The 130902-nt window shown below is 59.8% G+C and overlaps 15 protein-coding genes and 2 non-coding genes across 26 annotated transcripts; 7 read left to right on the top strand and 10 right to left on the bottom strand.

Moving 5' to 3' along the window:
• Positions 1-9533: 9533 nt before the first annotated feature.
• GAL3ST4 (galactose-3-O-sulfotransferase 4) lies at positions 9534-15090 on the top strand. 6 transcript variants are annotated; one of them, XM_087919037.1, is made up of 5 exons: positions 9534-9920; positions 11915-11992; positions 12133-12273; positions 12609-12945; positions 13346-15090. In XM_087919037.1, exons 3-5 carry the CDS (start codon positions 12140-12142, stop codon positions 14195-14197), a joined length of 1323 nt encoding a protein of 440 aa, XP_087775163.1. In that variant the 5' UTR covers positions 9534-9920; positions 11915-11992; positions 12133-12139; the 3' UTR covers positions 14198-15090. The 6 variants fall into 6 exon arrangements, with proteins under 6 accessions (XP_087775163.1, XP_087775168.1, XP_087775166.1 ...); XM_087919042.1 differs by lacking the exon at positions 9534-9920 and adding an exon at positions 10427-10799 and having other exon boundaries at positions 11933-11992; positions 12612-12945; XM_087919040.1 differs by lacking the exon at positions 9534-9920 and adding an exon at positions 10427-10799 and having other exon boundaries at positions 11933-11992.
• Positions 15091-16663: 1573 nt separating this feature from the next.
• On the top strand, positions 16664-21678 carry TRAPPC14 (trafficking protein particle complex subunit 14). Of its 2 annotated transcripts, none has more exons than XM_026723552.2 (11): positions 16664-17352; positions 17435-17530; positions 17607-17736; positions 17818-17904; positions 18024-18144; positions 18821-18968; positions 19083-19165; positions 19811-19974; positions 20230-20387; positions 20560-20753; positions 20900-21678. In XM_026723552.2, exons 1-11 carry the CDS (start codon positions 16939-16941, stop codon positions 21051-21053), a joined length of 1749 nt encoding a protein of 582 aa, XP_026579337.1. In that variant the 5' UTR covers positions 16664-16938; the 3' UTR covers positions 21054-21678. The 2 variants fall into 2 exon arrangements, with proteins under 2 accessions (XP_026579337.1, XP_087775156.1); XM_087919030.1 differs by having other exon boundaries at positions 16669-16998.
• Positions 21582-23098, bottom strand: LAMTOR4 (late endosomal/lysosomal adaptor, MAPK and MTOR activator 4). The gene is made up of 4 exons (XM_087919011.1): positions 22730-23098; positions 22556-22657; positions 22363-22480; positions 21582-22270 (listed from the first exon to the last, which is right to left on the bottom strand). Exons 1-4 carry the CDS (start codon positions 23096-23098, stop codon positions 22173-22175), a joined length of 687 nt encoding a protein of 228 aa, XP_087775137.1. The 3' UTR covers positions 21582-22172.
• Positions 23099-24561: 1463 nt separating this feature from the next.
• TMEM272 (transmembrane protein 272) lies at positions 24562-28049 on the bottom strand. 3 transcript variants are annotated; one of them, XM_087919058.1, is made up of 5 exons: positions 27708-28049; positions 26206-26304; positions 26063-26113; positions 25101-25292; positions 24562-24837 (listed from the first exon to the last, which is right to left on the bottom strand). In XM_087919058.1, the coding sequence occupies exons 2-5, from the start codon at positions 26291-26293 to the stop codon at positions 24617-24619; spliced, it is 552 nt and encodes a 183-aa protein (XP_087775184.1). In that variant the 5' UTR covers positions 26294-26304; positions 27708-28049; the 3' UTR covers positions 24562-24616. The 3 variants fall into 3 exon arrangements, with proteins under 3 accessions (XP_087775184.1, XP_087775183.1, XP_026579326.1); XM_087919057.1 differs by having other exon boundaries at positions 27699-27716; XM_026723541.2 differs by lacking the exon at positions 27708-28049 and having other exon boundaries at positions 26206-26563.
• Positions 28050-30314: 2265 nt separating this feature from the next.
• MBLAC1 (metallo-beta-lactamase domain containing 1) lies at positions 30315-31297 on the bottom strand. Its single transcript, XM_087919056.1, has one exon. It carries the CDS (start codon positions 31188-31190, stop codon positions 30540-30542), a length of 651 nt encoding a protein of 216 aa, XP_087775182.1. The 5' UTR covers positions 31191-31297; the 3' UTR covers positions 30315-30539.
• Positions 31298-31414: 117 nt separating this feature from the next.
• TAF6 (TATA-box binding protein associated factor 6) lies at positions 31415-37002 on the top strand. Its single transcript, XM_087919029.1, is given in 15 exon segments — positions 31415-31611; positions 31700-31786; positions 31877-32027; positions 32834-32890; positions 32996-33115; positions 33601-33743; positions 34031-34079; positions 34082-34107; positions 34866-34967; positions 35057-35239; positions 35336-35410; positions 35506-35631; positions 35793-35966; positions 36077-36283; positions 36358-37002. Coding segments are annotated over 15 exon segments (2040 nt in total). The 5' UTR covers positions 31415-31455; the 3' UTR covers positions 36742-37002.
• Positions 37003-40923: 3921 nt separating this feature from the next.
• On the top strand, positions 40924-45022 carry LOC113452107 (2-acylglycerol O-acyltransferase 2-B-like). The gene is made up of 6 exons (XM_026723521.2): positions 40924-41273; positions 41531-41709; positions 43030-43234; positions 43319-43493; positions 43622-43821; positions 44524-45022. The coding sequence occupies exons 1-6, from the start codon at positions 41180-41182 to the stop codon at positions 44676-44678; spliced, it is 1008 nt and encodes a 335-aa protein (XP_026579306.1). The 5' UTR covers positions 40924-41179; the 3' UTR covers positions 44679-45022.
• Positions 45023-47345: 2323 nt separating this feature from the next.
• Positions 47346-51106, top strand: MOGAT3 (monoacylglycerol O-acyltransferase 3). Its single transcript, XM_087919009.1, is given in 10 exon segments — positions 47346-47562; positions 47787-47960; positions 48128-48235; positions 48727-48797; positions 49064-49082; positions 49085-49267; positions 49634-49805; positions 50014-50144; positions 50147-50215; positions 50842-51106. Coding segments are annotated over 10 exon segments (1299 nt in total). The 3' UTR covers positions 50997-51106.
• Positions 51107-53009: 1903 nt separating this feature from the next.
• Positions 53010-53083, bottom strand: TRNAT-AGU (transfer RNA threonine (anticodon AGU)). Its single transcript has one exon. It is a non-coding gene; the product is annotated as a tRNA-Thr (tRNA).
• A 381-nt stretch (positions 53084-53464) lies between these two features.
• Positions 53465-53536, bottom strand: TRNAW-CCA (transfer RNA tryptophan (anticodon CCA)). The gene has a single exon. It is a non-coding gene; the product is annotated as a tRNA-Trp (tRNA).
• A 4114-nt stretch (positions 53537-57650) lies between these two features.
• Positions 57651-62270, top strand: NAT16 (N-acetyltransferase 16 (putative)). 2 transcript variants are annotated; one of them, XM_026723569.2, is made up of 4 exons: positions 57651-57791; positions 59138-59344; positions 60353-60577; positions 61462-62270. In XM_026723569.2, the coding sequence occupies exons 2-4, from the start codon at positions 59159-59161 to the stop codon at positions 62008-62010; spliced, it is 960 nt and encodes a 319-aa protein (XP_026579354.1). In that variant the 5' UTR covers positions 57651-57791; positions 59138-59158; the 3' UTR covers positions 62011-62270. The 2 variants fall into 2 exon arrangements, with proteins under 2 accessions (XP_026579354.1, XP_087775170.1); XM_087919044.1 differs by lacking the exon at positions 57651-57791 and adding an exon at positions 58164-58395.
• A 12224-nt stretch (positions 62271-74494) lies between these two features.
• VGF (VGF nerve growth factor inducible) lies at positions 74495-78703 on the top strand. Its single transcript, XM_026723561.2, is given in 5 exon segments — positions 74495-74583; positions 77115-78372; positions 78375-78497; positions 78500-78595; positions 78598-78703. Coding segments are annotated over 4 exon segments (1509 nt in total). The 5' UTR covers positions 74495-74583; positions 77115-77135; the 3' UTR covers positions 78651-78703.
• A 3758-nt stretch (positions 78704-82461) lies between these two features.
• On the bottom strand, positions 82462-85026 carry AP1S1 (adaptor related protein complex 1 subunit sigma 1). The gene is given in 6 exon segments (XM_087919059.1): positions 82462-82956; positions 83261-83334; positions 83337-83397; positions 83550-83658; positions 84371-84549; positions 84895-85026. Coding segments are annotated over 6 exon segments (474 nt in total). The 5' UTR covers positions 84898-85026; the 3' UTR covers positions 82462-82908.
• Positions 85027-85207: 181 nt separating this feature from the next.
• On the bottom strand, positions 85208-89014 carry SERPINE1 (serpin family E member 1). The gene is made up of 9 exons (XM_026725039.2): positions 88899-89014; positions 88428-88711; positions 87832-88065; positions 87467-87661; positions 87168-87366; positions 86986-87086; positions 86294-86380; positions 85954-86037; positions 85208-85627 (listed from the first exon to the last, which is right to left on the bottom strand). The coding sequence occupies exons 2-9, from the start codon at positions 88708-88710 to the stop codon at positions 85590-85592; spliced, it is 1221 nt and encodes a 406-aa protein (XP_026580824.2). The 5' UTR covers position 88711; positions 88899-89014; the 3' UTR covers positions 85208-85589.
• A 6945-nt stretch (positions 89015-95959) lies between these two features.
• TRIM56 (tripartite motif containing 56) lies at positions 95960-99928 on the bottom strand. The gene is given in 3 exon segments (XM_026724137.2): positions 95960-97755; positions 97757-98983; positions 99741-99928. Coding segments are annotated over 2 exon segments (2034 nt in total). The 5' UTR covers positions 98926-98983; positions 99741-99928; the 3' UTR covers positions 95960-96890.
• An 8964-nt stretch (positions 99929-108892) lies between these two features.
• On the bottom strand, positions 108893-116336 carry LOC113452678 (mucin-17-like). The gene is made up of 10 exons (XM_087919048.1): positions 116221-116336; positions 114469-114587; positions 113820-113878; positions 112889-113028; positions 112350-112409; positions 111904-112081; positions 110490-110660; positions 109892-110004; positions 109672-109766; positions 108893-109342 (listed from the first exon to the last, which is right to left on the bottom strand). The coding sequence occupies exons 1-10, from the start codon at positions 116261-116263 to the stop codon at positions 109307-109309; spliced, it is 1014 nt and encodes a 337-aa protein (XP_087775174.1). The 5' UTR covers positions 116264-116336; the 3' UTR covers positions 108893-109306.
• Positions 116337-116790: 454 nt separating this feature from the next.
• LOC148123697 (uncharacterized) lies at positions 116791-125735 on the bottom strand. The gene is made up of 3 exons (XM_087919008.1): positions 123833-125735; positions 120177-122813; positions 116791-118466 (listed from the first exon to the last, which is right to left on the bottom strand). The coding sequence occupies exons 1-3, from the start codon at positions 125733-125735 to the stop codon at positions 116791-116793; spliced, it is 6216 nt and encodes a 2071-aa protein (XP_087775134.1).
• Between the last annotated feature and the right edge of the window lie 5167 nt (positions 125736-130902).

The raw sequence follows: 130902 nt of genomic DNA, 5'->3' as shown, positions 1-130902 counted from the left end.
TTGACCCCATGTTTCGTTGCAATGCCAATTTTAAGGTTTGATGAGCCCTTTCAACAATAGCTTGCCCCTGGCTATTGTAGGCAATCCCAAACTTGTGGATAATGGACCAGTGATAGCAGAACTCAGAGAATTGAGAGCTGATATAGGCTGGTCCATTATCTGTTTTTAGAATTTTTGGCGATCCCAGCACTACGAAGGTCCGAATACAATGATTAATAACATGCTTTGACGCCTCTCCCTTTGAGGGTGGCCATAATAAACCCTGAATAGGTGTCAACAGACACATGAAGGTATTTCCAAGGGGCAAAAGGTGAGAATTGAGTGACATCCATTTGCCATGTCTCACAAGCCTCTATGCCCCTGGGATTAATCCCTTGAGGAAGCGTTTTTGCTTGCAAACTGCAAGTGGGACATTGTTGGATGATTGCCTTTGCTTCTTCCAGAGAAATGCCAAATTGTTTAACCAGAGCCTTTTGTTTTGATGAAAATAACTATGACTTTCCCTGCTGATAGAGGGGAAGGTTGAGGCATCTTAATACTGATTGGAAGTATTTTACAAGCAGTATCAGCTACCTGGTTCCCTTCAGAAAGGAAACCTGGGAGATGTTGATGACTACGCATGTGGGCTACGAATAGGGAATGGGTCCTAGATTGAATGAGCATTTGCAGCTGAAGCAACAGTGTCATTAATGATGGTTGTATAGAAGGAGATAGATATGCCTCAAAAATATGTAAGACCAATTGGGAGACATATAGACTATCCGTTATGATGTTAATTGGTTGTTCAGGAAATGTTTCAAAGCCAAGTTAAAGGCAGCCAATTCAGCTTGTTGTGCTGAAGATTGGGGCTTTGTCAATTGCTTGTGCCAGTTGCCTTGATCATACCAGACACAGGCACCATGAGTTTTAGAGCCATCAGTGAAGATTGTGATGGCTTGAGTTAGTGGAAAAGCAACTACTGAGAGGAAAAGGTAATAGGTACCGTTTTTATTAGCTGCAAACGAGGGTCAGAAGGAAGATGGCAAGAGATGGGACCAATCCAATTTTCCAGAGCGTCCTGTAATACATCAGATGTCTGAAAAAGGGGGTCCCATTGAGACAGTTTGAAGGGAACATGTATTGCCTGGAGATCATGGCCGAGTAGGGCCTTAGCTCGGTGACGCCCCTTAGTACAGAGCAAGGCGAGCTGAAGGGCCCGGGAGGTAATAGTTGCCCTAGGAGTATGGGGAAGGTGAAGCCATTCAATGATGCACAGCTTCTTTGTTTTGGGGGCTGTTTGGAAGAGAATAGCTGTGAGGAGAGCAGGTGTGGGCAAGATAGCCAAAGATAGCAAACAGTTGGGGATGATGCGATCCACCCACACTTGCTTTAAGGTATTGTTGACTTGGGCTAGTGCCTCCAAGTGCTGTCTTGTAAGATGGACCACATCTGAAGGATGTTTCAAGCCCGTAAGGGCATGGAATAGAGGGGAAAGGGTTGCAGTAGTGACAGAAAGATAAGGCCGTGCCCAATTGAGCGTGCCAAGATATTGTTGAAGTTGTACAAGGGTTGGAGAGGAAGGGAGAGTCAGAGAAGGTAAGGCAGGAGTGGCAGCAGAAGACAGGAGTTTGTGACCAAGATATTGAAAGGGATAGTGAGATTGTATTTTTCAGGGGCTATGTGGAGGCCTGCTGTGGTCAAGAGTTTAGTGAGGATGGGAAGGGTTTTGCAACTGTGCCTTTAGGGCCTTCAGCTGCGACCAAGATGTCATCCATGTAATGGTATACAAGAAAGGAGGGATATAGGTTGCGATATGGTTGGAGAGCCATGTCAACATAGTGCTGACACATAGTGGGAGAGTTTAGCATCCCTTGAGGAAGGACTTTCCACTGATACCTTTTGGTGGGTCTGGAGTTATTCAGTTCTGGGACAGTGAGAGCAAATAGAAGCCTATCTTGGGGTTGAAGAGGGATGGAAAAGAAGCAATCCTTAAGGTCAATAACTAGAAGGTCAAAATGCTGTGGGATAAGGTTTGGATTGGGAAGTCCACATTGCAGGGCACCCATTGGTTGAATGATAAAGTTCACGGCCCTTAAATCTTGAAGTAGACGAAATTTCCCAGATTTCTTTTTTATAACAAAAACTGGGGTATTGTAGGGGCTGGTAGAAGGTTCAATATGACCAGCACTTAATTGTTCAGAGACAAGAGCAGTCAGAGCAAGCAGCTTCTCTTGGGAAGTGGCCACTGATCTACCCATACAGGAATGGATGATTTAAGGGTAAGAGGGAGAGAAACAGACATGATGAGAATCAAGGAATGTGAAAGGTAGCTCCAAGCTGTTCTAAAAGATCCCGACCCCACAGATTGTAAGCAAGGGAAGGATATAAGGTTTGATGAGAGCAGAAGCAGAAGCATTAGGGGTGTAATGGCCGTAAGCCAATTAGAGCTGACCTGAGCGCTTTGAACTCCACCAACACCTTGGACAGAAGGTGATTGTTCAAGGGGCCATTCTGGGGGCCATTCAGTGGTTGAAATTATTGAGGCATCTGCTCCAGTGTCCACCAGTCCTGTAAAAGGACGACCATTAAGAGACACTGTTAGCAGAGGTTTTGAAGCTTCTATAGAGCAGTCAATAGCCATGAGGGAGGGGAAGAGGAAGTGGGGATGGAGGAGGGGAGAATGATAAGAGTGGTTACTGATAGTGTTAGCAGGTAATGAGAAAGGTCTATCACCTACTGCTGTAAGAGAGAGGCAGTTAAGAGCGGATGAGTCATAAAGAAAGGGGGCGGCGATCACCCCTTCCATGATCAAAGAGGAGTTTGCAAGTTGGGGAGATGTTAAAAGCATTGAAGCCATCGTTTGCCATTCAGAAAAGAGAATATTATGGTTGTTAGAGATATTCTCCAGCATGGCACGCACATAGGGTGACTTTAGACCATAGTTGGTGGTGGCAGATTTAAGATCTTTCATAAGATTCCATTCCATGGGGGCATACTGAGCAACTGATTGCCTCCTGCCACTGGGGCTTGGAGGATCATGGGGAAGCAAGAAAGATCTTCTGCATTAATCTTCCCATTAGCTAAAGCTTCCTGAAAGGTGTTACGAAGCAAGGGGGAGGGGTATTAGAGGGGAAGGAGTCAGGTTTTGTAAAGGAAGATTTTGAGGCTGAAATGCTGTAGGGAGGGGAGGGGGGAAGGGGGGGAGAGGAATGCGAGGAATGTAAGGCTTTTGTTGAAGGGGAGGAGGGAGGGGGAGCGGGGGCGTTTGGAGACAAAGAGTAGGTGGGTGGAGTTTCTGCTGGAAGAGGAGAGGGGGGATTAAGGGGGAGGAAGGAGAGGAATGTAAGGCTTTGTTGAAGGGGAGGAGGGAGGGGAGTGGGGGTGTTTGAAGACAAAGAGGAGATGGGTAAAGTTTCTGCTGAAAGAGCAGGGGGAATTAGACAAAGGAGCTGCTGAAAGAGCAGGGGGATTTGAAGAAGGAGGAGGGAATCTTGTTGATTCAAAGTTGAATCAGGAGAAGGATAAAAATATCAATCGCAGCCATGAGCGCTCTCCAGGTACAGAGAATATGTGGCGCTGCCCGAGGAGGTTGATGGATCCATTTCCCAATTTTTCTCCCATGTGGAGCGTTTAAGAGTGCCATCCTCGGAATAGGCTGGGCAATGTTTTTGAAGATAGAGCAGAAAAGAGATTATAGCTTTCCTTGAAAGAGGAAAGACTGTCATGCCATTAGTTCTTTGCAGAGCATTGGCCTTCCTGACTAAAAATGAAGTTCATCCACATGCTTGGACAGAACTTTGGAAAGTGGGGAGCCCATACTTACGAATGCGCTTGCTGTTGCCCAGTGGGTAGTACGGAGTCAGGGCGACGTCTCCCTAGAAAAGGAGCACGCAGAAATCACGTCGGGGTCACCAGTTGATGAGTTGCGGGTCCCAGTACCAGGATGAATCAGCTGACGACCTGCACCCAGACAGACTGTCTGGGTGGGCTCCTCTTGATGGCAAAGATGACAGACACAAAGGTTTCTTTTGGTGAGAGGAAAAGAGCCCAGAGCAAACTTTGCCCCTCTCTTTTATTGTGCAGCAAGCAGGGCGGTGGGTTTAGGTTACATGAGGTTAGACAGGAACAGGAAACACTGCTATATATGGTTAATCCTTATGCCATAGCTGACTCAGGATTTTGTACAGGAACAGGAAACATTGCCATATATGGTTAATCCTTAGTGACTCAGGTTTTACATGTAGCTGTTCCTATAGTGTCACCCTATATATGTATTGTATGTGTATTGGGTTGTCTGTGTACGTGACTTCCTACTGATGTGTCATATCGCAACAGCAAGCAAATCTCTGTTCGGCACAAATTCTTGGTTTCTTCCCACGGCAATCTGGCCATTGTAGCTTCAACGTTTTTCCTGCAGGCTCTTTGACACAGGATGCCTGAGTAAAGCAACCTTAACAAGCCTAACTGGGTTGCGGGTGTGCGTGACAATGGTGGAGAGCCCATTGCCACTTCATCAACTGGATACTTTCTGGGGAGGGGGCCCTCCCTAAAGCCCCCCCCCCGCCCCCACCTCCCCACCGCAGGCCGTCAGCTGAAGAGGCAGAGCCTGGCCCACCCGGTTGCAGGCCATGGAAGCCCATCGTGGGCCTTGAGAGATGCCAGCTGGCCTGCTGGTGCTGGTGGGGTGTCTCCGGGCAAATATTTTATCTTCAAGAAATTGGAAGTCGTGTTTTAAATTGAATGTCTTGTGCTCAGATTCTGGCTCTCACGTATCTTAAGACGTCATTTGTTCCTTTGCCTCACAGAATTCTGTATTTCTGTAATGACATTGGCAGCCATTGAGATACCAAGGTCCGGAGAAGCCACCGGAAAACCATGGAGACAGACTGGTTAGTACGCCTGGCTGAGCAAATTCTCTGTTTAGCACAAAACCATTGCTAAGGAGACTATAATTTAAAGTCTGCTGAGTGGTACAAAAAGAAAGCCAAACAAAGCACACATTTTCAAGCACACAGGAAGGCAGATAATCCATTTCATAATCTGTTTCATCTTCTGGTTTCTCTTGCCTATGTAAAAACTGAAATCTCAAGTGTTGGTTATCCCCCATCGCCAGCTTGGGGTGTGGTCTGCAAATTGGATGGGTTCCCCTTCTACCCCCTCATCTCAGTCATTCAGGAAGGTGTTGAAGAAAACCGGGCCCAGGACGGAAATTTGGGGTTCCCCACTGCATGGTCCCCTCCGTGGAGATGCGGCTCCATGGAGGATTCTACGCTGAGTCCAGCTGGTCAGCCAGTTACGAATCCCCCTGGCGAGGATCCCGACTATCCCACCTTGTCCCGTCTGACCGAGAAGCTGGGATCTGCTTTGCCAACCGACTGGATGAGGCCCGGCTAGCATGCGGCTTGCCACCCCCCACCCCACCCCCAAGAGGCCCCCAGCCAGCAAAGCCTGCAGCCCACGGGAGGGGCCTCTCGCCATCCGTGTCCCCCTTCCGTGACCTCCTTGGGCCCAGGCTCCCCCTGCCCACCTCTGACAACCCCGCTCCCATTCGACGCAGAAAGCGGACGTGGCTGCCACAAAACGTAGTGACGCTCTTTATTGTGACGGGGGGAGCAGAAGGGGGGACCCCCGCCTGGGCCTGCAGCAGAGACAGGCGCCTGGCTCCCTGGGCGGGGAGGGGTCCCTAGGCGATGAAGAGCTGCTGCGAGGGGGGGAGGCCACAGCTGCCCTTGTGCTCCTCGAAGAGTCGCTGCAGTGCCTGGACGTAGAGGCCATTTATATATTCTTGGCCTTAAGCAGGTTCAGCAGCCAATCAGGGGCTGGTGGGGACTTGCTGTTTAGCGAAAACTGGGACCAGAATTTAGCAAACGATGTAAACTGAGCCCAGTCATGGCAGCAGCTTTCAAGGGGCTGGGATGCCCCCTCCCCACCCACCCCCATGTTTGTTTTGAGCACAGGAAGAGGGTTAGTCCTTGTCTTTGTTTCGCAATGCCTGTTTCAAATTGTTCCGTCTGTGGCTCCCACCTCACAATGAAGGGGAAATATTCTGCCACCAGTCAGCATTGAAAAGGCCACCGGAAGTGTCACCGCCCCAGGCCTTCCACCCGCTTTCCTAGCATGGGGGGGCGGGGTGAGCACACACAGACACACACCTACCCCATAAAGTCTGCAGGCGAATGAGGACTAGTTCCGAGCTGAGCCCTACCAGCAGATCCGCGGCTGGTTCCTTCCCCAGGCCCAGCTTCTCTGCCTGCGTCCCCCTTTGCCCAGAATTGTGGTGGTCTCTCATGAAAAGAAGACACTACGCGAAGTTGTCTTGGGATGAGAGCGCAGAGAGAACTCCGAAACCCTCTTTTATTAGAAGCAATCTTTGTTAACGTAGCAATTTTGTTAACGTCCTATCACAAACGCATTACATCACACAACATGCACTGATCATTCGCATAAAGCATACAAGGCTGCAGAGTTTAAGTTTGCTACAGTTCTGGTTAAGACATGGCAACCATTTGTCTTTGCTCCTTGCTTCGTGTTCCAGCCAACTACCAGAAGGCTCCGTTGTCCTAGCACGTACCCAAAGAACAAAGAATCATAGTTCCCACACAGAATATCAGCCGAGATCTCCTGGGTCTCATCAGGGGAGACCACCCAACCCAAGGGGGCAGTTTGGGAGCCGCCCCAAAGGGCAGCGGCTGCAAAGGGGGAGATCCCAAACTGTCAAGACCCTCATATTTAACACGTTTTCATGTTTTCTCTTTGCCACCACAGAGCCCTGAAGGCCGCGGCCCTTTTGGTGGCCTTGGAGAATTCCTCTCCCTCGATTCTCCCTCTGTGAAATGGGACCAAAGGATCGCAGAGGAGAAATGAACCTGCCAATCACTGAGAGGCTCTGGCTGGGTAGAAGGGATGCTGCTGCTTCAACTTCCCCCATGGGAAAAGGGACCCTGCCAGAGCTTTGGCAGCTAAGACCGGCCCTGGCTTCCCTCTGGGCCCACAGACAACAGCAATCCCGTGCCTGCGTGAGAAGTGGAGCAGGCACAGCCTGTTCCTTGGAGCGCCATGCTGGGCAGCATCTTCTGGTTGCCCCAAGCCCTGGCACTTCTGCACCCCCGCCCCCCCCGCCGGGCGACCCTGCATAGCACAGACCCTGCCCCTCCCCTGGGTCTCCATCCTGGACCACTGAACCCCAGAGAGATCGGTGTTGGCCCAGGGAAGGAGCCAGGAAGACTGCAGTGCGGAAGCCTCACCTGGGGGGTGCGGTAGGTGGGGGTGGGGGGTTCCTCAGGCAGGGCTGCCTGAATCCGAGCCAGGAGGCCTTCCTGGAGCTGCAGGAAAAAGCTCCCTCCCCCCCCTCTTCCCCCAGCAGCAGTGGGTTAAAATGCTGGCTCAGGAGTCTGCGGCTCCCAGGCAGGCCCCAGCCTGCCCCCCCCCCCCATGGGCTGCTCTGCCTAGTCCAGGCTCTGCGTGCAGAGGGGGCAGGAGAGGGGCCAGCAACCAACCTACCTTTGTTCTCCAAAACGAAGAAGGCCTCGTCCGCCTCCCCCTCCTACAGCTGATACCACTTTAAGAAACCTTTCGTTGAGAAAAGATTTAGACCAAGGGCCCCACAAGTGCTTCCTTTGGCTCAAAGGGCCCTTGGACCCACACTCCCTGCAGAATGGAATCCATTGCTGACTAGACTCCGAAGCCACTAGACCACATGGAAAGTCTCAGCCTGAACTGAGGCCTCAGGTAGACACGGTGAGAGGCTCCCCAGTTCCTCTCATTCAACATTCCTTGTTGTGCACAGAGGAACCCAAGGCAGCTCCTCCAGGTGTGGAAGAACGAGGCAGAAATGAGCAATAACTTCCAGGTTTTTACAGGTGAAGGTGTCCAAGTAGCCGTGCAAGCGGCCCTAGAGCCAAGTTCCTGAGCCTCCCTCCACAGAGGAAGAACAGATCTGGACAGTTTTCATCCAATCTCCCCCCCCCCCCTTTTTTTTTTTTTGAAAAAATAGTTCACCTCCAGCTCCAGAAGACCTTGGAAGACGTGGATGTTCTGGTTCTGTTCCGGGTTTTAGGCTGGGATATTGGTGCCCAGAGGTCTTTGCTCCCTCTCGCAGATGAGCTTGGCAGGCTTGAGAGGGGGGTCATCCATCCGATCCCTCAGGGGCCTTCAACCCCATTCGCCCGCCCTGGTCTCCCCCTGGACTACCTGGGAGGGAGGAGCTCCACTGGGGGTCTCTCTGGCTGCTGCCAATCGGCTCTGGGGGTGGGTGGGGTGAACTCTGTCAGAAGCCTCCCCACCCCCGCTTTGCCTGGGGCCTCGCTCCTCCTTCCCACTCCTACTAAACAGCTACAAATAGGAAGCTGCTTGGTCAGGTCTTCTGCAGGTAGGGGAGGCGGTACCTTCCCTATGCTGATGACACCTGGTTGTACAGCTGCACCTGGGCAACCGAGCAACGCCAGCAAGGTCCTTTTCCACAGCCCGGACAATAAGCTTCAGCCCTGGAAAGACCCCCCCATCCCCCGCCCCATTTCCCCATTTACATTTTCCAAACGTAAGTTTGCCTGGTGTGACCCTTCTCCAGCCAGGGTAGGGATGCATCCCTGCTGCCTGCTTGAGCAGCTGTGAAGGGCTGGGGGGCACCAGTTCACCTTCTGGGCCAGGAAGCCTGGCTCCCAGCGATTCCCAGGCCTTGCTCCCCCTGCCTCCCCCTTGGATGGCTGTCCTGGGCCCCACGGGAGAGGCCTGGGGGCACAGTCAGAATGCAGCTGCCACCTGCCCACCATTTTTCCTTGTGCCCAGGTGATGCCCCTGCCCTGGCATCGGGGCTGGTTCCCAGTAATCCTCGGGGATGGGGGGTGGGGATCCAACTTCTGGTCCTCCCCTATGAAGCCCTGTGATGAAAGTCTGCAGAGATTCCCAGCCTTTTAGCTCTACAATTTAGGGTGAGCATCCTTTAATGGTCTGGGAGTACGGACGGATTTCCAGAGGGAAAATGGCGGACTACAAGAACCAGGGGCACCACTGAGGAGGCCACAGAGAAACCTCCAGGTAGCCTCAACGACCCTCTGAAAGGGGGCAAACCAACTCTCTGCGAGGAATAGAAATCCTTCCATTCCCCACTGTCCTGGCAGAACGGAGGAAGCTTCTTGGATGAGAAGCAAAACGTCTTCAAAAGAAACAAGGGATTCCACTCGCCCCCTGAAAACAAAAAAGCACCTTTGGGACAAGCCCTGCGCTGTTTATCAAGCCTGCCTCCAGAATTGCTGGCCCATCTGCTTCAACCAAACCGGGTTGGCACACTCCGCTTCCTACAATTGAGCAGTCCCATCTCTTAGGAAGGGTGCCCTTTGTGTCCTCAATCAGAGTAGAACTGGAAGGGACCTTGGAGGTCTTCTAGTCCAACCCCCTGGCGAAGCAGAAGACCCTACACACTTGGAGAACGGTCCCTCCTTAAGATCCTCCCGTGAGGAAGGTCTTGGCACCCACCTTCGGACTACACGGTTCCCCTCCCAGGGGTCTGGACAGATCCCATCCTAAGGGTGCTTCTCTGAGGCCCTGAGCCCATGGCTGAATGCAGGGTAGTTTGTTCTGGGGCCCAGATTTGTCATTATGTTTATGGTTTTGTGTTAATTTTTGAATGTACATTTGTCGTTTTGTTTTTAGGCTGCAAGCCAGCCAGAGTTGACTGGAGGAAGGCAGTGACGAAGGCTGAAGGCTGGGCAGCCCAAGGCCTGGCTCTGCCCCCAGCAGAGGCTGCTCCCTGCACCAGACCCCTTCAAGACTGGGGTGGGATGGCTCCGAGGGCGGCCTTGGCACAGAAGGATGGGAGGGGATGCCCAGCTGCCCTTCCCTTCAACCAAAGGAAGAGCCAGAAGGCCAGCCGAGGTTAAGCAGGCTTACAATCTCTGCTGCCGCTTGGTGGGGGGCGCAAAAGGTGATGGGACCATTTTCCGGAGGTAAAAAAAGTCGGCGGGGCTGGCAGAATGCGAGCTCAGCCCCCAGGGCCTGCCCTCGGCCCACGGCGGCCCTTTGCAGAGCCCACTGTCGGCCTTCAAGCAGGCGAGGCGGTGATAAGAACGGGTTCCGGGCGCAGAGCCAAATGCCACCCCACGGGGGGCTCCCAGGGGGCTTCTGGGGCAGCGGATCAGGGCCGGAGACTGAGCAGGCCCAGCTTCGGGGAAAGGAGGCTGAGCAGGGGGGAGCTGCGGACGCGCCTGAAGCGCCCGGCGCCTTTCGAGTCCAAGAGCCGAGCCGGCCGGCCGGCCGGATGCGCTTAGCGGCACCTTCGGCTTCGGCCGTCCTTCAGCCTGTACTTTAGGCCGTGTTGGGTGGGGGGTTGTTGCGGAGCGCGGGACAAAGAGAAGCCCGCTGGGCGGGGCAAATGTGGGGAGCGGGAGGTCCACGGAAAGCCGCGGGGGCGGGCAGAAAGCGCGAGTGACCAGAAAAGTTTGAGACAGAAAAGGGGCGGAGGGAGAACGCCAGAAGAAAGGAGGAGAGAAGGGGGTCGAGGAGAGCCAGCGGCGGAAGCGCCCCCCTCCTCCCCCCCCGCTCCGGATTACCATCGTCGGTCGGCGCCGTAGCGCTGATCGCACCCGTCCCCTCGCTCGTCCCCGAATGGGCGAACTGGGCAGCCGTGGGAAGGGCAGCGATCGCGCTTAGACCCCCGACTCTTTCTCGGTGAGGCAGACCGGGAAAAGTTTGGAGACGCCGACGGATCTGCGGGCGGAGGGACCGAGGCGGAGACACCCACCCCCGTTCCCAGCGGCTGGTGGTCGAGCGTGCGCTGGGGACCCCCGCAGTCGGCAGGACAACCTGCCATGAAGACCTTGCACAAGGTGTGCGGAGATGGGCGGTCTGAGGCTACTCCAGGGAGGCGCTCTGCACGTGCTCTGGAGGCGCCGGGTTTGCTTATGGGTTCTGAGCGAGGGCTTTCCAACGAGCCCCCCACGGGGCTGGGTTTGCGGGCTGGTGGGTGCAGGCTGCGTCCAGCTTGGGTGCGAAGTCAGCCTCATCCCCGCCGGCGTCTGGTAGCGAACGGCCGGAAGGCAGGCAGAAGTAATCCGATGGATGCGGGGGGCGGGGGGGGGCGGAGAGCGGGTGCGAGCCCCCCCCCACCCCCAAACGAACCTATTGAGAAAACGGCTTGCCTCGGCCCCGCCGTGAGTCGCGCAGCAGGAGGCTCTTTAGGGGCGGGGGGGGGGGGCGCTCCACCGGCTTCAGAGAGGCCCCGCCCCAAGGGGGGCTGCCAAGCGGGGACCCCTTTCACTTGGGAGGAGTCTGTACAACTGGAAGCCTCCCCCCCCCATCCTGGGCTTAAACCCCACAAGTGAAAAACTTGGGGGCTACATTTGCACAAAGGCCAGGCTTGGTTGGCTTCCCCCTTGATTCTCTCTTCAGTCCCGGTTCGCTTTGTGACTGAAAATGTGGCTGCCCAGTTGCTGAGGGAGCAGGGCAGTGGTTCCAGTTGTCCTGGCTGGGAAGGCAGCACCCTCCTGCCTCATGTCCCACCCTGGTCCTTGGGAAAGAAGGCAAGGAGCTCGCCCAACCACGGGCTGCCCCCCTGGTGGTGCGCTCACAGAGGGCCTTGTTAGAGACCCCCACCCCAAGGGCAGGAGCCTTACCACTCCCTCCCTCCCACCTGCCTGCCTTGAGTTGGGCCTGAAGAAGAGAAGGGGGGAGGTGGACACAGAGGGCCTGGGGGGGAACCTACCATCCAGTCAGCAGTTTGGCTTTGCTGCAGGGAGGGGGAGATACTCCCCAAGGGCCTCTTGGGGATCCTGCCATTTGCCCCTGTGAGGTGGGCCTTCCCCACTGCCTCCCCTGGCCATTCGAGGGACCTCGGCTGGCTTGGCTTGAGCTGTGCCAGGCTGGGGGTGGGGGAATCCAGGCAGGGGATCAGACCCTGAGGCCAGGCCAGGAGGATCTGCACTGGCTGTGTGCTTTCTCCTAGCACCTGATCTCTACCCAGGTGACCCCTGCAAGACGGGGACCGGTCCAAAGGGCAGCCGTGGAACTTCCTGCCCTGCAGGTGAACCAGGCTTCCCTTGGGAGTGAAGGAGGAGGGCAGGTGCAAGGCCTTGAGGGCTCCCCCCACAAGGCCCAGGGATGGGCTTTGCCAAGCACAGGGCTCTCCCATCACTGCTAACTCTCCTCCACCCCCACCCCCAGGTGAAGGATGAGGAGCCTTCCCAGGCGGCAGCGGTGGTGCTGCTGCAGCTGCTGCCGGCTGCCCTTGCTCTGGGTCGTGCTGGCTGTCTGCACAACGATTGGCTTCACGGTTCAGCTCCTGGGCATCTCCCTTTCGAAGAGGTAACGCCTGCCCCACTCCCTCCAGTTCAGCTGGGCAGTGGCTGGGCGCCCAGAGGAGGTGGGAAACGCTTGGCAGAAGGTGGCCAGGCCGCAGGGGAGATCTCAGGAGGAGGGCCAGCCCAGGATCGGGCCTAGTGGAGTGGGAGCCCAGCGGGGAGACCCAGGGCCAGGAGGCAAAGGCAGAGCCTCCCCGGAGAAGGTGCTGGCCAAACCCTTCCCACCCACCCCCGGTGGCCCAGACAGCTAGCAGGGCTTGTCCAGGAAGGCGCCTGGTTCTGCTTCCGAAAGGAGCCTTCCAGCCTTTGTCAGCTGGCTCCTTTTCCAAACTCTCCCAGCAGGCTGTCCTCGGCTCCTCCGCTGCTCCCCCCCCTGCCTGCTCCGGGCCCCTCAGCAGGGCCTGCGGGGGTGGGGGAGGAAGAGCCTGGCGCCCCCCTCCTCTCTTGCCAGCCACGGCAACACCTGGTCTTCCTGAAGACGCACAAGACTGCCAGCAGCACCCTGGTCAACATCCTGCACCGCTTTGGGGACACCCGATCGCTGCGCTTTGCCCTTCCGGCCGGCTACCAGTTCAACTACCCCAAGCTCTTCCAGGCACGGCGTGTGAAAGGCTGGCACCCTGAGGGGCCCCCATTCGACATCCTCTGCCACCACATGCGCTTCAACTTGCCGGAGGTGGGTGGGAGGGGTCCAAGGCAGCCAGTCTGGCTTCAGGGGGAGGGAGATGGGAAGGAGGGCACACACCGAGGCCTCGAGGCGCTTCCTCCAAGGGGCTTTTCACAGCCGGGAGGGAGCTTCGCTTCTGGCTGGGCTTGTACAGCACCCCATCTCCCAAGACGCTGCTAGCTGAGGCTCCTCCAGAGGGGGGGGGGATGCGGAGCAGGCGAGAAGGGCTGCCTAGGAAGGCGAGGGGTGCCAGGAGAGGGAGCGACCTGGAGGAAGAGGCTGTGCACGTGGTCATGCGGATGGCCTGGGCTCCAGCTTCCACCAAGGAGATGGGCCGGAGCCTGCCGTTTTCGTGGGCATCATCTCCTGTGGTTGGCATTAGCACTAACCTCTGCCTGTTCCCCTCCAGGTGCAGAAGGTGATGCCCACAGACAGTTTCTATTTCTCCATAGTGCGGGACCCGGCTTCCTTGGCTGAATCGGCTTTCTCCTATTACCGGGGTGTGGTCCCCGCCTTCCGCCGGGCTCGCTCACTGTCGGAGTTCCTGGCTTCTCCACAGAACTTCTACCGGCCTGGGGAGCGTGGCAGCCACTATGCCCGCAACCTGCTCTGGTTTGACTTTGGCCTTGATCCGCCAGCAAGCCCTGGCTTAGCCGCCATCCATGCTGCCCTGCTGGGACTGGACCGCATTTTCCACCTGGTGCTGCTAACGGAATACATGGACGAGTCGCTGGTCCTCCTGCGTGACGCCCTCTGCTGGAGCTTTAGGGACGTGGTGGCCTTCCAGCACAACCTGCGCAATCCAGAGGCGGTTCACCAGCTGGGCCCCATCGATGCTGCTCAGCTCCGCGCCTGGAATCACCTGGACTGGCACCTTTACACTCATTTCAACCGCACTTTCTGGGCGCGGGTGAAACGCTTTGGCACTGCCCGCATGGCTGGCGAAATGGCCGTTCTCCGGAAACAGCGGGCAGAGTTTACCCGGCGCTGTTTGCAAGGGGGGGGCCCGCTGGAGCCAGGCCACATTGCTGATGAGCGCATCCGCCCCTTCCAGTTTGGGCAGGTGCCAATCCTAGGTTATGCCCTACAACCCAGCTTGGCATCTGGCCTGCAGGTGGTGTGTCAGCAGATGGTCACTCCTGAACTGCAATACAAAGACCTCCTTGACGCCAAGCAGTTTCCCCGCCCGCACAAGAGGGGCGACCTCAGGCAGGGAGGGGAAGCTGCTCACAACAGCTCTTGGCAGAAGCCGTCCAACTGAAACGCCCCGGTGCTCTGCCAGCCACCCCTGGGCACGCAGGACGCAATGGGCAGAGGGGCCCTGCGGGAGCTGCAGGGATGTGCGATGCCAGAGACATGAAGAGGCTCTTTTAAACGGCTTGGAATTGTTTAAGACTCGGAGACAAAGAGGGCAACGCACCTTCTCTGACCCACCAGGCAGCTTGATGTGAGAGCAGCTTCCATAATTGGATTTCTTATGACTGGGCCAGGAAGAGCATCACACACACACACACACACACACACACACACACACACTCCTTGGGTAATCTCTTGCCCTTTGTGCACGGTATTATTTTTCCCCCTCCCACCCTAACAAGGCATCTTCCAAAGCCTGGTAGACCAGAGTTCCTGGGCTGCCTCACTCCACACTTGGGCCCACCCAAGCACTCCTGCTGTGTGGCTGTGGAGCGCCTCTCTCCCCTGCCCCTGTCTCTCCCCAGAGGCAGTGGGACTCCTTCCCACTGGGGAAGGCCAGGGAAGCTGGAGCCGCCCTGGGGCTCCCTGGCTCTTCTCTGCTTGGGGAAAGGAGGCTGCCCTGGAGGCTCCTCAGGCAGGGAGGCTCCGGTGGCCCTGCGGACAGCTCCAGGGCCATATTTGGGGGCCCCCCGAGCCCAGGGTTGGAGTTGGGGCAAAAACTCAAGGACCTGTGGAGGCTTTGCTGGCAAACGCCGGGAGAGAAGGAAGCTGCACTGAAGTTGAGGAGAAAGCCAGCAAGATGCACAGCCAATTCCGAACGGGAAGGAAGGTAAGGAAAGAAGAATTGTTGCAACAATTAATCATTCAGCATTATCTGACCCAATAGAAGGGCTTAATTTATGGAGTTTCACATACAGAATAATAAATTGCAACAAATAAAAAGGCTTCCAGAGAAAAGCCTTTCCAAGTAGCTTCTTTAGCTTTGCCTAAACTCTGCCCCTCAGCCAGGCAGCCTGAAGGGTGACTGGAGCCAGCAACCAACAAGTAGGACGACCTGCTTACGGGCTTAATCCTGCTGGGGCATCAGGGTCACTCAGGGGTGCAGGGATTAGGTAGGCTTTGTCTGGCCATCTCAGGCTGTTTCTCTTTTAGCCTGAACAAAAGAACCTCAAGGAAAAGTGCACGGCCTCCCCCCCCCCCCCGCTTTGCCCAGGAGGCCCTGTGGCCCAGCTGTGCCTTGCACAAGCTCCGTAGTCCGTCTGCCACTCAGTCAAAATAAAACTGGATTTTGCTGCCCCTTAAGAGCAAGGTTGGACTATGCAAAAGGGCAGGGTGGAGAAATAGCTGTCGTCCCACATAACCCTGGGAAGGAAGCCATGGGTGTTCCCAGCAAAGTCTGGCAGCTGCTGTGAAGCCTCAGAAGAAGCTCCCGACTCCAGCTCTCACCCTCTCCCATCACCCACAGCAGGCTGCTGGACAATGCCACGGCCCGCTAGATGGTCTGAGCGCCGTTAGGCGTGTCCAACTCTCATGGAGAAGAGCGTGCGCGGCTCCCCAGCCGGAGAAGCCACAGCTGCACAGGGCCACCTTGGCCTTCTGGCTGGGCAGGGAGGCAGGCCCGAGGCTGGAACCCGGTGCCCGTCTTCAGCCCACCCTGAGAAATGAAGAACCTCAGGCTCACCACCTTTGCTGCTATGCAACGGTTCAGATTTGCACCTTTGCTCTTGATCGGCCCCAACAGCCAAGTCAACCGAAAAGCTAGGCTGGCACCTCTGGTTCAAGAAGCATCCATACTGTGGATACACTCCAATTGCAATAGCTCTTCCCAGCATTTTGGCCAGTGGTGACGTTCACATTTTTTCCTCCATTGTACAATTACTGTGCTCACTTTTTGAAAAAGGAGCGTGTCCATGTCAAAAATTAAAACACATTCATTGCTGTAGTCTGAGCCTTACTTGTTTTGTGTTCCTAAGGCACCTTTTATCCTTAAAAACCAAGATTTTGCTCTCCAGAGGGGGACATTTCTGCTTTTGAGGGAAGTGACCCATGGGTGGCAGGACTGGTAACTTTCAGCCCAGCCGCCCTGTCCAGCTGCACAGCGCTGCTTCAAGTCAGGGCTGGGTGGCGCTTTCTCACTGCCAGCCCTCCCTCCAGCTGCCTTCTTCCCAGGAAGGAAACGCACGGAGCAGCTCCTTCGGGGTGGTTTCTCACAACTTGAACCCTTTACTCTGAATCTGAGCCCAGGGATGAGGGCGATAACAATGGAGAAGAAAAATTCAACTCTCAGGTGGCACCGCCTGGCCCGAGTAGCTCGTGTGTGTGTGCGTGCGACACACACAGAGAGAGGGCCAGAGGCCGGTCTCCTTGGGCATTGCCTTCAAAAGCCCATCTGGCCACGCTGAAGAGGAAGGGCCTGGCCGGGGGGAGATAGGCGCGAAGCCCCGAAGGCTCCCGCGGCGCAGCGGTCGAGCAAAGGGCGGGCAGTCAGCAGGGAGAGGCCGAGCGCTTCCTCGCCCCGCCCGCCAAGCTGCGGCCGCCTCCGCCCCGCCTCCGCCTCCGCCCCGCCTCCTTCGCCGCCTTGCTCTCCCGGAGACCCCGGGCCGAATCCGCCTCGCCTCGCCCTCCTCTCCTCTCCTCCAGCACCCGCCCGGCCGGAGCCCGACCAGGGGGATCCCAGCCGCCCATGCCGTGCCGCCCCCGCCCCGCCGCAAGCGCCGCCGCCGCCGCCGCAAGCGCAGCCGCCGCCGCCGACTCTCGCCGCCCGGCTGGGAGCTCGCCCGCCGCCCGGCCCGCCCGCCCGCCGGCATGGAGTCCCAGTGCGACTACTTCATGTACTTCCCGGCTGTGCCCTTCCCGGCCCGCGAGGTGCTCCTGGGGGAGCCAGGCCGGTACCGGGCCTTGCCGCGGAGGAACCACCTCTATCTGGGCGAGACCGTCCGCTTCCTGCTGGTCCTGCGGTGCCGCTCGGATGCCGGCGGCGCTCCCCGGCCGCCCTGGGGGGAACTGGCAGGCTCGCTCTCGGCCCTGGCCAGCGTCAGCCCGGCTGGCGGCGGCGGCGGCGGCGGCGGCGGCGGCCTTGGAGACGAGGCCCTCCTTGGTGAAGCAGCGGAGGAGGGCGCGGCTGGAGCCGGGGAGGCGGCCGCCAATGGCAGCGTCTTCCGGGAGTGCCGGGCGCTCCTGACCCACGGCCACGGCGGCCCCGGAACGACGGCCGTGGCCGTAAGACCGGGACCGGGGCGGCGGCGGCGGCGGGGCTCGCTGCGCCCCAAGGAGCGTTCTGACCCCGGGCTCCCTCCTGCAGGTCCCCCCCGAGGAGCCCATCGTGTCCACCGACGAAGTCATCTTCCCGCTGACCATTTCTCTGGACCGGCTGCCGCCCAGCACCGTCAAAGCCAAAGTAAGCCCCCGCCTGGCCCTGCCCCCGCCGGCGCGCGCGCTCCGGGCGGGCTGGTCTGAGGCCGCTTCTCCCGCAGATCGTGGCGACCGTCTGGAGGCGCGACCGAGAGAGAGGCGAGGTCCGCGAGCGCGGCTACCTCAGCATCCTGCAGGACCGGGCCCCTTCCCAGATCTTCCGCGAGGAGCAGGGCGCCTTCAAGGCGCAAGGTGAGCCTAAAGGGCGGGCGGGCGGGCGGCGGCCTCCTGCGCTGGCGGTGCGGCGCTGATTTCTCTGCCCTCGGTTTGCAGTGAGCACCATGCTGACCGTGCTGCCGCCCCCGGAGCTGAAGTGCCAGCAACTCAACGTGTCCGGGAAGCACTTGATGGTGCTCAAAGGTGCGCTTGAGGAGGGGAGGGGAGCTCCGTCTCCCCTGCAGGCAGGCAAGGCAGTCGGCCTGCCTTCCCTCCCCCCCCTCCCCCCGTCATGCCTGGCTTTGCCCCGTCTCCCTCCCCAGTTCTGAACGCGGCCTCCCAGGATGAGCTCTCGGTGTGGGACGTGCGGATCCTGCCCAACTTGAATGCCAGTTACCTTCCCATGATGCCAGACGGCTCTGTCTTGCTAGTTGACGATATCTGGTAAGAGGGCCAGGAGGGAGGGAGGGTGTGTGTGTGTGTGAGAGAGAGAGAGAGAGGGTGGGGGATTTAAGTGACATTCCCTACTTTTCAAAACATGCTTTTGAGCAGCCCAAACCCCACTTTTCCCTGAGCTGCATTTCCCTAGGCCCAGTTCCAGGGCTGGCATGGGAGAGCCACAGCAGGGCCCCTCAGTCACAGCCAGTTTGAACCCCCCTCTCAGGGCTGTTCTTTCGTTGTGGGGAAAACAGGGGGAGGAAGGTGCGCGTTGGATCCCTTCGCTACCTTATTTTTAAAAACAATAAAGCGGGAATAAAGAAATGTGCTCCGCTCTCACCTTGCACCATGGGTGATTTCTTGCTCGGTGGAGGAAGCTGTGAGGAAGGCATCCTTCCTGGAGAGGGAGGGGGGCCCTTGGGCTACCCTGAGGAGGCAGGAGGAGAAGCTGCCTCCGAGGAGAACCCAGGAGCTGGGAAGGGAGCTTCTCGCATGGCGGAATCTGGCGTGGGATCCTCCTCTTTTCCCAGCGGGGAGGGCTGTGGGCAGAGGCAGGGCTGCATTCCCCAGGCCTAGAATTGGGCAGGGAAGCGGTGTGTGTGCGTGCGTGTGCGCTGCCCGTGTGAGGAGGGGGCCGGGTCGCAGGTTTTCCTTGGGCTGCTTCTGTTCCCGCTCCCCACAGCCACCAGTCCGGAGAGGTCTCCATGGCCTCCTTCTGCCAGGTGCCCTCAGCCAACTCCGCGTGGCCCTGCTCCCTCCGGGCCCTGGAGGAGCAAAACTTCCTTTTCCAACTGCAGGCGCCAGAGCAGCCCCCGGACAGCGCCAAAGAGGTGAGCTTCTCCCTCCCCTGGACCCCAAGGGCTCCTCCTCGCCTGGGCACCTGCTGCACCGAGCGGGAGAGGGACACAGGGGGGCTACCTCTCCTTCTCCTCTGGCACTTGCAGGGCCTGGAGGTCCCCCTCATTGCGGTGCTGCAGTGGTCGACTCCCAAACTCCCATTCACGAGCAGCATCTACACGCACTACAGGTGAGCAGCTCTTCCTTCAGGCCAGAAAGGACGCAGCCAGCCCCGGAGAGGAGGAGGCCCCTTGGCAGGCCCGGAAAGGCAGAAGAGCCCCCAAGACCCATAAGAGTGGGATCGGGGGCCCCTTTTTCTTGCTGGGGATCCCCCTGGTGTGGCAGCCCAGCACTTACTTTGCCTTCACAGCCGCCTGGCCAGAGTTGGCTCCTCCGGCAGCCGCCTGCTGGAAGCACCCCTGAATTCTGTCCTTCTGCTGTTCTAACACTGTCCCCCCAAAACTGTAGCCTGCCAGAGGAGGAGGAGTGTCCCAAGTGGGCGTCCAGACTGACGTCCAGACACCCTCAAGCAGCCTTTCAGGGGGGAGAAGGTTCAAAGCCTGATTCAGAAATGTAGAGGCCACTTTTAGTGTATTCCTTACACAGACCCTGCCCCCCCCTTTTTTTTGGGGGGGGGGTTATGGCATTTAGAGGCGGAGGGAGGGGCCCAGCGCCAGAGGAGCTGGCCTTCCTGGGTCAACCTTGGCAGCCAAAACTCCAGGGGTCTCACTTACCGCCGGGAGGAAAAAGCTGTAGGGCGGAACCAAAGGGAGGTGGCCTCCAAGCCAAGAGCTCTGGGGCTTCAGGCAGGATGTCCCCTCGCTTTCCCTCATAGGCTGCCCAGCATCCGCCTTGCCCGCCCCAGGTTTGTGATGACCGCAGAATGCGAGTCCCCGGTTGCTGTGCATCGGCGCTTCGTAGTCACGTACACCCTCATCAACAACCTGCAGGACTTCCTGGCCGTGCGCCTGGTGTGGACGCCAGAAAGTGCTGCTGCAGGTGAGCCGGGGTGGGGTGGGGGGGTGGAGGAGGCTCCTGGGAGGAGCGGGTGGCCCTTCAGCATCACCTCTTTCAGGCTTGGCCCATGTGCAGCGGCCGGTGGGCTGGGAGGGAAGGCCGGGAGCTGCACAGGCCTCTCCCCGCCCCCCACCCCGCCCCCCCCCGGGCACCGATTGGGTTTGGGAGCCTGGTGGGTCTTTGGGCCCCCCTTGACCGCCCTTGCTCTGCCCCCCTCTTCCCCGCTGGGTCCCTCAGGGAAGAAGCTGAATGCCTGCGACGAATGTCACGCCACCCCAGACCCCCAAGACTCCATTGTGTGCCACACCCCTCTCAACAACCTGGGATTCTCCCGCAAGGGCAGCGCCCGCACCTTCTGTGTCACCTTCCAGGCTCTGCGTGCCGGCTTGTTTGAGGTAAACGTCCCCACATGCTGCACAAGGCAAGCATGGATCAGTTGGCTCCACAAGCCAGGATCCTCCTGCCGATGGCAGTGACCAATCTTGGTCCCATCCGGTTTCAACATTGCACAGCAGGAGGATGGCAGACCAACCAAGACGGCTCTCCTCTCTTCCCCCCCCCCCTCAGCTGTCCCAGCACATGAAGCTGAAACTCCAGTTCACCGCCAGCGTCTCCAACCCGCCTCCAGAGGCCAGGCCGGTCTCCCGCAAAAGCAGCCCCGGGAGCCCGGCAGTGCGGGAGCTGGTGGGGCGTCATCAGGCCAGCCTCGGGCGCTCCCAGAGCTTCTCACACCAGCAGCCGACACGGGGACACCTCCTGAGGTGGGTGCTGTAGAGGAAGCCGTCTTTCCGGGGGAGGGGGTTAGGAAGGAAGCGGCTGGAGAGCCCCCCACGGGGCTCTGCAGGCCTCGGCTAGGAGGAAAAGGGCGGGACTTCCTCCCTGCTCACCTCTCTCCCGCTCCCCATAGGTCAGGAAGCGTCATGGAGCGCCGGGCCATAACGCCCCCTGTAGGCTCCCCAGTGGGCCGCCCTCTTTATCTACCCCCGGACAAGGCTGCCCTGTCCCTTGACAAAATTGCCAAACGAGAGTGCAAGGTGCTGGTGCTGGCGCCCGTCACATGACCGAGGAGGGGAGGCCCCAGAAGGGGCAGCTCTGGGAACCAGCCCACCGGACGCGCCACCCAGCCTCAGAACCAGACCTGCTCCAGACATCTGAACTTCACAGGATGGACCCCCTCCGCTCCTCACCCCCCCATTCCCCTCCTCCAATGGGACTGCTCAGCTTCTCCGCTGGCTGAGGGGGGCTGCTGCCCCTCTCGCCCACCCTCTCTCCCCCTCCGGCTGAGAAGCAGCAAGGAGAGATTTTCTTCACTGGGGAGGAGGGGGGGGGCTCTGTATGAAAGCCAAGAGGGAGCAGCAGCAGCTGCATGCCCCCCCTCCCCCACGGTACGGACAGCAGCAGAGGTCCCCACCGAAAGGCACCTCCAGCCCCTGCTGACAGGAGGAACCTTCCGCCTTCCCGCCCTGCACTGGGCCACGGGACGGGGCCTGGAGGCTCCCAGGCGTGGCTGCATTCCTAGACGGGGGAGGGCCAGTCTCTAGCCCCCTCCCTACCTCACCCTCCCAGGCCAAGGCCACTTTCCATTGCACTTTATTTAATTTTTGTTATTTATATTTTTTATTTGCTCAGAAGCAACTCCAACTCCATGTATGTGCTTACAAATAAACTGCACTGGCTGGCCGGCAAGTAACATGCTTGATGGGTCTCTTTGGTGTCCTCTGGCACCGTCCCTCTCCCGCCGGTGGGGTCGCCTGGTCTCCAGGCAGCCTCCGCTCTCGGTCCGGTCTGCACCGCTCGCCTAGATCTTCCCCTGGTTTCAGGCAGCCCAACGCATCCAAGGTGGAGACCGCCGGCAGCAGCCATCGGCCCGGAAGAGGCTGGGCAGGCGCTTCTCCTCAGGGCGATGCCTGCCAAAGCAGCCCCTTCCCCGGAGGGCCCGGCAGGGAAAGGCTCTGCCCCTTTCTTGACACCCTGAGGGGCGTTTGTGGGGGAGGGAAACGCCCCCCCAATAGGGACCAGAAACGGAAGGGGGATGGGAGGCACCAACGGGGCTTCCAGGAAGGAAAGAAGGTAGGGAGGGTCCCCCACTCCCTGCCGTTGGGGAGGGGAGGGGGGAGGGGGTACCGCAGAGCAAGCCTGCCTCCACGTGACGGGGGTGGGGGGTGGGAGGCCGGAGCAGCTCAGACGACCACGGGCTCCGGGACGCTGTTGAGCCGCTTCACCACGAAGAGCTTCTGGCCGGAGACGGTCGCCAGCAGGGAGTGTTCCCCGAAAACCACTGCGGGGAGAGGAGGAGGAGGAGGCGGGGCGGCGCCGGTCAGCGGAGGCCACCCCGCCCCGCCCTCGCCCCCGCCCCGCCGGGACGCTCACCGGAGAGGCGGCGGAAGGGCAACTCCGGGCCGCGCGGGAGCCGGAAGGCGCAGGCCGTGCTCACCAGCTCCGCCATCGCGCCCGCCGTGCGCTCGTCGTTCTCCAGGTCGCCGGCCGACTGCGGGGAGAGGCCGGTCAGCGGCAGCCGCGGCGCCCCCGCCCCGCCCCCGCCCCGCCCCCGGCCGCCCCTCACCGCCAGGACGGCGCCGTCGCAGATGACCAGGTAGCCCGTCTGCTCCGGGATGCGCTCCAGGCCCTGCGTGAGGGCCGCCGCCGCCGCCGCCGCCGCCGCCGCCTGCCGGGAAAGCAGCGCTCGGTCAGCCCGGCCGCCCCCGCCACCCCCGCCGCCCCCCGCTTCGGAGCTCACCATGCCCGCCGGAGCCGCCGAGAGTCGCAGGCGGAAACGGGGCCGCCCACCGACCGCTGCGGAAACGGAAGGGGCCGACCTCCGGAGACGCCCCACGGGCGCGCCCTTCCGGTGAGGGCGGTCTGGCCGGAAGAGGCTCCGCCTCGGGATTCGGGCGGCCCCCTGCCGCGGGTAACTCCGCCTCTTCCGGTGACGCCTATGGCAGAGGGCGGGGCGGTCTCGCCTGCCCCTCCCCCTCCCTCCCTCCCTCGCGCGGGGCTCCCCTCCCGGCCGACGCCCGGCGCTGAGCGGCCCGGTTTGCGCGGGGTGCCGGTCACCCGCCGGAGGCCGCCCTGGTGCCGCCGCCGCCGCGCTCCGGGCTGGTCGCATCCTCTGAGCATCCCTCAGTTTAGTTTGGTTTCCAACGCCCGCCGTCTTCACGACCATGAAAATAAACCCAAACGCGTCCTTCCCCCTTCTTCACACGTTGCACCGCACCCACCCTGCCCTCCGCAGCAGAATTCAGCAGAGCTGCTGCCCGGGGACAGAAGCTGCTTTTCTGCCTCTTCGTCCTGGTTTCTGTTCTCCTGTGCCGCCTCTGCCAGACGGGAATGGTCCCCCCCCCCCAAAAAAGGGGCTCCCAGGTTGAGGTGGATCTTTTGAACTTTCTTTAGGCAGCGGGAGCTCCCGAGCTCTTGCAAAGAGGGGGGGGGAGGGGGCAACCCATCCTCCTCCGAGGGGCAACCACCTCAACCCTCCGGAGCGCTTTCCTGCCTGGCCCCGTGCAATTGGCAAACCACACAGGTGTGCAGGAAGTTAAGATAGTCTCTCTGGGGCAGCGGGAGGAGGTGCCCAGCAGTTTCTCCTCCGGTTGGTAGTGTTTCCGGAGAAGCCTCGGGTAGTAGAATCTCTGCTGGGCCCTTTTGACCAGGGCTGCAATGTGGGTCCCCCAGGTCAGGTCCTCTTTTAGGGTAACACCCAGAAACTGAAAACTGGCCACTTGCTCCCCTCGGTCTCCATAGATAGGCAAGGGCTGGAGGTCTGATCTGTGCCTTCTATAATCCACTATAAGCAATAACCAAGTTATTGTCTCCCCACCACGAAAGCAACCGGTCCGGTCCACCTCATCTCGGTAGGCAGACTCATAACTTTTCCCTTGTGGACACCGAGAGCGTTTGCACCAAGACAGATTCCTTGGGTGTCCAGTCACACTTGGCCAATAAAAGAATTCTATTTCTATTCTATTCTTATCCTATCCTAATTCTATTTCTATCCTATCCTATTCTTATTGTACCCCATGACTATCATTAAGGGTTGTACCTGATGATTCTTGACTCTGATGAATGTCTCTTTTCTTTTATGTACACTGAGAGCATTTGCACCAAGACAAATTCCTTATGTGTTCAATCACACTTGGCCAATAAAAGAATTCTATTTCTATTTCTCTATTCTATTTCTTTTCTATTCTATTCTCATGTTCTGTTCTATTGTATTCTTGTTGTATCCCATGACCATCATTAAGTGTTGTACCTGATGATTCTGGACTCTTGATGAATGTATCTTTTATGTGCACTGAGAGCATTTGCCCCAAGACAAAATCCTTGTGTGTCCAATCACACAATTGGGCGATAAAAGAATTCTATTTTATTTGTTCAGGCTGCAGAGGCTATTAGTATCCGAGCGAGGCTGAGTGGTGCCTTGGAGGAGCTGCCACCCCGGTTGGTGTTCGGGCGCGACAGGGTCCAGGAGGCTCAGCTAAGAGCTCTGTTGGCCAGAAAGCCTGGCAACCTTCCCCAGAGCCCCCCATCCTCCCCCCGCCCGCCCCAGTGCGGGTGAGAGAAGGAGGCAGCTTAGCAACAGGGAGGTTTATTAACGAAGAGCTCGGGAGAGAGGGACCGCCCTGGGCTGCTAGAGACCCCCGCTGCACCCCTGCCTGCGGCCGGACACCATGGCCTTCAGGACGAGGATGCTGACGAGGATGCTGAGGGCCAGCAGCAGGGCTACGGCCAGGGCCGCGTGGATGGCGGTGGTGACGGCGAAAGCAAAGAGGAAGAGAGTCCGGTGGCAAAAGTCCGGCTGGCCAAAGTGCTCGTAGTCTGGGGGGTAGATGGGATAGACCCACACGTTGCCTGTAGGGGGAAAGCGGGGAGCCTGGCTGGGAAGGGCTGCTGCTGCCGCCGCCGCCTCCAGTCAGCCCCACGAGGGACACCAAGGGTGGCCTGAGCCCAGTTAACCAGGAAACCCCCACGACCCCTAGGGTTAGGGTCCCTCACCCTCCGGCCATCACAGCCAGGCGGCTCTGCCAATTACAGGTTGCAGCTCATGCAGCTTGGGCCCCACCCTGGAAGGGCGAGGACCCCCAGCTGGCACCCCCAGGAGCCCCTCCCCCTACCTGCAATGAACCAGACGCAGAAGAAGAGGAAACCGGTTCCCCGCCAGCAGTTGAGTAGCGTGCTTGGTCGGTCGGTGCCATCCCCGCAGGGAACACAGCTGAGGAACAGCAGCAGGAGTGTAACGGCACTCAGGATGAGCAAGTAAATGGGAAGGAGAGGCTGTCGGGGACACTGGCCAAGATAGACTGCTCCTGGGGACGGAGGAACAACGGAATTAGCACCTTGGATTCTCAGACCTTCCTTCAACAAGACGCACCCCAGAGTAGACCCCTCCTCCTGCTGGCCTGGGCTCTCAGGACTTCCCTCTGTCAAAAGGATTCCAAGTGGGTGAAGCGGAAGGTGAAGGAGGACCCTTTCCTGAAATTTGGGAGCCCAGTCACCTCCCAGGTAAAAACCCCAAGCTGCCCATGGCTCCAACCAGTATCTGTATCCCCCCAACCCCAGGGAGATGTGCAAACCGAAGGCAGAGCTGGAAGTGGGGCTCGGGAGAAAAAGCGGCCCAGCCCAGTCTCCATGGTCAATTCAGAGGCAGCCCATTTCCACAGCCCAACAGCAAGAAGGGCCGGCAAAGCTGCGCCCGAGTCCCCAGCCAGGAGCTGCAGGCCAAGGCAGATGCCTGAGTGGCCAAGCTGCTTCTCCGGGCCACACAGGCCACTGGCATCTTGGGAGCCTTCTGAGCACCACACCTGGTGGGCCTGGTTCACGGAGCACATCCAGGCCCAAGCCAGTAGTACTTTGTAAGCCAGGGTTTGGGTCCCACCAGCCGCGGGGCTTGCAATTTCCCCAACAAACTAGGACCGATAGCCTCGCAACTCGTACACAGCAGATGATGCAGCCCCCGCAGGAGCCGACCACTTCAGAGCGGGTCCAGCAAAGGCCTCTTTGGCACCACCAGAGCAGGGGCAACAGGCCAGACAAAGGGGCTGGGGGGAGGCGGGGGCAGGGCGAGGGTCTCACTCACCAATGGTGATTCCTGCCACAGGCAACGCAGCAAAGAGAACTTTTCCTAGGACTGGAGGAGGAGGAGGAGGTTAGGCCACGCTAGAGATGGCTGGGGGTGGGGGAGCCAGCAAACCCGAGGCGTGGGGAGAAAGAGCAGCCTACCCATCAGGAGGGAGCGCAGGGAGAAGGAGGAAGGCGGCTCTTCAGCGGCCCTCAGGAGGGGCCTCTCAGGCTGGGACTCCTCAGCCATGGCAGCTGCTGCTGGTGGTGGTGAAGTCGAGGGGAGAACTGAAGGCGCTGGCCGGCTGCCCTTCCCCGCCCAGCCCAGCCCTTCTTAAGCCTCCCCTGCCTCTGGCCTCCTGACCCAGGTGTGGCCCACCCTCCGCAATTACAATTGAGTGGGGGAGGGGGGCGAAGTTGGGCTCCGCCCTCCTTTAAGGCTGTGGGTGGGAGGGGCCGCCCCCCTTCCCTCACTTGCCTCTCAGCTGATGGGCGGGCTGTAGGCTGGGCTCCCAAACGACCAACCTGGAGGAGACAACCAAGAAGCCACAGGAAAGGAGGGAACTGAACTCGGGGACCCAAATGGTTCTGCACCACCATGGGCGGCCACGCGAGGGGTGGGGGTGGGGGGGAGTTGCCTGATCTAAGCTGCCCTCCCTGGACCACCAGGGAGTCAAGCCTATTGTCCTTCACCCTCGTAAAGCTGAGGAGGCTGCACGTGCCTTGAATGAGGAGGGCGTAGGAGCCGGCCACTGGTTGCGTCCCGCTGGGCCCGCCCTCTGCAGTTGCTGGGCTGCTTACTGGGCTCCCCTTGGGGCCTGGGGTTGAGCTTTGGGCTCAGGTGCCCAAACGCCACGCAGGAGTGGAATGGGAGGGCGCCAGGGAACCCCAGAGGGGTCGACCAGTGGCAGCAGGCCCGTTCTGCCTGGTTCCCAAGACCAGGCCCAGGAGGCCCCATCTTGCTCTGGCCTCTCCATCCTGCGCAGCCCTGGGAAGGTCCTGGAGGCCCAGAAGGCGGGCCCCTTGCAGCCCCCCGCCCTGCCAAAAAAAGGCGTCCCTCGGGTGCTGTCAGGCGTTACGAGTATAGATGCCCTTCCTTTCCCAGGCAGTTGGTAGTTTTTCTCATAAAGTTTACGTTTAATTTTTCCCACCGTTTCGGCTCCTTTGTCACCAGAGACAGGTCCCCCGTTCCCCCCCCCCACCGAAGTTGGCCCAAGCTGACCTAACCCAAAGTTGCCCCCCCTGAGCAAAACCGATGGGGGGGGCAAGAGAGTCCTCCGCACAGGGATGCCTTCAGCCCCTCCCATCCCAGCGGTGTCCTTCCTGCCCTCCCCAACTCCATCTTGCAGGCTCTCGGGCAGCCCAGGTGGGTGCACCTGATGTGGCTTTGGCCGCCCCAGCCGAGCAGCGTCCCGGAGGCAGCCGAGGCCCGGCCATGTGCCTATCTGCTCAAGGCGGAGATGCATGCCCTCTCTTGCTCAGCCATGCCCAAAGGGGAGGTGGGTGTGCCGGACAGAGGCTCCCCCGGCCCCTCCCTATTCCCCAAGCCAGGGCAGATCTGAGTCCAGGCAGCAGAGCACAGCCCAAATGGGAGCCAAGCCCTGGGGGGGGGGGGGGGGGGGGACCCCGAGAGCCAGGAGGCCCAGGCGCCCCACAATGTTTACCTGAAGCAGAGGGGCTTCACTCAGCGGCGAGAGGAGCAAAATGGACAAGCTGTTCTGACGCCACCTCACTCTTCCTTTCCAGCCCGCAAGGAGCAGCTGACTCCTCACTTCCTCCTGCTGCCTCTGCCCCTCCAACCCCACCCTGCGTGACTGTGCCTAGGGTGAAGTCGCTGAGAAGACGGCCCCCGGCCCCATTACTGGCTCTTCCCCCAGGCAGGACCCTTCCCAAAGTCCCAGGAGGAGAAGCTGAGGTTATGCGAGGCCTAGTCAGGGGCAGCCAGACCTCAGCCACAGACCAAACCTTTGCCAGCTGAGGGCAAGGGAGCTTTTCTGCACGCTTCTGGTGCCTGGGAGGGGAGGAAGAGGGCCCCCAGCAGGAAAGATTAGCCGCCCTCCCCCACCCAACAGCCCTTCCCCCCCTCCCCCCAGGCGCATGCAGCCCAGGGCGATTGAATGGGCGCCTGGGTTTAAGGCCCGTCTTCTGCCAGGTTGCACGGTGGGCCAGCGACTCCTGCAGCTGCCAAACGCCTTCACTTTTCCTGCTGTAAGGCCAAGGCTCCGCCGGCAGCTCTTCTGTCCAAGGCCTGGTGAGGCTCTGTGCCCATGCTCCCTACAAGAGCCTTCCTGGACACGCTCAAAAGTATCAGGTTCGGCTTCCATGAAACCAAGGGGAGCTTTAATCTCTGTGGTGGGAACTGCCGGCTTGCCGTGAACCAATGGGGAGAAACTGGGTGGGAGGGGGGAGAAAGTGACACTGAACTGTGAGATTTCTCCGGACAAGTCTTCACCGTCCTCTCCCTGGGAGAACAGTGACCATTCCCAAAGCCCCTTGTTTCAATGGGATTGGACAATAAGAGATAAACAATGGGAACGGGCCAAGGGAGGGATGTTAACTGGCAGAAATCTGGCGCAAACTCTCACTTCTGGCTTTACACCATTGCAATTCACTTGTCTTCTGGTAAACTGTACGTTTTTCACCCAAGGTTTGTTTTTACTGAGAAGCCCAAGTTGAGGCAGGTCTGGCATCTCTTCTGTTGCCCACAGACACCTTCCATTGTCGACAAGCCCACTAGCCAAGGAGCCTGGGTGGAACTCAGTGGCCAGTCCCCCCGTTCCAACGAGTGGTCGTCGGTCCTTCACAGGGCTACATCTACATGAAGGGAAGTCAGCAGCGGGGGGGCATAAGGTTCCGTCTCAGGCCCAGGACTCTTCAATATCTTCATAAATGACTTAGGTGAGGGAATAGAAGGGGAACTTGCCAAATTTGCAGATGGCGCTAAGCTGGCAGGAATAGCCAACACCCCAGAAGACAAGCTCAGGATTCAAAATGATCTTGGTAGACTTGAACAACAGGCCCTATCCAACAAAATAAAATTTAATGTGGAGAAAAATAAGATTTTACACCCGGGCGGGAAAAACCAAAAGACTAAGCAAAACCTGGCTCAAAAACCATAACTGTGAGAGGGACCTCGGAGTCCTAGTGGATGATCACTTAAACATGAGCCAGCTGTGTGCAGTGGCAGCCAAAAGGGCTAATACAATCCTTGGTTGTATAAACAGGCGTAAGGTCAAAATCATGAAGTATTAGTAGCGCTTTACAGATCTTTAGGAAGGCCACACCTGGAATCCTGCATCCAGTTTTGGTCACCACGTTACAGAAAAGATGTTGACACGCTGGGAAAAGTGCAAAGAATAGCAACTAAGATGATTAAAGGCGCGGAGACTAAAACATATTCTGGAGAATTGGGTTTGCCCAGTCTAGAGAAAAGCACCAGGGGGCTATGATAGCAGTAGTCCAGTGTTTGAGAAGCTGCCACGAAGAGGAGGGGGAAAAAGCACCCGAAGGCAGGACAAGAAACAATGGAAAGAAGCAACCTGGAATTCAGGAGAAACTTCCTGACAGGACAACTAACCACTGGAACAGCTTGCCCTCAGAAATGGTGGCCGCTTCATCCCTGGGAGTTTTCCAGCAGGGACTGGACAGTCTCTTGCCTGAAATGGCGTAAGATCTCCGGCTTGAGCACCCCCAAGAAGACCCCCAAGATCCCTTCCTCTGCCTCCAGGCAGGGCTCCCTGGGAAGGGGCCTCTCAACGCCACAGCAGAAGAGTCCGGTGACTCTCCTTGGGGGTGAAGCAGAGGCCGGCATAAAGCAGCCCTGGGGCCTACTTAGGGTCTTCTGAACCTGGCTGTTTTCTTGCAGGTTCATTACCAGGGCGAGTAGGGAGCGGGGTTTGTTCTCATATTATGTGGTGGGGGGGAGGAGGAGGAGGAGGAGGCAGCAACCTCTGACTCATCCAGACCACCAAGCAGGACATCGCCCTCCAAGGGCACATGCGCCAAGGGTCTCCACCAATGAGCCAAGGCTAAACCTATTCTCCTGATTGTTCCCTGCAGGCCACTTCTATCCCTAAATCCTTTTGCGCTTGGCCAAGCCGGATGCAACCTTGTCCAAAGGGACCCCAGACTTCCCTGGAAGCAATCTCCCAACAGAAGAGGTGAAATCCAAACCGGAGTCTGCCCAAAAGCGGCAACTCTTTTTTCAGCTGGTCACACATACCTGGTCACTTCGGACCGGACTATCATTTCAAGGAACCAGCAGAGACACCTTCATTTGCCCTCGACTGGGCCACGAGGAGCCAGGCTTTATTGGTTGCCGGTTCCTGCTATGGAACTGAGCCTGAAAAAGGCCCGGGAAAGGTTCAGTGCCCCTCAGTCGGCCACGGAGGGAGCGGCTGTCCTGATGGAAGTCTCCGACCCCAGCGGCTTTGGGGGCCAACAACCGCCCCAGGCAGGAGGGCTCGACCAGCCGCTCGCCTCGACCCCCACCCCCTTTATTGAGCGCCGCCACCTGCTCCCTCCCTCAACACCTGGAACGGGGGCCCGTGGCCGGGCACAATGACGTCCGCGATGGCCAGGACGCGGGCCCGACTCTCGGCCTGTCGGGCGGGGTCTTCGCTCAGGGCCGCCCACTCGCCCTCGTCCTCCTGGTGCTCGAAAAGGTCTCCGGCCACCACCACGCTGCCCAGCGAAGTGCCCAGCACCAGCAGGCTGACGTCGCTCCCCGTGTGGCCCGGAGTGGGCAGCACCTCCAGGTGCCCCGCGTGGATCGCGTAGCGGCCGCCCTGGCGCAGCCCCGTCGGCAGGTAGCGCCCCCCCGGCTGGCAGACGTCCGTGCCCACGATCAGCTCGGCCCGCGGGAAGAGGTTGAGGTTGCCGGCGTGGTCCGAGTGGCCGTGGGTGCACACCACGTGGGCCACGTCGCCCGGGGACACCCCGCGCTCCGCTAGGCCGGCCAGCAGCCGCTCCCGGGCCCAGGGCCCGCCCGTGTCCACCAGGGTCAGGCGGGGGCCCAGCACCAGCGACACCGTCCCGTCCGCCAGGGTGGAGCCGTCCGCCTGCGCCCGGCAGTAGCCCTCCTGCACCACCGACACCGAGTACGGGCAGCCGGGCAAGACCAGCGGGGCCGGCCGCCGCCTCGCCATGGAGCCGCCGCCGCCGCCCGCCCCCGGCGGGAGACCCGAAGGGGAGACCGGACGGCCGAGCCCCGCCCCGCCGGCCCGCCCGCCCCACCCGAGACGCAGCGCGCATGCCCCGCCCGAGACGCAGCGCGCGTGCCCCGCCCGACACGCAGCGCGCGTGCCCCGCCCGAGCCCGGCGTCGGCGTCGTCGTCGGCTAGTGACGTCACCCGGGCGCCGCGCTCGGCTGGCCAATGCCCGGCCTGGCGGGCGGGGGCGGCGGCGCGGGCGATGGCGGAGGAGAAGAAGCCGAAGGCGGGCAGCGCGCAGCTGCCCACCGAGTCCATGAAGGTGATGGCCGAGTCGGTGGGCATCGGGCAGGTGCCCGAGGAGACGTGCCAGCTGCTGGCGGACGAGGTCAGCTACCGCATCAAGGAGATCGCGCAGGTAGGCGGGGAGGGCGGGGCGGGGGAGGAGGGAGGCGGACCCCCGGCCGCCCCCGCCCCCGCGGCGCCCACCGGCTCCTTCTCCGCAGGACGCGCTGAAGTTCATGCGGATGGGGAAGCGGCAGCTGCTGACCATGGGCGACGTGGACCTGGCCCTGAAGCTGAAGAACGTGGAGGTGCTCGGGGAGGAGGGGCGGGGGAGGGGCGGGGGTCGTCTCCGGGGCTCCCTCGCTCACCCCCCTCCTCCCCCCTCCCGCCCCCCGCAGCCGCTCTACGGGTTCCACGCGCAGGAGTTCATCCCGTTCCGCTACGCCAGCGGGGGCCGGGAGCTCTACTTCTACGAGGAGAAGGAGATGGACCTGAGCGACATCATCAACACGCCCCTCCCGCGCGTCCCCCTCGACGTTTGCCTCAAGGGTGAGGACGGCACGACCCCCGCGCCCCCCTCCAGCCGCCAAGGGCCTTGCGGGGGGGGGAGGGGAGGAGGAGCAGCAGCCCCTGATGCGGCGAGGGGAGCCGGTCCCCGCCCTGATCAGAGGCTCGGCTGGGTGCCCGCATCCGCCTGAAGCTCCCACGGGGCAGAGGGGTGCCTGCCCCTCGGGAAGAGCCCCCTCCCCCAATGCCAGGGGAAGGAAGGCAGCATCCCTCCTGCTGCGCATCCTCCTCCTCCGGGGTGGGGGGTCCATAGCAGCCTTGGAGGGAACCAGCTGGAAAGGGGCAAGCGGCCCACCCCCTTGCCTTCCCGGGAAGGTCCCTGTTGGAGGAAACGGCCTGGCAGGCCCACCTGCACAGCCTGTGCCGTCTCTTGCACCTATCTGGAGGCGTTTGTGGGGGTGTGTGCCCCAACCGGTGTACTGTAGTCAGAGCATGGCATGTGGTGGAGCTTCTCCTGCACCTTCCCACGCTCTGCTGTCTTGGAGGTTCCTCCTCCCCACCCTTCTCTCAACCACAGCAAGGGGGCAAGTGACAGCCAGAGGCCCCGTGTCCCAGGCAGCATCCACCTGTATTATGCCGTTGATGTAGAAGCAGCCGGAGCGGAAAGGCAGTCGAGGGTCCTGGAGTTTGTGCTGCTCTATGTTGGTTTATAAGCCGTTAACTTTTACCCTTCCTGACCTGTCTTCCAATTTGGCTCTGTAACTCTGCTGCCAAGAAGGGACCGAACCAGGATTTTGCAAGCCAGCTATGATCTCCCTCTCTCTGAAGCTCCTCCCTTTTTCTAACAGCACACTGGCTGAGCATTGAGGGAGTTCAACCGGCCATCCCCGAAAACCCACCTCCGGGTGAGTTCCAGAGCGGGGTGGGCAGCTTCCTGCCCCAAGCAGGAGAATTGGCTGGGCAGCTGCGGCAGCTTAACCTTGACTGGAGTCCATCTCTTCCCTTCGCAGCCCCCAAGGAGCAGCAGAAAGCCGAGGCTACCGAGCCTTTGAAGGCAGCCAAGCCGGGCCAGGAGGAGGAGGGCGCTCTCAAGGGCAAAGGACAGAGCGCCACCCCGGCCGATGGCAAAGGTCAGCCTGAGCACGGCGGGGGTGGGGTAAGGGGCAAAGATTAAGCCCCCTTGCTTGGCACCTGCAGGGGGGAACTGACCATCCCAGAGCGAGGAGGCGCTTCAGGGGAACCCCAGGGGCCTTGGCCACCCCAGCCAGGGCCTGCCAGCGATTGGCCAAGAATCTGGCTTTGCCAGGTGCCCAAACCTCTGTGTCAGGTGGGGTGGGGTGGGGTCCACGGAGGACTGGCAGGTCAGGAACCATTTCACCGAGAGGGGAGCAAGTGGGGTTTCCCCATCTCCACTCCCCGGAGGAACCTTTGGCACCGTGCTTTCTGCTTGGCTCTGAGCCACGCCCGTTGCCTTCCTGTGGCTGGGCTTCATGGGCTGAGGGTGTGTGTGTGTGTGTGTGTGTGTGTGTGTCTCCTCTGTGGGCCCAGCCGGTCCCCCCCAGTAGGAAGGGGAGACGGGGATAATGGGCCCTTGGCCTCCTCTCCACCTGCGCAGGCAAAGAGAAGAAGGGGCCCCTTCTGGAAGGAGCCCCCCTGAAGTTGAAGCCCCGCAGCATCCACGAGCTCTCTGTGGAGCAACAGCTGTACTACAAGGAGATCACGGAAGCCTGTGTGGGGTCCTGTGAAGCCAAGCGAGCGGTGAGCCGCCAGGATCGCCCCACCTGCCCCCCTCCCTCCAACCCCGGGTAGCCTGGGGACCTTCTCCAAGCCCCCTGCCACGTCCAGCTTCCCGTCCCTTGGCCTCCAACAGGCGTGGGTGGGTGGCGTCTCCCTCGCCTGCCCCCAAAGGGGCATTGGAACGTCTCCCCTGGAACTGGCTTCTTGGCAACGCTCTGTGTGTGTTGCGGGGGGAGAGGCAGGTCCTTTTCCACCTGATAGTCTGCCCAGTGCCCTCCTTTGGCTCTTACCCCCCTTTCTCTCCCCAGGAAGCCCTTCAAAGCATCGCCACAGACCCCGGCCTGTACCAGATGTTGCCCGATTCAGCACGTTCATCTCTGAGGGGGTAAGAGAAAGCGGGGGGCTCCCACTCCCTCTGCCAGATCTTGGCTGTGGTGCCAAGCCATGGGGGTGGTTGAGGGGAGTCCTGTGGCCTCAGCTGCTTTAACTGGGGGTGAGGGGGTTGGGGGCAGAGAGCTGTCCCAATGTCTTGGAGGCAGGAAGAGTTGCACTGAGCCAGCCTGCTTACGAGGGACTTTGGGAGGAGGAAACCGTCCTGCCTGGGATTAAGCTCTCGGTGGACCCTTCCTCCTGCGGATTCTTGGAGGATCCTGAATATCTGGGGGTGCCAAGGTGGCCAACTGGCTGCTTGAAGATGCTCGGAAGCCAGCGTCCCTGGAGCAGAATCCCTGGTCTCCTGGGCCGCCACTCCTCCTCCTCCTCCTCCTCCTCCTCCCAGCGTTGCCCCTGCCTGGCACCCTCCGTGCACCCAGTTGGCCAGCGCTGGGCTCTGAGGTGTCGCTTGGCTATGAATTCCTTGGCCTCCCAGTTGGGACCCCCCACAGGAACCATGGGCCCACCTGTGTTGGGGGTTAGGCCTGTTCCTCTTCAGAATTCCCCAGCTGTCCGGCCCAGCCACCGGCATCCAGGCAGCCCGGAGCCCCTGAGGAGGATCCCGCACCAGTGCTAGATGGGGCCTTGAGACTGTCCTGGGAGGACCCTGGCCAGCCCACCCGGGGAGGGGCCTGTGCGTGGGGAAAGTGGACGTGGAGCAGCCTCTCCCAGGGAACTGACCCCGCGGCCCCCTCCCTCCCTGCCCTCCAGGTGCGGGTCAATGTGGTGCAGAACAACCTGGCTCTTCTGATCTACCTCATGCGGATGGTCAAGGCGCTGATGGACAACCCAACCCTCTACCTGGAGAAATACGTGAGCGGCCGAGCCCCCCTGGCAGGGAGGCCCAGGGTAGGGGGTGGGGGCCGGGGGCCGGGCGTTGACGGTCCCACTGGTTGCTGCAGCTGCACGAGGTCATCCCAGCGGTCATGACCTGCATCGTCAGCCGTCAGCTGTGCCTCAGGCCAGATGTGGACAACCACTGGGCCCTGCGAGACTTCGCCGCTCGGCTCATCGCCCAGATCTGCAAGAACTTCAGCACCACCACCAACAACATCCAGTCCCGCATCACCAAAACCTTCACCAAGGTGGGGGCCGGGGGGTCGGGGTGGGGTGGGTGGGGGGCTGGCAGCCCCGGCTCTCCTTACACTCCTCACGTCCCTCTCCCTCCCTTTGGCCCCCAGAGCTGGGTGGACGAGAAGACGCCCTGGACCACGCGCTACGGGTCCATCGCTGGCCTGGCGGAGTTGGGGCCTGACGTGAGTGGCCGCCCGGGGGGAGCTGGGACGGGACGGGGGTCCCCCGGGCTCAGTTTGGCCAGAGGCCCAGAGGCTGCATCCGCTCTCCTCTCCAGGTGATCAAGACCCTCATCCTGCCACGGCTGCAGGTGGAGGGGGAGCGTGTCCGCAGCGTCCTGGAGGGCCCGGTGGTCAGCAATATTGACAAGATTGGGGCTGACCACGTCCAGAGCCTCCTGCTGGTAAGGGAAGCCGCCCCCCCTCCTCCCTGGAGCAGCCGCTGTGAAGAGGCCGGGTTGTCCCACCCGGAGGGGCCCCGCTTGCCCTCTGCATGTGTGTGTGTGAGTGTGTGTGTTCCCTTGGGGGTTCCGCTAAGTGTCTTTTCCTTCCCCCCCCCCCACAGAAGCACTGTGCCCCCGTCTTGGCCAAGCTGCGTCCCCCACCGGATAACCAGGAGGCCTACCGAGCTGAGTATGGCGCCTTGGGCCCCCTGCTCTGCACCAACGTGGTGAAGGCCCGGGCCCAGGCAGCTGTGCAGGCCCAGCAGGTGAACCGCACCACGCTGACTATCACCCAGGTAGGTCGACCCTCGCTCCCCCCCTCCCCCTCCCCCCGGGGTTTCCCTAAGGGTGGCAGGAGGCAGGTCTCACCACCGTCTCCTCCCCTCTTTCTCCCCTCCCCGCACAGCCTCGCCCGACCCTGACCCTCTCCCAGGCGGCCCAGGGAGGCAGCAGCGCCAGCCGGGCGCCCAGCATCATCAAGGTGCCCGGCTCCATCACCCTCCCTGTGCAGACGCTGGTCTCCACCCGGCCGGCCACCCCAACGCAGCCCTCCCCTCCGCCGACCAAGTTCATCGTCATGTCTTCCGCCTCGGGCACCTCCACTTCCCAGCAGGTACGGCCCGTGGGGGTGGGGGCAGTGGGGGTGGGGGCCTCTTTCCTGACCTCCTCCTCCTCCGGCTCTCACAGGTGATCACGCTCAGCGGAGGCCCAGCCGGCACGTCCACTTCGCCCGTCACCAGCACGGTGCCCAGCACTCAGCCCCTTGTGAAGCTGGTTTCCGGTGGGCAGGCGGCCCCCAGCCCCCCCATCTCAGGCAGCGTCCAGAAGTACATTGTGGTTTCTCTGCCCCCCGCCACAGAGGGCAAGGGGGGCCCCTCCCAGCTCTCCCCCTCCTCCTCGGCTCCACCCAGCCTGGGACTTGCCAGCGGGGCCCTCAAGCAGGAGCGCAGCAACAGCCCCCAGCTGCCGGGAGCTGCCAGCGCCGCCACCACCAGCGCCACCGCTTTCCTCACCAAAGCCACCAATGGCGGGCAGGGCTTGGTCCCCGGGTCCCCGCAGGCCCCCCTCTAGAGCTGGCTGCCTGCCACCTGTGGGTGGGCTGGGGACAGTCCGGGGCTCCACTCCTGCACCACCCCCCTCGTTGCTGGGGGAGGACACCCCCCCAGGACTGCCCCCCCCCGTCCTGCCCACCTGCGTGAACTTGGAGAGAATGTGTGTGTGTCTGTCTCCCTGTTGCAGGAGTAGCCAGGGTGGTCCTTTCGCTGCCTTCCACAAAATATGTTTGCTGTAAATCCTTTCCAGTACCTAAATAAACATGCCTCTTCAACAGCATTGGGGGCCTTGCTGACTGGCAGACTTGGAGGGGGGAATTCCAGGTTCTGAGCTGGAACTGTGCTGCTGGGGGCGGGGGCGGGAGGGGCTACACAGGCGTGGGGTCCAGGAGGCCCTTTCAGCACAGGGAGAACTGGCCAATTGGATCATGCCCTGCCTCTGCTGAGGCATCACCTGAGAGGCTCCGGAGGACCAATTGCCAACCTTTTGGGGGGGTGTCCTTGCCTGGGGCCTAGCGTTGGGAGGAGGGCAACCCCGAAAAGGGGACTGGGACTGGGGCCCTGGCGTCAATTGCGTTGGGTGCGCAGGCGGGGAGTTCAGCCTTGCCTCCCCCCCACGCAAAAGTAGGCGGCCGACAGAAGGACAGGCAGCCTTGGCCTCCGTTGCCAGCAGCGCCTTTACTGTCCGCGGCGGAGCGCAGCGACAAGCTCTCTCGGCCTGGGGAGCGGCTCGCTGGGCTCGAGCCCCGCCTTGGGCACCCGGGGGGCGTCAGCGATCGCTTGGAGCGGCTTATCGGGGACGGGAGGCCAGAGGCTGCCCGCTGCCTGGGAAGCGCGACTGGGGACGAAGAGAACCACCGGCTTCCTTCTCTGCGGCGGCCGAATGGCCGCGGGGCCTAACCGGCCGTCGGGACCGCCGCCGCCGCCGCGTCTCTGCCCCGCCGACGATGGCCTGCGGTCAGTCGAGGGGGTCTCGCTCCGCTGCTCCTCGGGTGGGACGTGCTGCCCGGCCTGAGCGCCTTCTGGAGAGAGAGGCCGGGGCGCCCCGGTGGGCTCAATGCGCCCCTCCGGTCGGCCGGCGCTTTTCTCTCCGCCGGCAAGGCTGCGGCTCCCGCCTCCCGCTTTTCTCCCGCCGTCCCCCGAGCCGCACGGCTCCCCTTTACAAAGGCCCGGCTCCCAAACCTCGGCTGTCGGCGGGCTGACCGCTCTCCATCCTCGGCGCCTGGCGCCGTCCGTCCGAACCCCGACGGCGCCTGGAGGGCAGGTAGAACTGGGGAAAGAGCGAGCGGCGCGTCGGGTCCCGGCCGCACGTGCGCTCCCCTCCCCGCCCCCCGGGCCTTCCGCTCAGACGGAGGGGCCGTCCCCGTTGGGAGGCGGCTCCGGCCGCCCCTCCCTCACCAGAAAGACGGCGTTGCTGACCACGCAGAGCAGCACCGCGCCGCCCAAGAGCCGAGCCACCACGTCGCCCGCCTCCTGGCACAGGCTCGGCTGCCAGGACATGGTTGCCGGTGCCCGCTCTCTACCGGGGCTGGGGCGCCACGGGGGCTGGCGGGGGAGCGGGGAGGCATTGTGAGGCCCCGTGAGCTCACAGCGCCAGGGGAGGCGAGGAAGCCGGCCCGCCCGCCTCGCCCCACTGCGACCACATCCCCGAGCACAAGGGAGCCGCGCTGATCACCGGTCGAATCACTGAATCAAACGAAGATTCAGATCATTGGATTAAATGTTTGCTGATCATTTGATTCCGGATCAAAGATCCCAGCCGGGATCATCATCTTCGTAGCGCCGCCGCCGCCGCCGCCGCCGTTCAGGTCATGCAGTCCAAGCCGAGCGCCTTCCAGGCCAGCCCTGAAATGAGTCTGTTGTCGGCTAGGGATCCTGTCTGGGGACCCCGACTTTCTCGGCAGTAGCGTCTCTCTCGTTTCCCGCTGGAGCGGGACCCCTGGAAGAGTCCCACGGTGCATCCCAGAGGGGGAAGGAAGGGCCGCTCTCCGTCCTCCTCGCTTTCCCGATTCCTCCCGGGTTTAGAGAGCCTGCAGGCGGAGCCTCTAGAAAACGGCACCCCTCCCTTCCGAAAAGGCCCTACTGGATGGCCGCCCCCACCCCCTGCTCCGTAAAACAGGACTGAGCGGTTGGCCGCATAGCTGTCGGAGCAGCGCTCCGGGTAGGAGCAACCTCGGCGGGAACCGGGGACAGGAGTCAAAAATCGGTCTGGCTAGGAAGGGAAAACTCCACTGAAGGACCAGCATTTTACGAGTTCAGTCTGAGTTACACAGAAGTGTTCCTGCCACAAAAAGAATGCAAATGTTAATATTTTTTAAAAATGACACTTGGAAATGAAGCTTTCGGAGTATGATCTTAAAAGCTGTCCTAGTTTAAAATTAGATTTGTCTTTATAATTTTTCTAAACTGCAGCCTAGAAGCGTGATAAATACATAACTTCTGCTCGTCCTTAATAAAGCTAATCACACATTTTTGCAAGCAATTTCTCCTCCTGAAAGACGGAGAAAGACTTCTCCTTCCGCCTTCTGCCCTGGCGGTCCTGCTGCTGCTGCTGCAGCAGCTGCTTTAAGTCTCGGCCAGAGGAACAAGGGAAAATCGTGGGAGAGCAGCCACCAGGGAGGCCCCTCCGTGGCATCCAGTCCCCCTGCCCGGCTGGGAGCAGCTCCAGCTGGCACAGCAGAGGCCATCTTCAGGACTCTCCTTCCGGCAGGAGAGTCAGGCTCCCCCTGCTGGCCTAGGAGGAGACCGTTCCGTGGGCATACAGGAGGAGCAGCTCGTTGCCCTGAAGTTGCCCAAAGGGCCCGTCTGCCCCCCCTCTTCCTACCCCAAGACTCATATTCCACAGCAACTGCTCCCAAGGCCATTGATCCCGGAAGGAATGGGGAGTCATTCTGCCCAGCAGCCATGGTTTCTGTTGCGGTTCAAAGATGCCAAGGGCTCCCCCTGCCTTGGGGCAGATCCTCTCCAGCCCAGAGCAGCTGCCGTGGTGGGGGTGGCGGAGGAATGGTGTCCTCCCCGAACTGCAGGGAGCAGCTAAGGGTTTAGAAAGAGCAAAGCCACTCCCCTCCCTCTGCCAGGCGTGGGCCCCGCCTGGCTGCCACTTCCTCTTGTGCAGTTCCCCCTCTGGGTGGACTCAGCCTCAGGCTCCAAGAGCCACAGGTTTGTTTGCCTCAGGGCCCAGCCAGCCGGCTTCCCATGAACTATCAGCTACTGTAAGGGGTGGGGGGCTAGCATTGAGCCCCTTCCCTTCGCAAAATCTCCAGCCCAGAGCAGCTGTCCCTGGGCAGGGCAGGGCAGTGGGCAGGGGTCCATGTGTGGCTCTGATACCTTCAAGGGAGCGCCTGCCACCCCAAGTCCATCCCATGCCCAGAAGAAGCTGCAGCTTCCGGTCCAAATTCATTCCCTCTTTCGTGCTGCTCCCTATGGGTGGGGTGGGGTGGGGGAGAAGGTCTCCTTCCCACTCCAACAAACTCTGTTGGGGGGGGGGAGTTGCCAGGTGCCGCCCGAGGTCAGCGGGGAGGCCAGGCTGGCTGCTGCAGAGTTTAGTGCAGAGGGAAAGCTGCCCCCCGGCTGCAGGCCAAAAGGGACCCCTGCCTCCCACAGGAGCTGACCACCCTCGGACCCCGCCCCCACAAGCCTCTGCAGAGGAACCCCGGATTTTCTCTGCTCTTTCCTTGGTCCGGAGGAAGCAAGCAGAGGCTGAGCTGGGGAAAGACTTTCTGGAAAGCCCCTCGGAGGAGCAAATCACCCGGGGAACAAACATTTGGGAAGCCTCTCCGGCAGTCAGCATGGGTTGCTACAAGGAAAGGGGGGGGGTGTAAGCTAGGAGGGGCTGAAGACATTGGCCACACATCTGAAACGGGGGTTCTCGTTGTATCTGCTCCCCTGGTGTGTGTGTGTGTGTGTGTGTGTGTGTGTGTGTGTGTGAAGCTCAGCTTAGCTTGTGGCTCTGAAGAGGCCGGCGCCCACCTGTGTCGTCCTCCCCAGGTAGAGCACTGAGATCCAGGCCTCCAGGGCGCAGAGAGGGAGGGGGGGGCGCAGAAGGCCCAGCAGAAAAGCTCCGGGCGAAGGGCCCCGGGGGAAGGTCGGCGCCGCTCCACCTGAGCCGCAGCGGAGGCTCCACAAGCGGAGGGCTGGGGACCGCCCTGCCTGGGGCGGGAGGAGCCAGAAATAGCAGCCGCTGGGCTCAGACCCAACTCTCTGCGGGGTGGAGGCTGTGCGAAGGTCGGCCGGCCGGCCGCAGCCCTTCCCGGGGGGGTTGGGGGCCACTCCAGGCCTCTCCCCCTCCCCGCGCCGCCTCGTTGGAGCGGCTGCCATTCGGCCCGGGCGAGGCCCCCACAGCCCACCTCGCTTACGGGGCGGGGCCTCGCCGAGGAGGGGGCGGAGCTCGTCCCGCCGTGATAAGCCGCAGCGGCGCTGGGGGCAACCTGTAGCCGCCCGAGCCCGCCGCGCTGGCCATGTGGCTCCAGTTCGCCCCGCTCCGCCTGCCGCTCCGGCGGCGCCTCCAAACGGCCGCCGTCCTGCAGTGGGTCTTCTCCTTCCTGGCGCTGGGTGAGGACGGGGCGGCGGCGGCTCGGCCAGGGCCCCGGTAGCTGGCGGGGCGGCGCTGGCCGGCGGCCGTGGCCAGGGAAGGCGGCCAGGGAGGCCGAGGCGGGCGGCTCGCCTTGCTGCTCCACGCGGGGCTGCGGGGCGCCGCCACTGCCGCTCAGCGGGCGGGAGCCGCAGGAGCGGCGGGCCCCTGAGCACGTCCAGAGCGCCGCAGCTGCCGTGGCGGAGGGCATGACGGCCGCCCGCTCCCTCTCTCGTAGCCCAGTGCTGCCTGGGGCTTTACCTGCTGCTGCTACTCGGGGACGGCTGGCTGCTGGCGCTCGGCTACGCCGCCTGGCTCTACCTGGACTGGGAGACGCCGTGTCGCGGGGGCCGCCGCTCCGCCTGGGTCCGCGGCTGGGCCGTCTGGCGATACTTCCGCGACTATTTCCCCATCACGGTGAGCGGAGGAGGGGGCTCCTGGACTAGCGGGGGTCGGGCCTGGCGGCACCCCCTTTCTCCCTTCCGGGGGAACGGACGGCGGCTCCACCGACACGGCCTTGGCCACCGAGCGCCGCGGGCCGTGGGGAGGCGGGGCTGGAACCCCTGGCGTTGAACCGCCCAAGCGCCGCGGGGTCGCCCGCCTTTAACGGCCCTGCCTAAACCTCCGTCCCTCCGCCCTTGTGAAGCCAAACGCCCCCCCCGCCCCCTCCCAGCCAGGAAGTGTCGGCCCTTTTTAGAGGAACCTCTTTTATTCAAAGGGACGGATCCGAGGTGGCGGTGGGGCTGGGAGGGGCCCGGCTTCCGTCCCGGCACAGCTTACCTGGAGACGGAGGAGTGGGACTGGGGCGGCCGGGGTGCTTCTCTGTGTGTGGGGCCGAAGGGGAGGAACAGCTGAAAGGTGTTTTAAGGAGTTGGTATAAGAGGCAGACCCGTCTGGGGAAAATCTGAGATGAAGTGATCCACTCACTTCATAATAGGGGAATCCTTTTAACTGAATCCCATGAAGCAGTTTGGATTGTAGCTTAAACCATTCGCCTCCCCCCCGCAAGACACTTGTTCTCTGATCTTTTGCCTCTTCTTTCGCTGTAAGTTTCCTCTTAGGTCTCCAGTTAAACTTGACCATTTGTTTTGTAAATGCCACAGTCAATATTCTTTGGCTTATAAATATTCTAAACAAATGGTGTCATTTTTAATTGGTAGCCCTGAGATGTAACTCACAGCCGGTGAGAATTCAGGCAGCTGTGGATTGCTTCAGGATTGCTATCTACTCATTCCCTTGATCCTCTGAGGCTTGCTAGTCTGGCAGATCGAGACTGTCTGGAAGTACCTCACGTTTCATTGGCCTGAGATTTCCTCCTGTTTGTTCCGGCAGATCAGGACCAGTTTCTTTAACTGCCAGCTCCATTCTGAACCCTTCTGCGGGGGTGGGGGTGGGGGTGGGGGCGAAGACCGAGCCCACTCAGTCTGCTAACTTCAGCTGCCTTCCAAGCGCTCCTAGAGGGAGAGTCATGTCCCCCCACCCCACCCGCCAGCCCTGGGCGTTGTGCCCGGTCAGTCTCCCTGCCTGGGGGAATCTCTTCCCTTTCAGCCTTTGGGGCTTGGAGCCCTGGCAGCTCCCCAGGGGTCGCCCAGGGTGGAGAGCCGCAGGGTGAGTCCCCCGAGGGGCCACGGCCTCCAATCCTGATCCAGGACACCGGAGGAATTTGAGCACTCATCTCCCTCTGGCTTTTTCTGCTCTGCTTCCCCCCCCCCAACTCCCCCCCTTCCCCCCCCGCAGCTGGTGAAGACGGCAGAGCTGGACCCTTCCCACAATTACCTCTTTGGCTTCCACCCCCACGGGGTCCTGGTGGCCGGGGCCTTTGGGAACTTCTGCACCGAGGCCACGGGGTTCTCGCGGCTCTTCCCGGGGCTCACCCCGCACCTCCTGATGCTGCCCTTTTGGTTCAAGGTCCCCTTCTTCCGCGACTACATCATGAGCGGAGGTGAGCTCTCGGCGGGCAGGGTGGGCACGGAGGGGCTGCGAGGCAGCGAGGGGGCCCTCAGCCACTCGGCTCCTTCCCTTCTAGGACTGGTCTCTTCGGAAAAGGCCAGCGCTTCCCACCTCCTTGGCCACGAAGGCGGCGGGCAGGTGGCGGTCATTGCCGTGGGGGGCCCACCTGAGTCACTGGACGCTCGCCCGGGGGCCCTGACCCTCCAGCTACGCAGCCGCAAAGGCTTCATCAAGATGGCCCTGCAACATGGGTGAGGGGCCTCTGGGAGCCCTGGGCGGCGGGGGTGAGGAATGGGAGGCCCCGGAGGGGGTGGGGGGCGGGACCGGTGCCAACCAGCAGGCTCTTCCCTCCTCCTCCTCCTCCTCCTCCTCCTTGCAGAGCAGCGCTGGTGCCCGTCTTCTCCTTCGGGGAGAACGAGCTCTTCAACCAAGTGCCCAACCTGCCAGGCTCCATCGTCCGCAGGCTGCAGGAGCGGCTCCAGAAGGCCATGGGGCTGGCCCTGCCCCTCTTCCACGCTCGAGGCATCTTCCAGTACAGCTTTGGCCTCCTGCCCTTCCGGAGACCCATCTACACAGTGGGTGAGCGGGCCTCTTGCGGCTTGAGGCTCCCGGAGGATGCCAGGCTGCTCAGTGGCCGGGGACCGCCTGGATCCCATCGGCCGTGGGCAACTGCCTGGCTGCTAGGCCTTTCCCCCAGACAGGCCAGCCTTTCCCTGAGCTTGGAGTCAGCCAAGCGGCCTCCCTCTGGTGATGCAACAGCCAGCGGCTGGTCTGTGTGTTGCAACCCCCTCGGAGCCAGCCCTTCAGCGGGGCAGCAGCCTTGGACTTTGCTTGGGGAGGTGGGTGGGGCTAGAGATGCTGTGTTGCAATGCTGTGGCAGAGGGCGGCTCTGGCGCTTGCCCACACGAAGGGGCAGTGCTGATGCGGCTGGCAGTTTCCAGCAGATGCTCCGTCCCGTGGGGTGTGAGCCCCCCCCCCCGAGGCCACGTAGCACCCCCTGGCCTGGCTGGGCTGAGGCTCTTGGCCGATGGGCGGAAGAAGGCTGCTGCTGACCTCCCTTGCTGACCAAGCTCAGTCCAGGCCTCCCCAGGGCCTCCTCGGGAAGGAGGGGCTACGGCCGCTGGGAGGAGGGGGCGGCTGGTTGACTTCCCGGCTGCAAGAGGGACGATCCGGGGTCTCTGCCGCCCCTTGGCCTCCTCTCTTGCTTCTCCCTGCTCCTGGAGGCAGCCGGAGGGCTCATTGGCCTCTTTCTTCCATTTCTCATGCCTTGGCTGCCTTCAGTGGGGGCTCCGATTCCGGTGCCCAGGATGCCCCACCCGTCGCGGGAGGCCATTGATGAGCTGCACGAGACGTACTTGGAGAAGCTGACTCAGCTCTTTGAGGAGCAGAAGGCCAAGTACGGGCTGCCCCCAGACAAGCACCTGACACTCATCTAGCTGGGCGGGAAGGGCCCCCCCCGGGACACCGAGGCCCCCCCCCGGGCCGGGCAAAAGGGTTGCGCAGCCGCAGAAGCCGGCACCGTCTTTTAGGAAGGCCCTCACCAAAGGCGCTCTGGAGTCCTCCGGGCTTCCTTCGTTGCCAGGCGGCCTCCGAGCGGCATCCAGAGAATGGCTGGCAGTGGAACCCTGGACCCGGCAGAGCTGGCATCAGGGGGCGCGGATGCCAAATCTTGGACAGCGGGCGCCTTAAGAGCAGTTTTGCTCTTGGACTCTTATGGGGGCTGCGGCACAAACCGTCCTGCCTGGAATTTCCTTTGGAAGAAATAAAGTGGAGCACTCAATGCTATGGAGGGTAGAGGAAGCTTGGGGGGGACATCGGGGGTGGTGGTGGTGGGGAGGAGCCCCAGGGGTCGTTGGCCTGCCTCCCTCCTGCACTCCGCTGCAGCCAGTGGGGAACCAGGGTGGTGTGAGAGCTGGGAGGGTGTGTGTGTGGGAGGAGAGAGCCGGTCTGCCCAGCGCTGGGCGGGCTGAGGGCCTCCGGTCCGAGACTTCAGTTGACCTGCTGGGGATTTGCTGCCACCCAGTTCCCCCCCTCCCAGTGCAGGGGACCCTGCTGGGCTGCTGGCAGGAGGAGCGGTGCCCAACGGGTGGGGCAGTGGTCGAGAGGCAGCCGGTGGGGGTTGGCTGGACCTGGCAGGCCAAGGACCCCAGAGTTTCCAGCCAGGTTTACAAACGAAGCCCCTCCCTCAGCTTTCCAAAAGACCCCCTGCAAAGTGGGGAAGGGGCTTTTGAAGGGGGAGCAGCCAGGGGCTGTAGAAGGGGCTCCAGGAGCCGCCCAGGACCGGCTTCTAGAATGGGCCGAGCTCTCCATCTCTGGCGGGTCAGCGGGTCAGGTCCTGGCGGGAGCAGAAGTGGAGCGCCTTGCCAATCTCCGTGCCGAGGGCCGTGTCCTGTGATCCTGGCTTGGTGGCAGCAGCCCAGCCCTGCAGCAAGACCCTCAGCCTCCCCCCGCCCCACCCTGTTTCCGGGACCCCCTGTAACGCAGGAGCAGGAGGAGCCTCAACCTCCCCCCAGCTGAGCACAGCAAAGAGCCTAGTTCCCTTTCTTAGCCATTGGGGGGGGGGGGGCTGTCTCCCTTTTGGTCAGAGAGGACCTGCTGAGGCCTTGGGGCTGGGGTGGGGTGGGGGGCGCAGTGGCGCTTGGCCTGCAGGGAACTGTGGGGGGAGGAGGGAATAAATGGGGAGGGCAAAGCAGAGGGGGCACTGTGTGCACTGGCAGGTCTGGGTCTGGGAGGGGGTGCATAATCTGCATGGGGGGCCTGTAGGGAGATGGCAGCTGCAGGGACACTTTTGGCCCCCCACAGGCCTCTGGAAGGAAGGACCCTGCTTCTCCTGGGAGGCAAGGGGCGAGGGGGCGAGGCGGGGGCACCTGCCTCGGCCGGGAAGGAAGTGGGGGTGTTGGGGTTCAAGGGGGCCACGTCTTTGGCCTTGTGGGGCTTCCCTGGGGGCAGGAGAGCCGGTCCCTGCCTCAGCATGGAGCTCCCTTGGGCTGCCAGGCTCAATGGGGTGGGGGCCACGTGGGGCGATTCCTCCCGTGGGGACCCGCTGTGGGTGGAGCTTGGGGGAGCCCTGCTCCTGCCTGGCCTTAGGACCGGGCCTTTACTGCTGCCCTGACTTCCCTGAGGCCGGAGAGGCTGCTTCTGCCGGGGGTGCCTTGCAGCCACTCGGCTGGGCCGGGCAGGTGGGCAGAATGTGGGGCGGTCCCAGGGCAGGCCGACTGGCTGGGAAAGGTGACAAGTGCAGGCTGGGGTGGGGGGTGGGGCTATTTCTCTTCCCTGGGCCTCTTGGGCAGCCTGGGGGGGTGTGCAACGGTGCAGGGAGGGAGAGACCGGAGGGGCCCATCCTGCAGGCCTTGATCCCCACTTTGGCAGCTGACTTGCGAGAGGCTGGTGGTCCCAGGCTGCACCGTCCGGCCACGGCCATGGCTGCCTGGTGTCCAGAAGAGCCACCGCTCCGCCCAGCTCTGCACTCCCAGCTCCCTCGGGCCTGCTGGCCGAGTGGTGGGGGGGACGGGGGCTCTGGCCAGACTTCACAATGGCTTCTGCCCCGGGACAGCCTCTCTCCCCGGCCGGGTGGCCCGCAGAGGGGGAAGCGCCGAGGCCAGCCGGGCAGGGCATTAGGGAGCCTCGTCCCGGGTGCAGCCGCAGCAGAGCCAGGATGGCTCCTCGGATGGATTTCCCTGGGATCCGGAATCCCTGGGGCCTGATTGGCTGGCCAGCCTGGGGGAGGCAGGGAGGCCTGTGCCTGGGGGAGCTAAATGGGGGAGGGGCTTTCTGGAGGGAGTGTGGGGGGCTGCTGCAGGAAGCTGGACCGGGCGCTGGTGGGATGAGGCGGAGAGAGCACCTGGGCTGGAGGCTCGGTCTTCCCCGGGCAGGGGAGGCGAGGGGCCCAGCCGAGGGAGGCCTGGGCACCTGCCGGCCTTCTTCGGCTCCGGGCTGGGGCTGCTGCCTCCTCTCTGCTGCTGCATTAGCCCCCCCTGCCCCCAACCCAGGTCCTGGGGGCCTCCAGGGCCGGCCTGGGTGCAGAGGGAGGCGAGGGAGCCTTTGAAGCCCTTGGCCCCCTCAGGGGACGGAAGCTGAAGGGGGAGGAGGGGAGGTACGGGGGCATGTTTAGCTCCCGTTGGGGAAGCGTCTCCAGGCTAGGCGGGGGGCGAGAGGAATCTGGGCCAGAGCGGCCTTTGCCCTGCCCTGAGCCTTGCTGGCAGCTGACCTTTGACCCCTGCCTGAGCCCAGCCCACCTCGGAGGGCTCCAAGGGCTGGAAGACCAAGCAGAGCCGGGCTGGCGGGTGGGGAGCAGGCGGCCAGGCTCCCTGCAGGGCCCCGGTGGCAGGGCGGGGGCGGGGGGGCGGGCCTTGTGTGGTGGCTTCTGCCCCGGCCTCCTCCTCCTTCCTCCTTCCTCCTCCTCCTCCTCCTCCGCTTGGAGCACCTGCTCTCCTGCCTGCTGGCAGGCCGAAGTTCAGCTGCAGAGCCTGCAGGACGCGGAGCCTCATGGACGGGCCGGTGGGAGCCTCTCCGCCCCCGGGTAGGTCCTCTCCCCTTCCCTGCAGCCGGGGGAGGGGAAGGAGCAGGGGACTCTGGGTGCCGGGGGGAGCTTGGGGGCTGCTCCTGGACTGGGGGCCCCTTTTTGTACCCCGCCACAGGTCAGCCGGAGAAGGGGATCCTGCTTCGGCAGCTGGAGGCCCTCAGCGTCTTCCAGTGGGTGCTGACCTTCCTCTTCTTCGGTAGGAGCGGGGGGAGGATGTGGGGTGGGAGCCTGTGGGCTCAGGCCAGCCCCCTTCCTCTTGGGAGGGGAGGGCGGCCCCTCGGGGCAAAGGGGCCTGGGGGCCTTCTGAGCCCAGGTGGGGGGGCAGGCAGGGGCCCCATGTGAAGCCTGGCCTCCCCCCTCCAGGCCTCTTCTTCACCCTGCTCCTAATTTACCTGCTCTTCACCTCCTTCTGGTCGCTGAGCGTGCTCTACTTCGCCTGGTGGATGGTGGACTTGGAGACCCCGATGCACGGTGCGGAGCTCCCCCTCCCTCCCTCCCTCCCTCCCTCCCCGGGATCCCCCCCTCCGCCCAGGGCTGCCCCCTCGGCCTTCAAGCTGCCAGGGCTCTTCCTGATCCTCCTGCAGCAAGAGGGGGGGTCCTTGGGGTCTCTGCCCCTGTGGGGCCCTCTCGGGTCCTGAGCCCAGACCCCCTTTCCGGTGGGAGGCGGCTGTGGAGCTGGGCGGGGGAGGGGGGGCCGGGGGGGACAAGAACTGTGGTCTTTGGGCGGTGGCCTTCTCAAAGGGGGTGCCCTCTTGCCCTCCGCCTGGACTCTTGGCCAGGCAGGTTCCCCGGGGGAAGCTGGATCTGGCCACCGAACACCTCCCCCGACCCCCCCACCCCCGCTGATCCCCCAAACCCCAGCCGCCGCCTCCTACCCGCGGGCCCAGCCGGGCAGCCGGGCCCCACGGTTCCCCTTGCAGGACCAGCCACCCACTCGGGGCTCTTGCGCTCTCTCCCGGCAGGAGGACGTCGCAGCCAGTGGATGAGGAGCTGGAAGGTCTGGGAGCTGCACAGGGACTATTTCCCCATCCAGGTAGGAGGAGGAGGAGGAGGAGGAGGAGCCCTGGGTGGAGGCCGCGGCCCCACCTGGCCCCCTGAAAGAGCTGCTTCCCGCTGGGCCCGGCTAGCCCCAGGCCCAGCCCCCTCCACGGCTTGGAAAACGGGGGAAGGGGGTGAAGGCCGTGGACTCTTTGGGTGGGACGGTTGGCCTGTGGGACCCACTGCCCCCCCTGCAGGGAGGCCTGCTCTGCCCCAGGGCAGGAGAGGGAGGGGCCCCCCACCGCTCTGCTCTCCCCGCAGCTGGTGAAGACGGCCGAACTGCCCCCACCCGGAACTACGTGCTGGGCTCCCACCCCCACGGCATCATCTGCGCCGGAGCCTTTTCCGCCTTCTGCACGGAGGCCTGTGGCTTCTCCCGGACCTTTCCCGGCCTGACCTCCAGCCTGGCCCTCCTGGCCGGTCTCTTCTACGTGCCCGTCTATCGCGAGTACATGATGAGCTCAGGTGGGGAACCGCCTTTCCTCCCCTGCCTGGTGTCGGGCCACCCGTCCTTTGCGCCTCGGAGGCCAGGCGCCCCTCCGGTCCGGCACTCTGAGGCTTGGGAGGGTTTTTTTGGGGGGGTGGCTGCCGCAGTGACCCTCTCTTTGGAGTGTTTGGGACCCAGCAACCCCCTCCCCCTTGGACCTTCCTGCCCTGGACTCGCAGGGAAGGGAATCTCCTCAGTGGGGGGGGAGGGGAGGCAGAGGGCAGAGGAGGCTCCTGATGCCCTCCGTGGCCAGGCGGGGAGGGGGGTCCGGCCACCAGGCGAAGGCGCACTAGGGCTATGCAATGCGGTCGCTTCCCCCCTGCCCCCCCCTTGTCCCACTCCAGGGATGGTGCCCGTCAGCAAGAGGTCTCTGGACTTCCTGCTCCGAGCGGGGCCTGGACGGGCGGTGGTCATTGTGGTGGGCGGGGCCATGGAGTCCCTGGACTGCAATCCCGGCGAGCAACGGGTGCATCTCTCCGGCCGGCGAGGCTTCGTGCGGCTGGCGCTGGAGCACGGGTGAGGGTCTCCCCACGGCCTGGGCGGGGATGAGGGCCGCTGGCTCCAGTCATGGGCAGGTGAGGGGGAAGAGCTCTCAGCGGCCTCCCCCGGGCTCCTCTCGGCTGAGGGGCCAAAGCGTAGGACCCCACGGGGGTGGGCGGGCGTGTGTGGGGGCTCTCCTACCTGTCCCTGAGCAGAATCCCCCTCCCCCGCATTTCTGTTCCAGGGCTGACCTGGTCCCCGTCTTCTCCTTTGGAGAGAACGACATTTTCCGGCAGGTGCAGTTCCCCAGGGGAAGCCGCCTCCACCGTCTCCAGCTTTGGTTCAAGCAGCTGGCCGGCTTCGCTCCCTGCCTTTTCGTGGGCGCGGCCTCTTTTTCAGCCGCTGCTGGGGGCTCCTGCCCCAGCCCTCCCCCATCACGGTTGTAGGTGAGCCTGGGATCTTCTCCTACCCCACCCCTCCCCCGGGCGGTGGGAGAGCAGCCTTCTGCTCCACTTCCTCTCTCCCACAGACCCAGCCGCTCTGTTTCTCTCTCTCTCTCTCCCGCTCCTCTCTCTCTTCCTCCCTCCCTTTCTCCCTCCCTCTCCCTCCCTCCCTCTCTCTCTCCCTCCCTCTTTCTCCCTCCCTCCCTCTCTCTCTTTCTCTCTTTCTCCCTCCCTCCCTCTCTCTCCCCTTTTATCCCTTCCTCCGTCTCTTCCTCCCTCCCTCCTTCCCTCTTCCTCCCTCCCTCTCTCTCTCTCTCCCTCCCTCTCCCTCCCTCCCTCTCTCTCCCTCCCTTTCTCCCTCCCTCTCCCTCCCTCCCTCTCTCTCTCCCTCCCTCTTTCTCCCTCCCTCCCTCTTCCTCCCTCCCTCTCTCTCCCTCTTATCCCTTCCTCCATCCCTCTTTCTCCCTCCCTCCTTCCCTCTTCCTCCCTCCCTCTCTCTCTCCCTCTCTCTCTTCCTCCCCCTCCCTCTCTCCCTCTCCTCCCTCCCTCCCTCTCTCTCTCTCCCTCCCTCTCTCTCCCTCCCTCTCTCTCCCTCCCTCTCTCTCTTTCTCTCTCTTTCTCGTTTGCAGTGGGGAAACCGATCCACGTCCCTTTGCGCCCACACCCCAACCCGGAGGAGGTGGACCACTACCACGGCCTCTACGTCCAGGCACTGCAGCGACTCTTCGAGGAGCACAAGGGCAGCTGTGGCCTCCCCCCCTCGCAGCAGCTCTTCATCGCCTAGGGACCCCTCCCCGCCCAGGGAGCCGGGCGCCTGTCTATGCTGCAGGCCCAGGCGGGGGTCCCCCCTTCTGCTCCCCCCCGTCACAATAAAGAGCGTCATTACGTTTTGTGGCAGCCACGTCCGCTTTCTGCGTCGAATGGGAGCGGGGTTGTCAGAGGTGGGCAGGGGGAGCCTGGGCCCAAGGAGGTCACGGAAGGGGGACACGGATGGCAAGGGGCCCCTCCCGTGGGCTGCAGGCTTTGCTCGCTGGGGGCCTCTTGGGGGTGGGGTGGGGGTGGCAAGCCGCATGCTAGCCGGGCCTCATCCAGTCGGTTGGCAAAGCAGATCCCAGCTTCTCGGTCAGATGGGACAATGTGGGATAGGCGGGATCCTCGCCAGGGGGATTCGTAACTGGCTGACCAGCTGGACTCAGCGTAGAATCCTCCATGGAGCTGCATCTCCACGGAGGGGACCATGTAGTGGGGAACCCCAAATTTCCGTCCTGGGCCCGGTTTTCTTCAACATCTTCCTGAATGACTGAGATGAGGGGGTAGAAGGGGAACCCATCCAATTTGCAGACCACACACCAAGCTGGCGATGGGGGATTACGAACTCTTTAGTCTGAAGATTGAGAAGGATCTTGACAGACATGCACGCTGGGCCCCATCAAAATGGAAATCAGTGCTGGGAAAAGCGAGGTTTTGCGTGGAGTCAAGAAAACCAAATGGACAGATACAAGATACGCAGCAACAGGAGTCGCGCTTAGACTTACGTACCACTTCACGGTGCTTCCCAGCTCGCTCTCAGCGGTTTACAGAGTCAACAATCTGGGTCCTCATTTTACTGACCATGGAAGGATGGGTCAACCTGGAGCCTGGTGCGATTTGCACTGCCAAAGTGCAGGCGGTCAGCAGAAGTAGCCTGCGGTGCTGCCCTCTAACCGCTGCGCCTCCTCACAGCCCCTGGCTCAACCGCAGGGACCGAGTGGGAGGGAGGGAGGGGCAAAGATGAGCCACCAGGGCGCTACAGCTGCAGAAAGCCGGAGGCAACGCCAGGCTGCACCCACAGAGGGGTCCCCAAAGGAGCCTTTTCCAGGAGCCAGCGGGTCTTCCTGGGTTTTCCTTGGAAGGCGTTTGGCTTCTTCTCATCCAAGAAGCTGCTTCAGCTCTGACTGGGTGGCGGGGAGCCATTCCGCGCTTATCCAGTCAGAGTTGAAGAAGCTTCCTGGGTGAGAAGAAGCGAAATGCCTTCCAAGGAAAACCCAGGAAGCCCCTCTGGGACAGCCATGGCCGGGGTGGGGTGGGGGGGGGAGGGCGGCTGAGACTCTCCAGAGGAAGCAGACGGACCGTCTCCCCACCCCAGCTGGCGATGCTGCTGTTGCTGGTGCGTTCTATCGCCCTGGTGAGGCCACACGGGGACAGCGGCAGGCAGAGGTGGTCACCGCCATGCCAACACAAAGGCGGAGACTCCGGAAAAAGGGCCGGAAAGAGGCACGGAGGGATGGCAGAGGGCCCCCGTGGGTGGCTGGGGAGGGGGGAGGGGGAGGGCCAATGGAGGATGGGAGCCGGTCAGATGGGAGGCCAGGGCTCCTCATACCTGAGGGCCCATCACCAAAAGGGCCGGGATTGGCTTGCTTGCAGCGGAGAGCAGGAAAAGGGGTCCTGGGTGGAAGGAGGACGGGGTTCAAGGGAGGAGACCCAACCTGGAGGGAAGGGGAGACATTCTGGAGGGGGTGGGGAGGGGGATGATGCATCACTGGAGGCTTTCAGAAGGAGACGCTACGGTACATAATCCTGCCCTGAGCAGGGGTCAGACTAGAAGACCTCCAAGGTCCCTTCCAGCCCCAGGATGCGTGTTGCCTCCCCCTTTCTGGGGGCCCAGGAGAGAGGAGCAGCAGCGGGTGGAGGGGGAGTGGTGGGGGGGGGGCGATGAGCAGACCTTCCCGGCCTTGACCTGGCCGGCCCGAGGGCTCCGCCGGCCGCGCTCCCGGGGTCCCCCTCCACCCGCAAAATGAGAAGCAGCCGGTTGGCAAAAAGGCACCGCTGGGATTCGAACCCAGGATCTCCTGTTTACTAGACAGGCGCTTTAACCAACTAAGCCACGGCGCCACCCGCCGGCTAACTTCCGCGCGGGCCTGGCTGTTCAGTGCAAGCCGGCCTGAAAGCGTCTCGCAAAACCCGGGCAGGAGTTCCGGGGTTGGACGGGAGGGCGACGTTCTCGGAGCCAAGAGACGGACTGGCCGAGCCCCCAGCGGGAGCGGGAGCGGGACGGGAGGCGGCGGAGGCCCCCCTGGAGGTCGGGGGGCTGTAGACCAGGCCCGGGTGACGGATCCCCCGAGGGAGCTGAACTCCGCGGATCAGGGCTGGTTGCTGCCGCTGCGGGAGGGGAGCCGACCCCGCACCGATACCCGGGGGCTCCGTCTGCCTCCCCCCGCCGCCCCGCCGCCCCGCCCCTCCGTGTGTCAGCGCAGCCCGGAGTAAAAAGGGGATTGACCCCGACGTGATTCGAACACGCAACCTTCTGATCTGGAGTCAGACGCGCTACCGTTGCGCCACGAGGTCGGCGGCGGGGCTCCTGGGGCAGCCTCCCCTGTGGGCCTGGGCGGGCCTCGAGCGGAGGGCCAGCCCAGGCGGGACCCCCCCTCTGGGGCTGGACAGGGGCGGGGCCCCTCGGTTCCTCCCGGACGCCCGAAAGCTGCGCTTCCAGCCCTTCCTACGTCGGCTCCGGCCCTCGTCGCCCCTCTCCCGCTTCCCGCTTCCCCGGCAGCGGAGCCCGAGGAGTCCCGGTTGATTGGTCGGGCGAGGAGGCATCGGAGGCTTCCTTGGCTGTCCGGTCTCTCCGGGGTTCGGAAGTCCCTCCCTTTCTTCTTCTTCTTCTTCTTCTTCTTCTTCTTCTTCTTCTTCTTCTTCTTCTTCTTCTTCTTCTCCTTCTCCTCCTTCTTCTTCTTCTTTTCCTTCTCCCCCCAACCCTCGGTTTCCTTAGGTTTTATTTCCATCCCATTTCCCCCTGGGCTCCTCTGGACTCGCAAGCCTCTTTTGCCACTTCTGGGCTTCCTCACCACCACAGATGGTCTGGGAACCACCTGGGAACCACCTGGGAGCCACCCAGGGTCACTGGCAAAATTGTAATGATGGATAGAAGGAAGGAAGGAAGGAAGGAAGGAAGGAAGGAAAGAAAGATGGATGATAGATGATAGATAGATGATAGATGATAGATGATAGATGATAGATAGATAGATAGATAGATAGATAGATAGATAGATAGATAGATAGATAGATAGATAGATAGATAGATAGATAGGTCACTGTCTGGAATACTCCACCCGACTGTGGTTTTTTTCCCCCAAAACCCCAAACTGTAGCCTTAGACTGTCTACGATGGACCTCACCCCTTTCCTAGGAGGTCTGCAGGGGGCTTGCATAAGCGCTCCAACGTGCCTACTGTCCCTGTCCTATTGTTTCTTTTTATTTTTATTTCTTTTATTTTTTCTTATATGTATCTATGTATCCATAACCATGTTTATACATACCTGTTATCTAATAATCGCTTGACAAAAATAGATGGATGGATGGATGGATGGATAGATAGATGATAGATGGATGGATAGATGGATAGATGGATGGATGGATGGATGGATGGATAGATGATGGATGGATAGATAGATGATGGATGGATAGATAGATGGATAGATAGATGATAGATGGATGGATGGATGGATAGATAGATAAAATGATGATAGATATAAATGGATGGATAGATAGATGATAGATGGATGGATAGATAGATGGATGGATGGATAGAGGGATGGATAGATAGATGATAGATGGATGGATAGATAGATAGATGATGGATGGATGATAGATGGATGGATAGATGGATAGATGGATGGATGGATGGATAGATAGATGATAGATGGATGGATAGATAGATGATAGATGGATGGATGGATGGATAGATAGATGATAGATAGATAGATAGATAGATAGATAGATAGATAGATAGATGATGGATGGATAGATAGATAGATAGATAGATAGATAGATAGATAGATGGATAGATAGATGATAGATGGATGGATAGATAGATAGATGATGGATGGATGGATAGATGGATGGATAGATAGATAGATGGATGGATAGATAGATAGATGATGGATGGATAGATGGATGGATGGATAGATGATAGATGGATGGATAGATAGATAGATGATGGATGGATGGATAGATAGATAGACAGATGATAGATGAGATGGATGGATAGATAGATGATAGATGATGGATGGATAGATAGATGGATGGATAGATAGATGATAGATGATGGATAGATGGATAGATGGATAGATGGATAGATGGATTGATAGATGGATGGATAGATAGATAGATGATGAATGGATGGATAGATGGATGGATGGATGGATGGATGGATAGATGATAGATGGATGGATAGATAGATAGATGATGGATGGATGGATAGATGGATAGATGGATAGATGGATAGATAGATGGATAGATGGATGGATGAATAGATAGATGATAGATGGATGGATAGATAGATAGATGATGGATGGATGGATAGATGGATGGATAGATAGATAGATGATAGATGGATGGATAGATAGATAGATGATGGATGGATGGATAGATGGATAGATAGAAATGGATAGATGGATAGATGGAATAAATAGATGGATAGATAGATGATGGATGGATGGATAGATGGATGGATGAATAGATAGATAGATGATAGATGGATGGATAGATAGATAGATGATGGATGGATGGATAGATAGATGATAGATGGATGGATAGATAGATGAGATAGATGGATGGATGGATAGATGGATAGATGGATAGATGGATAGATGGATGGATGGATGGATGGATGATGATGGATGGATGGATGGATGGATAGATGGATGATAGATAGATAGATGATGGATGGATAGATAGATGGATGGATGGATAGATAGATGATAGATGGATGGATAGATAGATAGATGATGGATGGATGGATAGATGGATGGATAGATAGATAGATGGATGGATGGATGGATGGATAGATGATAGATGGATAGATGGATAGATGGATTGATAGATGAATGGATAGATAGATAGATGATGAATGGATGGATAGATGGATGGATGGATAGATAGATAGATGATAGATAGATGGATGGATAGATGGATGATGGATGATAGATGAATGGATAGATGGATAGATGATGATGGATGGATAGATGGATGGATGGATAGATAGATAGATGATGGATGGATGGATAGATAGATGGATGGATGGATGGATGGATAGATGGATAGATGGATGGATAGATAGATAGATGGATAGATGGATAGATGGATGGATAGATGGATAGATAGATGGATAGATGGATGGATGGATAGATAGATGATAGATGGATGGATAGATAGATAGATGATGGATGGATGGATAGATGGATAGATAGATAGATAGATGGATGGATAGATAGATAGATGATGGATGGATAGATAGATGGATGGATAGATAGATAGATAGATGGATGGATGGATGGATGGATGGATAGATGGATAGATAGATGATGATGGATAGATGGATAGATAGATAGATAGATAGATGATAGATGATGGATGGATAGATGATGGATAGATGGATAGATGGATAGATGGATAGATGGATAGATAGATGGATAGATAGATAGATGATAGATAGATGGATGGATAGATAGATGATGATGATGATAGATGATGGATGATGATGGATAGATGGATAGATGGATAGATAGATAGATGGATAGATAGATGGATAGATAGATGATGGATGGATGGATAGATGGATGGATGAATAGATAGATAGATGATAGATGGATGGATAGATAGATAGATAGATGATGGATGGATGGATAGATGGATAGATAGATAGATAGATAGATGATAGATGATGGATGGATAGATGATGGATAGATGGATAGATAGATAGATGGATAGATAGATGATGGATGGGTGGATGGATGGATGGATGGATGGATAGATACATAGATGATGGATGGATAGATGGATAGATGGATGGATGGATAGATAGATAGATAGATAGATAGATGATAGATGATGGATGGATAGATGGATAGACAGATAGATAGATAGATGATGGATAGATAGATGGATAGACAGATAGATAGATAGATGGATAGACAGATAGATAGATAGATAGATAGATAGATAGATAGATAGATAGCCTGGAAGACCCAGCCCAGCCGGCTGCCCCTTCAAGAGAGGCGGCTGCCTTTGGGTGCTCCGTGCAGGTGTGCCAGGCGCAGGCGCTCAGCTCAGCCTCCCTTGCTCCCCCTCCAGGGCCAGGGAAGAGCCCCCTCCCCTCGCTTCCTCCAGCCTTGGACACCCCTTAAAGTGACTTCCGGCTCCTTCAGGGCCGGAAAAGGGGGAGGCTCCCTAGAGTCGGCCGGGGGTGTCATCGGGCTCCTCCAGAGTGGGAGCTGCTGCCGGCGGCGGCCGCCCCGGCGCTTTGAACGCAGCCGGTGCCCGGCATCTGCCGGCGGGGAGAGAAGCATCTGCCTGGCCGGGCCTCCCACGCTCTCCTCGGGTGCCCTCTCCTGCCCCCGACACTGACGTAAAAGCGCGTGAGAGTGGGGGGAGTAGCGCCCCCAGCCGTTGGTGGGCGGGGCCAAGGGAGGGGTGGGGGAGCTTATCTCCATCCTTCCTGGGAGGCGAGGAGGACCGGCCGGCCACCCGAGACCGCCACGGCCAGAGGTTCCCGGCAGGTGCGCCATCGGCTCCCGACTCTCCCGGCCCTTCCGCGCTTCCGCAGGTATGGCGACGCTTCCCTGCCTCGGCCTGTCGGCATCCGCGGGTGGCGGGGGCGGGGGGAGAGGGAGGGGCTGCTCGGGGATTCGCGCCTCGCGTCCCGCTCGCTCCTTTCTGCCGCCGAGGCCGGAGGGGAAGTTGGCGGCGGCCGGCAGCTCCTCCAGCCGAGAGAGCCTCGGCGGCGGCGCGAGGGCGCGAGCTGGCTCTCTGCTGGCCTCCCGTTCGCTCCCCGGGAGCTTTCCGTGGGAAGGGAAGGTCTCCCCCCGGCCCCGATCCCGCGGAGCAGAAGACTTGGCCAGGGGAGGACGGCTGGCTGGAGGGGGTCTGGCGGGGGGGCTCCTCGACTCCCAGCTCCGCCCTGCAGGTTCTCCCGAGGAAGGGGGGCTGCTGCGCTCCCGCTTCGTGCCTTTTCTGTTTCTAGGGCTCATCACCTGACCAGCAAGAACGAGGTGCTCTCTCTCTCCCTCCCCCTCCCTCCCCCCCTCTCAGAGAAAATGCAGGGCAATGGGGGAGGGGGAAGCAATGTATGCCCCTCCCCAGGGCGATTTGGTCAGGCAAGCTTTGTGGGCCGGTTCAGGTGCCAGGGAACCGAACCTGCACTGAGGGAGGTGAGGCTGAGCTTCCGTTCCGCTCTTCGGACGGTTTGGCCTGGGGGGGGAGGGTAGAAAATGGAGGGGAAACCAGAGGGCAGAGGTCGCATCAAGGGCATTGCGCTGAGAGCCTCTGCCCGACCCCGGGATGGGGAGAGGGGACTTTGGTTGCGCCCGTCTTTGGTCAAGCGGTTCCTTCCGGGCCCCCAGGTGGGTCTCTGTCTTCCCCACTGGCATTCGGCTCAGCCCGGGGCCTCCCGCCGGCCCTTGGTCCTTGCTGCCCCTTACTCCGAGGGGGTGGCTTCCCGGTTCACAAAAAGGGCTTTGGGCTGAAGCTTTGACTGCCACCCGTTGCCTGGACTTGGACTCGATGCCAGGGCGGGTAGACTGGCTCCATCCAGATCCCGAGGCTGCACTTTCTCCAAAGGCACAACCTGCACTGGGACAGCGTGTCTCCCTCCCCCCCCCCGGTTGTAGGGTGCCACGGGGGGCTTCTGCTGAAATCGACGGGAAGCAGGAAGGACCCGCTAGGCAGAGATGACCGAATGGCTCGCGCGGATCATGGAACCACCTTCTCTTGCGGGGCGTAGGCCTATCCCCAGCTCCTCTTCTCCTTGCCCAGCCTCGCCCTCCGTCCCTCCCAAGGGGGCCCGTCACAAGCCTAGGCGCCCTGCACCCGCCTGGGGGCCAGCTGGGCTGCTTGGGGAGGGCTGGGGGGACCCCCTTCCCGGGGTCTTGATGGATGTCTGTGTCCCTGCAGCCGCAGCTGCTTGTGCGAGCCATGAAACTGGAAAGTGCGGCTGACGCGCAGCTGGAGTTCACCATTGCCACGGAAAGAGACTTTGAGGAGATCCTGGCCATCTCCCAGGGGATCTACGGAGGCCTCGACTACCTCCCAAGCCGCTACCATGCCTGGATCCATGAGCCGAACCGCACCGTTGTGCTGGCCAAGAAGAATGGCCTCGTGGTAGGAGCCTGGGCAAAGCTGCCTCTCTTCCCCAAGCCTTCAGCTTCAACGGCAGCGAGACCCTCCGTCATGGGCAGGGAAGGGGGGGAGGAGGAGGAGGAGGAGGACACGGGGCCTTTGGCTGCCCAGGGACCGGCTCCCCAAGAGGACGACCCCAGGGGCCCGGCCCCCCAATGTCCAGGGGGCACCGCTACATCCTTCCGTTCTCAAGAGAGGCTGAGTTACGGCAGCGTTCCGGGTTTGCCCCTGGCTCTCCAGAGGGGCTTGCAGAATTCTTGGGGCGCCTCCCCATAGTGGAGGGTCCAGCCAAGCTTACGGTCCAGACTCCAGACAAACCGCTTGGCCCTACAATGGCAACAGGCCACATGGGAAGGAGCCCCCCAAGGAAAAGGGGGGACCCGGCCTCGCCTGTTCTTAGGCACATGGATTGCGTCCCAATGGCTCCTCTTGTCAGGTTGTGAAGGGAACAGCCGGAATTTGACAAATAGTTTCTAAACAGGCATTGCCCCCCCGCCCAAAGCCCTTGGCTGGGGGCCAGGTTGGGTTAGCTGTGCGGTCCCTTTGTGGACTTCAAAGCGGAAGAAGAGACCCCCTGAACCAGAAACCCAGAATTCTTCCCAAGGGTCTTTCACTTTGCTGAACAGGCCACACTTGGGATGTTCCCCCCGCAGAGCCTTTGGGAAGGAATCCTCAGGCCAAGGCAGGGACTCACCAAGCCCTGCTTGGATGCCCCCCACCCCAAGTTTCATCAATTGGAGAAGAAGGGCCCCCAAGGAAACCCCTCCCTCCCCTTCAGAGCAAGCCGTAGTTTCCTGGTCCCTGGGTTGTTCCTCTGGGCGTCAGGTGGGGCTCTGGCCCCCATCAAGGAACCTGGGGGCTTCCTTGGTGGGGTGCAGTGGGGCTGGTGGAGTTTGCACCCTCAGTGGGGCCAGGCCCCCTCCCGTGCTTGCTCCATCCATCGGACCCCATGAAAGTTAATTCTCGGCTCCCGCCGCCATCTGCCCCCAGATAGGGCTCCAGTCGGTCTACATCATTGACGCGGGAGAGACTGCCCTGGTGGAGGGGCTGCGCGTTGCACCCTGGGAGCGTGGCAAAGGCGTGGCTGGGGATTTGCAGCGATTCTGCTCTGCCATGGTGAAGGAGAAGCATCCGGAAGTGAAAGTCTCCCGCCTGACCCGGGACGACAAGCTGGGGGCCAAAGACTTGAGGAAGTATCGCATCATTGCAAAACAGGTGAATGGACCCTGGAGCCACCTGTCCCTTCTGGGGGAGGCAGAGGAGGCGGGCGGGGCCAAGTGGACCAAGGGGCTGGGCGAGAGGTGGACGCAGGGCCCTCGGGGGAGAGGCCAACTGCCGCGTCCGGTTGGGAGTGCAAGCCAGGGCTCAAGGTCGTGGGCAGCCCGGCAAGCTGAGGCCGAGGACTCGGTGCTTCAGCCAGGCTGGGGGCACTGCCAGAAGGCACAGTCCCCAGCCCATGGGATGGCGTGCCCGGGCCTGCCCCCCTCAGCCCTTTGCGGGGGGAGGCTGAGGTCCCCGTTGGGCCCCGGACGAGGAGGAGGCCCCCAGAGCAGAAGGGCCTCTGGCCAAGGAGATTAGGGCGGATTCTTCCCAGCCTGGCTCCTTCTGGACCACCGGGGGAGGGACCGCGTCCGCTTTGGCAGGAGCAATGGCAGTTCCGCTTGGACTTTCCTCAAAATGGGCGCCATCTTCCTAGAAAGCCTTCGGAGGCAGGACCCCGGGAGTCCGAGGGAGGGGAGGCGCCCAGCTGCTCAGCCCAAGGCCCGTCCCAGGCGCAGGAGGGGATGGCACAGCTGCTGGCCAAGCCCAGCCTCTCAGTCCTCCCCCCCTCCTGCCAGGGAGTCTCAGCAGCCCATTTCCCTTCCCTTCCCTTCTTTCCGTTCCTCTTGGGAAAGGCCCCCGGGGTCCACTCGGGGCCCACCTACCGGCTGCCTGGGAAGCCCCGCTCCAGGCCCTCCCCCGTGGCCGGAGGAAGCGGGCCGGCCCCAAGAGGCCCGCAGGCAGAGGGGAGTCAGCCCCCCCCCCGCAGCAGTCCGCGGCTCGGTTGCTTCCCCGCCAGGCTTTTCTCCGCCCCCTGACAAAGGCCCCTCCCCTCCCAGGGGATCCTTCTGCTGCGCTTCCAGGCCCAGGAGCTGCTCTCCCGCTTGGACGCTGTGGCGCTGGCTGGGGGCGGCTTCCGCCTGGAGCCTTCGGAGCTGCTCCTGGAGAGGGAGGTGCCGGAGGTCGTGCTGAGGGAGGCTTTCCGGAGCGAAGTCCTGCCCAACCAGACCATCATCCAGGACTGGCAGCCCTTCAAGGCCACTCGGAGCAACCTGGCCCTCCTGCAGAAGAAGAGCCTGCGCTGGGTGGTTGACCAGAAGGCCCGCCCCACCGTGGCCACCCTGAGCACCCAGCCCTTCGCCATCCCGCTGGGCAAGGACTGGCAGTACCTGAACATCGACGCCTTTGGCCGCAACCTGGCCCAGCTCAAGAGCCAGCTGGTCCACCACCTGCACCTCCAGGTGCCCGGCCTGCAGGGTGGCGTCATGTGCCAGCTGTTCCTGGAGCCCCAGCTGTGGCTGGAGATGGCCGCCTTCTGCCAGGAGGCCCTGGGCCTGGAGCTGGCGAAGGACTACACCGAGCAGTACCTGCTGGAGGCTGACATCTGAAGGGGCCCCGAGAAGGCCCCCTCCCTCCCCGAGCCCCCTTGCCCACCAGGGGTCTCCCCTGCCTCTCCGACAAGCCCAGCCTGCCCTCTTGGGGGCGCCCAGGCTGTCCCGGTGCAGAAGAGGCTGGGTCCCCCACCCCTTGTTGGCTCCTGCACCAGGGCCTGCAGCCCCAGCCCTTCCCTAGGGAGCAGCCCACGGGAAGGGGAGGACGGGTGGCCTCTCCAGAGGGCTGGGCCCCAACCTGTGTCCTGGGCACGAAAGCCCCCCGCCCCCGGCCTAGGTGCTCTCCCTCCCTCCCTCCCTCCCTCCCTCCCTCCCTCCCTCCCTCCCTCCCTCCCTCTGCTCAGTGCTTTGGCCGTCTCTCCCTCACAGTCATCCTGCTGATGCCCCACTGCTGCCCCACAGGAGCCTTGGCATCCGGCATTCAAACATGGTGGAAATCTCAGGCCAGTTCAAGGGGTTCGACCTCCGCGTGTACCTCAGTCCTCCACGCTCCAGGGGGCGCTGAAGCTGGAGCTCCCCATCCAGCGGGAGGTCCTTCCGCAGGGCCAGGGCCGAAAAGCAGCGACTCTGCCCCCCACAAGGCACATCCACATCCCGGTCTTCCAAGTGGGGAAGGCCAACCGCTGCTCTTCCAGCCAGGCTGAGCGAGGGAGGGGCCGGTTCGAGGGGACAAAGGACTGAGGGAGCTGCCCCTGGGAGCCAAGGCCACGGGCCCAAGGTGGCCCCGTGGGCAGCCCTTAGCCTGTGGGGCCAGCTGAGGTCCTCTTTGGCGGCAGACCCTTCAGCGGCGCTGGGTGCCCTCGTGCCCAAAGTCCCCGCGGCCAGCCCCCTTGCCCCACAGAGGCCTACGGCTGGGCACTGGTCAAGCGTTCCAGCCATGGTTCCCACTGGGGGCCGCCGCCAAGAGCTGCTCCTGGGGGACAAGGCGTAGCTCCTCTCTGCTCCAGTTCTCCCCCGCCCAGACCCTGGAATGGGCCCCTCCAGGGCAGACCGAGGCGGAGGTGAGCCCCAAATTGCCCTATGATTGTCTCACCCAGTGGCTTCACACAGAGGTCAAGCTGGTTTTAGGCTGCCCTGCCCCTCCTCCTCTCACCCTGGCCAGACCAGCCTCCAAGTCCCTCTGGATGCCCTCTGGATGGCCCTGGAAGCTGCAGAGAAGCTGGAAAGAAGCTGGATCAGGGCGCTCTCTACCCCCTCGCCCCCCCCAGGTTCCAAGAAGGGATCCTGCCCAACAGGGCAACCAAAGCGGATTCCATCCTGTGTCCAGGTCTGAATGCTGACAAGGTTCACCTGAAGACGGGGCTTTGCCCCCCAAGTCAACCCCCCAGTCAGAAAGGACAACCGAGGCGCAGCTGTGCAGCACCCCTGGAGGCAGGGAGGGGGAGGAGCCACCGGAAACGGCCCTTTTTCTGCCAGGAGACGGGGGAGCGGAAGCCACGAGGGCCCCAGCGGCAGGCCGAGAGCGCCCCGCCCCCTTCCTGAGGGGGAGCCAGCCCAAAGGAGCCCCGGTTGCTGGCAAGTCAAGGGGAGTCGAGAGGTGGCTGAGAGGGAGCCCCCCCCCCCCAGAAGCCCTTGCAATAGGATTAGCCACCCCAGGAGAGGCCACGGGAGGGGAGAGTGGCCCACGGAGGAGGACAGGCGCTCGGCCAGTGTGGCTGCCCCCCAGCAGGGCTCAACTGCCAGCTTCGTCCCCAGGTACAGGGCACGCGGGAGGCATCCAGGTGGTGCCAGGGCCCAGCCTAACACAAAGTCACGCACTCACACACTCCGTCCCTCTGACCCGGGTTCCCCGGATACACCGACCCTCCCTCCCCCTCCCAGGCGGCACCCCAAGGCCAGCGCCTGGTCCGCCACGGCAGGCAGAGCGGAGCTGGGTCCAAGGCTCCGTCCAGGCTGAGGGGGCAGCCCCAAGGGACACGGCTGGTTCAGCTGCCCTCCCTGGCAACAGCCACCCGGCTGCAGCGAGGGAGCCTGGCAACGGGGCTGCTCTGACGTAGGCGCTGCTCCTGGCAACGGTCAATGTGGCCATGCGGGGAGGGAGGGTGGCACAAGGTCGCCGAGTCCTGTTGCTGGGCCCCCGGCCAAGTTTCCCCAAGCCTCACGTTCCAAGTGTGCTGGAGCGTTAGAGGAAGAAGCCCCTCGAGGCAAATTCTTCCGCTCCTCCCGCTGACCCACAACGGCCCTTTCTTCCTATCCTGGCCCCTCATTTTGACCCCTGGGGAGGCAGAGGGGGAATTGGCCCCCGGGGATGCAAGCCACCCTTGCAACTCCGTCCTTCTGGGAGGCGGGTGCAACTCCGTCCGCCTCTCCCACCCCTCCCTCCCTCATAACTGATGAGCCCCCATCCATCCTCTGGAGAGAATGGCCATCTAGAAAGGGGAGGGGCTGCATGCAAACCCAGGTCCCCTTCAAGCACAGCTGCAGCGCCTCTCTCTCGTTCCCCGGGGTGGCATATTCGGGGCCATGGGGGGAGTTCCCTTCCAGAGGCGGGGCAGGGCAGCCAGGGGGCAGAGCTGGAAGTCCGACTCGGGACAAAAAGGAAGCAGACTCCCAGCACCTGTGGAGCTAGAATGGCAGACCGTTGGCTTGTCCTTCCGCTTTCCCTGGGACGGACACTGAGAGGAAAGCAGCCGGAAGCTCCTCCCTCAAAGGCCTCATCGGGACGAAAGGGTTGCGGCCCCTTTGATCAACAGCCAGTCCCTTTTGAGGGATGGGGCAGAAAAGTCCGGAGAAGAAACAGCCCCGTATAGCCCAGCCTGGTTGAGCCGGTTCTTTCCTCGAGGACCCTGCTGGTTTCTGGCAGGTCCACCATTCCCAGTTCCTCTCCTGTCCTTTAAACGCCCCTCTCCTCCTCCTCCTCCTCCCCCTCCTCCTCCTCTGGCTGGTTGCCTTGGGACCCTCCTGGCCAGAGAGGCTGGGTCTCACAGGAGGGCCCCCTCCCCCCACTGGGCTTGTCCTGGTGCCTCAAATAATAGTGGGCAGAAGCAGCCTTGGAGCCCCCTGGACTTGCTTAGCGTCCTGCCTGTGTGATCTTTGACGAATAGCCCAGAGTAGAGAGCGCACACAGCGCTCCCTCCTTCCTCCTCCATTTTCCCCCACAGCAACAACCACCAGCCTGGGAGGTGGTTTGGACTGAAAGAAACGGACTGGCCCCAAAGTCAGGCAGCCGGCTTCTGTCTTTCTTCACTTCAGGTGAAAGGAGTTAAGAATATACAGGAATATATCAGGAGCGCCTGAAGTTACACACTTGTTCCTTGCAATCAGCCCCCAAGGACTTGGCTATCAGCATTTGCTACCCTTATTTTTTTCCCCCTTGGACATCTGGCGTGAGCATTCTGCCAGAGTCAACTACCGCATCTCTTTGTGCTAGGTTTTCATCAAAGTCGGATCCACGATTATTTGTTCAGCTTGAATGCAACTGCCTTGGTCTCTGGTAGACTGACATTTTTCAATACAACCAGGACAGCAGATCATTCAGGTTCCCTGCCCACCACACCTTAACATCTGGAGCAGAACATCTGCCTCGGAATTAATGGATGTCCTTTCTGGGGGAGTTTTAAGGGAGGCTGGGGCGGCCTCTGTTCCTGCCTGGCATGGAGCCAAGCTAGGTGACCCCCAACCCGCCAGTTCCAACCTTCGGTGGCTCCGTGCCCCGCCTACAAAGCTTCCAGCACACCTGCACTCCCCCGACGCAGCCCAAACCTCCCCACAGCGGCTCCTTCTACAGAGATCATAAACGTATTATGTTAAGAAGAAAAATAATCTCTCCTTGCCTTTTATTGTTGGCCCTTTCTCAAAACATTCCCTTAGTGAACTGTTCATTCTCAGGCATGTTCCCTCACTTCCAAAATGCGGTTTTGTTTGCGTTCACAGTTGTTACCTTCCGCTTTTGGTAAATGAACAAGGCATGTCCTTCATAGTTGCAGCCTTTGCAGATGTGTTGACCGAGTCATGCAGCCATAAGCAATCCACCTCCTGATTTTAACATTTCTCCAGTTACACTGCAGGCCCAACCATTCTCGGTATTTTCGCAGTATTTAGGTTTTCGTTTTCATTATTCCTTTTCCGGAAACTAACCTTAATAATATTAAAAATACTGAATGCCAGCTCTTTGTTTGTTTGTTTGTGTAACATTAATCCAAGTCCACTCTTCCTTTGCTAACCTCTGAAATATTCCTGTCCTTACTTTCATTGGAATCCAACTTTCACCAGCTTGATTTTCATTCAGTTGAGTAGGCTCCTCGTTCAGTCCCCTGCGCTCACATTCCAAACAGGTGCGGCTTTTATTTCTGACGGCCTCCACTTCTTCTGCCTTTCAGGTTCCTTGCCATTTTGGGGGGCCTCCTCTGCTCCCCTTAACTGCCTCTTGGCCATAGTGAGTCTCGCGGATGTTCTCCCCTAGTTCTGCACAGAAGGCTGAATCCCATAGGTGCTCGGATGGCTTTTGCTGCCTCCGGCACCGTCATCACAAACGCTTCAAAGGAATTGGGTGCCGATCCTCATTTCAAAAAAACTCCTGAGGAAATTGTGGAGAGTAATGCCAAGGGCAACCTTCTGTCTCGCAAGCAGGCGGCCGCCAGAGTTGCTGCATAAAGGCTGCCTGGCATCACGGACGCTGCCAGCTCTCCATCTCTGCTCCTCCGGGGGGCTCAGAGGACAGGCTGGGTTTTGTCCAAACCAGCTAAACTTTCTCACCTGGCTACCTTGGCTGGGCCAAACAGAGCCCCCTTTTGGGGTTGTCTGACTGAAAACAGAGATTGCATTCCCTGCACCCCAAATTCTCCCAGGCTTCTATGAGAAGCGGCACAGCCTGAAGCCTGAACCTTTGCTCAGGATGCCTTCACGTGGGGGGCTTCAGCAGACAAGGCCCCGGCAAGGCTGGGATCCCCCCCCCGTGCTTCGCGGGCCAAGGCAGTTGCTCCTAAGCAAGCCGTGGGAGAAGGACCCGCCTCCTTTGCCCAGAGTGGGAGGGGGTCTCCCCTGCTGTTCCCAGAGGAACCCCCCCCTCCCAGCTTCTCTTGGGAAAGGAGGCAGGGTGGACAGCTCAGGCGGTGATCTGGGGAGACAATTGGGACCAACCCCCTGATTGGCTGCCAGGACTCGGGCCTCCCTCCTCCTGGCCCCATTTGAGGCTGCGGGAGGGGCTCAGCGCAGTTATTCCACTCTGCAGAGTCAAAACCAAGAGCACCCGCTGCCCCCTTCTCCTTGCCCCCTCCTCAGAAGGAATGATGAAAAGACCTGGGGTCAGCGGGACGCAGCAGAGCTCCAGAACCTTCCAGAAGGAACTTTGGAGAAGTTGGAGGGAGAGTCTCACCAGAGCACAGCAGGAGACCAAACTCCGGGGCTTCCCTTCAAAAGGACATGAATTTGGGGCAGCGGGAGGAGCGGCCTCAGACGTTTCTTCTTGGACCTTCCCTTGCATTAGTTCCCCCCCCCCCGCCCAAAAGTTCTCTGCAGACTTGGAGGGCGTTGGAGAGTGCAAACCTCCCTCCCAAGCGCTCAGCCTTGGAAGAGGAGGAGGAAGAGGAAGAGGAGGAGGCCCCTGCAGAAGCTCCTGGCTTAACCTCGACCCCCCCAAGCTCCTCCCCCCCCCCCATAAACGCCTCCTGGAACCTCTGCCAAGATTACCCACCGGGTGAGGAAGGGGCGGGGGAAAGGCTGTTTGGGGCAGGAAGGGCTGGGATGGACTCCGCCCCCCCCTCCATCTTTGAAGGAATGGTGAGGGATGCAATTGGGAGGGGCTTCTGCCCAGTCAGGGTGGAAGGGCTTACTTACGGGGGGGAGGGGGAGGGGGGGAGATAGACATACAGCGCTTTCCATAAGGGGGGATTCAAGGCAACCAAGGAGAAGCTCTTCCCGACCCTACAGGCACCACCTGTAAACATGGAGCTGGTTGCCTGGACCGCCTTTAAGGCAACGGGCTCAGAGCCACAGCGCTCTCCCTCTCTCCCTCCCTCCCTCGCTCCACCTGTTTCCCGGGCTGGAAAATGGGGATAAGAATGAGCTGATTTCCCAGGGCTAAGGCGGTTGTAAAACAGGCTGCTACTTAAGTGTGGCAGCGATGGCTTATTTTCCCCGACATGGCTGAAGATGTGGGGGAATTGGGGGAATTGGGGGTGGGCGAGGCGGAGTAAGCCCGTCTGCCTAACGCCTCCAAAGACAGAGGGGACAAAACTGGGTTCCCACTGCCAAGTCGGGCCAAGGACCTTCAAGAACTAGGATCGAAACTGCTTCCAGCTTAACCACTGTACAAGTAGCCCCCTTCACTGACTTGGCTGTGCGTGTCTTGGGAACTTCAAAGGATCGTGTTCAGAGGAGAAATGGATGGACGCCCCCCCCCCAGTGACCCCCTCATCTGACGATCCATAGAAGCCCTGGCAGAATCTTTCGGATCCACCCACTCAGTGGCCGCTTTTGAAGAAGCGTTGCTGACCTGTCCTTCTGCCCACCGCCCCACAGTGGCTTGGCTGTATCTCTATGCTGGACGCTCCTTTAAAGCCCCTCTCCACCGGTCTGTTGCACTAAATTTAGCACGCGGGTCTTCGCCGCGCTCTGCGAGCTCCGTGACTCATTCTCTGCAGCCGTTTACTGCGTCAGCGGATCCAGGAGGAGGAGGAGGAGGAGGAGGAGGAGGGGGCGACCACGGATGTGATGACCGGCGGCAGAGAGTGGGCGGCCACCAGCTACCACGCAGCCACACACTGGGATGGGTGGGGTGGAAGAAGGCCAGACCCGCCCTGTGGCCTCCGGAGCAAAAAAACCCGAGTGGGGGGGAGCTGTATGCACGGGGAGGACCGTGAGCAGCGGGGTGGGGTGGAGAAGCTCTGGCTCTGCTTCTGGTGGCCTTTTGAGCGGTCTTCCAAACTTTCGGTCCTCTTAGCCCGTTTCTCAGAGACGGCTCCCCTCCTGGCGCGCGCTCTAGGGGTGGGGGTTGGGGGTGGGGGTGGGGGCAGACGCCCAAGACGATGCCGGAAAAACATCATCTTCTCCTTTGCGAACCTTCATTATCCGTGACTCATCCCGTTTCCTCTTCCAGCCGCCGCCCCCACCCAGGACCGGCAGTGAGCTGGGAGCGCGTTGCGGGGGGAGGGCGCCCCATACCCGATTTGGGGATTGGAGCTGCTCGCCCCCTTGCAGTGGGATTTGTTTCCCCCGCCCCGAGTGGCGGGAGGATGGGCGGCTGATCGCAGCTGAGGCGCACAAGGCGGGGTGGGTGGGTTATGATTCACCGCTTCCTAGAGGAGGAAAACATGAGGAGCTGCCTGGTGCAATGAGGGGGGCGGGGGGATACTGAGCCAACTTTTCCCTCTCACTTCATCCGGTCTAGATTTCCACCCTTATATACCGCTATTGCCCCTCGCCGGTGTCTTTCCTCTCTAATCTCCCTACCGTTCCGGCCTCAGCAGCACTTGGCCGCTCTTGGCCGACCGCGGGAAGCTACATAGGAGCGGCTTGGTCCGCGTTAAGTGGGAAGGCAACGAAGAGCCCCGGGAAGAGCAGAGCAGGGCACCCGGGCGATGGCAGAGAAAACGCGCGGCTCTTTCCTCGAAGCCGTCGGAACCCGGGTCCCCTCCTGGTCTGGAGGAATCCCCCAGGGCTCTCTTTGCACAGGTTGGCGGTCGTGGCTCCTCGGGGTATTGGAGCCCTGGCCCAAAGCGGAGCCAAAGCTTGTCTGGCGCTAAGGGAGGCGGCTCCTCCCCAAGGAAAGGGGGAAGCGCTCTCCGACCGCTGCTGGCTCTGGAGGGCTCTGCCGGCCGGAGGGAAGGGAGCTCTCCGAGGTGCTGAAAGGAGGGGCCGCCGTTCCCAGCGGCCATCGGCAGGCTCGGATTGCAGGTTTCCGGAAGTTGCCCAACCGCGGGAATGACCCCAGACCGAGGCTTGGTCCAAGAGCAAACAGCCAGAGGACCGAGATGGCCCGCAGCTCCTTACCGCGCTAAGAAGGGACTGTGTGTGTGTGTGTGGGGGGGCGTTTCCTGCCAGCTGGGCCCTGGATCCAAATCAGACTGGCCTTTTCATGCCAAAAGAACCATTTCACCAAGGGTGACGTTGAAACAGCTGCGTGGTAGCTGGTGGCCGCCCAGGAGACGTGGCTCTCCTAGCCCTGGAAAACACACCAGAAGCACCTGAGGGCTGGGAGCGCCTCCCTCCCCCCAATATGACTCCCTAGGACCAGCGCTGTTGTAAAGCGCCCCCCTCTGAGGGCGCACCAGCCCTGCCTCGGACATGCAGCTGGCCCAGGGCCCCCGTTGTGAGTTCCTGAGCAACACCAGATCCCGGGGTGGAGCGGGGGGGTCAAGCTGTTAGCCGGCCTGGCTGTGAGCGGTGCCTGAGATAGAGCCCTGATGGAGGACACTGTCCACAGCCGCCAAACTCACCAGGGCTTCTGCGGTCACCTTCACACACGCGCACAACCTTCGGTCTCCCCATCCTGTCAGCCCAGATGGCAGAATGAGCGGCAGGTGCACAAAGGACCGACCAATCCTGGAGCCCAGCTGGCGGTTAGACCCTCCGGGGGTCATGGCTTATTGATTCAGTTTCTATAGTCACCCAGCTATAATCAGTAACTCTGGGCAGCTGACAGTTCAAGAAATATGTGAAAACACTAAAACGTTTTTCAAACACTAAAAAAAACCAGTGGGAAAGCCCCCCCAATGTTCTTGGCCAGTTAGCACTAAACGAAACAAGACCCTTGACGCATCCGGCCGGGGAGGGTCAGGAACATAGGCTGGTCTTCAGGGCCTTAGGAAAGGCTGACAGGGTTGGGGCAGAGTAGCCGAATTGGAAGGGAACTTGGAGGTCTTCTAGTCCAGCCCCCTCTCCCATTTCTAATCTCCCAAGGGAGGGTGGGGCCCTGCAGAGAAGAGCCAGCCTACAGCTAACAGGGTGACCTCAGAGTCAGCCCGCCCCTCCCTCCCCTTTCTCCCTTGCCCACCTGCCGGTGGCGTTAGTGGCCATTTGTCCACCCCAACAGGCTGCCTCATGACAGACCCCCCCCCCGGCCTGAAGGAAGCCTGGGGGAAGAGGCTGTTCCCCGCTTGCCTGACCCCTCCCGGCAGACGTGCCCCGAGGAGCCCTGGAAAGGCAGCCCCTGGAGACCAGAGCCCCGGTTCTCGGCCTGCTTTCCCTTACGGCCTGAGCCTGGACGCCTGCCCTGGCTCCCTTGCCCCCCCCCCCACTGCCCCCCCCCATGCTACCCAGGAGCCCCTCCTCAGGAGGAACACTGATGGCTACTTTGTCATCTCCTCTTCAGCTGCTTGGCTCCTCCACAGCCTACTTGTGAGTCACACCACCCCCGTACAGTAGCACTGCTCAGGCCCACCAGCAGCAACAGTCATTTCGTGGCGAGGCTGGAAGGGGGGTGGGGTGAACATCCTCCCTCTTGAAACGGAGGAGCCCAATGAGGCTCCAGATGCTGAAGGACGGGGGCGGGGGGCTATCAGCACCCATTTCTCCCTACTTCTCCAGCCATTAGGAAGGCTCGTATCAAAGGGGTCATTAGCCAGAGGCCCCCAAATATCCTCCAGGGGAATTAGGTTACTTCCCTTGGCCAGAGATAGGCCAGGAATCTGGAGGAGCCGAGGAACCGTGGCCCTTCCTTGCCAGATCCCAGCAGCTCCAGGATTTGGGGCACAAGAACTGCTTGGTCCACAGGGACGCAGGTCTCGCCAGATGATCCCTCCAGAAGGGCCCAGAAGGGCCCAGAGGCCAAGCCCTGCTCTGGGCAGGGTTGGACGGATGCTGAGGGTGGGCTTCTCCCCCCCCCATCTTCCTTCAGGGACACCCAATGCAAGTGGCCCCTCAGGCGGCCCTGTTCAGCCCATGGGGATGGTGGAAAGGAGGTCTCCACAAACCCTTCCCAGTCCCAGATACTGAGGGGAGTGACTGGCTGGAAGTGAGGCTGGACCCCTTCTCGTCTGGCCTTGGGGACCACACCACAGCCAGGCCCAGGAAGGGGAGTATACCCAACCCCAAAGCCAGGTGGGCACGGAGGGAGAGAGGCGGAAGGAAGGGGGCCAAAGGGGTGTGACAAGTGCAGCGGGGGGGGCAGATGAAAGCGGGGAGCAAGGAAGGGGTCTTTGGCGCAGGAAGGAAAGGAGGCTCCAAGCTGGCAGGTTGGCCCTGGAAGCCGGAGTGGTGCCAAGAGCCGGGGTGCCGTTCTGGCCCCAGCAGTAGAGGGAACGGGACCCATGTCGAATGGAGGTGGCAAGCCCTGGGGGCTGGAGAGGGCTCCTCAGCCCCGGGGAAGGCCCATCTTTGACCAGGGGTGAGTCCAGGCCCTGCCTCTCCCCAGCGACGCCCTGCTGCCCGGTCTCTTCCTTGGGCCTGTTTGAAAAGAGCAAGTGGAGAATTGCTCACAGCACTCACGCAGTTACTGTACAATCCCACCCCGTCCCGGGCACAAAAGCCACTCTCGTCGTTCCACACCTGGGAAAATGTCCTGTTGGCAGCTGCAGGTCCACTGTGGCCAGCAACACCAGGGCCCTCCTGATGGGTCTCCTCCCATCCCTGGTGGTGCTGAGGGCCACTAGGCAAGATGGCGAGCAGGAAGCCACAAGTCATCAACGACCCTCCCTCCCCCCCCCGCCCCCCATCTATACCCACTCCAGTGCACCCCCCCTGCTTTCTCCCTGCCTTCTCCCAGCCTCCTTCCTTAGCCAGGGCTGGGGCCTCACTCCCCGTTGGAGTTGGTGGGTTTCTGGAGTGCAGCCGAAAAGCCCCTGGTTTCTGCCAGACAGGAGTCCGGCCCCCCTTGATTCATTCACACAATCCGTGCCTTCTGCTGCAGGAGTGACTCACTCTCCAGGCATCAATCTAAACTCTGACAGGCCGGAAATCCGGCATCAGCCCTGGGAGGGAGCAGCTCATTCACTCGGGGAAGGACGGGAAATGGCCACCAGGAGGAATTCCAGCCCCCCTGCCCCCCACCCGTGGCAGGTCCCCGTCCTTCCAGTCTGCAAGTCTCCCATGCATGCTGACTGGGGGGTCGGGGGGGGGAAGGAGAGGGAGGATTAATGCCCCCACAGGGCTGCTACCACGGAGGGTAGCCACACCTGCCTTAGCTCTCAGGGCTGCCCCCCCTGCACCCCCCCTTCCTTGGCTTCCCACAGCTCCACCTGGCCGGGCAGCCCTTCCTTCCTGTTGCTGTTCCTTCTTGGCTGGGAACTTTTTCTTGCTGCTCGATGCTCTTTCGACACCCAGGTGCAGGGGGAGAAGGGCTCCCCCCCTACAAGGGCGGCAGAAGAGTCCTCTGCAGGTGGGCCCTGCAGTCCGTTCAGGACCCCCGGGATGCCTCCCTTTGGTGGGGGAAAGCAGAACTGTGGGGCGTCGGAGGGACGGAAGGGGCTCTTCAACTGAAAGCGTCCACTTCAGCCCCCTCCTTCTTTGCAGCTACTATCAGTTTGCTCGTTCCGTTGGGAAGTTTTCTCTAGAATTGGCCCAGTGGATCCACCTTCCCGCCACCCAGATCGTGGCTCTGTTCTTCATTCTGGAGTGACAAGAATTAGTCTTCTTTTTTCTCTAGGGGTCATTCTTCCGACGCTTGAAGAGGGTTTATCGCTTGAAGAGGGTTTATCGTATCTCTTCTTAGCCGTTTTCCCTCAAGGCTAAAACTTTTTCCTTCCCAAGATCCCCTCAACAACCACTTCCTCCCCCTCCCCTCCCCTCCCTTAAGCCGTTTTATAGTTGGTCAGAATTCCTCTTAAATTTGAGGGTCTGGACTTGTTGGCTGGGAATGTGCAGTGCTGGGTGGACAAAGGAAGCCGGAGAGCCACCACGACTGAATTGCTCGCCTGGGCTTCCTGAAGGTGTGAGGTTCAGAGCTACCCTCCCGCTGGGTGGGGCTTCAGTCTTCCTAACCTTCAGCCAGCTTGTCCTCTGCCTGCAGGGCCCCCCAGTTGGGAAGACTGGGCTAGATGGGCAGGACTTTCTCCTGTTGGATCTGACAATGCTTGGAAACCCTAATCCCAACTGGCCATACTTGGCGTTTCCTTTTCAGACCCTAGAAGAAGACCACCCTTGGGAGGACGCTTCCATCCCCAGGGCTGCAGAGAGAGTCCCCCCCTCCCTCCCTCCCTCCCTCCCTCCCTCGAAAGGAGCACCCAACAAGCCTCTGGTGTTCCGTGTCCGGGCCCAGATCCTGGCATGTGAACAGATGGCTGCAGGAGTTGACGTTGCCCCAAGTGGAAGAAGCCAGGACACAAGCCATCATGGCTTCCCCCCGCCCCCTCCCCCCGCAAGCACACTCTTCTACCGGTAACTCACTAAGGGGCAGACGTGGGAAAGGGGAGGGAGCCCGCGTGCTTTGATCCGAGCACCGCAGACCCCGGTTTGCTCATGCCCTCCACCGTAGCTCCCAGGTGAGGGGTGGTCAATGCAGAAGGCAGCGCAGCTTTCTGCACCCCCAAGGACACGGAAGGGGGAAGGGGAGGGGAGAGCCGCCGGGACTGCAGGGGAGGGGAGGTGACTCACCCTCTCCTGAAACCTCGCACGGATCCAAAAGGAGTCGCGCCTGGGAGGGCAGGGCAGAGCGGAGGAAGAGGGAGAAGAACGGAGCGAGGCACGGAGCCGGAGGTAAGCACGGGTGGGCCGGAGGGAGGGTTCTGCGGCGGCCGGTAGGCGCGGCAGGGCAGGGCGGCCCAAGGCTCTGCTCGGGGCGCTGGCAGAAGGACCGCTGCGCCGAGATCCAAGACCCACCGCGCGGATCTGGGGTCCCCGTGTTTATCCCCCGCGCGCTCCGGAGACCCCCCGATCCCGCGCTTGGCACGCGGAACACGGAGTGCACGCAGAGGCGTCTCAGCGCGCGTGCCCCCAGTTCCGCCCCGCCCGCGCATGGCCGCCGAAGATGCTCCCCCGGGCCGCCGCCAGCTTTCCGGGAAGGCACCGCCGCCGCGATTCGGGAAGAAACCGCGGCTCCGTTCCTTGGCTCGGGCAACGGGGAAGCCCCTGCGACGCTCTGGAGCGATTCCTCGGGGGCTCCCTGACCTGGGCCCCTCCCACCCTCCCCTCCGATTGTCTCATTCATTCACCAAATCCACGCCTCTCCTCCTCCTCCTCCTCCTCCTCCTCCTCTCCTGCGCCTTTCTCCTGCTCGGCTGCTCCCGTTCTCGTGCTTCATTCATCCCCTCCGCTCTCATTCATTCAGCCACAGGCAGCCATTCACTCGTTCACTCGACAGGCTGGCTGGCCATTTCGCGCAGGCGCGGAACTCCCCTCCAATCCTGCTCGAATTTTATGAATGAACATTGACGTCAATCGAGGCCCCCACGTGGGCCTGGCTGGAAGTACAAAAGCAGCAGCCGCCCAGCCCCGCCGCTGTTCAAGGTGCTGAAAGGCGACCCGGCGGAGAGCGACGCCCGAGGAAGGCAGGCGGCGGCGGCGGCGGCGGCGAACGGGCGGACCGGGGAAAGGGTGGAGTCCCCGGCGGCGCAGCTACACCCGAGCCGATAACGCGCTCCTCCTCCTCCTCCTCCCTCCCGGACCGAGAGAAACGTCGGTGAGCGCTGGCGGGGTGGGCGGGAGCGCCTCCCTCTCCCGAGAAGAAGGGGGGGGGAGGACAGCCCCCCCCGACCTCGCCCATCCACGGAGCGGCGGGGGGGGGATGATTTGCTGGGAACGAGAGGCGAGCGAGCCACGCGATCCGGTGCCAGGAGAAAGCCGGTCGGCGAGGGATCCCCGTCGTAGGGGAGCCTTGGGCGGGAGAGCCCGGGCTGCGGGCGACGGAGCCAGATCGCCGAGCCTCCGGGAGGTGGACACGGCCGGGGCACGGGGGAAAAACTTGCGTCACTCCGGCATCCAAGCGGGAGGGACCCAAATGCCTCAACCTGGCGGAGTCGGACTCGCAGGAGAAGCGGGGGTGGGTGGGTGGGGGAGACCTGGCTCGCGTCGTTGTTTTCTGGAGGAGGAGTGACGAGGCTCCCGGAGGGTCTCCAAGGAGAACGGGGAGGCGTCGTAAACACTGCGGAAATCGCCCAGGCTCTTGCGAAGAGATTCCGGGGAGGCGGAATCGATCGGCAGGAAAAGATCTGGGGCGCGGCTGAGGGGTCGAGAGGCCGAAGGCGACCCTAGAGGCGGACGGGCGAAAGGAAGCAGGGTCTCCGGAGGGAATCGGGAGGGGAGGGGGCCGGGGTTGCGCTTCCCCAGGGCGGCGGGCGTGGGGGACTGCAGAGCGGTCTGCTGCTGCTGCCGCTGCTCTGCCCGGGGAAGGAACGGAAGGCTGCTCCTTCCCTCCTCCAGAGGACCATCTGCACCAGTGACTGGGGCGGGGGGCGCTGGTTGGCTGGCTGGGGGGCGGCGGAGATAATTGAGCCAAGGGAAGCAGGAGCCGCTCCTTCCAAAATCGGAACGGAGCAGAGACAGAAGCATCGCATGCCGAGGCCATCACCGCCCCTCCTCCCCCGAACCAGGTGAGGCACCCGAGAAGCCCATTCTATGGAAAGAGGATTTCGTTATGGGGGGGGGGGAATGAGCACCCCCAGAGAATTGGGCTGAACAAGTGAGTGATTGGGGTGAGTTGGCAAGGAGCATCAATGATAGTAATTCGTTTCAAAGGAGGACCCCCCCCCTGCCCCGAAGATGCTCTGTGGAGAACGCAGGAGGTGGGAGTGCAGACTCGCAGGGGGTGGGGGCGGGGTGGGGGGGGTGGGGTGAGGGTGGAGGCACCATCTTCCTCGGAGCAATGTCCCTCCGTGGCGCAGGGAGGGTGAAGACTGTGGCTCTCTCCAGAGGCAGCTACGATCTGGGATCCTTCTCGAGGGTCCCCTGGAGCCCCCCTGCCCCAGCCATGCCACGGGCAGCCCTTGCCAGGGGGCCCACCAGGACGCCTTCAGGCAGAAGGAGCCCAGGGAGAGTGCCGGTCAGCGGGCCCATCCGCAAGGAGCAGATCCGCCCACCCTGAGTCCCTTTGCGACCCATGTGCTGGGCAGTTGGCCAAGAATTTCTTCTCCCAACAGTAGAACAGCTAAGGGGGGATTTTGCCTCCCCCCAGCCAGCTCCTTCTGCCAAACGGTTCTGGAGGTCGTACGTGTTTCCATTGCTCCTGGGACGCTCAAGCTCCGACCTTGACCCTTTGTCTCTCTCTCTCTCTCCCTCTCCCCCTCCCCCAGATCGTTCAGGGGTGCATCATAATGTTTTGGGCCCAGCCTCTCCACCGAGGGACGTGGATCCTCCTCCTCTGCCTCTTGGTGCAGTGCCATCTCCGCCTGGCTGCCCCTCTTCCTCCTGGGTTGGAGGGCCGGTGGGATGAAGCTCCAGAAGAGCCCAACCCAGAATGGCCAGGCGCTGGGAAGCAGAAGGGCAGCAGAGAAGAACTCTTCCAAGACGTGGACCCCAAGGCCCTGGCTGCTGTCCTCCTGCAGGCACTGCAGATTGCACCCCAGGACTCCAAGGAGTCACCCCTAAGCCCCAAGCCCGGTGCCAACGAGGAACGAGTCCAGAGTGAGGCCAGGAGCTCTGAGGCAGAGCCAGAGAGCCTGCCGGGTTGGCCATCCAAGAAGGACGGAGACCAACCACCACAAGAGGAGGTGGCACAGGAAAGGATGGTTGACCAGCCGGAGATGGACAACCTGAAGTCCATGCTGAAGGAGCTGCAACACTACAGCCCCGCCAACAAGCGGGAGGAACCTTCCTACAGGTACCAAATGCCCCCTACCGAATCTCCCCAAGGCCCCCACCCCGATGACATGCTCAAGGAACTGGAGGAGTACCAGCAACTCAAGTTCAACATTAAGCGCAAGGCGCCTCCCGCCCAGGAGTCCTGGGACGGAGCCCGGAAGCTGAGGCAGCAGCAGCATCTGGAGCACCAGCTCTTGCAGCGCCGCTATGAGGAGCTGGCCGAGAGCCGGAGGCAGGCGGAGGAGGCCCGCCGGGCTGCTGCCGAGGAAGAGCGCCTGGCAGACATGGCCTCCGATCTGCTCCTTCAGTACTTGCTGAAGGATGGCGAAGAAGAAGACGAGGACGACGAGGACCAGGGGCAGCGCGGGGCGGCTGCGCAGGAGGAGTCCGAAGGAGGAGCGGGCAAGGCGGCCTCCCTCCTCTTTGGAGATGGGGAGGACAATGTGGCCGAAGACAAGCGGTCCAACGAGACCCCGGAGGAGGAGGAGGAGGAGGAGGAAGAGGAGGAGCAGGAAGACATCGACCCGAACACCATTGACCGCCTGATCGAGCTGTCCAGCAAGCTGCACCTGCCGGCCGATGACGTCATTGATATCATTAACCACGTGGAGAAGAAGAAGGAGCCGGAGCCCAGCCCAGGGAGGGGCAAGCTGCCTGTGGCCCCGCCCCACAGCAAACCCTCCAAGAAGGCCCCCCCGCACCCTGGCGCTCGCCAAGAGGCCCGCCCCGTGCCCAGGGCCTTCCCGCCGTACCACCACCCGCCCCCAAGCAGGAGGAGGCCGCCTGGAACGAGGTCTGGGACGGGAAGCCCTTCCCGCTGCCCAAGCGGTACCAGGCCAAGGACAGAAGCGCCAAGCTCTCCAACCACATCGACCCCGGACTTTCCAAACCCCCGTCTACCACCACTACCACCACCTGCCCGGCCCCCTGGGGCCACGGGATGGCTACTACGACCTCCGAGCCCGCGACGAGGACCTGAGAACTATCTGGAGAACCTGCTGGTGATGAAGCACCCCAAAGTTTTCTAGTGAAGGCGGCGGCAACAACCGCTCGCCCCCCTTCCCCCACCCCCAAAAAGAAACTTGGCCACTCGGTGTTTCTGACATAAATCTGGGTTCTTGCATGATTCAGGAGCAGCCAATCTCCCCACCCGGTGAACGGTCCCACGGTTCGGTGCTTGGGGGCGGCCAGCCCCCTTCCTTTCCATCTGGTTTCAGACAGCTGCCCCCACTGGGGAAAGGGAACCCCCTTTCCCGGCCCCCAGTCTGAAGGAGCCCCTCTGAGCAACGCGTGACCCCATCCCCCAGGCCCTTTAGGAGCCCCGAAGGAAGTGAGGCAAGAGGCCCTCCGGTCCCAGGGCGGCAGCTTCCGGTGAACGTGCCGGTTGCACCGTGCCTCCTTGGGAGCTCTGGATCCCCCTCCCACCCTGTTTGGCAGGACCCTGAGAAGAAGCCCCCGTTTCATAGCACTGGCAGAAAGAAGCTGCCGAAAAGAATTAGGGAGAGACCAGAGATTGGGTGTGGCAACCAAGACCCAGCCCCTATTCACTTGCCCTCCCACGTCTCATGTCAGACCTCTTTGCCTCCCCCACACCCCCCCTGGAACATCTGGCAGGGCAAACAAACCAGTCTGAACCTCAAGGCGGTCCAGGGGGGCTTGGAGCAGATCCTGAAGGAAAGAAGGACGCCTTGGTCAACTCCAGTTGGCTCCAGCCGGTGAGTCTGGGGGACGGGGGCTCTGCTCCGTCTTCAAGGGACAAGGAGAGAGCAGACAGGTCGGTCGAATTCTGGCCCACAGGCTCCCCCGAAATAGAAGTACTGGACTTGGGGTGGGGAGGGGTTCTGATGGGACAACTTGCTACCCAAGAACTCAGCATCGGCTTCCTCCTCCTCCTCCTCCTCCTCTTCCTCCTCCTCCCACTCCCTCTCCTCCCACTCAGAGTCCAAGGTCCAATTCCCAGAGTCTGCCTGTATAAATCCCCGCCGTTTTCTTGGAAAGACCTTTTAGAAGCGGAGTCCGCGTCCTCCTTCCTTGGGCTGCGAGCAAGGGACTGTCCCAGGGTCTCCAAGGTGGCTCTGTGCCTAAGGCCGGACTAGAACTCACCGTCTCCTGGTATCCTAGACTGCTGCCTTCACCCCACTCCAAAGTGGTTTCTCTCATCTGCTTTCGGTCACCGTGAAATTCCCACCAGTCTCTTGCGGCGGACTCTCCCCATTGGCTCCAGGGACGTTCAAACCAACCCCAAACCCAGGAGGAGCTAGTTGGGGGGCCCTTTTCCCTCCAACGTCCCCCGGTAACAAGAGAGGAGCACACAGCCCGAGCCTGCTAACCCAAGTCCTTGGGGGCCATGTACACTTTTTCCCCTGACACACGTCGGCTTCCCCCCCGCCCCCCAGTTAGCAGAGAAAGGGACCTCAGGAGACGCAAGCCAATTTTTCCCAAGCTGCTTGAGGGGCAGGAAACAAGGCTGGGTCAAGGTGGCCTCCGCTGATTCGTGGCCTCTGCCTGTTGTGGATCCAGTCTGTGGATTCGAGGCTTCCCGGCGGAGCGGAGAGGGTGCCTTGAATCAGGCCGGCCCCATATGAGAGGGGATCTGCCTCCCATTGGGGTGGGGGGAAAACCCCGTTTCCTAACTGGGAGGGCAGCCCAGGGCGGGGTGGTGGTGGTGGACCCTGCGAAGCCAGAGGAAGGGGGAGGTGGGCCGACCCAGTCCCCCATCCCCTTGCCTCTCCCCAGCTCCCGAGACCCCCTTTTCCCTCCTGGCTACCCTGACCCCGTTGCTCAAAGGGACGCCCTCCGGCCACCTGGGGCAGAGATGACGCACGCTCGCCCTCCGCGTCCGGGCAGGTGGTTGGCCCCAGGGAGCCCCGTGAACCTCACCCGCACCCAGAGCCCAGGGACCCTCCAAGGGGTGGGGGGGTGTTGGCCGTCAGCATGTTTCAGTAGACCTGCTTGTGATCATTCATGACCATCCAAAGCTGCCTGCCGGAGGGGTCGACCTGGGGGAGCACCAGAGGCTGACGGGGCAGTTTGCACGCGTGAGAATTTTCCACTGACATCAGTTCTAGAGTGTGCAAGTTTCTTCAATTTGTGATGTCCAGTCCTGTACAAACAAGCAGCCGAAGTTGTTTTTTGATGTCTGGTCCATTTTGTTGCACTTGAAATAAAAACACATTTGCCCTGTTGTAAATAGCATGTCGAATTACTAGTTTTGCTAAGAAATAAAAGCAACTATTTTATTATGAGTTACTCTCATTATTTGCACGTTGGTGGGCTACAGGCCAGGCGGGCCTCCGCCCCCAATACAAGAACGGGAAAACCTTCAGTCCTCCCCACAACTAGCCCAGGGAAGGGCTGCAGCGGAGGAGTTTCCCAACGGAGCTTCCGAGCGCGTGCAGAGTGGCAAGGGCCAGGCCCCTCTCCTCTGGCTGACAGGCCCTCCAAGCCAAGCAGAGTGGAGAAGCCGGCCCTGGGCCCCTTCCCGGAAGCGGCACCAGCCGGGAAGCCTCGCCTGACACACCGGGAGCAGCAACTGACCCGGGGAGGGGCTTCCAGTTCGCCTTGGTGCCCAGAATCTCCCCCCCAGGAGTGGAGGCGCCTCTGCCAGGAAGAGCCGGAGGCCAGGAGGAAGCAACGGGGAAGGCAGCCAGGCAGGAACCGTGGGGATGGGCTCCATGGGGGCGGGGGAGAGAGCCCAGCCTAGGGGCCAGTGCTGGCGGGAGGGAAGGCTCAGGAGGGGCCTTCCTGGGAGGGCCGTGAAAGAGGGATGGGCAGAGCCCTGTGGCTGCTCCCGCGCTCAGCCTCAGCAGCCGCCAAGCAACCCCCTCCCCTCCCCCAACGGCCGGAGGAAGCTTGGCAGACAAGAGGCCGGTTCAGCTGCCTGGGCCAGCTCAGTAGCAACGCCCTGGAGACCGGCTTTTGACCTCTGGGTGGCTCTTGCGCACTGCTTCTAGTCCGCCCCCGGCCTAATACAAAGGCTGCATTCTGTCCCCTGGCCGAAGCCGGGAGCCCTGCCTTCTCGGGAGCAGCGCCTGCCGGCCAAGCAGCCTTCCTGGACGTCTGGACGGCTCCGGCCCTTCCGCCTTCCTTAAGGAAGCCTGCTTAACAGGCTGGAGGAGAGTTCGTGCTTTTTTTTCCTCCACACCCCCGCCCCCCCTTTCATATGCTCCCGAATCCGTTGCGAGCGCCAGGCGAGTGGGGGGGGGGAGGGGACGCTCCAGCCAGGAAGCCCGAAGGACTCCAACGCTCAGGGCCACCGGTCTGTCTCTCGGGCCCTCTGGGAGTAAACCATCCCGCCAAGTGGGGCGATGCTGCTGCCGCTGCCTTCCAGCACTGAGTCAAGGCCCCCGTTAAGGCCCAGGGAGGGCAAGGGGGCCCAGAGGGGGCTCCTCTCCTCAGGCCAACCCAGCCCTTGTGCCCCCCCGACCCCCTCCCAAGGCTGGAAGCAGGAGGCCACTAGGCCAGGCCCTGCCCTTGGGCCCCCTGGGGAGAGGGGGGAAGGGGCCCAAACGGCCCCCTCTCCCTGCACCCCCAGCCTCGCCAGACACCTCCAGCTCCCCACGTGCCCTGAAGTTGGCCTGGCAGGAGGGATCCAGCGGCAGCCAGCCAGCCCTTCCTCCTCTCCCCCGAGGCTTCCTTGCCCCCACCCATCCTCCCCGCCCTGCCTGGAAGGTCTCCAGGGCCAGCAGCCGGTGCGCCCGGCCTCCCCTCCCTCCCCAGGGGCAAAGCAATGGCTGGGACCCTCCCCCAAGGACAGAGGGCTGGCAGCGCCTGCCGCTTCCAGGTTGGCTGCTGTTCGGGAGGAGACCCTGCTAGGCATAAAAAGACCACCAGGCCAGACTCTTCCAGACAGGTTTTATTCCAGAGAACCCGGGGAGGCCTTCCCCTCCCCTTCCTTGGGCCGGCAGGGGCCGAGGGCAGGCAAACCCCCCAAAAACATCCAGGGAGCAGCCTTCGAGTGCCAGGAAGTGGCTCTTCTACGGTGGCCGTGGAGCCCCCCATGGCTACCCCTGGTGGGGGAGGGAGGGAGAAGGCAGGCGCCCTGGGCGCTCCCAGAGGTCACTTGGAGGCGTGGCAGGGGGTGTGGAAGGGGCCCTTCGCCACCACTGGCAGCACCCGGGACCACGACAGAAACGGCCCCGGATCCGGTGCAAGTCGGGGCCCGCAGAGCCCAGCTGCCCCCCTGCCGGAGTCTCCCGAGGAGTCCTGGGTCTCCGCAGCGCTTGTGGGGCGTGGGGGAGGAGGGGCGGGGAAGGGAGGCGGCCTGAGATCCTGAAGGGGGCCAAGCTACGCCAGCCCCATCTCCTCCAACACGCTCCGAGGGGACTCGTCCTCCTGCAGGATGGAAGGCGGGGAGGTGTCAAGCGAGAGAACCCGCTCCCAGAAGGCGCTCTGCACATGCTCCGCCAGCCAGGGAAATCCTCCCCCCCACCCAGCAAGGCAGCCGTTCCAGGTGGCTCCATTCCAGGCCTGGCTCCTCCCCTCCCTGCTGATGGCACTACGGCTGCCCTCTTGCGGTAGCAGCAGCGAAGGAGCTGGGGGGCGGCTCTTTCTCCTCCTCCCCCCGCAGCCATTGGCAGTGGGTGCGGCAGAGCGGCCTGCTCCCCTCCCACGCGCCCCCACCCCCGGCAGCCCCCACCTCCTGCAAGAGGTCGGCCTGCTCGATGGCCTTCAAGACGCTCTTCTTGGAGGTGTCCTGGACTTCGCCCCCATCAGGAATTCGTCCAGGATGAAGTAGGCCTTCTCGAAGTTGAAGATGATGTCCAGTTCACACACCTGCGGAGGGGCAGGGGGCACAAGGCAGCTAGCGGTCTGGGGGAAAGAGAAGTGCCCCCCCCCACCCGCAGGCCCAGCAAGAGCCACGGGGCGGGAGGCTACAGAGGGGTGGGGGCCCGGGGGGGCTGCCAGAACCCCAGCCATGGACTCACGCTGCCAAAATATTTGTCCAGCAGCTCCACGTATCGGTGGATGAGTTCCAGCGTGATCAGCTCGTTGTCCTGCCCCTCGATGGCACAGCAGAAGTACAAGCTGGCATACCTGGGCCAGAGGGAGAGGGGAAGGAGGGGGCCCTGAGTCCCTTGCCCCACGTCACCGCCCCCCTCCTGGGGAAACATCGAACCCCCTAGGGAGGGGGAGGGATGGAGCACCACCCAGAAAGCCCTGTGCTCTCATTAGCTGCTTAGGCTCTCCAACGTCTTCTCCTCTCCAGACCGGTTGACCTTTCGGGTGCAGCCCACTCCCCGCAATGGAGCGGAGCAGAGAAAGTGGCCCGTCCAGAGCAGCCCGGAAAGACCAGGAGGAGACCGCTGGGGAAGCCGGGCCGCCCCTTGCCCCTTCAGCCCAGCCGCTGTGGGGGACACACGGGAGGCACAAGGCGGGAGCCCGGCTGCCCCGAGACCCCCAATGGGAGGGGAGCAGGTAGGGCTCCCCCCATCGTGAACGGGGAGGGAAGGAGAAAGGAGGCGACGGGATGGGGCTGTGCGAGGTGTCTGGTGGCCCGGGAGGGGGGAAGAGGCCTTCCTGGGGGCTGCTTCTGGCTCCAGGCCAGGAGGAGGAGGCGGAGGCCCCCTTGGGGAGCTCTTCCTGCCCCCTCCCCAGAAAGGAGGCCAGGGGTGTGGAGGCAGCCAAGGGGGCCCCGAGGGGGAGGGGCCCTGAGGGGGAGGGGCCCCGAGGGGGAGGGGCCCCGAGGGGGAGGGGCCCGAGGGGGGAGGGGCCCCGAGGGGAGGGGCGCGGGGGAGGGGCCGGTCACCTCTTGTAGACCACCTTCAGGTCCCGCCACTCCAGGAAGCTGCACATCTTGGGCTTGCGGCCCAGCACCACCTGCATGAGCTCCCGGACCGTCTTCTTCTTGTCCTTGTCCGAGGTGGCCAGGTACCACTTCTGCAGGCGGAGCTTCCCTTGCCGGCTGAAGAGCAGCATGAAGCGCATCTGCGGGCCACACCGGCGGCGGCTGAGCGGGGACGGAGCCGGGCGCCCCTCGCCGGGCCCGGCAACGGCCCAGGGAGGAACCGGCCGCGGAGACGAGCAGAAACGCCGCCACCGAGCCCCCCCGCCCCCCGCCCGGTGCTGCTGCTGCTGCTGCTGCTGCTGCGCCGCCTCCCCGCCGGGCGCGCTTCCCGGGGGAATCCCGCCCGCCATGCTTCCCCCTTCCTCGGGGGCGCCTCGCCTCGCCCTGCCGCCCAGACTCCCCGCCCGCCCGCCCGCCCGCCCGGAGAAGCCGCGCGGGCCTCCCCTGCCCCGGCGTGGCGCCCGATCCCCCGGGGCCCTGCTCACCATGGCGGCGGCGGCGGCGGCGGGGCGTCCCAGGCGGGCCCGGCAGCCGCTTCCTCTCCGCCCTCAACCTGGCCAGGTGCCTCCGGCCGCGCATGCTCGCGGCGGGCACTTCCGGGACCCGGGCGGTTGCCCCGGAGACGCGGGAGACGCCCTGCCGTGACGTCAACGGGAACCCCCGCCTCCTCCTCCTCCTCCTGGCCGCCCCGCCCCAGAGCCCGGGAGAGGCGGGGCCCGGCCTGCCCGCCCCCCTCCCCAAGGGCCGCAAAGAAGCGGCCGAGCGCCTTTTACGTGCAAAAATAAGACCAGGGATCTGTTTTTATGTGCAAAAATGCATTTTATGTGCAAAAATATGACCAAATCTCTGCATATATTAAGTTTCTCTCCTTAGTCCCAAAGTGCTTAGTTCAGACTCCTCTTCGGGGAGGGGCGGGACTGGCCGCCACGGGGGCGGGGGCCTCTCTCCTCCTGGGTCCAGGCCTTCCTTGGGAGACCCCCCCCCCTGCTGCCTGGAGCTCCTGTGGCCCAGGTGTGGCGACTTGCCAGGTGCCCTCGGTGCCAGGATGTGTGTGTGGCCGTGGTGTGGCAGGCGAGGGACCAGGCCCAGTAGCAGGAGCAGCTTCCACGCAGGGACCGGTGGGCGTTGATCCCGCTGGCACACAGAGGCTCCCTGGGCCCCCTTGGCTCCAGAGGGGCCCTCAGGGCTCCATCACCTGCCCCGTGAAGAGGATGGTGCCTGCGGGGAGGAAGGAAGTGTCTACAGGAGGGTGGGGCAAAGCGGACCCACCACCACCCCGTCCCTTCCTCGGTCGCCTCCACCTCCTGGGGCTCTTGGACCGAACCAAGAACGGAGTTTCCCTCCCTCCGCATCGGGAACTGTGGCTGGCACACTGGCAGCCAAGCCAAGCCTGGCCCTGGGGAGGAGGGGGGGGCGGTCCTGGTCCAAGTGAAGGCCCCCTTTATTTGTGGGGGGGGAGTGGATTTTTCCCTGGGCTCCTGCACCCCCCTTTGGGGCAGCCTGCCGAGCCTTTGGCGGGAGGAAGGGTCCTTGGTGGGCCTTACCGGTTGGGTTGTGCCGCACAACAAACAGGAAAGGCCGGTCCAGCACGATCTCCAAGGGCGCCATGCGGGCATAGACGATGGCAGCTGGAAGGGAGGGAGGGGGAGGGGGAGAGGGGGCTCGTTCAGCAGCCGAAGAACTTTGGCCTGGTTCAGTGAGCAGCAGCGCCCCCAGCCTGCCGTCCCTGGCCCCTCACCTCCTCCCGAGGGGTGACCCACTTCGGAGCAAAACCAACCCCGGTGCATGTTAGGAAGCTGCAAAGAGTGTGTGTGTGTGTGTAGGTGTTGTCTGCTGGCAGGGCCTGGACAGGGCAGGGCCGCTGCAGTGACCCAGGGCACCCACCTGTGGCAGAAGAGGCCTCGGTGCCACTCTCATTCACGTCAATCTTCACTTTCTGCAGCGCCCGAGACACAAAGAGAGCATCCCGCACTGCAACGAGAGGGCAGAGGGTGAGCGGGATGGCCGTCCTCCCCGCCAGCCAAGCCCCTCGCATGGGCAGCCCTCTCCCTTGCGCAGCCCCGCTCTGCCGGAGGGGGCCAGCCAAGCCACAGCAGCGTGCAGAGTGCCTGCCTGCTTCGGCCTCTCTCCTGCCAGAGCTGATGGGCTCCAGGAAAAGCACTCTGCACACTCCCAGAGACCTCCTCCTCCTCCTCTCCCTAAACCCCCTCCCTTCCAGCACTGGTAACGTTCCCTAGTTGGGTGACAAAACGTCTGCCAGGAAACCAACCAAGCTCAGAGAACAACTAAGGCCCCACAATCCTCCTCCTCCTCCTCCTCTCCTCCTCTTCCTCCTCTCCCTAAACCCCCTCCCTTCCAGCACTGATAATGTTCCCTAGTTGGGTGATAAAATGTCTGCCAGGAAACCAACCAAGCTCGGAGAACAACTAAGACCCCACAGTCTTCCTCCTCCTCCTCCTCCTCCTGCTGGGCTTGGGCCTCAGCCTCGCCAGGTTCAGCCACAGCCGGCCAGCACGCAGCCGGTGCCCAGCCTGGGGGGTGACAAGCCAAGGGTGGCATAGAGGGGAGACGCCAACCTGAGAGGCGGCTGAAGTTGGCCTTGTGGCAGTCAAACATGTCCGTCACGCCCAGGGCCTCCAGGGGCCCACGGAGGTCGACTTCGCTCTCCAGGGAAAACCTGCAGGGAAGGAAGGGTCAGCAACTGGCCGAAGGGCCTCCGTGGCCTTGGTGGCTGGAGCCCGTCCCCAGCGACGCCTACTTGGGCAAGACGAGAAGTCGGGTCACGGCGGACATGTTGCCCTTCCACTCTGCGAGGAGAGCGGGATCGATCGCTGCGGCCAGGGCCGAGAGCGGAGCGTCCAGCTGGAAGGGGCTGGCGATGAGCATGCTCAGTGTCGCCCCCTGGTAGGGCAGTTCGATGACATCGTATTCCCCCAGCCCCGGGGTGGAGAATTCGCCTGGAAGAGAAGGGGGGGGCGGGGTTGAGACCCCAGATGCAACCAGAGGCGCACTCTGCACATGCCCCACCGCCACCTCTCCACAGCGGGGCTTCCTCACCGTAGTGGAATTCGGCCGTCTGCTCCATCATGGGGACCGCGACGGTGCTGCCGCCCAGCTTGTGGAAGATCCGCTGGCGAGTGGCGGCCTCCGGAAAGGGAAGCTGCCAGAGGCCTTTGAAGTGGATGGCGTTGACCAGCACCAGGCGCGTCAGGGCGTCCAGTGCGCCCTCCGGCAGGAAGCCCTGGATCATCCCTGCGGAAGCAGAGACGGTCAGTGGGGAGACCGGGGGGCAGGGGGGGTGGGCAAGTGCTGCTTCCAGGCCCTTCAGCGGAAGTCCAGGCCTGAACCCCGCACCCCACCGGCCTTTGCCAGCCTGGGGACCCGGGGCAGAGCCCACCTCCTTTCGCGAGGCTGCCCCTCACCGTTGGTGTGCTGCTCCACCCAGGCGTTGACGATGCCGCGTGCCCGGCTGCTCTCCGCGAAGTCCACCTGCTTGACCGTCTGGTGAAAGAGGCGTCGGAAGCGCCGCAGGAAGGTGGGCACCAGGGGCAGGTCCCGCTGCACGAAAAGGGCCTCCGCCACCCGCACCGCGTCCTTGCCCTGCGGGTCGCCCAGGGTCTTCTGCAGCAGCCACAGGGCTCCAGGGATGCCCCGTTCTGGAAGGGGGGGGAGGGGGAGGGGAGAGCAAGCTCAGCTCTGCTGCAGCCCACAGCCAGGCCCTGCCCTGCCCTCCCCTCCCCCACCAGGGGACCCTCCAGGAGAGCAGAGCTGGCCTGCGGGAGGGCGAGGCGGGGCCTTTCCTGCCCAGAGGCTGCCCCGGCGCTTCCCTTCCAACAACCCCTCAGCCTTCCTGGCCTCCTCACGGTTGGACCCACCTGCGCCTGCCCAGGTTAAGGGGTCAGGCTCCCAACTAGGCTGCCCCTCCCCCATCTCCCTTTCCCCAAAGAGCAGAGCCAGAAGAGAGCGAGGGGCCAGCCCCTCCCCCCCCAAGCAGGGGGCCTCCACGCCCCTCCCTCACCCTTCAGGCTGAAGCCCAGGGCCTCCTGGATCTGCCGCCGGGTGGTTCCCTCCGAGGCCACCTGCAGCATGGCCACCACCGACGCCGCGCCGTGCGGGGAGAAGACCAGGTTCTGCTCTTTGGACGCCTTGGACACTTCCCGGAACAGCCGGAGCCCGAAGTCCGCCGAGAGCTGGGCCACCCGGGCCACGGGCAGGCCAGAAGGGGGGCCGGCGGCGGCGGTCTGCGAAAGCGCCAGGAGGCACAGGTGGGACCACACGCCCAGGTGGGACCACAGCTCCATCCTGCCACGAGAGAGGAAGAAGGTGAAGCCGGTCGCGGGGCGCCACTTCTCCCGGCCCGCCTGCCGAGACCCCCAGCCTCGTCCTCTGAGCAGGAGGAGCGGCCCCTCCGCCGCCTGCTCTGACCGACCGGCCGGCAAAGGCGGGGAGCCCCTCCGCCCGCGCCCGCGCCCCCCGCCCCGTTGCTTACTCGGCTCCCTCGGCGGCTCCTGAGCTCGGGGCCGGTGCGGTCCCGGCTGCCCCGCGCTTGGCTTTATAGGCGCTGCGCCCGCCCGCCAGGAAGCCGGGATGAAGTCAGCGGCGGGCACCGCCCCGCCTGCCGCCCCCGCCGGGCTAAGCGCCGGCCGAGCGAGGCCGGCCCCTCCGCGAGCATCCCAGCCTCCGCCGCCCTCGGGGGCCTTCTTAGCGGATGGGGGGCTTCCGTGGGGCCCCGCAGCCTTCTTCTGCCCGGGGAAAGGCAGCTCCCGGGGCTTGCGCGGCCGAAATGGCTTGGCACGCAGCCTGGTCGGGCGCAGCGGGACGGCCCGGGCGGGATCTGGGCGCTGCAGCTGCGGGGAACGGCCGAGGCGATCCTGAGGCTGCCTCTTCACGGGGCGCTAAGGCTGGCCCGGTCCCCTCTGGGCTGCGCCGACCGGGATCCAGTTGGAGCGCCCGCTTCGAGTCGCTCCAAGCCGAGAAGGACGGGAGGAGGGCAAGGGGGGGTATTTGCAGGAGCTTGGGACGAAATCTCGGAAGACAAGAACTGGAGGTGGGGGGCTGGCCAGCCTCTTGGGGGAGGCGGGAAAACGGCCTTCTGGGGTGGTGGTGGTGGGGCACCCCAAGCTGGAAATAAGGGACCCCGGGAGCTGTTAGGAGGCAGGACAGCCTGTCTCGGGGGGCTCTATTGCAGGCGGTGGGGCAGCCTTGCCTGGCGCCTGGCCCAAAGTGGACTCTTGTCAAGGTGGGTGTCTGAGGCCCCGTCCCGAAGCTGCAAGGAATTTAGAATTTAGAAGAACTTTATTGTCATTGTATGAGTACAACGAAACTGTGGATGCACCCCAGCAACTGTTGGCAATGCGGTAAAACCAAAATCACTTAAAAATGAAGATTTTAAAACAAAACAGAGTACCCGCGTCTCCATTTGCAATTAGAGAGTAGAATATCTACGAATATACGCAAAATATGCCTCCAACACTGACTGTGATGCTTGGCCGAGCGTCATCATACACAAGAGGTGGATTGTCCTGTAATTACACGTCTGAATGGACTATTGAGATTTCACATCTTTTCACATCTCCATAAAGGAGGGACTTGGGGTTTGTTTGCGGTTCGGATGGCCCAGGGAAAGGAACTATTGGTTAGTCTAGCGGTGTGGGATTTTATTGACCGAAAGAGCCCGTCCAGCCGGCAACCGGTTCAAAAGATCACTGCCAGGGTGGGAGGGGTCTTTTAGGATGGCCTTGATTCTGCTTGGCAGCAAGACTTGGTGAAGTCTTCCGGGGGTGGAGGGCAGAGGGCAACCAATGATATTTTGGGCTGTTGTTTATCACCCTCTGTACAGGCTTCCTGTCCTCAGCTGTGGAGCCCGCATACCGCAGACCCAGACAGTATGTCAGCGTGCTCCCCACAGAGGCTTTAGAGAGCAGGAAGACCCCCCAAGCCTGCGGGTTTCCTCCTGGGGAGCGAGGATTCAGGGAAGGTCCCCCCCTCTCCCCCCCCCTCCTGTTTTGCAATCTCCTTTGGGCACATTTCAAGCCTTTCTGCCAATCAGCCGACTTGGGATGATGCAGCCTGAAGTGGCTGCTGCTGTTGCGGGGGCGGATTTCCCCCTGCTGGGCTGGGATGAACCCAGTCTCCTCTCGGCTGCGGTCGTCATCACCGTTCCTGAACGCTTGGAATCTCCCAAACACGGGGGCGGGGGGCAGGAAGGGGAGCACGGGCCAGTAAGCGGGGAAGCCCCCGCTGGCCCAGGCAAGGCAGGGTCAGGAAGAGGGCACTACCGAGAGCCCTCCGTGTGCGCCGCTCTGCGTTGCTGGCACCATGCCCGTCCCAGAGAGGAGTCCGGGCATCTGGGCGCCCTGGGGCGATGGGCGGGAGCGGAAGGGGGCAGCCCAGAGGCACCCTTTCCACCCAGAGCCCCTGTGTGGTCAGCACGTAGCTCTCTTGAGCAAGGGGGGCAGGGGCGAGTGGTCAGCGAGAGGACATTCCAAGCTAAGTGGTCACCGGTCCCAGCCGACAGTGAGCCATCCAGCGACCGCCGGGTTCCCAGGCCCATCTGGGAACAGGAGGAAATGCGGGGGAGAAGTCCAGATCCAAGCAGAACAGGGTCCAGCTCGTGCTGTTTCCCCCCCCTCCCCCCCCCTCTGGAGTGGGAGGCAACTGCAGTTTGGGGCACCAGCACTGGGAGACCCCTTGGCCTTGGCCTGGCCTCCTGGGCTCCTCTCTTCGTAGCCCCCCCCCCACCTCCGCCTCCTTCCCGCCGTCTCTAGCGGAGTCCCTCTGAGATTCTTCCTATTGCGTGCCCCCAGGGTCACGGGGGGGCTTTCCTGTCTAATAATAAAAGAAGAGAGGACTCCGTGGGCTGAGCCAATCCAGGGAAAGGCGGCTGTGCCTGGGCTTGAATGGGGTTTCCACCAGGCCACCCCAGCCGATCCCGTCTGGGGGGCGGGGACGGGAGCCCATGACTCACTCGGGGCCGTCTGGGGATGGCCTCCAGCTGCCCCCTGCCTGTCTTCGTCCTCTGCCGTTCTTCCCATGGGCTCCCTTCTCCTGCCGAGGCCCTGGGTGCCGGGGGCTTCCTCTCCTGGGGCTCTGGGCCCAGGCCGAAGGCGTCGGCCCCGGAGGGCTCCAGGGGAAGAGGGGGGGTGCGTGTCAACCCTGAATGCTCGTCGCCTGCTTCTCGCTGGCTGTCTCTGTGGATCTTTGGGGAGGCCTTCTGGGCTCCCTGGCATTGCCCCCTGCAGACATCGGGCAGGGTGCCCTGGCCAGCAGGGAGCAGCCCCGGGCAGAGGAAGGGGCCAGCTGACACGCCCTGCATCACCCACAAAGGCTGGGCCCTGGAGCCCCCCCCCCCGTCTGTCCTGGGGGGGAGGTTCTGTCACTCACAGCCCATCAAACAAGCCCCCACCTGACCTCTCCCCCCCTCCCCCATCCTCAGCCCAGCCATCTCAGTAGGAGGGAGGTCATTCCACTGCCCTCCCCTGCATTTGTAACCATAGGGCTGGGCCCAGACAGGTGGGCCCCCATCCCCCCAAGGCAGCCAGGGGTGGAGCCAGACCGCCCCTCCCTCCCAGCAGACTCACAGAGCCCCAGGGCTGCTCCTGACACCAGGAGTTCAACGTGAGGGGAGGGGAGGGGGGAGGCGGGGGAGGGCACTCTTGAGTCATGTCTGCGGAGGGAGAGGCTGCGGCCCAGAAAGGCAACACGGAAGCAGCCCGGAGTCCCGCGCAGACCAGCCTCCACTCCTGCCCAGCGGAGGCCCTGTTTCCTGGGGAGTGCCGGGTTCAGAGACCCCACCAGAGTGTGGTGGTGGTGGGGCCCTTGTGGGGGGCCTCTCTGCTGCTGCAACCGGGAGGCTGGCTGGATTGGCACAGGGTGGCCCTCTTGGCCTGTCTCCCCAGCACCCTGGCCACGTCCTGGCAAAAGGGGAGCAGGGCCTCCAAGCTGGCAGGGTCCGAGCATAAAAAGGGCCACCCTGATGGATTTTGGGTGGGGTACAAACACCCCCCTCCCACCTCGAGTGCGTTAATAACCCCCGCACACACAATACTTCCAACTCTCCCCTTCAGACAAGGCCCACCGAATGGGGAACTGTGCTGGCGCAGTGCTTAGAAGGCCGAATTGCACAGGCTACTTCTGCTGGTTGCCGGCTGCCGGCAGTTCGAACGTCACCCGGCTCCAGGTTGACTCAGCCTTCCGTCCTTCCGAGTGGGGTAAAATGAGGACCCGGATGGTTGGGGGAAGAGGCAGACTCCATAAACCTCTTAGAGAGGGCTGGAAAGGCACTGTGAAGTGGTATATCAGTCTAAGGGCTATTGGTAAGTGGGAAGGAAGGAAGGAAGGAAGGAAAGAAGGAAGGAAAGAGAGAAAGAGAGAAAGAAAGAAAGAAAGAAAGAAAGAAAGAAAGAAAGAAAGAAAGAAAGAAAGAAAGAAAGAAAGAAAGAAAGAAAGAAAGAAAAAGAATTCTTTATTGGCCAAGTGTGATTGGACACACAAGGAATTTGTCTTTGGTGCAAATGCTCTCAGTGTCCATAAAAGAAAAGAGACATTCATCAGAGTCAAGAATCATCAGGTACAACCTTTCATGGTAGTCATGGGGTAGAATAAGCAATCAAATCAGATAGATGGATGGATGGAAGGAAGGAAGGAAGGAAGGAAGGAAGGAAGGAAAGAAAGAAAGAAAGAAAGAAAGAAAGAAAGAAAGAAAGAAAGAAAGAAAGAAAGAAAGAAAGAAAGAAAGAAAGAAAGAAAGAAAAAGAATTATTGGCCAAGTGTGATTGAACACACAAGGAATTTGTCTTTGGTGCAAGGAAGGAAGGGAAGGAGGGAAGGAAAGGAAGGAAGGAAGGAAAGGAAGGAAGGAAGGAGGGAAGGAAGGAAGGGAAGGAAGGAAGGAAGGAAGAGTTGTGATGACACAGTGTTTAGAAGGCCGAATTGCACAGGCTAATTCTGCTGGTTGCCGGCTGCCGGCAGTTCGAACGTCACCCGGCTCCAGGTTGACTCAGCCTTCCGTCCTTCCGAGGTGGGTAAAATGAGGACCCGGATGGTTGGGGACAAGAGGCGGACTCTGTCAACTGCTTAGGGGGGGCTGGGAAGCACTGGGGAGCGGTCTCGGAGCCTAGGGGCTGTGGCTATGGCCAAACTGCAGGAGAGGCCTGGGTTCAGAAGGCCGGGGAGGAGGGGGCCCCCTTGGAGACAGAGCACCCACAACTACTGAGGGGGGTCACAAGAGACTAAGGGCTGCCAAAAGGTGGGGGGGCACCTCGGGGGGCTCACAGCCTGCAGGCTTTGCAGCTCCCACCTGCTCCGGTCCACGCCTGCCCCAGAGCCCCTGTGTGATTTGGGGTCGGAGGAGTGGGTGGCTCTTTGCCTTCGCCCCTCGGGGCCGGTGGTCCTGCCAGCTCTGCCTCCAGGTGGGGTGTCCATGCAATGGGCAGAAGGGACGTCAATTGCCCCAACCCCAGCCCACCCCCCCCGTTGGCTCCCCAAGAGCCTGTGAAGCTGCTCGCGCGGCTGCAACGGCACGTAGGAATTCGAAGGTTATGCAACGGGTTGGGGAACTTGCGGCTGGCTGGATGTGCACACACACCACCGTGTGTCACCCCAACGCGGGGCGGTTCCTGTTCCGGATTCGGGAGAATCTGCTGATGAAAAGCCTCTCGAGGAAGAATGTGATTCGTCTGCCCAACGATCGTGGGGGAGGGGAGGGGGCTGGGTCTTCCCCTGCCGGGGCTGCCCCTTCCCTGGGGGGCGGGAAGCCCCAGCGGGTCCCCTGGCTAAAAGCAGCAGGGAGGGGCTCTAAGTCAGCAGTGCTGCTGCTGAGTGGGAGGGAGGGAAGGAGGGAGGGAGGGGGGTCCCCGGTTGGTGCCTGACTTCCCCTCCCCTCCTTTGGCCACTTCTCCGCTCTCCAGCTCCTCTTGGGCCACTCTGCCTGTGCCGACCCTCGTTCGGGGTGGAGGGGCAGTGGGATCCTGGGTGAGGGGCAAGCCCTTTGTGGAAGAGCTCAGGCCCTCCCTGGGCACCTGCAGGGGAACCCCCTCCCCCCAGTCAGCCCCCCAAGGCAGAGCCGGAAACCCCCAGGGGGGCAGGGGGGGGCGTCTTGCCCGCCTGCCTCGAATCCCCCCGCCTGACCTGCTTGGTCGCTTGGAGAGTTGGATCCCTTTTCCCCGCCGGAGGAGCCCCTCTGCCTGACTCCCTAGGTAGGGCGGGGGAGGAAGGGCCTGTGGTGGTCCCGGCCCCTCCCCAGAGCCCTTTGGGGCATGTCCCAGAGAGGGGGAGAGGGCGTGAGGAGGAGGAGGAGGAGGAGGAGGCGCCTGCCTGGGCCAGGAGGGCTTGGCTGCCTCTTAGCCGCCGGGGCCCCAGGCCAGGCGCAGGAAGGGACCCCGGACTGGCCTGGCGGATCATTCAGCGCAGGAGGGAACGAAGGAAGCAGCCGCAACGACGTCTTGCAAATTGCCTGGGAAAATAATTTCTTCGAGCGGAGCCATGATTCAAGCAAAGGACGGACGGATGAGTTCAAGTAGCTCAAACAAGCGTCCAATTCCCACACGGGCCACTCCAGCCAGCTTACAATGTTCAACACCCACCACACCTAAACTTGGGCCCTTATTGGCTTGCTGGGATGACCTTTGGCCACCCCTCCCCCTTCTTCCCTGCAATGTCAGCAACCTAGGGGCCCCTGCTTGGGCGAGGGAGGGAGGGAGCGGGGTTGGCCTAGATGACCTACAAGGTCCCTTCCAACTCCGTTCATTTCTCATCCGATCTGTATGTCCGCAACATGACTTGTCCCAAACTGGTGGGGCCAAAGTGACTCTCCTTTGCTGCTGGGACCCCCCTGCCTGTCCCCTGAAAAGACGGCTCGGAAACAGAAGCCCAGCCTGACCTTCCACCCAGAGCTTCAGGGGGTCCCAAAGGAGGAGGAGGAGGAGGAGGAGGAGGAAGAAGAAGACTGTGGGGTCTTAGGTGCCCTCTGAGCTTGGTTGGTTTCCTGGCAGACGTTTTATCACCCAACTAGGGAACGTTATCAGTGCTGGAAGGGAGGGGGGTTTAGGGAGAGGAGGAGGAGGAGGAGGAGGAAGAGGAGGAGGAGGAGGGGGAGGAGGAGGAGGAAGAAGAAGACTGTGGGGTCCTAGGTGCCTTCTGAGCTTGGTTGGTTTCCTGGCAGACGTTTTATCACCCAACTAGGGAACGTTATCAGTGCTGGAAGGGAGGGGGATTAGGGAGAGGAGGAGGAAGAGGAGGAGGAGGAGGAGGAGGAGGAGGAGGAGGAGGAGGAGGAGGAAGAAGACTGTGGGGTCCTAGGTGCCCTCTGAGCTTGGTTGGTTTCCTGGCAGACGTTTTATCACCCAACTAGGGAACGTTATCAGTGCTGGAAGGGAGGGGGGATGAGGAGGAGGAGGAGGAGGAGGAGGAGGGGGGGAGGAGGAGGAGGAGGAGGAGGAAGAAGACTGTGGGGTCCTAGGTGCCCTCTGAGCTTGGTTGGTTTCCTGGCAGACGTTTTATTACCCAACTAGGAAACGTTATCAGTGCAGTGAGGGAGGGGAGTTTAGGGAGAGGAGGAGGAGGAGGGTGCCCTCTGGTGGCTACTGGAGGAGCTGCTCACGCAGCCAATCCACCGCCACTGCCAAGACCCTCCTTGGCCCGCCCTGCCCTTGCCCTTTGCCCGCCTCTCTCTGCTGCCAGCTCCTGCGTTGCAGCGTTGCCAACCAATCATTTCACGTGACAATATTTGCTCTTGGCAACTTCCCAGCCCGTGTTTCCACCGCCTTTCTGCGCTGAGTAAGGGCGGAGTAAAGGCTAAGAGAAGTGACAGTTCAAAGGCAAATCAAGTCTATTTCCCCAAACGTTTGGAGGAGGAACCTGCCCGTTTTTTTCCAAACACACCAGGCAACGCAACCTGAACTCCCTTCAAAGCCAGGCGGGGTTGCCATTGTTTACCATGTCGGGCTGTTGGTTGCGTCCCTCCCCGGGTGCGGCGGAGGCCGGGATTGCTTTCCGTGGGTACAAAGGGGGGAGGGGAGCGGCCCTGGCTACCTCTGCATCATATGCTGGTCAGTTAGGGCCAAGTTGACTACGACGGAGAGAAACAAGTTTGGAGAACGTCTTTGCCTTTATTGTTCGGACTGCGGTAGCGGAACCTAACCAAGCGGAGAAGGAGGCGAAGGTGCCTCTGCCGGGAGCGCCCCGCCTTCTTCCAACTGGGCAGCCTCGTGGTTGCTGCGGCATCTCGCCACCTCCTGCCCATAGAAGACACCCCCCCTCCCTCCCTCGGGCCAGCTGGCCTCTCCAAGAGCAGAATTCCCGGGCCCCCTTTTTCCGTCCACTCTCCGTGTCCCTAGGTGGGACTGAGGCGGTGGCCTTCTGGAGAAACAGCCCTCCCCCCAATGAGGGGCTCCACGGGGGCCGGAACACCGACCCACACCCACAACCACTCACATCTCACTGCCCGAGAGTTTCCGCTCCCACCGGAGGCCGAGCTCCCTGCTCACTTGCCCTGGTACTTGACCTTAAAGACGTGGACGGTGCCGTTGCTGAGAGCTACCACGAAATGGCCCTCCCCGGCAACGGCAGCCAAGCGTGGCTTGAAGATGTTGTTCTTTGCGGTGAGGAAAGATCCCAGCTCCTCCCCGGCCTCCGAAAAGGCCACCACCTGGTTCAACTCCCGAAGCACCACGTAGACGATGCCGGGGCCATCAACGCAGACGCTGCCCGGCTGAGAGTCCCTCAGCTGCCCTTCCTGGTATTCGGCCGCCAGCTCCCCGCCCCGGGAGAGCAGCACCACACTGCGCCGGTACCAGTCGGAGGCCACGAAGCCCTCTTTCCACCTGCCCAGGAAGACCAGGGAGCGGTCATGGGAGCCCCCCGGCACGATCCTCTCCAGGAGCTGCCCTTTCAGGTTGAAGACCTCCAGGTGTCCTCCCACAGACACCACCACGCAGTCCCCGTCACAGGTGGTCAGGGCGTGGCTGGCCTGGCCCCGCTTGAGGGCCTTTTGCCACATCACTCCCCCGGTTTCGCTTAAGGCGTAGAGCTGAGATCCAGCGGTGAAGACCACCTTGTTGCCCACGGCAGCCACGCTGAAGGGGGCCACGTTTGGGGGCACCGGGACCGTGCCCTTGAACTCGCCCTGCAGGGAGAAGCGCTTCAGGTTCTGGTTCTGCTCGTCGGCCAGGAGGATTTCGCTGGAGCCCAGCGGGCACAAGCCCGTGACTCGCGGCGGCTTCTTGTCCGTTGGGACTTTCGCCCAGAAGCTGCGGAAAAAGGTCGGCTTCGGGACCAAGCGGGGAGGGGGCACCTCTGGCCCGCTAGAGCTTCCCCCATTGGGGGGCCCTGCCCCCCGCTTCCCCTCCCGCGGGCTCCGGCTTGGCTTTCTCCTTCTCCTTCGCCAGTTTGGCGGCGGCCCCCATGCCGCCCTCTGGCGGGGTGGCCTTCGGGTGGAACTCCAGGTGGAAGAGGTTGCAGCCGCAAAGGAGGTCTGGCTGGATGTGGAGCTTGGGGACCGGCAGCGCGAGGGTCTCCCAGGAGAAGCCCTGCAGCTGCCTCAGCCTCTCCGAGATCGTCTGCTCCAAGGAGGCAATCTCCTCCTCTTGGCCCAGGCTCAGCACCTTCTGGACGAAGGCCACCGTGCCGCAGGCCACCTGCTCCTGGGAGCCCAGCTCAGAAAGCAGCCGCCCCGAGGCCTCCTTCCGCTCCTCCAGGTAGCCAGAGAGCTGGTCCAGGACCGCTTCCTTCTGGCTGAGCAGCTGCTCCACGGCCTTGGCACACGTCTGCTCTACCACGTGCCGGATGCTCCTGTTGCACACCTCCAGCTCCTTCGCCGCCTCCTCCAGCTCGACTTTTCCCTTGGCGATGAGCTGCAGCTTCTCCTCCACCCCAGCCAAGAGGCCGGTGATGACGGGACGGCGGGCTTGGGCGGCCTCCGACAGGGGCAGGCACGAGTGCTCTAGGTGGGGGCCCAGGCGGCACTCCCGGCAGAGGGCAGCGGCGCAGGGGAGGCAGAAATACTGCAGGGCTTCGCCCCGGTGCGCTCTGCAGCGGGAGGCCTGGTGCTTCCGGACCTCCTCATTGTACCTGCCAGAGCAGTATGCCTCCAGGTCTACCACCAGGTGGCCGTGGGTAAGCCGGGAGCAACGGTGCCCACGGGCACAGGCCTGGCACAGGTGGTCGGCACAATCGATGCAGTGAGACACCGCGACGGAGCTGGCACCTTGGCCAATGAGCGGGCAGAGGCTGCAGGTGGCCCTGGCCTTCTCCCCCGCTGGAGGCACCAAGTCCAGGAGGCCGTTGAGGAAGAAGTTGGTCTTCAAACCTTCCACGCCGGCCGGGAGAGGCACCAGCTCACGGCATTCCGGGCACCGCAACTCCCGCTTGGAGGCCCCAAGAAGCTTCTTCAGACAGGCCTGGCAGTAGCTGTGGAGGCAGGGTAAGATCTTGGGCTGGCGATAGCGCTCCAGGCAAAGGGGGCAAGTCAGGAAGTGGCTGGAAAGGGCGTCCCGGAGGGAGGATTCTTTGGCGGCCATCTGTCCACCTTCTGTCCAGGGAAGCAGGCAAGAAGGCCACGCCCACCCTGGCCTTCACCTGGAAGGGAAGGAGAGAGCGGTGGAACCAAGTCCCAACAGAGACACACACAAACACACACACACACACACACACACACACAGAGACAGCCTGCTCAAGCGGTGGCTGCGGGAAGGGCCCATGGGGGGCCCTGGCTGACCCAGGCGAGGAGTCCACGCTTCCCTGCCCCCACAGAGCACCAGCGTTGGAAGGGACCTTCTGAGCCACAGGAGACCCTAAACCAAGAGGGCCCCCAGGGCACTGGCAGGGCAGGGAGAAGGCGTCTCTGCCAGGCCCCTGGCCAGCCGGACTCCGAGGCTCCAACGCCGCCTCCCCTGCGGCAGAAGACAAAGAGCCAGCCAGGGCTGACAGCTCCCACCTGGGCTGGGCTACACCTTGGGCTGGAGGGCTTTTCTTCTTCCTCCCCTCCCCTCCCCTCCTCTTCCTCTTCTCCTTCTCCTCCTCCTTCTCTTCCTCCTCTCCTCCTCCTTTTCCTCCTCCTCCTCCTCCTCCTCTTCCTTCTCTTCTCCTTCTCCTCCTCTTCTTCTCCTCCTCCTCTCTTCTCCCCCCCTCCTCTTCCTCCTCTTCTCCTTCTCCTTCTCCTCTTCCTCCTCCTCTTCTTCTCCTCCTCCTCTCTTCTTCCTCCTCCCCTCCTCTTCCTCCTCTCCTCTTCCTTCTCTTCCTCTTCTCCTTCTCCTCCTTCTTCCCCCCTCCTCCTCCTCCTCTCTTCCTTGTCTTCTTCTCCTCCTCCTCCTCTTCCTCCTCCTCCTCCTCTCACCTTGTGGGGAAACCAGTGGGTTAACCGGGAGAGCTACCACCGCGCTGCCACTGCCACCACCACAGACTTTGTGGCCAGGCGCTGGCTGGCAGCAGAAACAAAAGTGAAGGAAGGTGCTCTGGGACTCTGGGAGACACGCAAAAGCCGGGAGGGAACAGGGCCCACGGCTGTGGTTCTCCCTCCCTCCCCCCCCCCACGTCAGTGGCCCAGAGTTTTCCCCAAGCCACCCAGGTCAGCCTTTCCCCAGAGCCAAGCCAGGTCGAGGGTCTTGGGGGTTCCTGCTCGGGCTGCTGGGGGTCAGGGCAGAGGAGGGAGCCGAGGGCTGTTTCCAGGGAGTGGGGGGTCTTTGAGGCTCAAGCCTCAAAGTCTTTGAGGGGGAGGCGCTTTGGGGCCCCGAGAAAAGACCAGTCACTCAGCGTGGACTCCTTCCGTCTCATCCACTCCGGCTTTTACCGCCACTCCAGGCTCTCTTGGGTGCCAGAGCCGGGCCCTTTGGGGAGGCAGCCTGGAGAATCAGAGCAGCTGCGGCCCCCAAAACGGCCAGTGGACTTGGCCCTCCCCAGCGCCCTCCGGAAGGGACGCCTGAGTCCAAAGTCCACCCGTGGCCCCTGCCAGGGAGGGAGGACTCTGGCTCCCTCCCCCCACAGATTAACTGTTCCCCGTGCAGCGGGGAGGCCGTGCAAGGAGGAGGAGGAGACATCTCCCCGGGGAGTCTGGGGCCCTTTCCCCCCACCAGCCCCTTTTATTCCAGGGCACTCGGTCCACGTGCAAAAGCAAAAGGAGAAACGGAGGTTAGGGAAGGGGGACCTCGGTGAGGATACCCCTCTTCCCCCCGCAAGAATTAACCCAGCCCTTCTAGGCCTGCATCTCTGCCCCCCTCCCCCAAGGGCCAGGCTCTGGCAGGGAAGAGAGGCTGAATTGGTGTAAAAGCCGGAGTGGATGAGATGGAAGGAGGCCCCGGCTGAGTTTCAGGAGTGGGCTGTTTTTTTCTCATGGCCCCAAAGCGCCCCTCCGCCCCCCCAAAGCAAGCAGACTCTGTTAGAGTTAGCAGCAGAAAATACACAGAGGACTGAGTCAGCGGGACGCCTTCAACTTCCTTTTCTATAAAATAAGGAAACGTACAATACCAGTAGTTGCTTCCAACCTGGTAAGTTCAGAGCAGAATTCTAGTTTCAGTTTCCATTCTCAGCAAAGCTCACAGAGCCAAACCGCCCCCAGGCGTTGGCTGGTCAGCTGCCATGCTTACTCACTTGCTGACTTTGTTAACCATGTCTCTGCCAGTTTATGACTATACTCAGACACTCCTCTCTTCGTAACTGGAAGAGACATAAATCTATCTATCTATCTATTATCTATCTGTCTATCTATCTATCTATCTATCTATCTATCTATCTATCTATCTATCTATCTATCTATCTATCTATCTATCTATCTAAGCATCTATCTATCTATCTATCTATCTATTATCTATCTATCTATCTATCTATCTATCTATCTATCTCTATCTGTCTATCTATCATCTATCTATCTACCTATCTATCTACCTATGCATCTATCTATCTATCTATCTATCTATCTATCTATCTATTTAGTCAAGCAATTATAAGATAACAGGTATGAGTATAAAATCCAATTAACTTTATATTCTTCCCATGGTGTACTCCACCCAATGGCTTGGTCATTATGTCAGCCAAATTGTCTTCTGACGTACAGTGAAGCAAGCTAATCCATTTATCTTTGATGGCTTCTCTTATATTACAATATTTAATGTCCACAGGCTTGCTTCTATTTTTGACTCTGCCACCTGTTGCCATTTTAATGCCCGCAGCGTTGCCCTCATAGACTAATACTGGTTCAGTTACCTTTCCATTGACACCCTGTAAAAGTTTTACGTATCAAGTTAGCTCTGAACAGAGTTCAGACAAAGCAATAAATTCTGCCTCCACAGTCGAAATGGCTACAGCGGTTTGCTTTCTGCACTTCCAACCAATTAAAGCCCCTCCAGACAATATCACAATCCCAGAATTGGACTTTCTTGTTGTTACATCGTTTGCATCATCGCTATCAACATAGCATTTCCATTTAAATTCTTCAGAGACCTCTGTTTGAAGACGCAAATTCACACTTCAAATCCCTTCAAATCCTTTTGACACCCGTCCAATGCAGTTGCGTTGGTGCAGCAGTAAAGCGACTCCAAATCCTTACTGCACAAACTATGTCTGGTCTGGACCACTGTGACCGGATACAACAGGCTCCCAATTGCTGACTGATATGTCTCCTGATCACAGGCTTCGCTTTCGTCCTCACCCAAACTGTTAAGAAAATCTGTACTCATAGGCGTTAGAGCAATATGACTATCTTTCATATTATATCTCTCCAACGATTTTTCTTTTTGACTGAGAATATAGCCACCTTTCTCAGCTCTTTGTATCGCCACACCGAGATAATTTTTATTTCTCCCAAATTCTTCAGTTCAATTTTCTTCTCCGATTTATTAGCAAATTCATTTACCTGTGATTCATCCTTTGCAATGAAGCAAAGATCACCCACAAAGGCTAATATTGTAACTTTCCAGCGTATATGCAACCATCAGCCTTGCAACTTTTGAACCCAAGACCTTTCAATGCCTTATCTAGACATCTACTCCGATTCCTGGCTGATTGCTTCAGCCCATAAATGGCCTTGTTCGATGTATACAAACCATGTAAATTTCTTCCTCTAATTCTGCACGGAGAAATGTCAAGATTTTATGGCCTTGCGCTGCTGCCAACGCCAGTGCCAGCCTGACGCTCTCACTCTTTACAGTTGGCCCGAATACCTCATCATAGCGCACATTTTTCATCTGCGAAAACTCCTATGCCACTAACCTTGCTTTATATTGTACTTCCTTATTGGGTAGTACCTTTTTCTTTCTTCTTTTTGTTTTTGTAAATTTTATTTGAGTTTTCACAAAAAGAAGAAACACAATTAAAGCATCTTTTTTGAAAGCAGCATAATCCCGGCTTACATTCCTTCATGCAGACACAATTTCAGGTTCCTGCTCATTTTTATATTCTATTCCATATCTTATTACAATTTTACATTTTCTGCATAGCTTCTCCCCTCTTTCTTTTTATATATTTTTTTTAATTTTAACAACAAGACAACATAGACATACCACATAAAACATAAAAATATCATCCTTCTTCATAAATTTACAAACAGTGCATCGATTGGTTTACCACTTTTTTTGTGTGCATCCATTTCCTAGTCACTAATATAATTATATTACATAATAGCTCATATTATCAATCAATAATTGTATAACCTAATATCATCACTAAAAAAATCATTTATCTATAATTTTGTTAATTCATATTTTAACGAGATAACTATAGTTTACTTAGTTTATTTTGCAATAAATCATAAGATCATACCATCATTATCAAGATCATATCTTGATAATGTTTTATAAAGATAATATCAAGAAAAAAAAAGGAAAAAAATTTTTTATGCTAAATCTGAATATTCTATTATTATGTTTTATTATCTAACGATTGATAGAAAAGATCCCAAACTTCATAAAATTGTTTATCTTCTTGTTCTCTGATTTCAAATGTCAATTTACTCATTTCAGCACAATCCAATATTTTCTTAATAATTTCTTCCTCTGATGGAGTTTTCTCACTCTTCCAGTTTTTAGCAAATACAATCCTAGCCGCTGTTAATATATTTACAATCAAATACTTCAAATTTTTATTATATATATCAGGTAAGATTCCCAATAAAAAAATCTCTGGTTTCAAGTCTATATGTTTCTTTGTCATTTTTTCCAACCATGTGCGAATCTTAGTCCAATATTTTCTAGCGTCCTCACAAGTCCCCCACATATGGTAGTATGAGCCAGGTATCTGATGACATTCTCCCCTCTTTTAATTTCCTCCATTTTATTATATTTATTTCATCTCATCTTTTGTTTAATGAGAAAAGATAAATAGGCAATTGAAACAGGATGGACAAAAAATATAAATATAATGATTTGGTAGTACTTTTTTCTTGTACACTCACTTGCATCCTACAGCTTTGCTACCCTGTGGCAAAGGCATAGATGGGAACACTTCACGGTCTCCCGTGGATTTCATTTCCTTGTCCAGGGCTTCTTTCCATTTTACTTGTTCAATTTTAGGTCATGCCAAAACTTCCTTAGAGTTCCTTGGCTCATACCATACATTACCTACTTGAACTATACTAGCAGAATACCTGTCAGGTGGAATCCCCTTGTTCCATCACTCTGACCTGCGTGGCATCGACTGCTCCCGTAGTTCAACTTTCCAACTTGTCTGGAACACTATTGCCAGCCCCAAATCTTACTCCACAGCTGCTGCCGGGACTGTCTGAAGGAGCTGCTAGGTGGGTCAAAGCAGGAGCCGTGGTGCCCGGAACTCCACAAGCCGGTGAATCTCCCAACTGGCGTTGAAGGTTTGAAGACGTTTGAAAAAGCAGCTTTGAGACAACCCTGGCCTGGGGGACGGAGACCCTCCCTAGACATCCCTTGTATGCCTTATCCAGCCCCCTAATCTTCCTTGTTGCTCTTCTCTGCACTCTTCCCAGAGTCTCAGCATCCTTTATGGATCAGGATGACCCAAAAAAGGTGTCAGCAGGTGCAGACTTGGCTTGGCCGAAGGGAAGGGGATCCCCTGGGCATCCTCCTCGCCCGGAGTGGCGGCTGCTGAGTCCGCAAGCCCAGAGATTGAACGGTCCCGGGATGCTGTCCGGTGCTTCCCAGCCCACTGGCAGCTCTGGGTTCCCTCCCTTTACCCTCAAAGTATCTGCTATTGACCTCACCCGTTTCCTAAGAGGTCTGGAAGGGCACCGTCGTGCCTCCCGTCCCTGTCCTATTGTCCCCATTCATCCGTCCCCATTTCCTGTATCCTTACTCAGGTTTATTCTTATACCTATGATCTTGTAAGCGATTGACAAATCAAAGAAATAAAATCAAAGTTAAAAGAAGGAAGGAAAGAAGGAAGGAAGCAAGGAAGGGGGAAGGAAAGAGAATAGGGAAGGGGAAGGAAGGAAGGAAGGAAGGAAGGAGGGAAAGAAAGGGAGAGAATACACTTTCCTAAGAAGTGTGTAAGGGGCTGGCATAAGTGCCCAATTGTGCCATTGTGCCATCCTATTGTCCCCATTTATTTGTACCCATTTCCTGTATCCTTACTCGTGTTTATTCTTATACCTATTATATTGTAAGCCAGTGGTCCCCAACTTTTTTTGTACCACGGCCCGGTACAAATGATCCACAGACCGGTACCGGTACCAGTACGCACGACCAAGGCACGGCGAGCCGAGCAACCGGCCAGCCATCCAGCCGTCCCCCGCTTCTCCCCGCCACCTTCAACTCCTCCTTTGTACCTTTGTCGATGGGCTTTTCGGGCTCTTTCTTCATCTCCTCCTGAGTAACGCGAGACTCCACCGCCACCGGGACGGCTCTTCGTTCGAAGCCGCCCCCCACCTTCGACGAAACTAAGGCGCGAGGAGGATTCCCTCAGCACCCAAACGCCGCTTTCCATCCAACCGACAACCGACAAGCTCACCCAGAAGCACTTTCTCAAGCGCCGTCGAAACAAGATGGCGGCACCCAAGCAAAATAGACAACCCCGGTACAAAATGATGCACGGACAGGTACCGGTTTGGGGCCCGGTGGTTGAGGACCCCTGTTGTAAGTGATTGACAAATCAAAGAAATAAAATCAAAGTTAAAAGAAGGAAGGAACGAAGGAACGAAGGAAGGAAGGAAGGAGAGAAAAGAATGGAGGGAGGAGAGAAGGGAAGGAGCAGGAGGAAGGAAGGAAGGAGGGAAAGAAAGGGAGAGAATACACTTTCCTAAGAGGTGTGTAAGGGGCGTGCAGAAGTGCCCAATTGTGCCCCCCGTCCTATTGTCCCCATTGATTCATACCCATGTCTTACTCATGTTTATACTTTTACCTATGATCTTGTAAGCAATTGACCAATCCAATCCAATCAATCAAAACAAAATAGAAATAATGGGGGCAAGGGCTGGTGGGAGGCCATATTGAGACAGCAAAGGCTAGAAACGTGTCCTGCAAATGGGGGCAGGAAAGCAGCCATTGGGGGTGGGGTGGGGGGGGCGGGGTAGGGGGGCCGCCTTCCGGTCTCTTGATGGAGAATCTCGGTCTCCCCTCCGTTCGTGGTCCTTAGGGGGGCTTCAGTGTCTGGAGAGCTTGAGGATTTCAACCACAGGCAGACCATCACCGGACGGGGGTCTCTGCAGGCGGAGAAACTCCTCCTCCTCTCGCCGGTCATTTCAAGGGGCCAGATGAGCGAGAAGGAGACCCGAAGGGGGTTTGCGCCGTGACGTTCGCCGGGTTTCAGTCCTGCCCACGGCTGCCCAACTCCCTTCCCTCTGACCCAACGGCAGCCAGCAACGGCCCTGGTTGGCAGGCTGCCTTACACCCTCCCTTCGCTTGACCGCCCTCTTCCTCCCAACCAGCAGCATTGAACACACGCTCTTCCTCTTCCTCCTCTTCCTCTTCCTCTTCCTCTCCTTCTCCTCCTCCTCTCCTCCTCCTCCTCCTCCTCCTCCTCTTCTTCTTCTTCCTCTTCTTCCTCTTCCTCTTCCTCTTCCTCCCCTCCTCCTCTTCCTCCCCTCCCCCTCCTCCTCCTCCTCCTCCTCCTCCTCCTCCTCCTCCTCTCTTCTTCTTCCTCTTCTTCCTCTTCCTCTTCCTCTTCCTCCCCCTCCTCCTCTTCCTCCCTCCCCTCCTCCTCCTCCTCCTCCTCCTCCTCCTCCTCCTCCTCTTCTTCTTCTTCTTCTTCTTCCTCTTCCTCTTCCTCTTCCTCCCCTACTCCTCTTCCTCCCTCCCCTCCCCTCTTCTTCTTCTTCTTCTTCTTCTTCTTCTTCTTCTTCTTCTTCTTCTTCTTCTTCTTCTTCTTCTTCTTCTTCTTCTTCTTCTTCTTCTTCTTCTTCTTCTTCTTCTTCTTCTTCTTCTTCTTCTTCTTCTCCTTCTCCCTTCTCCCTTCTCCCTTCTCCCTTCTCCCTTCTCCCTTCTCCTTCTCCCTCTCCTCCTCTCCTCCTCCTCCTCCTCCTCCTCCTCCTCCGAGTGCTGCTTCTAAGGACCTCCTGGAAGAGCCAAAGCTCATCAGACCCCTTGCAAAAAGCTGCATTTCACTCGCCCAGTTTTGCTGAGGGCCGCCAGCAGGGGGCGCTGAGCTCTCTCCTTCGACTGGAGGCCTATGCAGAGCGGCCAGCCAAGGGCGGCTTTCTCCAAGGGGCCCTGGGAGCTGAGAGTGGCTGAAGGGCCACTCGGCCAAAACATAAGTGTGCGTGTGTGTGTGTGTGCGTGTGTGTATGTGCTCCACTGCCCCCTTCCCCTTGCAATGCATACATAGACCCTTTAGCGCGGTGGTGTCCAACCATGGCCATTTTCAGACCTGCCGACTTCAACCCCGCCGGATCAGTGGTGGGACTCTTCCGGTTCGGCCCAGTTTTGCCGGTCGCAGCCATGAGCAGCGGAGACGGAACCAGTTCTCTCTGCCGCTCTGCTGTCGGGCCCTCCCTTCCCCTGGGGCTCCTATACTCACTTTCCCCTTTAGTTTATGAAGCCTCTGAAGCAACCGGGAGAGGGCAGGAAGCCACGCCCACCAAACCGGTGGTAAAAGTTGTTAGGAGTGATAGTCACCTAACAGTTGGGTTGGCAATATATAACCCAGGATAGTTTTATTTAATACTGTTGTATCTTTGAGAGAATGCTGTAATTGTGGTTGGCTGAGGTTCCTCCGACGGCCATAAAATGGATCCTGAACCCTGGTTTGTTCTTGCATTTCCCTTGTTGCCTTTTGCCTAATTGTCGTTCTGCTGGAATTGCTGTGAGTCTTGCAACTGCTCGCAAACTCCATTTACTTAACTTTGTTTTATGATACTGGTCAAGAAAAGAACTTCGTTTTTTGGATTATCCCTGGACTGATACCAACTGCTTTAACCGCGTATGATTTGGACTGTTTGTTGGACTTTGTCTACCCATTTACAGGAAGTAAAACCTACATTTGACTATTCAGTGTATCTGTGTGCTGGTTGTGTGTTATTCCTCACCACTCTCACTATGTTTCCCTGAGCGCGCTCGTTCTCCTAACGGGGAATACCTCAACAAAAGTTTTTGAATCCCACCACTGCCCCGGAGGCTCCCGCCAGCCAGCCGTGCATGAAATCGGGGAGTCGAAGCACTCAGGTCTGAAAGTGACCATGGTTGGACGCCGCTGCTTAGAGTGTCCTCTCTTCAGGACGCCGATTGATCGACGTAGCTTGTGCTGTCCAGACAGTTCATGGGATTTGAGATAGTTTGTAAGGAATTGGGAGCTGTCCCCTTAAGGGAATGCATCATGGGAAATGTAGTTAAGGTGTCCTGGGAAATGTAGTCCATGTCATGTGGCCACATCTGTAACCCTGATTGGTCCTTGGTGGGTTGGGGGAGGTTTCTTCCCTTTTGCCTGAACACACAGCTTCATGGTAGCAACTGCACCCCCTGATTCTACTGCTATGGGATGAAATATGGGATAGAAAGATGACTATCATTTTACACTACGATTTCAACTGGGCAAAGAATTGGACATTCGAGGCATCTCGACATAACGGTGAGTGACCTTGAGGATACCTAATATAATCCAATAAAGGAAACTTTGTTCTTCTATCTGTCTTTATAGGCAGCAAGTGAATCGTAAGACAGAATAGAGCTCGCCACTCGCTTCCTCCTGAGCGCATAAGACCCCCCCCTACACACACACCCCGATCAGCCCAAGCGCCCGGAGACTCCGCCCTCAGAGCAGTGACCCGCCTGGGGAATCCCCCAGCTCCGCAAGGGCAGCCGCCTCCCCTCCCTCCCCTTTCACCACACAGGCCGGGAGGACTCCCCACAGATACGGGGAGGGAAAGAGAACAGGCTGCAGAGGGACACCCCCCCACACTTTGGAGGCTTGGGTTTCTGCCCCTCCCCCTCCCCACCAGCCGCCCGGGGAGACCCGCAGCTGGGCTCAGCAGGTCTCGCCCTCATTTGCCAAGCGGGAATCTTGGGGCATAACTTGGTGGTCCAAGGCCTCTGCGCTCGGCACCCATTCTGGCCAAAGAAGAGTTGCTGCCCTCCCCTCCAAGAGACCCAGACCAGGCTGTTGGGTTCAGTGCTTTTATTACCCAAAGCGGCCCTGCCCCCATCATCAGCCCCCGTGGCGCCTTGGCCAACTTGTAGGGCTTCGGGGTCACTGTCCCTGCCTGCAGCGACAGCGGGCGAGTCACGGGCGGGTGGGCAGTGCTGGCAGCAGCCTCTGGCCCCTGTGGCTCCACATCTGTGCAAACTCCAACTTGGAGGAGGGCAAGGGGGGGGGGGCTGCCAGCCGAAGCGCCCCAAGTACACTTCGTCATCCAGGCGTAGCAGACGTCCAGGAGTCCCACCGCGGCTCCTTGTCCTCCCACGGCCTCGGGAGCCGCTCCAAAGGCGCCCAGCTCAGGGCTGGTGGGGCCCAGGGAGCCCCGCCGCAGATCGGGCCACCTGCTCCGGTCCAATCTGGTCTTCTGAGGCGGCTTCTTCAGAGACGTGTTATCCTGGGCCGAGCAATCTGTGCCTGCAGGAGGAGGAGGAGGGTCAAAGGCAAGGCGGGGGAGGGGGCTGGCTTCAGAGCACCAGGAGGGCAAGCCAGCTCTCCCCCCCCACAGGGGAGAGGGAGGGGGCAGGGAAGCCCTGTAGGAGGAGCCCTGCCTAACCGGGGCCTGCAGCCCCATCCCTCCCCCCACAATCAGGCACCTGTCCTTACTGGGGTTCACTGCCACCCCTTTGCACCCCCCTCCCCACCCCCTTTGCCCTGGGTTCCCTGGGAAGGGGGCTGCCCCTCCCGCCTCCCTCCCTGTCCTGGGAGGGTCACCCCCCCACACACACACCCCGCCCTTTCTGGACCTGGAGGGAAATGTCCACTTGGTCGAGCCGAGGCTGGAAGCTGCCCTGGGTGGGCGTGGGGCTGGCGTCCTCCTGGCTGGTGCTGGCAGAGGGACCTGCGGGGAGAGAGCGGGGGGGGGGAGGGGGCGCAATGAGCCGTCCAGCCGTGGGGCGCATCCTTGCCCCGCCTCAGATAGGAAGCTGGCCCCCCTCTTCCAGAGATGCTTCTGGCAGGACCTACCTGGCTGCTCTTGCTGGGCTGGGGGGCTCTGTCGGGGGAGGCCCTGAGGCCCGGCCCTCCAGTCCGGCTCATTCTCGTACCACTTCTCCTCGCTGGGGTTCGAATCCAAGCGCCTGGGGGAAGCAGGAAAGGCGGTCAGGGAGACCCAAGCTCTCTCTCTGAGTGGCCTGCAGGAGGACTCCCGACTGAGCCCGCCCCTCCAGCGGATGTCCCCCCAGGAAAGAGGGGCTCCCACACCCCTACATTTGAACCCGGAACCTCAAACTCAGCACGGCCTGAGGAAGAGGCCCCTGTTCTACGGGGGGAGGGACACCTTTGGGCTAGTTTCCTGCCGGTGCTTTGACCTTCTCGTTGTTTGCTCTTTCTGTTTGGACTGCAAGTTTGAAGCGCTTGGCAAATTGCCCCCGCGGAAAAAGGTCGCCTCCCGGAACCTGCCCAGAGCAAACACGCCACCCGCAAGCCAGGCAGGCCCGGGGCGGAAGGCTCGCCAGGCGGCTGGGAGAGGCCGCAGGAGGCCTTCCCGAGCTCGGGCCAGGACTTGCCCCTCCAGGCCTGGCTGGGGTCAGCAGCCGCTGCCCAGGAGGTCCTGCCAACGTACCTGGGCTCCTTCCTTGAGCGGCGGCGCTGCCAGCAGAGGAGGGCGGCTAGGAGTAGGATGACCAGCAGCAGGACCGCCAGGCCCAGGGCCACCCCCACGGCCACCCCCACCTTGCTGATGCTCTGGTCACAGTGGCGGCCGGTGTACCAGTAGGCGTCCGACTGTTGGCAGCTGGAAGAGACGGGCAGAGTGGGAGGGCTGGAGGAGGATGCCCGGGGTGGGAACAGCCTTTCTCCAACTGGGACGGGGTGGGGGGCGCAGATGCCCTGCAGCCCTTAAGGCCATGAGACCGAGAGGAGGGTCCTGCCTTACTCCCAGGGCACCCTGGAACCCACATTACGTATCGGATATTAACACAATTGAGAAAGTCCAGAAATATTTCACGAGAAGAGTTCTCCACTCTTCTATTCGTTGCAGAAGACTTTATGCCACCAGACTTGAAATTCTAGACCTAGACAACCTTGAACTACACTGCCTTCGATCTGATCTAAGTATAGTACATAAAATCATACATTGCAACGTCCTTCCTGTCAATGAATCCTTCAGCTTCAACCATAACAACACAAGAGCACACAATAGATACACACTCAAGGTTAACCGCGCCAAACTTGATGGCAGGAACTACGACTTCAGCAATAACAGAGCGGTCAATGCCTGGAATCCTCTACCTGACTCTGAGGTTTCTTCCCCAAACCCCAAAAACTTTAACCTTAGACTGTTTACTATGGACCTCACCCCTTTCCTAAGAGGTCTGTAGGGGGCCTGCATAAGCGCACCAACGTGCCCACCGTCCCTGTCCTATTATTTCTTTTTATTTTTCTTATATGTATCCTATATGTACCTTATATATATTTCTTAAATGTATTTCATGTATTCATAACTATGTTTATACTTATACCGTCCCTGTCCTATTGTTTCTTTTATTTATTTTTCTTATATGTATCCTATATGTACCTTATATATATTTCTTAAATGTATTTCATGTATTCATAACCATGTTTATACTTATACTGTCCCTGTCCTATTCTTTCTTTTTATTTTTCTCATATGTATCCATTTCATGTATTCATAGCCATATTTGTACTTATACCTGTTACCTTGTAAGCGATTGACAAACCAAATCAAATCAAATCAAATCAAATCAAATCAATCAATAAACAAACAGGCTGGGGGCAGTTCTGCTTTGGGCCCAGGGTCTTCAAGGTCTCGTGGGTGGCTCCATCTCCCCCTCCCCCTCCCACCCCCCCCCAGGCCCTCCCCCTCCCAAGCCCAGGCAGGGTCCGAGGGCGAGGGATGGAGCCCAGCCTGCTGGCCATGGGGACCCCCCCAGAAGCTCCATCAGGGTTGGGCTAGTGACTGAGTGGAGGGGCCCAAGCCCACCTGCCTCCGACTCCCCCACTCCCGCCACACTCACTAGCAGTTCGGCCCGCTGGTCTGGATGTAGCAGTTTCCCATGTCGCAGCGGAAGGGATCCGGGTGGAAGACGCTGCAGTTGGAGACGCACTGCAGCTGGTTGCTGATGTTTCGGGCCAGGTAAAAGGGCTGCAGCTCTTGTTGGATCACCGAGTTATTCCTGCAGGTGTTGAACAAATCTAGCAGGCAGGAAGAGAGGAGCCGAGTCAGGCACACCCACATCGTGGCCCCTGGGGACCCCAGCCTCTGCCCCCCAAATGCCACGCAGCCCCTCCCCCAAGGATCCAACGTGCCCACTGAGACCTCCAGCCGAGGGGCCTGCCTGCCTTCCCTTCGGCTACTTCTCCCTCTGTGCCCAGGAAGGGTTACCTGCGCAGCAGGTGTTACCCACCCACTCCCACACACACACACAGACACAAGCAACACACTGCACGCTCCCGCTCTCACCTTCCGGGCTGAGCGGCACCTGTGTCACCCGAGAGTCGCTCGCGTTGAAGCACAGCTTCTCTGAAAGAGATCCGGTTATCCCACTGTGAAAAGCTCCGGTGGGCGTTGGAAAACGGGCCCCGATCCAGGCCGAGGGCCCGCAGGAGAGCCGAAGAGAGGAAGGGGCTTTTCCCAGGCCTGGGATATTGCACACCCCCACCCACCGGCCCCCAGTAACCCCTCCCCTCCGCCCTCCCCTTCCTCCCCAGGAAACTCGGCTGGGAAGGAGCGCAAAGGGGAGCAGAAAGCCCCCCACTCCTGATCCTCACTCCCCTGGCAGCAAGGGGGGCAGCTGAGAACCGCCCGCCTTTGGCCCTGTTTACCAGCCAACCTCCTTCCCCCCAGGTCAGACTCCCTCCCACCCAGGAGCCCAGACAGGGCCTCATTGGCGAGGGACCGGCCGATGGCTGCCCCGTTGGCCCCGCGTGAGCCCCTCCACGCCCAGGGCTGCTGTTGCTGCGGGTGGGAGCGGGGGGCTGAGCCAACCGAGGTCCCCTCACCTTTGGACTCGGAAGTGCAGACTTCCTCCTTGCTGTGCAGCCTGGCCTGGATCTCGTCCACGGCCGCCGCGTAGGAGGCCTGGTACTTGGAGAAGGGCACCCGCAGGACCACCTGGTGCTCCACGTTGATGCTGCCGTTGCTGGCGGGAAGGGAGGGGGAGGAAGAGGAAGAGCTTTACTGGGCCCCTGGGAGGGGGGAGGGGGGTGCCCGCTGCCCTGGGCGGGGCCTTTGCGTAAGGACAGGTGGAGGTGGCTGACCAGCAACAGCAGGGGTGGGCAAACTTTTTGGCTCGGGGGCCGCATTGACTTTTATAATTTGACAGACGGGCCGGGCCAGCACAAGATTTTTGGGGAATTGCCCCCCCTGCCCTTCTCTCCCTTCTTCTCCTCCTTCCCCTCCCCTCGGAGGCCCCCTGAGTCAGGAGTTGCTATCGCCGGCGCAGCTCCAAGCGGCTCCAGTCCCGCGTTGCCTCGGGAAGGGAAAGGCAAAAAGGAAGAGCCGCGGTGGCGCTTTGCAACGGCAGCAGCGGCATCGGAGTCTCAGGCTCAGCGACTCCTGGTTTTGCCTTTCCCTTCCCAAGGCAACGCGGACTGGAGCCGCGCGTGAGCTGCGCCCGCGTAGCAACTCCTGACAGCCCCAGCCGGACACCGGAGCGGAGCCCAGGCGGAGGGAAAGCAGTGGGCGTTCCTGGGCGGCGACCTTGGCCCCGCCACCAGGAAGCGGCTGCCAGGCTCCGTGTTGTGTGTGCGATTTTATGGTGTGCGGCGCGGGTCTCTTTTGGCCGGCCCCCATTTTTTTTCAGAGGGGAATTTTTTTTTTTCAGAGGCGGGCCGTATTAAAATGACCAACGGGCCGGATGTGGCCCACGGGCCGTAGTTTGCCCACCCCTGAGCAACAGCCTCCCCCAAACAGGCTTCCCACATAGTTTACCTCAGACGCATCACGACGACTTTCTGGTACCCAGAGATGTTGGCATAGAAAATATCCATCTGGGGAGAGACAGAGAAAGAGAGAGAGGGACTTACAAAAAGAGGGGAGGGGTCATTGCAACGAAAGTATCTCTGTTGCCCACCCCAAGTGAGCCGCCATTTCACCCCAGACCTGTGGGGGGGAGGGGGATGGAGGCTCCAAGCAGGCACCAGTCCTTCCAGTGTTGCCCCTAAGAGGCTGCAGGCAGAAGTTGAGGCCTCCCCGCTCCCCCCAATGAAGAACCCCCTTCAGCCTGTCCCAATGAGAGCAAGTCTGCCAGCCTCCGGCTTCTACTGAGCTACAAAGGCGGACCAGGAAGAAGCCGGCCTGGTCAACAGCCAGAATAAGACCCAGGGGACTTCAGCGGAGAGCCGGCTGCCTATTCCAGCCCACCATGACCAGGGAGAAGGGAGCTAGGACGCCCGGCGGCCGGCTCTTCTTTGGACAGAGCAGTGTCTCAGCGGCAGAGCCCTGAGCCCATGGTCAACCCTCTCTCTCCCCCCCTCCCTCCCTCCCTCCCCCAGCCAGCCACCCCTGGCTCTCAGCTCCTGGGACCCTGGGGGATGGGCAGAAGGCCTCTCCCTCCCATCACCGCAGCCGCCCTCTTCACCTGCTGCTTAAAACGGGTCACAAAAGACCGGAAAGCAGGGGAGCCACGAATCGCCATCCCCGACGTGAAATTCTCTTCCACCACTTTGACGAAGACGTTGACAGTTGCCGTAATCATCACTGCCAAAAAGCGAGAGGAAGAGAGTGAAAAACCTCCGAGCCAGGGACCTCCAGGCCTCCCCCCCAACCCCGTCAGGTGACTTCTCCAGCTACGATGCCCCCCAAAGCCCGCGTTAAGAAGCCCAAGGATTGCTATAAGTCATCGAAGGGGGAATCCAGCTAACGCCCCGGGGCCTTGGCTACCCATGCAACCGCCTGGAGAACAAGCCCATAAAAACATTGACACCCTTGTGCCTCTGGTGCCCACATGCCAGTGCTCACAGCAGTTTCACGCCCAAGGCTGGGAGCGGTCGCTTCCCTGAGAAGGCAGGCCAAGTTGCCCTCCTTCCCTTCTCATCTCGCTTGGCGGGGCGGGCAGCTCACGCTTCCAATGGCTCCTGGAAACCTGCAGGATTGGGTGTCAGCCCTTCCAGGCTGGCTGGGCTTCCAAAGGAGGCCCTTCTATCGGGCACCAAAGAAGTCCAGGCGAGCGGGGCTACCCAGGCAGCACCATAGGTGTGTTACGCCAACCAAAGCTGGCAAGGGACCCTCCACAGTGGTAGCAGTGGAAGACCCCTGAACTCCTCCCTGGGCAGTGCCACCTCCTGAAGAGAGAGCGTGGGCCTGCCTGACCGAGAGCTGAGATGGACAAGCCACTGCATCTGGGCTGGGTCCACCTTCAACTCCCACCCAGATCCTTAAGGCCATGGGGGTGGAGGGGTGGGGGGCGCAAACTCATCCCCTCACGTTGCCCTCCCATGACGTTTCGTGATGTTTCCCCCCTTGCAAGAGCTGGGGGGGGCGAGTTCCCCTCGCAGCGGCACAGGCCAGCGGGCTGGGTGGTTTCCTCGCAGACCTTTCCTGGCCCAACTCAGTAACATCAGGAATGTAACCGTCATCGGTGAAGGCCATTTGGCACTGATGCCCTTTCCAGGGGTGGGATTCAAAATTTTGAACAACCGGTTCTGTGGCACGTTGGCTTAGTTGGTGGGCGTGGCTTGGTGGTCACAGGACTGGCCAGGTGTGGCCAACTCAACATCCCTCACATCGAGGCACGCATCTCCTCGCCTGGCCTCTTGTGACTGTGGGGATGCTGCAACCGTCGTAAGTGTGAAAAACAGTCATAAGTCACTTTTTTCAATGGTCACTCCACCCAAGCCAAGGACCAGCAAAGGAGGAGGAAAAAAAAATTCCGGAGAAGCTCCGGAGACAGGAAGTCTAGTCCTGACAAGAATGTAATAAGGGTTAACGGAGAGGCAGTTTCTGTAAGCAACTCCAGAATGTTTCCTTCCTGCCTTCCTTACAGGATTAGCCCTGTAATTTCTTCCAACCACCTGCTTTGAATGTTAACAACCGGTACGAATGGTAGAATCCCACCCCTGGCAGTTTCCCAGTTGGGTCATAAAACGGCCGCAAGAAAACCACCCAGCTCAGAGAGCACCCAAGACAACCACCAGGGGATGGGGTTCAAATATTTTTACCACCGGTTTGGTGGACGTGGCTTGGTGGGCGTGCTAAAGGCAGCTGCTGTCCATGGCGTCAGGAAAGAGGAGCCCCAGCTAGGCCTACAGAGGCTGCCATGAATTCCCCATGAAAACTCAGCACTCGTCCTCAACTTTTGTGGCGACCGGGAGGCACGCAAAAGAGGACTCACCCACAGTGACTTCATTGCTTGCCTCCTTGCACAATGGCTCCATGTACGGCGACAGACATTCGCAGCGATCCCCAATAGGAAACCCTCCGTTCCAACATTTGAGGGGCAGAAGGTCTGTTGTGGAGGCTTCACAGAACCAGATGACAGAATTAGTCAAAACAAAGCAGACAAAGGTCTAGAAACCATCTAAAGCAGTGGCCCCCAACCTTTTTTGTGCTACGGCCCGGTACCAGCATCACAAAATGATCCACGGCCCAGTACCGGTATCAGGACGCATGACAAGGCAAGGTGAGCCGAGCGACCGGCCAGCCAGCCGTCCCCCGCTTCTCCCCGCCACCTTCAACTCCTCCTTTGTACCTTTGTCAATGGGCTTCGCTTCGGGACGGTTATGAAGTGATGCCAGTTGTCCTTCTGGTCGTGTGGCTTTCAGGGAGGTGGATAAGGTGGAGGGCAAGCTGGTCTCAGGCCTTGCTGTGCTGGAAGGGAGGCTACTCTGCACGACTCTTGATGTCTCCACGGTGTGAGGCAGAGTGGTGGAATGCAAGGTTTGCTCCTGCGGTGTGATCGTTTTCAAAGATAGGGTAGAAGATGAAACGTGGGTGGTGCTTTGCTCACTAGTCGGAGAAGGAGGACTAGTTGACATGGGTGTGCCAGAAGAGAAGGCCTGAGAACTAGAAGGTCCGAGGAAGTGATGGAAACCGTAGTTGTCTTCAGAGTGTGTGGTGCAGAAGAACTAGAGATAGCAGATGTGGCGGGATGCGATGTCTCCTGGCTCAGCGTTGGGATATGACTGGGAGACAAACTTGAGGGAGAAGAGACCACTGTACTTTGTGACGTTTCCAAGGTCGGAGCAGGAGAAAGAGATGAGACTCGTGAGTGAGTGGACGTCGTCTCCGTTGTGCTGGGACTGGATGAAGTGATGCCAGTTGTCCTTCTGGTCGTGTGGCTTTCAGAGGTGGATAAGGTGGAGGGAGAGCTGGTCTCAGGCCTTGCTGTGCTGGAAGGGAGGCTACTCTGCACGATTCTTGATGTCTCCACGGTTTGATGCAGAGTGGTGGAATGCAAGGTTTGCTCCTGCGTTGTGCTTGTTTTCAAAGATAGGGAAGAAGATGAAACGTGGGTGGTGCTTTGCTCACTAGTCGGAGAAGGAGGACTAGTTGACATGGGTGTGGCAGAAGAGGAGGCCTGAGAACTAGAAGGTCCTGAGGAAGTGATGGAAACCGTTGTTGTCTTCAGAGTGTGTGGTGCAGAAGAACTAGAGATAGCAGATGTGGTGGGATGCGATGTCTCCTGGCTCAGCGTTGGGATATGACTGGGAGACAAACTTGAGGGAGAAGAGACCACTGTACTTTGGGACGTTTCCAAGGTCGGAGCTGGAGAAAGAGATGAGACTGGTGAGTGAGTGGACGTCGTCTCCGTTGTGCTGGGACTGGATGAAGTGATGCCAGTTGTCCTTCTGGTCGTGTGGCTTTCAGAGGTGGATAAGGTGGAGGGCAAGCTGGTCTCAGGCCTTGCTGTGCTGGAAGGGAGGCTACTCTGCACGACTCTTGATGTCTCCACGGTGTGACGCAGCGTGGTGGAATGCAATGTTTGCTCCTGCGTTGTGCTTGTTTTCAAAGATAGGGAAGAAGATGAAACGTGGGTGGTGCTTTGCTCACTAGTCGGAGAAGGAGGACTAGTTGACATGGGTGTGGCAGAAGAGAAGGCCTGAGAACTAGAAGGTCCCGAGGAAGTGATGGAAACCGTAGTTGTCTTCAGAGTGTGTGGTGCAGAAGAACTAGAGATAGCAGATGTGGCGGGATGCGATGTCTCCTGGCTCAGCGTTGGGATATGACTGGGAGACAAACTTGAGGGAGAAGAGACCAGTGTACTTTGGGACGTTTCCAAGGTCGGAGCAGGAGAAAGAGATGAGACTTGTGAGTGAGTGGACGTCGTCTCCGTTGTGCTGGGACTGGATGAAGTGATGCCAGTTGTCCTTCTGGTCGTGTGGCTTTCAGAGGTGGATAAGGTGGAGGGAGAGCTGGTCTCAGGCCTTGCTGTGCTGGAAGGGAGGCTACTCTGCACGACTCTTGCTGTCTCCACGGTGTGAGGCAGAGTGGTGGAATGCAACGTTTGCTCCTGCGGTGTGATCGTTTTCAAAGATAGGGTAGAAGATGAAACGTGGGTGGTGCTTTGCTCACTAGTCGGAGAAGGAGGACTAGTTGACATGGGTGTGGCAGAAGAGGAGGCCTGAGAACTAGAAGGTGCTGAGGAAGTGATGGAAACCGGAGTTGTCTTCAGAGTGTGTGGTGCAGAAGAACTAGAGATAGCAGATGTGGGCGGGATGCGATGTCTCCTGGCTCAGCGTTGGGATATGACTGGGAGACAAACTTGAGGGAGAAGAGACCACTGTACTTTGGGACGTTTCCAAGGTCGGAGCTGGAGAAAGAGATGAGACTCGTGAGTGAGTGGACGTCGTCTCCGTTGTGCTGGGACTGGATGAAGTGATGCCAGTTGTCCTTCTGGTCGTGTGGCTTTCAGAGGTGGATAAGGTGGAGGGCAAGCTGGTCTCAGGCCTTGCTGTGCTGGAAGGGAGGCTACTCTGCACGACTCTTGATGTCTCCACGGTGTGAGGCAGAGTGGTGGAATGCAAGGTTTGCTCCTGCGGTGTGATCGTTTTCAAAGATAGGGTAGAAGATGAAACGTGGGTGGTGCTTTGCTCACTAGTCGGAGAAGGAGGACTAGTTGACATGGGTGTGCCAGAAGAGAAGGCCTGAGAACTAGAAGGTCCCGAGGAAGTGATGGAAACCGTAGTTGTCTTCAGAGTGTGTGGTGCAGAAGAACTAGAGATAGCAGATGTGGCGGGATGCGATGTCTCCTGGCTCAGCGTTGGGATATGACTGGGAGACAAACTTGAGGGAGAAGAGACCAGTGTACTTTGGGACGTTTCCAAGGTCGGAGCAGGAGAAAGAGATGAGACTCGTGAGTGAGTGGACGTCGTCTCCGTTGTGCTGGGACTGGATGAAGTGATGCCAGTTGTCCTTCTGGTCGTGTGGCTTTCAGAGGTGGATAAGGTGGAGGGCAAGCTGGTCTCAGGCCTTGCTGTGCTGGAAGGAGGCTACTCTGCACGACTCTTGCTGTCTCCACGGTGTGAGGCAGAGTGGTGGAATGCAAGGTTTGCTCCTGCGGTGTGATCGTTTTCAAAGATAGGGTAGAAGATGAAACGTGGGTGGTGCTTTGCTCACTAGTCGGAGAAGGAGGACTAGTTGACATGGGTGTGCCAGAAGAGAGGCCTGAGAACTAGAAGGTCCTGAGGAAGTGATGGAAACCGTAGTTGTCTTCAGAGTGTGTGGTGCAGAAGAACTAGAGATAGCAGATGTGGCGGGATGCGATGTCTCCTGGCTCAGCGTTGGGATATGACTGGGAGACAAACTTGAGGAGAAGAGACCACTGTACTTTGGGACGTTTCCAAGGTCGGAGCAGGAGAAAGAGATGAGACTCGTGAGTGAGTGGACGTCGTCTCCGTTGTGCTGGGACTGGATGAAGTGATGCCAGTTGTCCTTCTGGTCGTGTGGCTTTCAGAGGTGGATAAGGTGGAGGGCAAGCTGGTCTCAGGCCTTGCTGTGCTGGAAGGAGGCTACTCTGCACGACTCTTGATGTCTCCACGGTGTGAGGCAGAGTGGTGGAATGCAAGGTTTGCTCCTGCGGTGTGATCGTTTTCAAAGATAGGGTAGAAGATGAAACGTGGGTGGTGCTTTGCTCACTAGTCGGAGAAGGAGGACTAGTTGACATGGGTGTGGCAGAAGAGAAGGCCTGAGAACTAGAAGGTCCCGAGGAAGTGATGGAAACCGTAGTTGTCTTCAGAGTGTGTGGTGCAGAAGAACTAGAGATAGCAGATGTGGCGGGATGCGATGTCTCCTGGCTCAGCGTTGGGATATGACTGGGAGACAAACTTGAGGGAGAAGAGACCACTGTACTTTGGGACGTTTCCAAGGTCGGAGCTGGAGAAAGAGATGAGACTCGTGAGTGAGTGGACGTCGTCTCCGTTGTGCTGGGACTGGATGAAGTGATGCCAGTTGTCCTTCTGGTCGTGTGGCTTTCAGAGGTGGATAAGGTGGAGGGCAAGCTGGTCTCAGGCCTTGCTGTGCTGGAAGGGAGGCTACTCTGCACGACTCTTGATGTCTCCACGGTGTGAGGCAGAGTGGTGGAATGCAAGGTTTGCTCCTGCGGTGTGATCGTTTTCAAAGATAGGGTAGAAGATGAAACGTGGGTGGTGCTTTGCTCACTAGTCGGAGAAGGAGGACTAGTTGACATGGGTGTGCCAGAAGAGAAGGCCTGAGAACTAGAAGGTCCCGAGGAAGTGATGGAAACCGTAGTTGTCTTCAGAGTGTGTGGTGCAGAAGAACTAGAGATAGCAGATGTGGCGGGATGCGATGTCTCCTGGCTCAGCGTTGGGATATGACTGGGAGACAAACTTGAGGGAGAAGAGACCACTGTACTTTGGGACGTTTCCAAGGTCGGAGCTGGAGAAAGAGATGAGATTGGTGAGTGAGTGGACGTCGTCTCCGTTGTGCTGGGACTGGATGAAGGGATGCCAGTTGTCCTTCTGGTCGTGTGGCTTTCAGAGGTGGATAAGGTGGAGGGCAAGCTGGTCTCAGGCCTTGCTGTGCTGGAAGGGAGGCTACTCTGCACGACTCTTGATGTCTCCACGGTGTGACGCAGCGTGGTGGAATGCAATGTTTGCTCCTGCGGTGTGATCGTTTTCAATGATAGGGTAGAAGATGAAACGTGGGTGGTGCTCTGGTGCTCACTAGTCGGAGAAGGAGGACTAGTTGAAATGGGTGTGCCAGAAGAGAAGGCCTGAGAACTAGAAGGTCCCGAGGAAGTGATGGAAACCGTAGTTGTCTTCAGAGTGTGTGGTGCAGAAGAACTAGAGATAGGAGATGTGGCGGGATGCGATGTCTCCTGGCTCAGCGTTGGGATATGACTGGGAGACAAACTTGAGGGAGAAGAGACCACTGTACTTTGGGACGTTTCCAAGGTCGGAGCTGGAGAAAGAGATGAGACTTGTGGGGGAGTGGACGTCGTCACCGTTGTGCTAGGAGTGGATAAAGTGATGCCAGTTGTCCTTCTGGTCGTGTGGCTTTCAGAGGTGGATAAGGTGGAGGGCAAGCTGGTCTCAGGCCTTGCTGTGCTGGAAGGGAGGCTACTCTGCACGACTCTTGATGTCTCCACGGTGTGAGGCAGAGTGGTGGAATGCAAGGTTTGCTCCTGCGGTGTGATCGTTTTCAAAGATAGGGTAGAAGATGAAACGTGGGTGGTGCTTTGCTCACTAGTCGGAGAAGGAGGACTAGTTGACATGGGTGTGGCAGAAGAGAAGGCCTGAGAACTAGAAGGTCCCGAGGAAGTGATGGAAACCGTAGTTGTCTTCAGAGTGTGTGGTGCAGAAGAACTAGAGATAGCAGATGTGGCGGGATGCGATGTCTCCTGGCTCAGCGTTGGGATATGACTGGGAGACAAACTTGAGGGAGAAGAGACCACTGTACTTTGGGACGTTTCCAAGGTCGGAGCTGGAGAAAGAGATGAGACTCGTGAGTGAGTGGACGTCGTCTCCGTTGTGCTGGGACTGGATGAAGTGATGCCAGTTGTCCTTCTGGTCGTGTGGCTTTCAGAGGTGGATAAGGTGGAGGGCAAGCTGGTCTCAGGCCTTGCTGTGCTGGAAGGGAGGCTACTCTGCACGACTCTTGATGTCTCCACGGTGTGAGCAGAGTGGTGGAATGCAAGGTTTGCTCCTGCGTTGTGACTTGTTTTCAAAGATAGGGAAGAAGATGAAACGTGGGTGGTGCTTTGCTCACTAGTCGGAGAAGGAGGACTAGTTGACATGGGTGTGGCAGAAGAGAAGGCCTGAGAACTAGAAGGTGCTGAGGAAGTGATGGAAACCGTAGTTGTCTTCAGAGTGTGTGGTGCAGAAGAACTAGAGATAGCAGATGTGGCGGGATGCGATGTCTCCTGGCTCAGCGTTGGGATATGACTGGGAGACAAACTTGAGGGAGAAGAGACCACTGTACTTTGGGACGTTTCCAAGGTCGGAGCTGGAGAAAGAGATGAGACTGGTGAGTGAGTGGACGTCGTCTCCGTTGTGCTGGGACTGGATGAAGTGATGCCAGTTGTCCTTCTGGTCGTGTGGCTTTCAGAGGTGGATAAGGTGGAGGGCAAGCTGGTCTCAGGCCTTGCTGTGCTCGAAGGGAGGCTACTGTGCACGACTCTTGCTGTCTCCACGGTGTGAGGCAGAGTGGTGGAATGCAAGGTTTGCTCCTGCGGTGTGATCGTTTTCAAAGATAGGGTAGAAGATGAAACGTGGGTGGTGCTTTGCTCACTAGTCGGAGAAGGAGGACTAGTTGACATGGGTGTGCCAGAAGAGAAGGCCTGAGAACTAGAAGGTGCTGAGGAAGTGATGGAAACCGTAGTTGTCTTCAGAGTGTGTGGTGCAGAAGAACTAGAGATAGCAGATGTGGCGGGATGCGATGTCTCCTGGCTCAGCGTTGGGATATGACTGGGAGACAAACTTGAGGGAGAAGAGACCACTGTACTTTGGGACGTTTCCAAGGTCGGAGCTGGAGAAAGAGATGAGACTCGTGAGTGAGTGGACGTTGTCTCCGTTGTGCTGGGACTGGATGAAGTGATGCCAGTTGTCCTTCTGGTCGTGTGGCTTTCAGAGGTGGATAAGGTGGAGGGCAAGCTGGTCTCAGGCCTTGCTGTGCTGGAAGGGAGGCTACTCTGCACGACTCTTGATGTCTCCACGGTGTGAGGCAGAGTGGTGGAATGCAAGGTTTGCTCCTGCGTGTGATCGTTTTCAAAGATAGGGTAGAAGATGAAACGTGGGTGGTGCTTTGCTCACTATTCGGAGAAGGAGGACTAGTTGACATGGGTGTGGCAGAAGAGGAGGCCTGAGAACTAGAAGGTCCTGAGGAAGTGATGGAAACCGTTGTTGTCTTCAGAGTGTGTGGTGCAGAAGAACTAGAGATAGCAGATGTGGCGGGATGCGATGTCTCCTGGCTCAGCGTTGGGATATGACTGGGAGACAAACTTGAGGGAGAAGAGACCACTGTACTTTGTGACGTTTCCAAGGTCGGAGCAGGAGAAAGAGATGAGACTCGTGAGTGAGTGGACGTCGTCTCCGTTGTGCTGGGACTGGATGAAGTGATGCCAGTTGTCCTTCTGGTCGTGTGGCTTTCAGAGGTGGATAAGGTGGAGGGCAAGCTGGTCTCAGGCCTTGCTGTGCTGGAAGGAGGCTACTCTGCACGACTCTTGATGTCTCCACGGTGTGAGGCAGAGTGGTGGAATGCAAGGTTTGCTCCTGCGGTGTGATGCGTTTTCAAAGATAGGGTAGAAGATGAAACGTGGGTGGTGCTTTGCTCACTAGTGGGAGAAGGAGGACTAGTTGACATGGGTGTGCCAGAAGAGAAGGCCTGAGAACTAGAAGGTCCTGAGGAAGTGATGGAAACCGTAGTTGTCTTGAGAGTGTGTGGTACAGAAGAACTAGAGATAGCAGATGTGGCGGGATGCGATGTCTCCTGGCTCAGCGTTGGGATATGACTGGGAGACAAACTTGAGGGAGAAGAGACCACTGTACTTTGGGACGTTTCCAAGGTCGGAGCTGGAGAAAGAGATGAGACTCGTGAGTGAGTGGACGTCGTCTCCGTTGTGCTGGGACTGGATGAAGTGATGCCAGTTGTCCTTCTGGTCGTGTGGCTTTCAGAGGTGGATAAGGTGGAGGGCAAGCTGGTCTCAGGCCTTGCTGTGCTGGAAGGGAGGCTACTCTGCACGATTCTTGCTGTCTCCACGGTGGGACGCAGAGTGGTGGAATGCAATGTTTGCTCCTGCGTTGTGCTCGTTTTCAAAGATAGGGTAGAAGATGAAACGTGGGTGGTGCTTTGCTCACTAGTCGGAGAAGGAGGACTAGTTGACATGGGTGTGCCAGAAGAGAAGGCCTGAGAACTAGAAGGTCCCGAGGAAGTGATGGAAACCGTAGTTGTCTTCGGAGTGTGTGGTGCAGAAGAACTTGAGATAGCAGATGTGGCGGGATGCGATGTCTCCTGGCTCAGCGTTGGGATATGACTGGGAGACAAACTTGAGGGAGAAGAGACCACTGTACTTTGGGACGTTTCCAAGGTCGGAGCTGGAGAAAGAGATGAGACTCGTGAGTGAGTGGACGTCGTCTCCGTTGTGCTGGGACTGGATGAAGTGATGCCAGTTGTCCTTCTGGTCGTGTGGCTTTCAGAGGTGGATAAGGTGGAGGGCAAGCTGGTCTCAGGCCTTGCTGTGCTGGAAGGGAGGCTACTCTGCACGACTCTTGATGTCTCCACGGTGTGAGGCAGAGTGGTGGAATGCAAGGTTTGCTCCTGCGGTGTGATCGTTTTCAAAGATAGGGAAGAAGATGAAACGTGGGTGGTGCTTTGCTCACTAGTCGGAGAAGGAGGACTAGTTGACATGGGTGTGGCAGAAGAGGAGGCCTGAGAACTAGAAGGTCCCGAGGAAGTGATGGAAACCGTAGTTGTCTTCGGAGTGTGTGGTGCAGAAGAACTTGAGATAGCAGATGTGGCGGGATGCGATGTCTCCTGGCTCAGCGTTGGGATATGACTGGGAGACAAACTTGAGGGAGAAGAGACCACTGTACTTTGGGACGTTTCCAAGGTCGGAGCTGGAGAAAGAGATGAGACTCGTGAGTGAGTGGACGTCGTCTCCGTTGTGCTGGGACTGGATGAAGTGATGCCAGTTGTCCTTCTGGTCGTGTGGCTTTCAGAGGTGGATAAGGTGGAGGGCAAGCTGGTCTCAGGCCTTGCTGTGCTGGAAGGGAGGCTACTCTGCACGACTCTTGCTGTCTCCACGGTGTGAGGCAGAGTGGTGGAATGCAAGGTTTGCTCCTGCGGTGTGATCGTTTTCAAAGATAGGGTAGAAGATGAAACGTGGGTGGTGCTTTGCTCACTAGTCGGAGAAGGAGGACTAGTTGACATGGGTGTGGCAGAAGAGGAGGCCTGAGAACTAGAAGGTGCTGAGGAAGTGATGGAAACCGTTGTTGTCTTCAGAGTGTGTGGTGCAGAAGAACTAGAGATAGCAGATGTGGCGGGATGCGATGTCTCCTGGCTCAGCGTTGGGATATGACTGGGAGACAAACTTGAGGGAGAAGAGACCACTGTACTTTGTGACGTTTCCAAGGTCGGAGCAGGAGAAAGAGATGAGACTCGTGAGTGAGTGGACGTCGTCTCCGTTGTGCTGGGACTGGATGAAGTGATGCCAGTTGTCCTTCTGGTCGTGTGGCTTTCAGAGGTGGATAAGGTGGAGGGCAAGCTGGTCTCAGGCCTTGCTGTGCTCGAAGGGAGGCTACTGTGCACGACTCTTGCTGTCTCCACGGTGTGAGGCAGAGTGGTGGAATGCAAGGTTTGCTCCTGCGGTGTGATCGTTTTCAAAGATAGGGTAGAAGATGAAACGTGGGTGGTGCTTTGCTCACTAGTGGGAGAAGGAGGACTAGTTGACATGGGTGTGCCAGAAGAGGAGGCCTGAGAACTAGAAGGTCCCGAGGAAGTGATGGAAACCGTAGTTGTCTTCAGAGTGTGTGGTGCAGAAGAACTAGAGATAGCAGATGTGGCGGGATGCGATGTCTCCTGGCTCAGCGTTGGGATATGACTGGGAGACAAACTTGAGGGAGAAGAGACCAGTGTACTTTGGGGACGTTTCCAAGGTCGGAGCAGGAGAAAGAGATGAGACTCGTGAGTGAGTGGACGTCGTCTCCGTTGTGCTGGGACTGGATGAAGTGATGCCATGTCTCGCGGGGTCCCATCGGCTGCTCCAGCCAGGAGCCCAAAGGAGCAGCTGCCCTCTTTTGAAAGCTGAGCCCCTCCCTCATGCCTTCCCGGAAGCCCAAGGAACCCCCTCCCCGCTTCAGTGTGCCTTGGTCCACCCAGTGGTGGGATTCAAAGATTTTAACAACTGGTCCTCTTCCAACAACAAGTTCACCAAACTGCTCGGGAATGTTAACAACCGGTTCTCGGAAACTGGTGCAAACCGGATGAATCCCACCACTGCATCCACCACAAGGGGAGACCTGCATTTTTGGACTTTCTTCCTGGAGGAGTTTCACGGGCCATGCAGGGGCATGTTACTGAACAGCGTCAGTTTCGCCTCAAAATTCACCCGCAAAAGGGCCCCTGGGCTCCTTCTTGGAAAGAAGGTGAAATAGCGGGCGGAAACGGCAAACTCCTGGCTGCTTTCTCTGCCAAACGTAACCCTTAAATGAACATCGGTGGTGGTGGGGTCTTTTTTGAAAAAGATTTTTTTTTTTTTTAACAACCAATAAAACCACCTTTCCATTTTACAGTGTGTCGGTTGGGTACATATATCTTGTGCGCTTAATTGTATTATTGTACATTTCTGACTTCATTATATTTATAAACCGTTCCAATCCTCATTTGATAGCCTAGTGTTCGATTATTATATTATCGTTAACATTCTCATTTGTCTCTTTGAAAAACAGATCTCATTCTTGCTAAGTTATATTCGTCCTTTTACTCCTTCGAAATTAATTAATTATAATATATTATGACTGTTGGGGGTATCTTGAGGATGCCAGAATATGCGGCATCGCCTCCCACAAGACCACCGGCATTCCCAAAGGTGGCAGTAGGCAGAGTTTTCCATATTGAGCCAAAATCAAGGGAAAAACTAGCAGGAAGGAAGTTCAAAACTCATGTCAGAAAAGGTGACTTCACAGAAGGGGGGTGTGGAGGCCTGGACCCAACTTCCAACGGGACGAGAGAGTGGGTCGATCATCCGTGACTGCGTTTGAAACACGTGCTTGGGACAAAGACAGGTCTATTGTCCCACAAAAATTAAAAAATAAAATAAAGAAATCCATAGAACCACCGAAAAATAATATAGGAATACAAAAGAAAACAAAAACATATGGAAAAAAAACTCAAAACGGATGAACGGGGCTCTTCCTAACACAGGGTTGGCAGACTTGGCTGCTTTCTCGGAGGTGCCCGTTCATTGCGCCAGGGCTGAGGGGCCCCTTCTTGGCACTTTTGGATGCCGGGGCAGGGAAGGGTCTGCCCAAGGCCCGGGATCCCCTTCCGCCTCTCCCGGCTGGGCCCCTGGCCAAAGGAGGGGCTCCGTCAGTCCACAGCTGCCCTCGGGGCAGGAGAGCCGGGCTTGGCGCTGGGGGCACCTTTCCCAGGGAAAACTTTGGCCAAAGTTCTCCAAGTCCGAGGGAGAGACAGCAGGTGCCGATTGGGGCAGCTGCTTTGAAAAACTTCTCCCTCCCATGCACTTGGCTCCTTTCCCGGTCCTTTGCCAAATATGCCCTTCGCTGGGACAGCCGGCGTGCAGCGCCCGGTTCAGGGTGGAGGCTCTTTCCCTGGACGTCAGTGGAAAGCAAGGCTGGCAGGCTGCCCAGAAGTGCCACCAAGCTGTCCGGCCAGGTTTCCTATGGAACTCCAGGGAAGGGCCCTCCACGCTGACCGTCTGTTCTTGCCGTCCCAGGGATGTTTGGCAACGCACCGGAAGGGAACGGGAGCAGAGAGAGAGAGAGAGAGAGAGAGAGAGAGAAGGAGGGAGGGAGGGAGAGAGACAAGGACCCGCTATTTCCATCCTTGCAAGCAGCAAGTAGCTGACCTCCCTGATGGGGCGTATATGAATAAGAGGGGTGATGCAAGAAGCCTCTCAGCTGGACCCTCAGCCTGGCAGGGGGGGCAGCAAGACCCCCCTGGGCTCCTCCCGAGAACCAGCAAACTAGTCCTCCCACCACCACCTTCCCCCCAAATCCTTACTCGCAGTGCCGATCAGGAGTAGGGCCGCCCAGAAGCAGAGGATGGCGGGAGGCGCCCCCATTCTCCTGGCATTGGTCCGTCCGGGCGGAGGGTCGCGGGGGAGAGGGCAGTGCCAGGCACTTCCTGGCCAAGGAACCAGCGCGGCCTTTCGGGCTGCTCAGCACCCGGGCAGGATTGAAGCTCGGCCGGCCAAACAAAGATTGACGGAAGGAGTGGTGGCACTTGGCAACTGGGAGGATGCTGAAGGGGGTGAGGCTTGGCACGCCCGGAAGGCAGCCTCGATGCCGGCCCGGCCATACAGGGGAACCCTGACGGACGGTGGGCAGGCCTGGGAAATAAAGTCACGGGGCAAAGGCGGAGGGTCACTTCCTCCTTATAAGTAAGGTGCCAAGAGGTAGCCCGCCCAGGGTAAATAATCTCAATAAAGACGCTGGGCAAATATTTGCAGGTAAACCTGTGAGCCCAGCTGGGCACTCCCAGAAACCCAGGAGAAGCAGAGAGGGGACAAAGGAGACGTGGGGACAGGGGTTACGGGAGAGCGAAAGGGGCAGAGAAGAGCAACCAGGAGGATGAGGGGACACTGGAGGCTCAAACATATGACGAACGGTTGCCGGAACTGGGCTTGGCTAGTCTAGGGAAGAGAAGGACCAGGGGAGACAGGATAGTGGTCTTCCAATATTTGAGGGGCTGCCACAGAGAGGAGGAAGGGGGGGTCAAGCTGTTTTCTGAAGCCCCTGAAGGCCAGACAAGAAATAATGGATGGAAACTGACCGGGGAGAGATTTTTTTCAACCTGGAAATAAGGAGAAACTTTCTGACAGGGAGAACCATCAACCCCATGGAACGGAAGTGGCCTTCAGAATTGGTGGGAGCTTCATCCCTGGAGGCTTTTGAAGAAGAGATTGGACTCCCACCTGTCAGGAATGGTGTAGGGTCTCCCGCTTGGGCAGGCCAGGGGGTTGCTATAGATGACCTCCAAGGTCCCTTCCCACTATGATGATCTGTTTATTTGTTTTATCAAAGCAGGCCTTGTGGGCCATCCCCACCAGCTGCTCGCCAAAGACCTGCGCCCAGCCCAACCCCCTTGGGAGGGCGCCCCAGCCAGGGTCCTTCGCAGGGGCGGGACCTTAGAGGTCATCTAGTCCAACCCCTGCTGGAACAGCATGCCAGACGAGCCCTTCTTCCAGGGATGGAGCCCCCACAGGTTCTGGCCGACTCTTCTCACGGGAAGGGCAGGGGCGCCTCAGCCTCTCCTTGCTGGCCCTGGGGGGAAAAGGCAGAGCAAGGCCCAGGAACTGCGGGCCCCTGGCAGGAGCACCGGCCGGTTCAGCCCGCCGGCCCCGCAGCTCCCTTTGCGCCCCCCCGCCCCCCCCAAATTCATCTCCAGTGCGCCACTGAGGAGGAGGAAGGGGAGTCGCCAGGATGCCGCGCTGCTCTCGGCCGCCTCGGGAGGCTCCGACCTGCCAGGCGAGGGGGGGCTCGTGGCCGGGCCGGGCCCCCAAGCGCTGCAAACTAGGGCAGCCCAGGTCGGGGTCGAAATACCCTTAGCCCCCTCCCCAGCCCCTTCTTCCCCAGGGGGAGGGGCCCCGGGGAACCCTGCCGGGTGGATCCTTCGCCCTCTCCTTGTCTTTGGGGGCCCCCACAAAATGGCGACCCGCAAAATGGCTCCCAGAGGTTTTCATTTCAGCCTGATGTTTGCCCCACCACCCCAAATCCACCAGATTCTCCCCCCCCGCCCCCCGAAGCCCTGTTTTGCACGTCTAAAGTTTGGATTTTTGACCATGGGAGACTCCCGCGTGCCCACTGCCTCCCTCCGGCCATTTTCCAGGCATTAAAATCCTGGGCCTCCTTGGGCACCGTCAGATACTTCTCCCCACGGCCCGGAGCAGACTTTTGGGGCTCCGGTTGGGCGGAGGGGGGGGGGAAGAATGTCCATTTTCTGTCTGCAGACCTGACTCTTGACAAGAGGAGCCCGGGTGGGTGCTGCCTTGGCTGTGCCCTACCCGGTGCCTGAGGCCCCCTACCCAGAAGCCCACCACAGCAGAGAGGGGCAACCCAATCCCCACACCCTAACCCTAACCCTAACCCCTAACCCCTAACCCCTAACCCCTAACCCCTAACCTTAAACCCTAAACCCCAAACCCCAAACCCCAAGCCCTAAACCCTAAACCCCAAACTCCAAACCCTAAACCCTAAACCCTAAACCCCAAACCTCAAACCCCAAACCCCAAACCCCAAACCCTAAACCCTAAACCCTAAACCCCAAACCCTAAACCCTAAACCCTAACCCAAACCCTAACCCTAACCCCTAACCCCTAAACCCTAACCCTAAATCCCAAATCCCAAACCCCAAACCCTAAACCCCAAACCCTAAACCCTAACCCTAACCCAAACCCAAACCCTAACCCTAACCCCTAACCCCTAAACCCTAAACTTAAACCCTAAACCCCAAATCCCAAACCCCAAACCCTAAACCCTAAACCCTAAACCCTAACCCTAACCCTAACCCTAACCCAAACCCAAACCCAGAGATTGACCCAACGCGATAGATTGACCCAACGCGATAGATTGACCCAACGTGATAGAGAGATTGACCCAACGTGATAGAGAGATTGACCCAACGCGATAGATTGACCCAACGTGATAGAGAGATTGACCCAACGTGATAGAGAGATTGACCCAATGCGATAGAGAGATTGACCCAATGCGATAGATTGACCCAACACGATAGAGATTTGACCCAACATGATAGATTGACCCAACGGAATAGAGAGATTGACCCAATGTGATAGAGAGATTGACCCAACGTGATAGAGAGATTGACCCAACGCGATAGAGAGATTGACCCAACATGATAGATTGACCCAACGGAATAGAGA

This window comes from Pseudonaja textilis, unplaced genomic scaffold, assembly GCF_049901715.1.
Source record: "Pseudonaja textilis isolate UNSWEBS1 unplaced genomic scaffold, rPseTex1.2 PTEXSCF23, whole genome shotgun sequence".
In the NCBI taxonomy this organism is placed as follows: Eukaryota; Metazoa; Chordata; class Lepidosauria; order Squamata; family Elapidae; genus Pseudonaja; species Pseudonaja textilis.
The sequence above is the reverse complement of the archived record's forward strand: the minus strand, read 5'-3'. Positions and strand labels throughout refer to the sequence as shown.

What these genes read in the sequence shown, in the direction of transcription:
- LOC113452107 (XM_026723521.2), top strand. Translation starts at nt 41,180, where the DNA reads ATGTGGCTCCAGTTCGCCCCGCTCCGCCTGCCGCTCCGGCGGCGCCTC. An exon ending in GCGACTATTTCCCCATCACG is followed by an intron (nt 41,710 to 43,029) that starts GTGAGCGGAGGA and finishes CCCCCCCCGCAG; the next exon opens with CTGGTGAAGACGGCAGAGCT. An exon ending in GAGACCCATCTACACAGTGG is followed by an intron (nt 43,822 to 44,523) that starts GTGAGCGGGCCT and finishes GGCTGCCTTCAG; the next exon opens with TGGGGGCTCCGATTCCGGTG.
- LAMTOR4 (XM_087919011.1), bottom strand. Translation starts at nt 23,098, where the DNA reads ATGCGACCAGCCCGGAGCGCGGCGGCGGCGGCACCAGGGCGGCCTCCG. An exon ending in GCGACGGCGCCGTCCTGGCG is followed by an intron (nt 22,481 to 22,555) that starts GTGAGGGGCGGC and finishes CTCTCCCCGCAG; the next exon opens with TCGGCCGGCGACCTGGAGAA. An exon ending in GCCCTTCCGCCGCCTCTCCG is followed by an intron (nt 22,271 to 22,362) that starts GTGAGCGTCCCG and finishes CTCTCCCCGCAG; the next exon opens with TGGTTTTCGGGGAACACTCC.
- MBLAC1 (XM_087919056.1), bottom strand. Translation starts at nt 31,190, where the DNA reads ATGGCGAGGCGGCGGCCGGCCCCGCTGGTCTTGCCCGGCTGCCCGTAC.
- NAT16 (XM_087919044.1), top strand. Translation starts at nt 58,282, where the DNA reads ATGCAGGGCAATGGGGGAGGGGGAAGCAATGTATGCCCCTCCCCAGGG. An exon ending in CCGAACCTGCACTGAGGGAG is followed by an intron (nt 58,396 to 59,137) that starts GTGAGGCTGAGC and finishes GTGTCCCTGCAG; the next exon opens with CCGCAGCTGCTTGTGCGAGC. An exon ending in CCAAGAAGAATGGCCTCGTG is followed by an intron (nt 59,345 to 60,352) that starts GTAGGAGCCTGG and finishes ATCTGCCCCCAG; the next exon opens with ATAGGGCTCCAGTCGGTCTA.
- LOC148123697 (XM_087919008.1), bottom strand. Translation starts at nt 125,735, where the DNA reads ATGTCAACTAGTCCTCCTTCTCCCACTAGTGAGCAAAGCACCACCCAC. An exon ending in GACCTTGGAAACGTCCCAAA is followed by an intron (nt 122,814 to 123,832) that starts GTACAGTGGTCT and finishes CTCTTTCTCCAG; the next exon opens with CTCCGACCTTGGAAACGTCC. An exon ending in GACCTTGGAAACGTCCCAAA is followed by an intron (nt 118,467 to 120,176) that starts GTACAGTGGTCT and finishes TCACTTCCTCAG; the next exon opens with CACCTTCTAGTTCTCAGGCC.
- TMEM272 (XM_087919058.1), bottom strand. Translation starts at nt 26,293, where the DNA reads ATGGCTGAGGAGTCCCAGCCTGAGAGGCCCCTCCTGAGGGCCGCTGAA. An exon ending in TGTGGCAGGAATCACCATTG is followed by an intron (nt 25,293 to 26,062) that starts GTGAGTGAGACC and finishes CTCCGTCCCCAG; the next exon opens with GAGCAGTCTATCTTGGCCAG. An exon ending in CTGCGTCTGGTTCATTGCAG is followed by an intron (nt 24,838 to 25,100) that starts GTAGGGGGAGGG and finishes TTCCCCCTACAG; the next exon opens with GCAACGTGTGGGTCTATCCC.
- TRAPPC14 (XM_026723552.2), top strand. Translation starts at nt 16,939, where the DNA reads ATGGAGTCCCAGTGCGACTACTTCATGTACTTCCCGGCTGTGCCCTTC. An exon ending in GCCAGAAAGTGCTGCTGCAG is followed by an intron (nt 19,975 to 20,229) that starts GTGAGCCGGGGT and finishes TGGGTCCCTCAG; the next exon opens with GGAAGAAGCTGAATGCCTGC. An exon ending in TGCGTGCCGGCTTGTTTGAG is followed by an intron (nt 20,388 to 20,559) that starts GTAAACGTCCCC and finishes CCCCCCCCTCAG; the next exon opens with CTGTCCCAGCACATGAAGCT.
- LOC113452678 (XM_087919048.1), bottom strand. Translation starts at nt 116,263, where the DNA reads ATGGAGCCATTGTGCAAGGAGGCAAGCAATGAAGTCACTGTGG. An exon ending in CGCTCAAGGAAGGAGCCCAG is followed by an intron (nt 110,005 to 110,489) that starts GTACGTTGGCAG and finishes TGCTTCCCCCAG; the next exon opens with GCGCTTGGATTCGAACCCCA. An exon ending in AGCCCAGCAAGAGCAGCCAG is followed by an intron (nt 109,767 to 109,891) that starts GTAGGTCCTGCC and finishes CTCTCCCCGCAG; the next exon opens with GTCCCTCTGCCAGCACCAGC.
- SERPINE1 (XM_026725039.2), bottom strand. Translation starts at nt 88,710, where the DNA reads ATGGAGCTGTGGTCCCACCTGGGCGTGTGGTCCCACCTGTGCCTCCTG. An exon ending in CCTGGGCTTCAGCCTGAAGG is followed by an intron (nt 88,066 to 88,427) that starts GTGAGGGAGGGG and finishes CCCCCCTTCCAG; the next exon opens with AACGGGGCATCCCTGGAGCC. An exon ending in GGTGGAGCAGCACACCAACG is followed by an intron (nt 87,662 to 87,831) that starts GTGAGGGGCAGC and finishes CTGCTTCCGCAG; the next exon opens with GGATGATCCAGGGCTTCCTG.
- GAL3ST4 (XM_087919037.1), top strand. Translation starts at nt 12,140, where the DNA reads ATGAGGAGCCTTCCCAGGCGGCAGCGGTGGTGCTGCTGCAGCTGCTGC. An exon ending in GGCATCTCCCTTTCGAAGAG is followed by an intron (nt 12,274 to 12,608) that starts GTAACGCCTGCC and finishes AAACTCTCCCAG; the next exon opens with CAGGCTGTCCTCGGCTCCTC. An exon ending in TGCGCTTCAACTTGCCGGAG is followed by an intron (nt 12,946 to 13,345) that starts GTGGGTGGGAGG and finishes GTTCCCCTCCAG; the next exon opens with GTGCAGAAGGTGATGCCCAC.